At 37.5% G+C, this 144,179-nt stretch overlaps 3 protein-coding genes and 1 pseudogene across 3 annotated transcripts; 2 read left to right on the top strand and 2 right to left on the bottom strand.

Moving 5' to 3' along the window:
• Positions 1-3,420: 3,420 nt before the first annotated feature.
• DNAJC25 (DnaJ heat shock protein family (Hsp40) member C25) lies at positions 3,421-23,690 on the top strand. The gene is made up of 4 exons (XM_060014331.1): positions 3,421-3,842; positions 16,188-16,340; positions 18,425-18,895; positions 20,259-23,690. The coding sequence occupies exons 1-4, from the start codon at positions 3,510-3,512 to the stop codon at positions 20,379-20,381; spliced, it is 1,080 nt and encodes a 359-aa protein (XP_059870314.1). The 5' UTR covers positions 3,421-3,509; the 3' UTR covers positions 20,382-23,690.
• A 5,608-nt stretch (positions 23,691-29,298) lies between these two features.
• Positions 29,299-36,599, top strand: GNG10 (G protein subunit gamma 10). Its single transcript, XM_060014333.1, has 3 exons — positions 29,299-29,428; positions 34,066-34,197; positions 35,464-36,599. The coding sequence occupies exons 1-2, from the start codon at positions 29,348-29,350 to the stop codon at positions 34,189-34,191; spliced, it is 207 nt and encodes a 68-aa protein (XP_059870316.1). The 5' UTR covers positions 29,299-29,347; the 3' UTR covers positions 34,192-34,197; positions 35,464-36,599.
• A 5,526-nt stretch (positions 36,600-42,125) lies between these two features.
• On the bottom strand, positions 42,126-130,689 carry SHOC1 (shortage in chiasmata 1). The gene is made up of 27 exons (XM_060013333.1): positions 130,631-130,689; positions 128,045-128,168; positions 124,229-124,316; positions 116,670-116,854; positions 109,431-109,596; positions 109,115-109,226; positions 108,033-108,183; positions 106,977-107,078; positions 105,789-105,897; positions 97,797-97,891; positions 96,824-97,063; positions 90,462-90,875; positions 87,204-87,323; positions 86,065-86,241; positions 81,048-81,152; positions 77,358-77,536; positions 67,607-67,679; positions 63,433-63,499; positions 61,612-61,790; positions 59,838-59,955; positions 58,535-58,646; positions 57,140-57,261; positions 52,896-52,989; positions 48,819-48,950; positions 46,432-46,581; positions 44,815-45,778; positions 42,126-42,226 (listed from the first exon to the last, which is right to left on the bottom strand). The coding sequence occupies exons 1-27, from the start codon at positions 130,673-130,675 to the stop codon at positions 42,126-42,128; spliced, it is 4,524 nt and encodes a 1,507-aa protein (XP_059869316.1). The 5' UTR covers positions 130,676-130,689.
• Positions 100,372-101,825, bottom strand: LOC132426541 (heterogeneous nuclear ribonucleoprotein K pseudogene; annotated as a pseudogene).
• Positions 130,690-144,179: the final 13,490 nt, after the last annotated feature.

Raw genomic sequence — 144,179 nt, 5'->3', positions numbered from 1 at the left:
TAGTTTGTCTTACCTTCTCTCAGAGTTCTAACCCCAGCTTAGGCATCCTCCTTGATGATGCTGGTCATGGTTAATAACCAAAAGGGGTAAAAGAGAACTCTAAGGGGTATAGAGGAAAGAAGTAGTAAATGCGTGCTTTGTAGGTACAGGACTTCCTTCTGGAGTGATGAAAGTTTCTGAAACTAGATCGTGGTGATGGTTGCACAACTTTGTGAGAGTACTGGATGCCACTGGGTCGTACACTCACTTTAAAATGGTATATGCCTGAAGCTAACATAACACTGCATGCCAATTATACATCAGCATACATACATACATACACTGGTTCAGATGGTAAATTTTGTTCTGTATATTTTTCTACAACAAAAAAAAATAATCTCAGACTTGGGGCAAGAGCCTCCTCTGCGTTTCTTAGTTCCTTATTTATTTCCATTTCCCTCAGTCACAGGGGTAGTGGCTACCCTTTGTATTTACTATTTTTAAAATTTTCTGTTATGTGTAAACATAAAATCTACCACCTTAGCCATTTTAAAGTGTACACACACTTTCGTTTCACAGTTCTAGAGATTGTAAGTTTGAAATCAAGGTGTTGGCAGGGTTGGGTCCTCTTGGGACCTCTGAGGGAGAATCTCTTCCACGCCTCTCTCCTAGCGTTTAGTGGTTGCTGGCAGTCCTCGGTGCTCCCTGCCTTGTGGGAGCATAACTCCAATTTCTTCTTCTGGCTTCACATGGTTGTCTTCCCTGTGTGCACGTCTCTGTTTTCTCCTCTTATAAGGTCGCTGGATTCAGTGACTTCATTTTAACTGATTACATCTGCAAAGACCCTGTTTCCAGATAAAGTCACATTCACTGGTACCAGAGGTTAGGACTTGAACATATCTTTTTGGGGAGACACAATTCGACCCACAACAGGAGTCATCATCAATGTGGTGGCAAAGAAAACTGATGCCACACAGAGAAATCTGCACAGAGACCTGTTTACTTGAGGAAAAAAAAAAAGTCCCCGTTTCCTTTTCCAACCTTGCAGTGTGCTTCAAGCACCCTCTACTGGCAGAGTTTAACATCCAGCCAGCTGGCAACAGGCAAATGCAGTCTGCAGAGTGCCGTTCCCTGGGGCAAGGGATGATGGGCTTTGCAGCTCAGAGGCAATAAATTCATAACAGCCACGGACTAAAGTTCTGTCTGCTTTGAAGTGAGCCTTCCCTACGTTAGTTTTAGCTTGACTACGGAGCTCCAAATCGGCTCTGGGACTAAAACCTGGGAAGGGAAGAGTCCAAAGAGAGGAGATGCTTAGGCTAGGTCTGGTAGGTTATAGCAGGTTGGAAGGCCTTGAAGTGGAAGAGGGATGATATTTTAGGGAGAGGGACCAGTATGGGCAGAAGCAAAGCATGGGAGACCCTAGGTTGTTATGGAATTCTGAAAGCCACGTTAAGGTATTTGAACTCTAATCTGAGGGTGAAGTTGGGTAAGAGTAACATGACCAAATTTGTAATGTAGAAAATTTCCTTTATCTCCAGGCAGCATGGGAACTCCTTCTGTTTGGGAAGGAGAGCCCTGAACAGGCAGCAATGAGCTTCTATAGGAGGAGTGTGCACAAAGGAAGTGGACTGGGAAACCTGCATAGCTGAAGAACCTCATGGGAGACAAGGTTCAATGAGAATCGTCAAATGTTTCAAGTATGGAAACAACATGATCTGATGTGGAGATGGCTGGCATCTCAAAACACAACACGTATCAATGAATGCATCATCTTACACTGTAAGTTTGTGTTCCTTATTTCAGGAATGGCACCTGATTTCCTAATCTAGAAACCTTAGCGTCATCAGGACTCAGTGCTCTCCTTCACTCCTCCACAACCAATCATTAAATACTACCCATTTTGCTTCATAAATGCGTCTCAACTTTTCTCCATTCTCAATGCTACTACCTTGAAACACACCTGTAGCAACTCTACTTGGACTCTTATAACTGTCTCATAACGGTCTTCCTGATATCTCCCAGCTCGTTTTCTCAGGCAGAGTAATTGTTCTGAAATGCAAATCTTAAGGTGTCACTTTATTACTTAAAAACTCTACGCTGGCTCTCCATTGCTCTTAGGATAAATAGCAATTTCTTCAACATGGAACAAAATGACCCCTCATAATCTGGCTTTTTCCAGTTTCATCCCCTCCACTCCTCATCCCCCAGCTCCACCCCCATCCCAGCCATATGGATTGTCTTTTTTTTTTTTTTTTTGCTGTACGCGGGCCTCTCACTGTTGTGGCCTCTCCCGTTGCGGAGCACAGGCTCCGGACGCGCAGGCCCAGCGGCCATGGCTCATGGGCCCAGCCGCTCAGCCGTGGGATCTTCCCAGACCGGGGCACAAACCCGCGTCCCCTGCATCGGCAGGTGGACTCTCAACCACTGCGCCACCAGGGAAGCCCCATACTATATTTTTAACTTTATTTTGTTCCATTTTCTTAAAAGAATTTATTATTTCTTAAAGTTTATTTGCTTGTTTATTGTCTGTCATCCTCCACCAGCTCCTTGAGATTAAGAACCTTGTCTACCTTGCTCACCACTATGTCCTCAGAGCCTACAACACTGTCTAGTTCATAGTAAAGACTCAAGAAATATTTACTGAGTGAATGATAGAAACAACTTTTTTTGAGGTAAAGTTCTTCATGTTGCTATAGAGTCCCATGCAATATTTTGGACATAATATACTAAAAAAATGTTTATCTGAAATTCAGATTTAACTGAGCGACTTGCATCTTTTCTGGCAGCCGTACCCCCAGAACACATTTGAGGATACGTGGATACATTTTTGATCGTCACGACTGAGGTGGTGGTACTATTGGCATCTAGTGTGTAGAGGCCAGAGATGCTGTTAAACATCGTACGATGCATAGGACAGTCCCTACAAGGAAAAGAATTATCCAGGCCAAATGTCAATAGTGCGGAGGCTAAGAAACCCGGAACTAGATGGCCATGAACTTTAAGGCAGAGAGCGCCTAGAATCTCTAAGTTAAACTTCCTTTTGGAAAGGGAGAATGGAGTTAGTGAGACGGAGTCGGGGCTGAGACCCAGCTTTAAAACCCTGGGCACACATCTTGAGGCTGATAACCAGAGGGCAAGAGGGCCAGACTACCAACCAATGGCAACAAACGAAGTCATGATGCCTAAAAGACTGCCTGGGAAGGGCACTGTGGACAGTAAAGCACTCTGCATACACTGGTTAAGTGCACCTCAGACACAGAGACATCCTTTAGGTCCGTCCACCTGAGGACAAATCCTCTGGCCGCTGGGACTAGGAACGCGTTCACAGACATAGCGGAAGCAGCCGGGCGGCTGAGGCGTCCTGCTGCTCCCCTAGCAACGGTCGTGACGGAAGTGGCTGAAGCAGCCGCGCCCGGTGCGCCTGCGCGGAGGCGCCGCGTGCTGACGTGGATCTGGGTCCAGCAGCCCACCCGGGCGCGCGGTGGAGTGCCGGGGTGCGGCTGGGCTAGGGGAGCCGTGGCCCAGCCGGCATGGCGACGCCGATCGCTCCGCGCCGGGGAGCCGGCGCTACCGGCCGGGGCTGGTTGGTGCTGCTGCCGCCCCTGCTGCTGGCGGTGCTGCTGCCGCGGCCCGCGGCGGCCCTGGTGGAAGGGCTCTACTGCGGCACGCGGGACTGCTACGAGGTGCTGGGGGTGAGCCGCACGGCGGGCAAGGCGGAGATCGCGCGGGCCTACCGCCAGCTGGCTCGGCGCTACCACCCCGACCGCTACCGGCCAGAGCCCGGCGACGAGGGCCCCGGACGGACGCCGCAGAGCGCTGAGGAGGCCTTCCTGCTGGTGGCCACCGCCTACGAGACTCTTAAGGTAAGCCTGGGGGCGCGGATGGGCTGCGAGGACCCGCTGGCGAAGCGAGCGGCGTGGCCCCTTCGGCCCCTGGCCCGTGGAGCGAGCCTCCCTGTGACTCCGGCGCCGGGCGCGACCACCGCCACCACCCTTAGGATGCTCGCGCTTCCCCACGTGAGAGAGCGCATACGGCCCACTGACAAAGATGGGAACCCCCTCGGTCTTGGAGGGCAGCCAGCCCCCTCCTTTCTGTTACAGTCTTTTTTATGCAAAGCTTTGGGCTTCTTACGACTTAGTGAAAATGTTTTAATAATGTGCAGCTCACTCTCGGAAAGCAGGGTGATTATTATTACCAAGATCTGTGATAGAACACAGGAAAGGGCTCCAGTGACAGTGAGATCGCCCGAATTTGAGTCGACAGAAACTTGGTTTCTGGGGATGGTATTAATTGTGACATTTAGCTTGGGTTTAAGGATGTAGAAAAATACTAAGAAGAACAACGGATGTTTGACTCCGGCTCTGAACACCCCTGTATGACCTTGGATAGTGACTTAATAGGTCAGAGTACCTGTTTCTTCATAGGCACAATTAAGGCCATGATGCCTGCTCCACGGGTTGTTATGAGGTTAAATGATGAATGAGAAACCCCCTATACAGGACCTGCAAATAGGTGCTTAATGACTTGGGTTTCAAGACTGAGAATTTCTAGTAGGAAATATTTTGTGAGTATATGTGTAGTCGTTTGCCAAAGGTTTTATTGAGTCTTGTGGGGATGGGGAGATTTAGCCTGATCCTGTTTTCTTTTACTGCTGGGAAAAGCAAACCATAAGAAATCACTAAGTACAAAACATATTTGGTGGAAGTGTTACTGCTTCAAGGGCCCCATCATGCTAATGCAACAGCAGTTGCAGTTGTAGGGTACTTTTTTCTAGCTTTTTTTTTCTTTTCTTTTTGAGGCAGAGTTTTCCATGTTGCTGTATCGTCTGCTTTTAGTGACTACTTTGAGTGGGTATGCTATAATTTAACCATGCATTATTTTTCCAGGTTAGATTTCCAGAGCTGAAAATACTGAGTCAAGGAGTTAATGGCTTACTTTCCAGAGCAGTTTGGATAATATGGAGTCATAAAATTCACTAAATTCTCACCAGCATTGGTGAGATTGTAATTTTTATTGGCAGTTAACTGAGGAATGGGGGTTTTGGGAAAGTGCTGAGGCCAGAGGGCTTGGTTGCCTATTATTTGGGATAGACAGTGATTGAGCAAAGACTTCAGAAAGATGGGAAAGAACTTCATTCAAGGCAGCCCAGCATGTGAAGCTCCAGTCTGCTTTTCTGCCGTGAGGAAAGATAGTGGTCCAGACGGGCATCCAGAAGGCCTGCCACTGGTCCTCCAAAGCCCTCGTGGCACAAGAGGGAGCACTGGGCAGGTGGAGAACTTCCAGAAGAGAGGCAGCAGAAACAGTGGCAACTGTTCCCTTCTGCTGGGGTTGGAGATGGGGAGATTTGGCATGAAAATGGTGAGCATGATAGTAAGAAGTTTGAAAAAAAAGTGCCAAGAAATGGAGACTATAGAAAATCTGGCTGGGAGGAATCCCAGGACTCTAAATATTCTTGCCATTTTCTCGAAGAGACAAATTCAGAGGCTGAACTGGCTGTAATGGTTGCCTCTGAATGCTGCTACGAGTTTAGCACTGATTTGTCAGCTAATAAAAAGCTCAATAAAATAATGTGTCCACTCAAGAACAAGGAACTTTGAGGCAGTTAAAAACTAGTATGTCTGGAGAAAGTAACACTAACTCTTGATTGGGACAGGTCTGCGGTAGCTGCACATGCCTCCAAACAGGAAACTAGAATTGTAGTTGCGCTGATGGAGAGTGGGAGAGAGTGTTCTATAGCTTCCCCAACCCCACTCGTTATTACTGCAGGAGAACGGAAATTATCTGTGAGAGAAAAGGGGTGTCTGGGCTTGGTTTGGACCCATGGAAATCAGACTTAGTTGGGCTCTATGAAAACTCCCATGTTAAATTTATAGAGATAGATAGGGGTTCCACTTCCAAGTGGAACACCTTCAGAAACTTTTTAAAAAACTTCATTGAAGATGCTCTCTCCTGGAATAAGGAAGAGGACTTTGACTTGCCATGTGTGGAAGAAGTTATTAAAGACAAACAGGGTGGTCTGATTTTATTGCTGTCATAATGGAGAATTGTGAGAAGGTTGCCGGAAGATATCATTTCTGGGTAATGCAGAGATCTGATAAACTGGGGTCATCCCCTTGAGGCAACAGGGATGCAACCACTGTTTTGCTTGGATTATATCCACAGACTGGAAAGAGGGCCTGTGAGGGATAAGAGGTCCACCTGGCCTTTACTACGAGCAGGTCAGATAGAATAGTGGGAGAAGCTGATAAGTTCCAGTGGCTCTGGAATGAAGACGAGCCGCAGAAGCCTACCTGAAATTCCATATATCATCTCATGGGGGCAGCAACTGCAGACATGGGACCGCATTTCATTTCTATTTGCTCTTTTTGTTATACACTATATATTTCTCCATAAAGAATAGCAATAAACCCTGTGAGAGCTGAAAAGGAGGGAGGGCCTTGGGAAGACTGTGTCCTCCTTCACAGCCATGTTCAGTTATTGCTGGCATATGAAGGGAAAAGTTGATTCTATATTTGCTTTGTAGAATGCCCAGGTAGATTCCATCTCTGGAACAGTGTATCTAACAGAAATTGTTTCTTTTGTGAAATCTGAAATAAATTAGTTGTAAATTCATTGGAGCCAGGAGGAGCCTTTTTTCTCTCCCCATAATTTTTTGATAACCTTCTTAATTTCTTATTCTTGGTCTGTTCAAGTCTCTTAGCATTTTTAACATGTATAATATAAAAAGCTATATTATATCCTCATTATAATCTTACAATGGTGTTCCATCAAAACTTATAACAACCAAGCATCTCTGAATAACCAAAATGAGAATTATATTTGTGTAAGATATAGTGGATTTATGACTCTGAAGTTGTCTTGGTTAAATAAATGCCTCTTTGAGAGAGAGTTTTTTTAAATGGAAATTGTTAAAAAATAAGGATACTGACATGATTTAAATGCAGTTGGTCAGACAAGGAGATATTATCACAGTTGGTCATTGTTTTCATAGCAACAGAGATTCTACCTGTGAATAGAGAGATTGAGAAAAACCAGAAAAAGAAGGACGGGTAATAATGGAAGGCAAAGGGACCTGTCAGATGCTTTTACCAAGTCATGCTTAGTTCATGTTCTCAAATAACTTAAAACCTCTAGATCTCAGCAGGACTTGAAACCATTATGATTTCACACACTGCTTTATATTTGTTTCATAATATGAGTTAAGCCGGTGAAATAACTATTTAGTGTATTTGACTACTGGGGATTCAGGGACACATGGACTTTGGAAGTTAAGTAAACAGACTCTCACGCGCTGTGTCAACATTGGATCTTTTTATGTGGATATAGCACTTATCACACTGCACTGTAAATCCTGAGTAGCCCTTCTCCCCTCTCCACTGAACTTCATTTTTGCATGTATATCCATGGCACCTAGCACAGTGTCTGGCACATAGATAATGAATGCTTGTAAAATAAAAACTCCTATCTGGAGATAGATTCAGATAGGATGGAAATCGAAAGTGGATTTCTGGCGTTTTGACATTGTTATGTGAAGCCTACTTTGGCATTTTACCCGAAATTAATTGTAGTCTTAAAGAGTGGTACAGATAAAGTAGATTGGATGGGTATGAATGAAAAATTCCTGCATGAGAGAAAAATTATACTTCTGTTTTTAAGGAGAAATTATTTTCTCAGGGTTTTAGAGAACATTAATTATTTTTGATATAGATACAAACTGGATGAATTAGATAAAATGAGAAGGATGGCATAGAAATCAGCAGATGAGGGAACAGGTGGTAAGGACGCACTTAGAAAAACTGCAATTGGTAGAAAATGGTAGAGTTTGAGAGCATTTTGCAAGATCGTGAGAGAAGAACATAGAAAAGGTCTTGGAGGTATTACTGGCGTGCAGGTTATCTGATAAATTGAAGGGATGTGTAGAGAGAGCCTTGTGCTCCTCCAGCCTTGTCTTGGCAGGAAAGTCACAGGAACACGTCAGTTTCTTTTTGCCAGTCTGGTTGATGTGGCAGGGCTTTAGCACTTAAGAATGATTTGACAAAAAGGGGAGTATGAACTTCCTGCCCTGTTAGGGTTACTGTTTATTGTTCTCCCTTTGTATATTCGCTTAACCCTTTCTCTCACTGGTACTGACATAGATGCTGGGGGAGGAGACCATAACAATGAAAAAGGCACAGTTCCTGCCTTTAAGCTTTTAATATAAGAAGGATACAGATACTTATTGTTTGGTTATTATTTATCTAAGTTATATAATAAAAACGTGTAGCTTATATTGCAGCACTGAGAGAACACAATTATTTCTTCTCAGGGGATTGGAGAAGAATGCACTCTTTGATCTGGATCTAGAACAGTCCCCAAGGTTGACTGTGGAGGGACATTTCTGGTAGAGACAAGTCTTGATCCACGAAAACGTGGAGTCATGAGTGTGCAAGGCTGGTTCCGGGAATGAGATGTAGGATCACTTCTATTATGCTTTTCCCAGGGACTCTTCGTTCTGGAGGAAAAAAATTAACTGCACTTATCGGTATTACTATTTTTCTTTTCCAGCATCGATCCAGATTTTAGTCAGTCCTTCATAATAATTGGGTATTCATAAAACTAATAGAAATGATGTAAATTTCTATCACAGTTGTGAGGCTGATACACAGGCAAGTCAAGTCAGCTTGATGGCAGATAATTTTCATTTCACGTGCCAACTGTAATTGGTCTCGACTCCATGTAACACTTGTAAATTTGGGGGCCTTGTCTGGGTTTAGTGGAAAAGATGACATGTTAAACTGTCCTCCCATGGGCCCAGAAGAAGGGTGTGGTACCTTATGTGCCACATTTGCTATTTCTGCTGTGAACCCATAAGTGTTTTTCATTTTTTACTCATCCCTTAAAATTTCACCTGTTCTTCCCTACTTATGGCCAAGGTTGATCATACACCAGATGTGTTTAAATCTAGTGCTGTGACTACCTGACACATGATGGTATCAACAACCCATCAGAGCTTTTTTGAGTAACACAAAAACTACTGAGTTGATATAATTCTAGCCAGAAACTAAGCACTTGATGTTTTAATTTTGCTTGTGCAAATTTCTCATGGGTAAACAGAATATACTGAGATAGTCACAGCACAAAGACCCTTACTGTATTTTTAGAGACTGTAGGGGATCTACTGTTTCTAGGTTAGAAGCCTGTCAGGTGCATGGTAGGGAGAATGTTTCAGGAGACTGGAAATAGTTTGGGATCGACCCTTTAAGCTGTGTTCAGGCATGTGAACCTGATGTATTGAAGAGTTACCAGAGGTTTTAAAGTGCATAAGTAACACAATCTGATGTTTGTTTCAGAAAGAAAGTTCTGGGAACAACATGGAAGATGGGTTGGGGAAGGCAGGAAGGTATTCTTGGCTGAACTCATTTTATTTCCGTCTTAGTCTTCTGGAATCTCATCATTCCTCTTTGGTAACTTAAGAATCTCTTATTTGGTTCATTTCTCATTCCTTAATTTTGCTTCTTTTAAAGCTACGGTCACATTTTTCTTCTTTCCTCATTGTTGGCTATCCTTACTTCCTCGTCCCCCTTTCATTTAAACTGTCATAGACTGACATGTGCATCAGCACACGTTCTGGAGCTGTTCTTCCTAAGATGAATAGTGATGCTCTAAGCATCAGATCAGAGGGCTGCTCTTCCTTTTGGAACTATTTGTGGCATTTGATGTTGACCACGTAGTTCTTTAAGCTGTTCTCCCTTGACTCCCTTCATGTAATTCTCTCCCCTTTCTCCAAGCTTTCTAGCCATTTCTTTTAGTCTGTATTTTTTTTTCTCTGCCTTCACCGTAAACATTGCATTTCCTTAGAGTCCTGTCCTTTGGGGACTCTTCTTTTTATTTTCTAAGCTCGTCCTGATGAAACTCAACTACATCCTTGACAACCCTGAAATCCGTGTATTCTCTAGGTTCATATTTTTCAATTGTCTCTCATTTGTAGCACAGGTACCCAAAATTACACATGAAACTAATCCTGTTTTCTTTGTTAAAGCATAAATTTTAAAAGAGGTTGACTCTTGTACAAATACAAAATAAACACGTGTCAAAGATTTTATTTAACTCATTAATTAATGAGGGAACCAGTAAGATATTAAAACTGGTTCAAAAGAGAAAAAGTGCCACACAGTTTACAGTCAAGACAAGGAGTGCTGAAATGCCTGTAATACTGGTCAATATGACAAGGCAGTTATCAGTTGCCTTAATTCCACTGGTCACAATTTGTCTTTTTGTGAATAAGAATTATTTGCATTACTTCCAGGTTTCCACAAGTTACTTCTTTCTCTACAAAGTTAAAATAGACTTTTCAAAGACAAATAAAGGCACACCCCTCCTACAGGAAAAGATAATCCTTGGAGGCTCCAGACACTGAAAAGCTATCCAGTAATTTTCTTTCCTCCCCATTTCAAAATCTTCCACAATTTTCCCCTGCATCTTCTCCACACTTGCTGTCCTCTTCCTTTATTCTTAGAATAACATGGTTCACACAGTGACTATAATTAGAAACATCAGTATCATGCTTAACATGATTGATTCCTGTACCCCTTTAATCACTAAGTCCTATTTGTTCTATTTCTTGGTCTCTAAAATCTGTTTCTCCCTCATTCCTTTCTTTACAATACTGTCAGAGTTATCGTCCAAAAATATATACTTCTACTCAATGCTATTTATTTTTCTCATACTTGAAAACATGTTATGTTTGAATAGCACAGACAGTAACACCCTAACACTTTAGCATGGCATATAAGATCCCCTGTGGTTCTTATCCAAACCTGTCTTCCTGGCCACATTTACTACTCCTTTCTTCCCTAAACTTCCCCAGTGCTTAAGCTTCACTGAATCTGTTCTCTACACTGATGCTTCTGTACCTTAACACTTGCTGTTCCCCTTGCCTGGAACAAATTTTACCACATCTTACGTGCTTTTCAGGATCTAGCACTCATTTCACGTCTTCTGTGAATCCCATTACCAGTGTTCTCAGGCACAGTTAGTCCTTAGTACATTGAATTGTGCTCTTCTTGCTTGCTAGATTCTTCTTGTAGATGGGAGAGTTATTGAGGCCAGGTCCTTAATTTATTTGTTTTTTTATCCTCCTTTGTGCTCAGCACATGGCTTAAGGCCCTGCATAACTATTTTCTGAACTGAAAATAACTAAGGCTTTTTAAAGCTCAGGTAACCACGTAGATGGCGATACCGTTAACTGAGACACAGGAGCAGATTTGGGTTTTGAGCATGTTGAATTTGAGATATTTATGTTACATTTAGGAAATGTTCAGGAGGTATCTGAAAATAGTAGGAGCAGGGAAAACAGATCTGAGTGTCACTCGTATATGATATATAGGTGATACTGCAAATGATGGAAGTTGCTATAACCACATGTAGACTGAGAAGAGAAGACGTAGAAGATAGTTGCACGAGTGGCTGGTGGGTAGGGAACAGGAAGAGAAATGAAAACTCAGAGCAGTTAACTTTCTTCCTCTTTAGTAGGGTGTAATGGCCTGGAAAAAAATTTAGGGGAACAGATGTTATTTTTTTAAAGGATCATTTGTATGTGTATTTCTCTTAAAAACAGGATTACTATATATATTTAAGAATGAACAAACGATTACTATATTTTCATATATTATTGATTCTTGGCCTTTGCCATCCTAAATGGTTTCTATTATTTGTATAATCGAAGATTTTTAATGTGAACCTGGCTGCAATATCTAATTATTGCAATTTATGTTTATTGAAACCAAACAATTCATTATTTCTTTCAAGGACAAGAACATAATATATTTTTGCCTCTGGGGAGGGGGGAATGATCATTTTCATAAGAGAAGGAAGGGTTCAGTGCTTTCTTTGCTTGTGGGTTTCCTCTTGTTCACTTTTGATCTAGATATTGGTGGTTATGTTCCAGTCCTCCTGCATATGCCCAAGAGGATTGGGAGTGGAGTGGACACCAGCAGAAGCACCATTTTTTCCTGTAGAGATTAGAAACAAGGAGCTTATTGCCCTGCTTGTCAAGGCTCAGGACAGAGAGGAGGAAGAAACAAGTATAAAGGTTTTGGTTTTGGAAAGAAGTTGGAATCTCCTGACCCTGGGACCTTAAGATCCACAAAATTGCTGAAAGAAAAAGTACTACCTTATTGAAAGGTAAGATATTACACTGTTTTAAGGTTTAAGCTATTTTAGCCACATTAGCGTATCTTCATAAGCTATGAAATCAAGCAGTCATTTCTGCCAAGCCCAAGTTTTTGTGGCCTAATCACCCGTCTCGCCTTCCTTGTGAGACGGAGACCTGTGTGGCTGGAGAGATGTCTAGAGTAAGGGAGAGCCTTTACAAAATTTCATTCAGTTTTGAAATGATATTTATTGAATGCCAGGCACTGTGCTAGGCCTTGGATATACAGAGATTAAGGAATCACCCTACTTGCCGTCTAGAAGTTCTCATTCAAGGAAAAGAAAAAAACTGATGATTACAATGTGATAAGTGCTATAATAAATAGGTAATAAGTGTAATAAGAGTGGTCTAAATCTGTCTGCTAATGTTTATGTTCTAAAGGATTAATAGGAGCGCATGAGGTTGGAAGAAAGGCACGGGCATTTGAGTTAAAGTGAATTATCTGTTCAGTCATAGATATAAAAGAGCATGCTGTACTTGAAGAACACACCAAATTCCAGAAATTGCTATCTGAATGTTTGCTATGGGCAAAAGAAGGGAGAGTGATAAGATGTTTCTTAAGTAGGTAAGTTTGGGTCAGTTATGGAGGCCTTGTTGCATGACAAGGAAAATTGAACTTGCCTTACTAGACACTGGGAAGCATTGGACAGAACAAACAAAAAAACTGTGAGGCTACTTTAGTCCCAAGATGGGTAGGAAAAATATATATATATGGTATTAAAAATAAAAATATGTAAGAATGTACGTGAAACTCTCTAATTGGGTCCCAGTCTGTCTTTTCTTTTTTGCTAATATTCCTGGTATCCTGTGTTCATATTAGGTTGATTCTAAACTTAGTAGGCTACTGAAGAGTAGGACTTTGACTTAGATTGTTGAGAATCCCTAACTCTTCAATTTGTGCCAACCTTGAACAACCTTGTAAAGTGTATTATGCATGCCTCAGCCTAAAATCCATTTTCTTCATTCTGGAGAGAAAGCTTTAAACACATTAAAGAAAGAAGACTGTGGCTGAATAAACGCTGTAACAAGGAGATCGCAGACCTTCTTGTCTCTAATCATGACCAAAACAGGGTCATGAAATTATGGTGGCCCCAAGGAAAAGAAAACCATTCTAAGAGAAGTCAGACTTGACCCTGAAACCTTTTACAGGGATGAGGTAGTTTGAGGACTCATTATAGAGGGCCCTGAATAGACCCTACAGGCTCTGGTTACAGTAGAGAGGCTAGACATAAGGTATAAATTTTGGAGTTGCTGGTACTGGAGCATTAGCTGACCATCCTGTTAAATGAAGCTCTGTCACAAATCTAGGGACCAGTGAGAAGATGGTGACTCTGGGGGAAGATATGGGTGAAAAGCTTGAAGAAGGATATCTGCATTCTGTGGACTGTGACCTTCACTAAGATAAGAGAACAAACGAGAGAACAGCCACTAGACGCATGACGTTCACAGAGCAGATTTCAGTGACACTCACAGATCTTGCTGTATACTTCAACCAGGAGGAGTACAGACAGTCAGAATGGGCAATGGACTGTGCAGAGATAGTGATGCTGGAGGACTGTAGGAATCTCATCTCAGGGGGGCAGTTAGTTTCAAAACTACTTGTAATCTAGTTGGAGCAAGGAGAAGAATCGTGTTTGAAGAAATACATTTCAAAAAGCATCTGCCAAGATTGGGAGGCTGAGTATAAAAGGCAACGAATTCAGGCCAGAAGCAGAGCATATCTATAAAATTAGCCAAAAGGGCAAAAAAATGGAGGGAGAATGGAAAAATTCTCAAAGGATGTCTTGAAGTACTCAGAATGAAATACATCAAGGGACATAGGCTTTAGTCTTCAGAGCTATCTGTATGACCTGTAACGTTTTACCCTCTTTCGGTTAGAAACTCTAGAATATGATGATGGCTTATAGGAGGAATGGACTGACAGTTGAGGCGTGTGGCACGCAGCTGGCGGGATCTCAGTTCCCCTACCAGGGATTGAACCCAGGCCACGGCAGTGAAAGCCTGGAATCCTAACCAGTAGGCCACCAGGGAACTCCCGAGAAAATCTTTTCTAATGGAAGAGAACATACAAGGAGTGAATTTGAAAATAATATCAGCCTGAGCTCAGCTTTCCTTATATAATAGATGATTCGCATATTGGCCCTCCATACAGTGCCATGGAATAGACTTTAAATATATTTACATCTAATTATACTAGATACTACTTCACCTAGCTTCAAATTCTAGTCAGAGGTAAAAAATATTTTGAATGTAATGAGCGTAAGAACTGTTACTGAGGGCTTCCCTGGTGGCGCAGTGGTTAAGAATCCGCCTGCCAATGCAGGGGACACGGGTTCGAGCCCTGGTCCGGGAATATCCCACATGCCGCGGAGCAACTAAGCCTGTGCTCCACAACTACTGAGCCTGTGAGCCACAACTACCGAAGCCCGCATGCCACAACTACTGAAGCCCGCGCACCGAGAGCCCATGCTCTGCAACAAGAGAAGCCACCGCGATGAGAAGCCTGCGCACTGCAACGAAGAGTAGCCCCCGCTCGCCATAACTAGAGAAAGCCTGCGCGCAGCAACAAAGACCCAACGGAGCCAAACATAAAACTAAAATAAATTAAAAATAAATAAATTTATTTTTTAAAAAAAAGGAACTGTTACTGAGAATGTGCTCATTCAAATTCAGAATTCTTAATAGAAAATATATAATGATATTAATGGGTACAGGAAAGATTTATCGTTAGCAAACTTCTTATTTTAAATCTAAGAAACAGCATATTGGAGGACTCGGGAGGAGGCCCTGAACAGACCCCAGCGCCTCTGTGGTGACAAAGCACTAAGTGCAGATTTTGAAATGTTGAGCTAATAATCTGCAACTTTATGTATGTTGAATAATTAATTTATCATAGAAAGAAATCATCTAGGTTAAAGAAAGATTTTTTTTCATAATGGTTTATGTTGTATTCACTTATACAGAGTAAAGAATTTGCTGTAGTTTTAGTCTTTAACACTTTTTTGGAAACAAGACAAGCTGAAAAATAGGTTTCCTGTGGGCTTAAAAAAAAAAAAGCAAATCATAACCTAGTTTGGTAGCTTTTCAACCTATGTATCTCAGTAAAAGATTGGCGTTTATACCTTTTAGAAACTGGTTAAAATTAGAGAAGGTTTTAAGAAATGCTTTATTTGTGACCATTTGAGCAGCATTTCAGAATGCTATAATTTTTTCAACATGTTTGCATGACTAAGAAAGAGCGATATATTACCTTATTTATGAACTGGGCTGTGAAAATGTGTTATAATAGTGAATACTCCATATTTTTAACCTGTTTTTGTATACTGTATGTCATCTGATGTACAAAATAACCCTGTAAAATTAGTAGGGCAGCTATTAATATCTCTAAGTTACAAGTGAAGAAGAGTGAGGCTCAGAGAGGCTAAAATTTTTGCCTGATATCACAAAGCTAGACTTTGACCATTATACTGCATCGATGTCTCAATGTTTCCTTGGGATGAGCATAATTCAATTTTGAGGGCATAGACTGGTTTTGTCTACTTTTTTGTTGTTTCAATCATTGCTTTCAAAAGAAAACCTTCTATACAAGGTTGGGAAATGATTGTGAATATATACAACAGAGATAAACATTCTTTTTTTTCTATCAACAGTTACTGAGAGTAGGTGTCAACACGCTTTTAAATTATAAGAACACGGCGACATCCTTATTAGCACCACAGCACTGGCTAAAAAGGCATGGTTCATTGCTACTGAAGTGTTTTTATTTTTTCCAGGAGGACTAATACTCCTCAAGAATTTGAGGAAATTTTTTTATTATGCTTTATACCTAGTATTAAAGTTCTGGAAACAAATTTGTGTGTCCCTTTGAGGAATTATGGGAAATTTTTTGATTTTAAGTTTGTTCTTTTATTCAGATTGATTACATAATTACAAAATTCTAGATTTGACTTTAACAGATTATTAACTAAGACCATTTTATGAGCTGTCCTATGAAACTGGATATCTTGTTATTTTACAGGATGAAGAAACTCGAAAAGATTATGATTACATGCTGGATCACCCAGAAGAGTACTACAGCCATTACTACCACTACTACAGCAGGCGCTTAGCCCCTAAAGTGGATGTGAGAGTTGTGATCTTGGTCAGTGTGTGTGCTATTTCAGTGTTTCAGGTGTGTATTGACGGATGTGTGTATCTACGTGCATGTGCAGGAGTGCACATTGGCTAGTGCTAGTCGTTAAAACTGAACTAGAAGTACCTTTTTGTAGAATTTTACTTCCAGGTGAGATTAATTTTTTATATTAGAAAAATATTTATTTAACCAATTGATAACATTGGAATCTTTGTTGGCAGGCAATCTAAGAAATCATGAATGTCATTATATAACCGTCAAAACCAAACAAACAAACAAGTCAGATCTTTTTCTCTTTTACCCCCTCTAGAGTATTTTCCATATAACAGCCAGAGTGAATGCCAACTAGACCATATCATTTACAGGTGACCCTTGAACAACATGGGTTGGAACTGCAGTGGTCCACTTACACACGGATTCTTTTCACTAACTGCAGTGCCGACCCGCAGCAGTGCACCTTCTGAGGTTGGCTGAATCGGAGGATAGGGAGGAGCCGTGCATACAGACGGCCAACCATATGCTGCACTCAGACTCTGCACGGGGTGGTGCCCCCCCCTGCATTGTTCGAGGACCAAACTACCTTCATAGGACTTTTCAGTGATTTCCCATTAAACTTGGGGAAAATTCCAAACTCCTTAATATGGCCTAACAAGTCCTGGCACCTACCTGCCAAATGCCAGGAGTGTAGAGCTTGCCATCATTGTAACAAACAAAAATGTCTCACACATTTCCACATGACGGCTAAGGGCACTCCTGCTCAGTATGAGAACCACTGAAATAGACTAAAAGTGCTACAGTAACTTTTTATGTTGTTTTAAAATATCACAGAAATACAAGTTTAGCCTGAAATGAGTTTTCCCTACTATTATTCCTCAACTAACCACACCTATCATATCCTCCTTTAGAAGAAAAAAGAAAGCCAAGTGACTAGAATGAAGCAATTTGCTAGTTTCAGAATTACTTCTCCAGTTTAATTCCCAGAAATGAAATTCAATCGATATGACAAAAGAATTCCTATTGAAAACTAAAGCTGTATATATATATATATATATATATATATATATATATATATATATATATATACTTTTTTTTTTTTTTTTTCCCGTACACGGGCCTCTCACCGCTGTGGCCTCTCCTGCTGCGGAGCACAGGCTCCGGACGCGCAGGCTCAGCGGCCATGGCTCATGGGCCCAGCCGCTCCGCGGCATGTGGGATTCCACCCGGACCGGGGCACGAACCCGTGCTCCCTGCATCGGCAGCGGACTCTCAACCACTGCACCACCAGGGAAGCCCTAAAGCTGTATATTTTAAACGTATCAGCTTTTGTAGTGTTGCCTTTTCAACAGGGAGAGGAAGGGCAACTTTACTTTTCTGTTTTAGATAATGTAATACCCTAATCACTTTTTTTTTTGCTATTCCTAATAGATTGCTACTATAATATTTCAGGATATTATTGGTACAACTGCTGTATTTATTCAGTAAAATAGCTGAAATGTGTGGCGATACTATATGAGGAGTAGGACTTTTTCTGATAATAAAACCCTTTGTGGTTGAATATATTTATGAAGTGACTTAATGTCTTCCTGTCCAAATAAGTAAAGAGTTCAAACATATTTGAATCTTTCAGTTCAGAATGTGACGAGTGTTACTGTGGTATGTGCAGATGGTTTAGAGTTGCCCGAGTCTATACCCAGGGATTGTTTGAAAGAAACTCCTCACCAGCTAGTTTTACCATTCGATTCTTCCTCCAGTAAGTAGACTGCAATCTTAAAAAAAAATAGAAGAAGAGGGATTTCTTAATTGTGATCTAGGGAAGAGTCAAATGGTAAAGATGTGAAATCAACAGGTGTGATGTGATTCCAACGATCCATCCTCTGATCCTGGGTGTCTCCTGTAGAGAATCGGTGGCTTTTTGGCTCAGCTCAGGGCTTATCTGACTTATCAGGGCTGGAGATCCCGTGTCCACATGGGCATTATTCAACTGTATCTTCAACTTACAGAGTAAGATTTTTGAGGTCCCTGTTTTTAATCAGAATAGGTTTTGGCGGCCGGCGGGGGGGTTGTGTTCACCAAGGTGAATTTTGTAATAAAAATGACCCAGTTTTCTTTGTTAAATATTCTAGTTTTTCAGCTGGTGGAACAGCTACAACAAGGCAATCAGCTACCTGGCCACGGTGCCCAAGTACCGTATCCAAGCCATGGAGATTGCCAAGCAGCAGGGATTGCTGAGAAAAGCCAAAGAGAAGGGCAGAAACAAAAAGTCCAAAGAGGAAATTCGCGACGAGGAGGAGAACATCATAAAGAACATTATAAAAAGTAAAATAGATATAAAGGGAGGCTATCAGAAACCCCAGTTCCGTGACCTTCTCCTGTTTCAAATTCTCTTAGCTCCCTTTCACCTGTGCTCATATATAGTCTGGTATTGCCGGTGGATCTATAATTTTAACATCAAAGGCAAAGAATATGGGGAAGAAGAAAGACTATATATCATACGTAAATCTATGAAGATGTCAAAGTCTCAGTTTGATAGTCTAGAAGATCATCAGAAAGAAACTTTTCTTAAACGGGAGCTTTGGATAAAGGAGAATTATGAGGTGAGTAATTACTGTAACCTTCCTTACCAACTTAAAACTAGGTATGTGACAAGGGATCACAGAAGTGTGCTCAAATTTCTGAAATCGAAGAGTTAAATATAGAAAGATCTTATTTTTGTTGACTGTATGACTATATTTAGTAGTGGAACAGTGGGTTTTTAACCTATAATTTGTCTTTTTAAAAGATGAACTTCAGGGCTTCTCTGGTGGCACAGTGGTTGAGAGTCCGCCTGCCGATGCAGGGGGCACGCGTTCGTGCCCCGGTCCCGGAAGATCCCACATGCCGCGGAGCGGCTGGGCCCGTGAGCCATGGCCGCTGGGCCTGCGTGTCCGGAGCTTGTGCTCCGCAACGGGAGAGGCCACGGTAGTGAGAGGCCCGCGTACCACACACAAAAAAGATGAACTTCAAATACTTTAATTTACTAATGCTAAAAATTTAAAGTATGGTCTAATTTGTTGTGTTAAACTGTACTATGAATTGCCAGAATGATTTGGCAAGTAGATATATTCAGCCTACTTATAAAGAACATATAAATGGAAGGTAACGTGGTAGCTCCTAAATTATTTGATAAGTTTTCACTTTTAAGTACTTGAAGCTGCCCACTATACAGTAAACTCTGTCATAGAGTGCTATCCTGGGCTGAATTATCATGGTATTACATGAGGTTATCTTAGTTGTTACTTCCTGAAATTTGGAAGTGAAATAATTTCTTTCTGAAATTTGATATGGCTGTGAAATTGGTTATGAAAACTTGTCCATTTAGCTTCAACTGATATACATGAAAGGTTATAGAAATGAAAGATGTTCTTTGTTCTTAACCTCTGTGGTTTATTTAACCTTCTTTGGGAACTTTAAAAATATTTTGAAAAACCAATAATTATCATTGAAGATAAAATTAGTTGTAAGTTCAATTTGGAGACAAATGTATTTATAAGGTCACTTTGTTCCTTGGTTAGGATCAACAAAACTGAAAGTCATCTGTTAAATTTACAGAGTACCACGTTAGAAAAATAAAGTGTTGACTCTTTAATATTGGACATTAGTCGTAGAGAGGAAATGTTTAAACCCTTTAAACTCAGCTTATATGATTTCAAGGAGGAAAAGAATGTATTTCCAGGTTACAGAAATCAGTGAAAAAAATTACTAGTTCTTGCACAAGTTATTCTTTTTTATTTAACATTGAACATTAAAGTGCTTAATTGCTTAGTAGTCTTAGGTGCATGGTCTTCAGAAGACAAACCAATACATTCATTGGAAACTTTTACCTAAAGTTATATTTGAAAAATATAGACATGCCATAAAGCTAATGACAAATGTTTCTCTTTGGATTGTCAAGTTAGTTTATGTTATTTATACTTACAGGTCTACAAACAAGAACAAGAAGAGGAACTAAAGAAAAGATTAGCAAATGATCCTAGATGGAAGAGATATAGGAGGTGGATGAAGAATGAAGGGCCTGGACGGTTAATGTTTGTGGATGACTGAAGATTGCTGGAATGCTACTATGCCAAACCTTAATTGTGATACTATTTTCATAACTGAATTATTTTAGAAATGTACTGACTGTTCCTCAGCAGTAACTAAAACTCCTCAAGTATTTGATTAAACAGTATAATGTAGAAATTTAAACTTTCCCTTCAAACTTTATACATAAGACATTTATGATTGTTCAATTTTTATAATCAATTTGTGGATTTTGTTAAAAGATTTGACATGAAGATTTATTAGTTGCCATTTAAAAATTTTATATGTTTGGTTAAAAAATTTGACATGAAAATTTATTAGATACCATTTAAAAATTTTACGTGTTAAGTGTTTATTCTTCAAAAGTGTTTCCTTATTTTGTTATAGTGCTACATTTTTCTGCTTTTGTGGCCTCTATTAGTTTCACAAAACATAAAAATTATAACAGCATTTAATTACATTTTTGAGTGTCTTTCTAGACACAGACTTCTTCAGCAAAACTATTCAACTATCATGTCATCTTTACGACAGTCATTATAGGTTTGATTTATGTTCAAAATATCTCTCTAGGAGAGTCTTCTGCTGGACTGTCTTTATAATATCTCCCCCCAGTCATAATATTCTTACTAAGATCAGAAACTCTCCGGGAGAGTGAATCTACCTTCATGTCCTTGTAGGATGATCTTGATTACAGTCATTATAGGACTATAACTGTATTCTCAAACACTTCTCCAGAAAGAACCTTGTAAGAAGGTCTTTTGTACCACAGTATTGTTTTTACCCCCCTTCAATTAAAAAAAAAAAGCAGAAATAGTGTCATGAAAAGTTCATATATTATGAAGTCCTTGAGTGGTGAAAAATACATTTTATGTGAGCATATTTACATGCATATAAACCAGAAAGAAGGGGTGCATGGCTGTGTGCTGTTCTATCAAACAATGAAATGTAAATGTTTTATATGTGTGAAAGTAATTCACACATAATTTGACTGAATCAAGCATGATACTGCAGCAAAGCATCGAAACACATTCATGGTAGTGAATCAATACTCCTGTTAAAAGACATATCCCAGTCCATCATAGTAATAAAACGGTTGCAATATATCACAAGTTTGTTGGTATGACATTTTAAGTCAAAGATTAACATATTGCTTTTGCATTATATAACTGTAAAAGACATAGCATAAAAGTGTAGCATAGCTATGCAGAGTCCGTTTCTATTCAAAGTAAACTAGTCCTTTCAAGAGCTCAGCTCAAATATGTGACACATACAGAGATGCAGGAGGGAAGAGTTCCATCCTTGCTAACATAGCAAAAGGCCTGAGGTGGGTTATTTAGCCTGTGAGTGAAGGCCTCAATTCCTCATTAGAAAATTAGGGGAGGAGTTTGACCAGATTATCACTAAGGCCTTTTGCAGCTCTAAAATTCTGAAATTATATAATATTTATATTTTTGTAAACTTCAGATGAAAGTGTTTTATGCATTCATTATTTTTTGGGAGGGTGGAGAAATTACAGTGCTAAATTGTAGGAAGCTGTGCTTCAAACCCCAAATGCCCAACTCTAAACCATAGGTAAATGCCTTTGAAAAGTGCTGTGGTTGCAGTCAGTAACCCCTGTCCCAGTGGAGATGTTACCACACCCGTACCACGCAACAGCATTATCACCTAAGGTTCGACGTGGGTACCATATGTTGTTATGCAGACCAGAAAGAAATGGAGGCTCTTGCCCTTCTGTTAAAATTTCAAATAAATGTATGATTAACTGTATTTCAAAAAAACCTAGTGATAAGGAAAAATAGGAGGACTGAATATGTTAGCGTTCATAAAGGTTGGCTGATAAAAACTATGTATCTTTGGATATTATTTTGCATATATGCTAGATGGCTGTATTTCTTTCTGTCTTTATATAGAAGTCTTATTTCTGGAATTGTTCCTGGCAGCCTGCTCACTTGGTAAAAGTTTGGTTGGTCTTTTGGAATCATGGTCCCTGTATGGGTGAGATGCATGGACTCTCCTTAACGGAAGGACTATGATTCTTTTCTCCCCTTCCCTCAACAAAATGGCTTTATGCTTCAAAATCCTGGAGGAAAGGAAGGGCAATTAGTTGTGTCACAAGTGTCGTTCACATATGTTGGGTATCTTTACTATCTCCATACTCTGCCAGTCCCCCACCAGAGAACCAAAAGCTTCTCCATTTCAGAAACACTTGGAGAAGAATCCTGGGTAGGGGATCCCAGAACCCCACTATAGTTAGAAAATTGCTCTTGTGCTTCATTTTAGGGCTATCACCATTTCCTCCTTGCTTGGAATTCAGGGGTTTATAGAGCATAGCTGCTTATTGCTTTCTATTATCACTTCCTATAACTGAGGTCTGTGCTAAAATTACCCTTAGGGTTACTTACATTCATGTCAGATATCCTCACAGCAGTTTCTAAAACTGACCCTTCCCTCACTGGTCTCATTTCTTTATGAATTCTCCAATTTCTACAAATCCTGGGTTGCAGTTTCATAACACATCTATCAAGTAGGGGCCATGAGTAGAATTTTAAACACTACAAGTGGTATACAGAAATTTAAAATGTTACATGAAAAAATAATTCAGTTTATAGAATTAACTATTTTAGTACTACTGAATTTATGTTTAGAAAAACAGTAGTTTTATTTACTTTGAGATTTTTTTGGACTGAAATGGCAGGAAACTTTTAACACCCACACATTGGAAATATTTCCTTGAGTAGAAGCCAACTGCTAAGCTAACATGCAGCTAGTATTATGGACCAGTGTGCCAGCCCCATACTGAAAGTTCTGTGGAAATTAAAGAGAAATAGCTTTTATTAGACATTAGTATGAACAGGTCTAGCTACTTAAAGACTTTAAATCAGAGATGGTCTCTGTTGAGTTATAATTGTGCAATTGAGGCAGATAAATGTTGGTATTGATACAAAATAGCTGTGTACGGATGAATTTCTTTTTTTTAGCTGCAGCACGCGGACTTCTTAGTTGTGACATGTGAACTCTTAGTTGCAGCATGCATGTGGGATCTAGTTCCCCAGCCAGGGATCGAACCCAGACCCCCTGCATTGGGGGCATGGAGTCTTATCCACTGGACCACCAGGGAAGGCCCCGGATGAATTATAATTAATTTTATTTAAGAAGTGTGATACTCTTCACATTTAAATATGGGCTAAGGCCAAATCTAGCCCCTGATAACTAAATAAAATTTGCTAAACAAATTTAACCTTTCTGGTTTCCTCATCTGTGAAATGAGGGGATCTTTTTATTTTTTATTTATTTATTTATTTATTTTGCGGTACGCGGGCCTCTCACTGTTGTGGCCTCTCCTGTTGCGGAGCACAGGCTCCAGACGCGCAGGCTCAGCGGCCATGGCTCACAGGCCCAGCCGCTCTGCGGCATGTGGGATCTTCCCAGACCGGGGCACGAAGCCGTGTCCCCTGCATCGGCAGGCGGACTCTCAACCACTGCGCCACCAGGGAAGCCCCAGGGGATCTTTTTAGATAATTAGGACTTAAAAATCTATAAGCCTGTGAATTTACATAGGTTTAGGGTCTGAAGGAGATTAGATTGCCTGCAACTGAGAAATGTTATGAGTATTTAAGTAAAAAGCCTATATGATTTGTCATAAACTTTAATCAGTTTCTTAACGGATTCAGAGTATCCTTGACAATTATGTATGGAGTGGATCACATAGTCTTACAGCAGTGACGTATGGGATTTCCTACAGACTCCTCCCCAGTTTCATTAGTGGATGAAGAAACTTCCTCCCATTTGACAGTGTCTCCTTTTATAACCTCAAGAAGAGGGAGTAGGATGCAGGGGAATGGCTCAGGCTTTGCAGCCAGATAGACCAAACTTTGGTTCCTGGCTCTGCAACGAATAGTTTGACTTTGGGCAGGTTAACCTCTGAACCTCATTTCTCGTCTCTAATAGTTAGTGGGGATACTAACTACTTCACAGGATTATCATGAGAATTAAATAAGATGGGATAAAATGGCGGCTAGCATATATTAATGCTTCAGAAGGAATAGGAAAGAGTCTCGTTTGTTAAAATCCATGGTAATGGAGTGTTTAGTGATGATTACAAACCCGTTGTTTCTTTATTATTTAAATAGATATTTGAACCCCTTACTTTGTGCAGAGTACTGTGCTAGAGTGAAAAAGTGATGCTCCTTAGGATTGGAATTGTGTGTCTTAAAAGCAGCCGCCTGCCCCTTGTTGTACCCTGGGGTACAAGGTGAAGCAGCTGAGATGACAACTCAGGAAAGAAAGAACTTTCAGAGCGAATAGAATAATCTGCTACTCACTAGTTCAAGGCCTATGTTTACAGAAGGGACACTTCCAGTGAGATACAGAGGCATGCCTGGAATGGCTGCTCAAAAGAACGTCAAGTAGCCCTAAGTCACACTGCCTCTCAAAGTCTCAAGCAGCCTGTAAAAATCTCTCCAGAGAAGCTGAATCCACACACCTGTTGGTGAATCTTTCACTCCTGAGTCATTAAGTTCTAAAAATAATGCAATGGGTAGAAGGAAGTGAAATGATTTTTTTTGGTACATTATACTGTGTCACATTAAATATAGTTGTTAATGTGTTTCCCTGTTTCTTTTTTAGAAAACTGAAGGTAGCAGAAACACCTTCCCATTTTATCATTATTTTTATGGAGAAGAGTGATTTAAAGCTGCTTTTCTGGAAAAATAACCTACTGTTAGTAAAAGGGTGACAAAATACATGTCAGGGGTGAAGAATTATAGATCACAACAGGGAAACAAATGAAATGTTTGTCTTTACAAGGACACTGACATTTCTCAAAAGTACTGAGACTCTTAGAAACAGTGGAAATTTATAAGTTTTTATCTTAACCAAGAAATAAATGGGTAACAAATTCTCTAAAATAATATACCGGTGACCTGTGCATTTTAGCTGGGGTGAGGAGGAAAGGATACTCTGTCCCCATGCCTCACCTTTCAGAGCTCTGGAAATAACTGCATCTGTGGGGACAGACTCTAGGCCTCCAGGTGAGCAGTGACTTCTGTTGAAAGCTAAAATGGAAGTTCTTTTCCTCCCACTTTGTGTGATACTAGGCAAGTCACTTTTCTTAGTGGGCCTTAGTTTCCTCGTCTCTAAAATTGGGAATGGACTACCTTATCTGAAGGTCTCTTTCTACCCTGAAGTTCCACGATGCAAAAATAATGGATGAGAAGACATTTTGGTGACGTATAAAGCAAAGCACAGATGTTCAGCCCTCCGTTAACAAGTGGCACCTAGCCTGCCTGTCCATGGATCACTGCAGGAGGCTGCATGCTAAAACCTGGCTGTTTCTTTCAAAGCCAGACCACTTCTCTCCAAGAAAAGCACCATCAATCATACAGCAGCAAGCAGGGTGGTGGGTGTGATCGGGCACGAAGGAGGGAGATGGGGCACACTCCTAGACCTTTTCTGCTACCTCATGGCTGACACACAAGTATCTCCTTGGGTGTTTCCTCACCGTGGGCAACCCCGAAGCCCCCTTTTCTAACTAGAGATCATTTCATTTCTTCAGCTACCATTATAGGTTGTGCAGATGTCTCCCACATCAACATCTGCCACTAAACATTTTCAGCAGCCTAGAGGCACGAAGCAGTACAGTTGAAGACTGACTTTCTCCTAAGCCAAACTCATCCTTATTCTTCGCTCCTACCTTCAAACCTAGTCCTGTTTCCTAATTTCTGTTACAGGCATCAGATCTCACCTATTCTCTGCTTCAGAAGCCTCTGCCCACTTTCCTTTGCATTTCGTAACTACAATGAAGTCCTACTGATTTAGTCTCTTGAATTTGTTCTCCGTCCCACCTTCACAGTCCCTAATCCAGCCACTCCACCAAAAAGACAAAACTACTATTGAAGTCATCTTGTCTCCCCAGCTTCAGTTCATTTTCTATCCTAAAATGTCTTACCACGTGGCTACCCCGCCGTTTGCCGCAAACTCCTGTTTCTTACGAGGTTTTCTGTGACTTTTCTGTTACTCACTAGAGCCTTTTATTCATCAACGAATTCATTCCACGTGTGCATGGCCTCCGGTTCTCCCTGCTTTCCCCCTTCCTTTCTGCCATCTGCAGGACACATGTTTCCAAGGTCTAGGTCTCACCATCTAAGATGAGCTTTTCCTGATCCTTCCAGTCTATATCTTTGCTCTGAGTTCTTTGCCTCATTTTTCTGACACACAACTTTTCTATTCTGTCACCAATTTAGTCACGTTTCTAACGTGTACTTTCATGTTTTGACAAGAATATACGTTCTTTGTGGTGAGGGGGCCCACGGGAGAGGGCTTTAAAATTTGCTAATCTGCTCTTGTCATGAGATAAGAAAAACTCTTTAACACCTCAATGATTGAACACATAGCTCACAAAAGGAATAGAAGAAATGTGCAGCCTCAACAGTTAAGACATCTAAAAGACTTAAGACACCATTTTTCATCTATTAGGTTTTTAGGGATAAAGAACCACAATACAGAACTGTGAGGGTGCAGAGAAACAGGCAGCCTTCTGGTGGAAATAGCAATTGCTACCACCTTCTGGAGGATAAAGAAGGGAAACGTTTTAAAAACCGTTTTATATTCTTTGATCCACCAATTCCACTTTTAGGAATGCATCATAAGGAAATAAAAAACATACACAAAGCTGTATGTTTAAGGTGGCCACCACAGTGTTAACTAATAGGGCAACAGGTAAATAAATTATGACCCAGTTGTACAATGGAATATCATGCAGTCATTAAAAATAATAGCTGAAGAGCAGATCTTTTCTTTGACTCCCCCTGGCCCCCTTCTAGTATCAGCATCCTGGTTTTCCTTTAGGGAGCTGATCTTCCCCTTTCAGTCCATATGGTTTGGGTGGGTGTCTTAGTTTGGGTTCCCCAGAGAAACAGACTCTGAGATGGAGATTTTCATGCAGAAAGTCTGTTGTGGAGTGTGAAGATCAACACCTGTAGGGCAGTCCAGGAACTGGGGATTAGGCAGAGGGAGGCACCGAACTGTGAGGCAGCTGTCATAAAGGCCTCAGATGACCCCAGGGGGAGCTCTGAGCTGCCATCATCCTTCACTGTTGTGCCAGCTTGAGGCAAGGGGGTTGGGGTGCAGATCTTATGCATCCCACACTTCCGTCATTGGATGAGAGATGACCCTGGGAGGGGTGGCTCTCGGGCTAAGGGCAGTTTCCAGAGGGACTCAGCTGAGAGGCATCAGCTGCTGCTACTCCCGGCAGGTGGGGCAATGAATGCCTTGGTCCTAAATGGGAAATTGGGTGGCACACCACAGGGCCCACTAGAGGTGGGGCTGACCCCAGCCCACATCCTGCTCTCGGCCAGGGGCAGCTAATCCGGGCATTCCAACACCACACAAACCCTTGCCTTCAAATCGACTGGTTCAGGGGTGGACACATGACTCAATAAGGTCAGTGAGGTCCATTATGGGGATTTTTGCTGCAGCAATTAGAAAGACAGAAAAGAGGTGCTACTGCTCCTGGGGTTCCTAGGCCGGGGCAATAAAACTTTCCTTCGCAGCACTAGAGGGAGTCTATTTACCATTGAAAAAAACAAGGCCAACACTCAGAAAAAGCAGAGCCAAGAGATGGAGAAATGAGAGCCCTACAGCTATTATTTGGGCAATTAAACCCATTACTTTAAAGTCCTTGGGCTTTTGAGTTACACAAGCCAGTGTATTACCTTTTTGCATTACTCAATTTAAGTGGGTTCTAACAAATACAATGGCGCACAAGAATAATCAGGAAATATTCATAATACATTAAGTGAAAAACAAAATCAACAAAAAACACACGTTTGGGTCTTCCCTGGTGGCTCAGCGGTTAAGAATCCGCCTGCCAATGCAGGGGACACGGGTTCGAGCCTTGCTCCAGGAAGATCCCACCTGCCGTGGAGCAACTAAGCCTGTGTGCCACAACTACTGAGCCTGTGCTCTAGAACCGGTGAGCCGCAACTACTGAGCCCACCTGCCACAACTACTGAAGCCCACACGCCTAGAGCCTGTGCTCCGCAACAAAAGCAAGCCACAGCAATGAGAAGCCCGCGCACCACAATGAAGAGTAGCAATCACTCTCTGCAACTAGAGGAAGCCCTCGTGCGGCAACGAAGACCCAACGCAGCCAAAGATAAACAATAAAATAAAATAAATTAATTAAAAAAAAACAAAAACCACGTTTTACATATAGTAATGATGCCAGTTTTGTGAAACACACTAATGTCCACTATAAAAAAAATGCAGCACAAGAGAAACAATGGTTACAGTTGAACGGCGAGACGGGAGTGAGGGGGGCTGAATTTAATTTTCTTCTGTATGTTCTGCAAATATGTCAGGGCCTGCGATTTTACCCTTCTTACTTTACTGACCCTGCCGAACCGCTAGGATTCCCGTCACACAGTCACAGGCTAACGCAGAAACCTGTTTCTGTTGCATGGAAACCCCATCGACCGTCCTCACCTACCCGAGGATAACTCCCTCGCAGGGCTTCGAAGCCTTCACACGTGGCCCCTTATTTCTGCCACTCGCTCCACACCTTGCTCCATCCACACGCAGTCACAGTTCCGAGTCTCCAGGAGAGCGTCTTCTCCTTTTCCATCCCCCACACCCACTCCTGCTCCTCCTAGAAGCTTCGATGTGCAGGTGGGCGCCCTGTGTGGGCCCCGCGACGCGGCTCGGGGGCCAGGGGTAGACGCAGGCGCCCTCCCGGCTTAGAACGCAGAGTTAGGTGTCCGTCAGCTCGAGACCCCAAGGTTTCGCTTACCTGTTGCGCCTGCCACTGAGGGGAGCGGCTGCCGGGCGAGGCCGGGAGCAACCGTTGGGCGGCGGGGCAGGCGCAGCGGCCGGCGGGCGGCGGGGCAGGCGCAGCGGCTTCCCCGCCCCGGGGCGGCGCTGGGCCTCGGGGCCTCGCGTCTCCGCCCGCCCACCGGCTCGCTCACTCGCTCGGAGCTCAGGCCGCCGCCATGTCTTCCGGGGCCAGCGTAAGCGCCCTGCAGCGCCTGGTGGAGCAGCTCAAGCTGGAGGCCGGCGTGGAGAGAATCAAAGTGAGGCCCGCGCCGGCGTCTGGCCTCGGGGTGCGGAGACCGCCCGGCCGTCCGCGGGCCTGGGAGGAGGAGGCCGCGCCCGGGCGGACAGCTGCGGGGCCGGCCTGAGCGCGAGCCGGGTGGCCGGACGCTGTGGGCGGCCCTGAGGACGGCGCCCGACCAGGCTCGCGGCTCGGCCTCGGGCGGCGGGAGTCCGCGCAGGGCCGGGCCCGGACCCCGGCGCCCGGGAGAAACGCACCTGTCCCCGCGAGGGCGGTCCGGGACCGAGAGCCCCGGCGCGGTCATGTTTCAGTGATGGGGACAATGACTTGGGGTGCCCGACGGACGCGAGGACACCAGGAATGCGGGCGACGTGCTGGTGGCCCCCCCGGGCTTGGCTGGTGCGGGAGGATGGGGTCCAGAGCTGCGGAGGAGACTGAATGGATGAGCCTCGGTGATGGGTTGATAGGATGAGGGGGGAGGAGGGCGCTGCTCGGGTTTCTGGCCTGGTGACAGGATGGATGGCGTTGCCATTCGCTACGGTAAGGAGGAGAGATGATGCGAAAGTTTCGGATACGTGGACTTTGAGGGGATGCCCGGGAGGTGTTTGGCTACCTGGGCCGAAGCTCAGAGAACGAGGCTGAGAGAACGTATAGGAGTGAAAGCTGTAGGAAGTGACCAGAGTGTGGAACCCAGGGACCCGCCGAAAGAGATGCCCGCGAGAAGGGAAGCAAGGGAAAGCAAGGGTACTGAAGCAAGGAAGGAGGGGTTTTCGCAATTCTGAGGCTTAGTCAACGTGTCCAGTGTTTAGTCAGTTGATTAAAAAGCATCTGATGTGTAATTGTGTTTACCAACTAGTATATAGCATTATTTGTAGAATGTGTGTGTGAATGAATGGACACTGCTGCGATAGTCTGTGGACCTCAGTAGTGCCTTTTCTTTGTACCAGGCCCTATTCTAGGTACTGAGAAAACGTCATTCTAGTGGGGAAGATAAACAATAAACACACTAACCAATAAATAAAATAATTTCAGAGAGTAATTGATGTAATTGATTCTAAAACAAGGTAGAGAGAGAGCTGTGGAATGCAGAAGAGGTTTCAGTGACATGTAGTAGTAGGTGCCGAATCTAATTTGTAATAGGATAGAAAGACTTTTTTAAAAAAAAAAATCTGGTTTTAAAGAGGAAACCTTTTTTTTTTTTTAATTTAGGAAATGAAAAGTTGTATTTTGAGGTTGAGAGGAAGGAACACACTGTATTTTTAGGTCGAGGGGGAGAAACAAATGGAGAAGGAGAACTGGAGGTAGAGACAGGTAGTCTGTCTAAGGGGGTCTGGGGTTGGAGGGGCACCTTCTGAGGCAGGAAGAAAGGAGAAAGGATATGTGTTAACATAGATGTTTCCAGATAAGGCCTTAATACCTTGTATGATGACAATTTTCTTTGTGAAATAGGAGGCCAAGTTTTCTTTTAAGGCAGAAAAAAGGGAACTTATGGTGTCACAAGCGCTGAAGATGAGGGAGAGAGTGCTGTTGGGAATGGGAGAGGACCCCCTAGCAGGCACAATCATAGACACTTTGTGATTCTGAAGACCCAGCTACTGTGAGATTGATTGTCCTACTTTTTTTTTTTTTTTTTTTTTTTTTGTCTCCAGCAGTATTTGGCTGCCCAGGAATCTGAGTGCCCAAGGTGAATGGTAGTTGATCCAAGTAGTGGGTTAGCGGGGGAGTTTTGCCAGAAAGATAGAAATGGGAGTGGAGAGCAAGGAATTTGAGCGTCTGGCCGGAAAGAGGCTGAACCCAGGCTGAATGGAGAAGGAACAGAGCCAGCCTCCCTGTGATGGGCCAGACAAAAAAGGAAGAGATGTTCCCCCTGAGGTCAAAGAGCAGGTGTAGTGAGGAGAAAGGAAGCAGCACCCTGGATGGGCAGGAGAGATTGTGATCGGAAGGCAGGATGTTGGAGTGTGAAATTACAGATGTGGAGCAGTTACAGGTATTGGCTGTAACTACTGCTGTTGAGGAGAAGGTTGTTTGAAGAGAGGAGCTCAGGGAAATGAAACTAGGGTTGTTGGAAATGTTTAAGATGATGTGGGGACCTGAAGTGGAAAGAAAAACTGTGAGCCAGACGCCTGCCTACCCTGTGCAGTAGCTGGGGAAGGTATTCTTATCTACATTTAAAAAGTAGTTACAGGTGGTGAAACAGACACAGAGAAGTCAAGTGAATAGCTCGAAGTCACACAGATAATAAGCTTATTTGCAGAGTGTCCTCATGGGAGTATGGTTTGGGGTGCTTGGCAGGGCTTTTCTCAGGCAGCACCTTAGGGAGTCACAACCTTCCAGGGTCTGGTTTGACTCATATCAGGGCTCAGTGACGGATGGAAGTTCTCAGCACACCCAGAGACGTCTTCTCTTTCACAGACTTGCTAACTGGTAAATAAACCGGAATACCAGTTTCTTAGCATATGATGGAGGGCACCCCCTCCCAGTGCTTCAGTGCTCAGTATCCTTCCAAGGACCCCTTCTTTGCTTTGGAGAAGTCTCTCAGAAGTTGATGGGTCAGCCTGGGCTCAAACCAAGGAAAGTCATATGATTTGGGTAGGGATTATCCCACCTCCATTGGGAGGATACAACTTCTAAGGGTTTGGGCTTGTATTCTCCCAGGCCAGAGTTTTCCCCTTCAAAGTGCTAGAGAAATGCTGACCACTTTACTCTTCTCTCATTTGCTTTGCATATCCCTCACCTTAACTTTTTGACATGTTCTTTAGGCTAGGGTGCAGTTAGTCCCATTTCTCTGGGAGTCCTGGGAGACAGTCTCTTTCCACCCATCATGTGTGGAGTTCACTCGTTCCCTCTGAAGCTGAGATAATAAGTATGAGCATAATTGGTTCCAAATTTCTTTTGAATTAATAACATATATTAATTAATTCCAATTATAATTAACATGAAAATGTCAGAACTTCTGTTGAGGGAAAGGCAAGCTTAAACATTAGTTTGGCAACATTATATTACATGTTTATATGATATAAATTGTCATTACATTAATGAAACTAAAATTCCTAAAGTATTCTAGAAACTAGATAGTAACTGACACCTAAGGAATCGATTTTTTCAGTTATTTGGAAGCTTGGAAAATTAACACAAATTAGTAGTAATACTTGAACCGCAATCGGAACATTTTTGTACAATATGGGTGAGATTTTATACAAAACACTTTTTCAGTACAAGAAAAATGGAAAGCAAGGAAAGCCTCCAAGTACAAATATCCATCAAATGGACGCTAAGAAGAAAGGTAGAATAATATAGTGTCAATACTGCCTAATACATTCTTCAAAACTTAGTGGTTTAAAACAACCTTTATAAACTCGCAATTCTTGGATCAACAGTTTAAGCTGTGCTCAGCTGTATAGTTCTGTTGGTCTTTGCTGGGCTCTCTGTGCATCTGCCATCAAATGGAGGGTTAGCTGATGGCTGGATGATCTAGGATGGCCTCACTCATATGTCTGGAGGTTAGTAGGCAGGTGGCTGGGGTTTGGCTGACTGGTTCTCCTCCACAAGACCTCCAGTAGGCTAGCTTGGGTTCATTTGATGGTGGTCTTACGGTTGCAACCATAGCAAGAGAAGTAGCTGCAAAGGCTTTTGAGGCCTAAGCTTGGAACTTGCCCATTATTTCTGCCATTGTCCTGGTCAAAGTAAGTTTCAAGGCCAGCCCAGATTCAAGGGGCGGATAAAGACTTTACTTCTTGGTGGTAGGAGCTGCAAAATATTGTGACTGTTTCTGCAGTCTGCCACAAATGATTGCTAACTAGTGTCAACACTATTCTAAGTGTTTTACTTGCATTAACTCATTTAATTATTACATCAACTCAGGAAGGTAGGCACTGTTACTAAATACATTTCACAGATGAGAAAACAGGTACTGAGAAGTTAAGTAACTTGTCCAGAGACTGCACTCTTAACCAATAAGCTGTTCTGCTTCAAAAACACGATGGAGGGCTTCCCTGGTGGCGCAGTGGTTGAGAGTCCGCCTGCCGATGCAGGGGACGCGGGTTCGTGCCCCGGTCCGGGAGGATCCCACGTGCCGCGGAGCGGCTGGGCCCGTGAGCCATGGCCGCTGAGCCTGCACGTGCAGAGCCTGTGCTCCGCAATGGGAGAGGCCACAGCAGTGAGAGGCCCGTGTACCGCAAAAAAAAAAACAAACCCCAAAACAAGACAAACGTGATGGAGGGACCTCGTCACTTGTTTTGAGCAGACCAGATAAGGCTCCATCCAGCCTTGTAAACATTAAAATAGTCTGTTCACATGGCAGACCTGGATATATCAATGCATGCTTTATAAGTGAAAATTTGTAAAGGGCACACTAGGATAAGCTATTTCTTTCAAATTCAGTCTCAAAACTAGGATTCTAAATGGATGAAAGATACGGCTTTATCTTTCCTTTGTTGAGTAAGCCATTAAACCAAAAATACCCTAAATCAAGGTTATAGAAATTGTAACCTTTCCTCTTTGGAGTTCAATTATTAGAACTTTCAGCAAAAAAGACTCTTGGAGGTTGCACAAAGTATGACCTTTGTCAGGTTGTATGATCATTTTTCAGAGTCTCAAGTGACTGCTGGATGGATCTGGCTGTGAGCAGCGTGTCAAGCTCTTGTCCCTTTGTTTCAGGTCTCTCAGGCGGCAGCAGAGCTTCAACAGTACTGCATGCAGAATGCCTGTAAGGACGCCCTGCTGGTAGGTGTTCCAGCCGGAAGCAACCCCTTTCGGGAGCACAGATCCTGTGCTTTACTCTGAAGACTGGTGAGTAATGATACACCAGGCCGTCTTGGGGCCATAGCATTATCATGGGGCTTCCCAAAGGACTTGGGCAACTGAGTTTTAAATATCTACCGTTCTTGGGGGAATTAAAATAAACCCAGCAAAATGCACAACTTTACCTGAAGGATGACTCTCATCTGCTGCTTGTGGAATATATCTAATTAGAAGAGTCTCAATGCTCTTTGCACTAACTCATGAGATGCTAATATCCTTGTGTACTTGAGCTTTTGAACTGAGCTGGCCAATAATAATTTCTTGACCTCAATACCATCTTCTCTGTCCTTACACCATCCTGGAGTTGTGATTTGTTGTTTGGTGCTATCAACTGACTTGTTACTCTTGGGACTAAGGACTCTCCAGAGGAGACTTGGTCCCATCACCAGCTGTGATTTCTTTCCTAGAAGCTTTCAGAATGTATTTCTGTGTTTTAATGGAGGAAGAAATGGAGTAACTGGGGAAAGTGTGAGTAGGGTTAAAAGAACCTTAAAAATTTATTCTTGAAATGAAAACACCTCTTTGGTGGCCTATAATAAATTTCCTGGATTCTAGTGTGTTGTATGGGGTCTCATTCACATTTTCACTGTTTTTTTTGGAGGCGGGGGAGCAGGGCAGGGCATAAATTATTAGAGTCTTTTGGGGCCAATATATTTCAAATTACATGTTCTAAGGGGTGTTTATACAGGAAGTAATCATCTTAGGTCTTTTTTCATATACTTGAAAAGGAAATTATTCACATTAACAAGAAGGAAGTAATCATACTATCAGGTACTATTGTACCTTTTAATGGAAAATGTTCATATTTATGGTATTAAAATAATAGTCTTCTGCTGGCATAGCATTTTTCTTTTTACAGAGCACTTTCATGGGTCCTACTTATTCAATGGTTGTAGTTTGGATTTTCTGGTATTAACATGTTACTTTCTTCTTTGAGAACCCTAAAGTGACCTATGAAATGATGACTAGTTAATTTTTTTTTTTTTTTTTTTTTTTGTGGTACGCGGGCCTCTCACTGTTGTGGCCTCTCCCGTTGCGGAGCTCAGGCTCCGGGCGCGCAGGCTCAGTGGCCATGGCTCACGGGCCCAGCCGCTCCGCGGCATGTGGGATCTTCCCGGACCGGGGCACGAACCCGCGTCCCCTGCATCGGCAGGCGGACTGTCAACCACTGCGCCACCAGGGAAGCCCGATGACTAGTTAATTTTATGTATAACTTTTACTAAATGAAAGCCTACCAAATTCTCTTTCCAATAGGGAAGAAGTCCGCTGAGGAATGCTTTCAAGCACCAAGTGATGAATGACTGCCTCCAAATCTCAAGAGCGCACTTCTCCAGCCAAATGACTTTTAGATATTTCACAGGACCTTTCCTGTGGCCTGGTCCTTTAGCCAAAATTCTATGGAAATTTATGAGTTTCTACTCAAGGAAACTGGGTGAAGGAGTAGATTTTAAAAAATAACGGCCTGGTTCTTTGTTGAAGTGCTTTATACTTAAACAAAAACCTTACCACCAAATATACCAAAATACACCTCTTTCATTAAGTGAATTACTAACGTTTCTATACCTGGAATGTTACATATGTTTTATTTACTAGATGTTTACATTTTTGGAAGGAAAACAGTATTGTTTGTTAAAAAAATTAAATATTTGTAATTTGTTGTTCCCGACTAAGATTTTTATACCATAACAAAATTTGTTCTTTTCTCATGAATTTATAATTTCTAAATGAAGACAAGCAAGTATAAAATTGGGGAAGAATGGGCTTTATTAATCAAATGATGTCTTGATTTTTCTAAATGAGAAGATTGTTTTATTTTTAACACTAAATATGGGAGCTGTTTCTTAGCAAACTTGTTTGAAAGGATTAATGTTGTGTTGTGTATTAGATTGCCCCATCCTGTATATGAAGCAGATTTGATCTTTGTCTTCTTAAGTTTCTCTATTTTATAATGGTGGTTTTACTTAAAAAAAATACTAAATTATTTCATGTCTTTAAACCAATGTTTAAATGTCATCTACAGAATATTGCAAATGATTAAAAAAAAAGTGATGGGAAAATATTACAACCTAAATGAATTCTCAATGTCACAAGTGTTTTACTTTGATGATGTGCCTTTGATTTAATTTGGGACACTTAAAAGAATACTTTATATGTGTTTGTTATAATCTTTGAAGAGCTTGGAAATAAAATTTCTGCTTAATTTCTGCTAATGACAGGAACATTTTGTGTCTGATTTTGTTTTAAGGCTTCATAGATTTTGTTTGCTTGTGAGATTGAATGCTGGTAGTGGGAGGTGAAATTTTTGTTTACAAGCCCTCACAGAATTTTGTGAAAAATAGATATATGTATAACATGCAGAAATATCTCAATTACTGGCAACATTTGCTCTTTGAAATAGCTATGTATAAATCCATAAATAAATAAATGAGAATATATTTGAACGTAAGTAGTGTTATAGTAGAGAATGTAGAATTCATAAGATGGAACTTCTTTTACTTCCAGCCACTAAACTTCCAAATCTAAGTGATCTGAATCCCTTCCATTCGGTCAAAATTCAGGTGTCGTTTTTCTAACCCTCTTATTCTGGGGATCCGTTTCACCTCTGAAATGTCACACCATCAGTTAGCCCTTTTCTCCTTTATCTTCAACTTCTCTACTGCATCCTTTTATCAGCATTTAAACATGTTCCATTCTCCATCTTAACAACAAAAAGCATTAAAAAAAAATCTCCATTAAAAAATAAATTTTCGGGACTTCCCTGGTGGTCCAGTGGTTAAGACTCCATGTTCCCAATGTAGGGGGCCCGGGTTCGATCCCTGGTCAGGGATCCCGCATGCTGCAACTAAGAGCCTGCATGCCACAACTAAAAGATTCCTGCGTGCCGCAGCTAAAAGATCCCGCATACCGCGACGAAGATCCCGCGTTGCCGCAACGAGGATCCCGCGTGCCGCAACTAAAATAAAACGAAAAACAAAAACAAAAAACAAATTTTCAGCTATAAAAGATGAGTATATCTTAGAAATCTACTGTTCAGCACAGTGCCTATAGTTAACACTGCTGTACCGGATACTTTAAAATTTGGTAAGAGGGTAGATTTTATGTTAATTGTTCTTATGACAAAAAATAATAAGGCAGGAGGAAACTTGGAGGTGATGGGTAAGTTTATGGCATGGATTATGTTAGTGGTTTCATAGGTGTATACGTATCTCCAAATTCATTAAGTTGTATACGTTAATTATGTAGAGCTTTTTATGTGTCAAAAAAAATCTCTTGATTTCACTTTCCATTTGGCAAAAACTTGGTAAGATAGTACAAGAAAACTATAGATATCTCACTTATGAGTATAGATACGTCTTAAATATAAGCAAGTCAAGTTCTGTAGTTTATCAAGAGAAGATACAGCCTTACAAAGCTAATTCAACATAAGCAAATCAATGTCATTCATTACATGAAGGGTTTAAAGGAGAGAATGTTTACATCATTTCATTTTTTCATCTTACTGCATTAGCTAAGACTTCCAAAGTAGTGCTGAATAATAGTGGTGATAAAAAGTATTTTGTTTGTTCCTAATATGCTGAATGCTTCCACATTTCACCATGTAATATGAAATCTGCTGTTGATTTTAGTAAACTGTCTTTATCATCTTTAATTTCCTTCTCTTATTTCACTAATTCACTTAGTTTTTGTTCAGAACAGCTATTGGATTTCATCAAATGACTTGCTGGCATAAACATTTAAGAAGAAATAATATCTGTATTTATGGATTATATAATTTTACACTTTGAAAACTCAGTTTAGTAAAAGAAATACTTAAATTTGTAATATTACAATTTGGGAGGCTGGCTGGATACAAAGTATATATAGAAAAATAAAAAGCATTTTCTACACTGACAATAGCTAGTTAAAAATGGAAATGGGCACAACTTTGTAAATCAACTATAATTTTAAAAAATAGAAATGGAAACTATCCCATTTCCACTTTAATGACAAAACTATAAAAAATACTTGAAAATACATTTAACAAACGTGCAAGAATCATAAAAGATTTTACTGATGTTTATAGAACAGGGTCCAAATAAATTTCAGGATATTAGGACAATTTCATTAAAATGCAATCTTACTAAAATTTCTATAAATTTAGTGGAATTCCTATTTTATTTTTTAAGGGAAACTGGTTAAAATATCTAGAAGTTTATATGGAAAATCAAGTGTCCAAGAATAGCTTTTAAAACTGTGCATGTGGACTTCCCTGGTGGTGCAGTGGTTAAGAATCTGCCTGTCAATGCAGGGGACACAGGTTTGAGCCCTGGTCCAGGAAGATCCCACATGCCACAGAACAACTAGGCCCATGCGCCACAACTACTGAGCCTGCGCTCTGGAGCCTGTGAGCCACAACTACTGAGCCCATGCACCACAACTACTGAAGCCAGTGGGCCTAGAGCCTGTGCTCTGCAACAAGAGAAGCCACCGCAATGAGAAGTACATGCACCACAGTGAAGAGTAGCCCCCATTTGCTGCAGCTAGAGAAAGTCCGCATGCAGCAATGAAGACCCAATACAGTCAAAAATAAAAAATAAATAAAACAAAACAAAATCGTGCATGTGTGTGTATGAAATGTGGGAGGGTGAAACTTGCCTTACCAGATACTAACTTACTTTGAAGCTGCTGAATCAGAACAATATGACTTAAAAAAACAAAATATTCAAAACAAAAAATTCAAAATAAACAATATTATTGTAGTATAGGACTAGACAAATAGATGATTGGATGGATCATAATAGTTCGGAAATAGACCTGACTTTTTTTTCTATTCAGTGGAAAGTATAGTTAATTTAACAAATAGTGCTGGCATTATTGGCTATGTATTTGGAAGGAAATAAAATTGGTCCTGTATTATACTATGCAAAAAAAATTCCATAGGTTAAAGAAAGGTGATAAAAAAGCATTAGAAGAAAAGTTAGGAGAATAGTTGTATAACTTCAGGGTAAAAAAGGGCTTCGTAAGCAAGGCAGGAAACCCAGAAATCAAAAAAGAGAAGATATGTATACTTGATGATCAAATTAAATTTAAATAAATAAGCAATTTAAATACATAATTAAGTATGGAATTTAAAATTCCTGTACGGTAAAACTGATAAACCAAATAAAAAAGCAAAAGACAGAAAACGTATTTTTTTCAGCTTTCATTTTGGATTGCTACAGTTTGCACTCCACATCCCCTCCAACCTAGGCTACTCTATTTATTAAAATTGTTGGATACTTTGCTTTAGGGCAGGCTTGTTATTTGGGGAGAATAACTGGGCTCTTACTGTGAGAGGCAAGGCGTGCGACACCCTGGTGTTGATCCCCAGTTGTACGCTGAGTCTCACTGACGAGGGAAGGAGTATCTTATGTCCACCCACAACTGGAAGGGACAGCTGATGTTCTGATGAGTCCTACAGTGTTTGGGCTGGGCCTAGGAACTTGAGTCCTACAGTGTTTGGGCTGGGCCTAGGAACTTGGGGGTAAGGCCACTCAAAAGCCCTCAAAGGTGAGCATCACAGCTACCAGTCGTAGATCTAAGGGCAAGTAACTCCCCTTAGAACATGAAAAACCTCATGGGGAAACACTCTCAGATAATCGAAGTTTCCATGACAAGAGCCAACCTGGGAAGCTGGGCCTATTCTAAATAATTCCATGTGATATGGTGTTTGGGAGAGGATCTTGGAGGCTGGACTGACAATTCTGACCCCCTAACAAGGACCTATCCAAACCCTTCAGGCTTCTCCTATGGACCAACCCAATCGGTCATGTGACAGTCGCTCCCTGGGAGTGCTCTGCTGAAGCAGAACTCATTTACTTTATCCTCTGTTCCCAGGCTACCAACACAAGACTTGCCTCCCAGTAATACCTCTGATGGGCAACAGCACTAGAGGCTGCTCCAGACCCAGGCAGAATGAATGTGTCCTTAAACACCGAGCATCGTTGAGAAATACAGACAGGAGGACTCAGACGCTTTCACTCTATTTGGTGAGGAAGCAGGGGTGTGGGTGTTGATAGCTTGGCCTAAGCTTGCCCCAGTCTAGGGCCTATAAAGAAACTCCTCTCCTCTGCAAGCTGATTAAAGATGGGATCAAGGGACTTCCCTGGTCGCGCAGTGGTTAAGAATCTGCCTGCCAATGCAGGGGACACGGGTTCCACCCCTGGTCCAGGAAGATCCCACATGCTGCGGAGCAACTAAGCCTGTGTGCCACAACTACTGGGCCTGAGTGCCACAACTACTGAAGCCTGCGTGCCTAGAGCCCATGCTCCACAACAAAAGAAGACACCACAATGAGAAGCCTGCACACCACAACAAAGAATAGCCCCTGCTCGCTGCAACTAGAGAAAGCCCAGGTGCAGCAATGAAGACCCCATGCAGCCAAAAATAAATAAGTAAATAAATTTTTTTAAAAAGTTTTTTTTTAAAAAAGTTTTTTTTTTTTAAAAAAAGATGGGATCAAGGAGATCCGCAAACTGGTAAGACAGCCTTACCTTAGTTTAGGAGAAATCCTGCCAAAACTTTAAGAAAGCACAACAGAAATTCCAATAAAATTTCCAGAAATAGTTTCCTTTTGAAGTCTCCACCCTCCACACACCCAAGCAAAACCAAACATCCTATAAATAAAAGTGTAATAGAAGAGTAAGAGAGTTGGTTTAAAGTCAAGTTAAGCCAGTTTCAAAAAGGAGGACGTGATTAACAGTATCAAACACTGAAGAGAAATCAAGTGAGGTGATGTCTGAATGTCCTTTGGGTCTAAAAAGGTAGAGGTCAATTTTGGTAGTAACAGGGTGATAATTTTGGAAGCCAGGAGAGAGAGAGAATGCTTGTGGTCTTCAAACATTTTTGCAAAAAGATGTCCCAAATCCATGTACCTCCATTTTAGAGTTGACATGTAAAAGTTTCATCAGAACTTTGAATAGTTGCAAAGAATAAAATTTTATTAGAAATATTGACATTTTAAAATAAAATTATTACATCTTTCTTTTAAACGTATTCAATGGAATACAAATACTAATTAGAAACCTACAATCATCCATGTAAAAATATACCAACTCTCCTCCCCAAATGTTGTACCAACAATACAGGAAAGCGTTCTTTCTCCCATATGCTGACACTGGAATTCTCAAAAATTTTGCTGATCTGATACGTGAAAAAGCAGTAATTTATTGTTTTAATTTGCATTTGCCTAATAAATAATGAAGATGCATATTGTTTCAAATGTTTATTGGCTATTTTTGTTTCTTCTGTGAAATATCTATTCATATATTTTGCCCACTTTTCTATTAGGTTGTCTTTTTTCCTATCAATTTGTAGGAATTCTTTGTATATTAGGAATGTGTGCCCTTTTTCTGTCATGTGGGTTGCAAATATTTTCTCTCAGTGGTTTGTTTGAAAATTTTGTTTACGAAGACAGCATTTAAATTGGAAGTTATTTAACTTCAATTTTGCCCTAGGTTTTAACTTTCTTGGTGGTGAAGGGTTGACTGTGGTGATCTTCACTTCTGGACTCAAGAGGGTCAGACTGAGATGGAGGCTCATTTCAAAGGCTTTTTGCTGGAGGAAAGGTGGAGGCAGCAGGCCCTTCAGGAGACAACAAACAACCCTTTGATATACATCGGCAAGGTTTTCTATTTATCTTAAAAAGAATAAAAGGCTTTTCATGTTTCGGTGAATCTGGGAGCTATTTGGATCTTATAACAATATTATGTTAATTAGAATACTTACAAAGATATAAACTATAAGGCAAGATATATATTATGAAAATTTAATGTAGAAACACCGAGAACATCGAAGAACAAGTGCATTTTCGTTGATTTATGAGCAAACCTAAATCATTTTATTACTAGTTTATCATAAAAAAGAATGAAATGTGGCATGAAGCACTATCGTTTCTTTCAAAAAAACCTCAGACGAGTTTGTCCATCATGTCTACCAGGGACTTTTTCATACACTAGACGTCGTTTTTTGAATGGTGGTAGTTGTGAGCACGTGAAATCTGTTAAAAGGAGAAAAAGGAAAACCATTTTATTGCTGATAATAATACATATAAGTATTTTTTTTCCAGCTGTTCAAGTGGATCCTGTCTCTTCATCATCTATTTACAAAGTGTTAAAATTTCCAAACTGAGATAAAATAATTATTAAAAATTACATTTTTTAGCATATATGTGCTTGTTCTTAAAGGCCCAATACTGATTAGTGTTAGATACATGTATTTGTATTTGTATGCTCATGCCTTGTACAAACAATTAAATCTCCCTGGATTTAAGACTCTTGCTTTTAAGTTTTCCTTCATTAAGCCTGTTTCTTAATGCATATCTGTAATGTTGTGAAATTTATCCTGAGCTCTGATATATGATAGGTAGTGATCATGTATAGCCTCATCTTTTATGATTGTATTTTATATGACACATTAGCCTGAAATATTCTAGATTTGGATACTTATGGATATTGATTCATTAAATCAATAAAAAGGGAGGCTAAAATATTTAAAACAGTAGTAATTATTCCTGGCCATATAATCTCAATGGCAAGAGTTGGATGCCTTTATAAGCAAATTCGAAAGGGAATGCAGGGCTCCCCTGGTGGCGCAGTGGTTGAGAGTCCGCCTGCTGATGCAAGGGATGCGGGTTCGTGCCCTGGTGCAGGAAGATCTCACATGCCGCGGAGTGGCTGGGCCCATGAGCCATGGCCGCTAAGCCTGCGCTCCGCAACGGGAGAGGCCCGTGTACCGCAAAAAAAAAAAAAAAAAAAAAAGATTCTTGTTAACTGTTTGAATTAAGTTATAAAAATAATTGCAAAGTGGAAAAAAGCAATATTTTTAAACCAACATTATTTATATGATATATGATTTTAAAATATATTTATAACTAAATTAATGAATTAAAATATAGGTAGACATTGACTATTCCATCTATATCCCTAAAACCTTAAATAATAAAATTTATTAAAAAATAATTTCTGAGATCTTCTTATTGAAAAATTGGGTTATCTCATACACTGGGATGCCCTATGTTAAAAAAATATACAGTAATTCACATGCTTAATTTGTTCCAGGGTGGAAAAAAGATGAAATTTTCATCCAGTTCATTTATGAAGCCAGAATTACCTTCATGTCAGACTGTTACGGAGTACAAATAGAGCACAATAAATTAATTTCATTATGAATGTAGATATGAAAATCAAATAAATATTAGCAACCATATTTAATAGCATATGTTAAAAAATCATTCCTTAAAAGCCAATTAGGGGGATATGGTGATATATGTATACATACAGCTGATTCACTTTGTTGTACAGCAGAAACTTTAACACATTATAAAGCAATTATACTCCAATAAAGATATTTTTTAAAAAAGCCAATTAGGTTTATCACAGAAATGACAAAAATGATTATTAGTAAACCTGTAAACATTTACATTAATGTCAACAGAGAGAATATGTTTGATTTTTCCCAATAGGGACCAAAAAGAGTTTGAATAAAATTCAGCATCTATTCCTCACAAAAGTTCTTACAAAACTAGGGATAGAATATTTTCCCTTAAAATCAGGAACAAAACAAATTATGACTATTAAATGGGACCAAATCCAAGTTTTGTGAGTCTGGGACTTATATAGTTTGAGTGTTCCTCTTTTAATAAAACAAAGAATATAAGATTTTCTGGGCCCCTTTTGGCCTCACAAAATGGCCTGGGCAAAAGAGGAGTTTTTTTTTTTTTTTTTTTTTTTGCGTTACGCAGGCCTCTCACTGTTGTGGCCTCTCCCGCTGCGGAGCACAGCCTGCGGACGCGCAGGCTCAGTGGCCATGGCTCACGAGCCCAGCCGCTCTGCGGCATGTGGGATCTTCCCGGACCAAGGCACGAACCCGTGTCCCCTGCATCGGCAGGCAGACTCTCAACCACTGCGCCACCAGGGAAGCCCAAAAAAGGAGTTTTGAAGCTTCCAGCTTCTCCTTTCTTTTTGTTTTTTCCCCATCATAGTAAGGCCACCTTTGTATGACCATCAGAACTTAATATTTTGTTCTAAATGCTTAGGCCAAGGCAATAAGAAATAACACAGAAATAAAAGGTATAATTACCAGAAGTGAGAAAATAAAATTGTTTTAAAAAATTGATATGACTAAATGTTCAGAAACATCAATTGTAAAATAGATAGCCAATAGTAGTATCTATTTAATAGGATTGTCAAAATTAAATCCACATAAAGGAAATATAATAAGTTCTTAATAAATGTTAGCTCATTAAATATCCCCGCTTGACAAAGAGGCTACTTTCCTAATTCACTAATTTCTTTATTTAATCTTTGTTAATTTTAGTCTTCTGCTTGACTTAGATTTGTTCCATGTTTTTACTTGTAACTTCTTAAGTTAAATGCTTAGTTCATCTAAAGCTATGAGAATTTGACATATTTTCTTTGCCTTTATTTTCTTAAAAGTCTATAATTAGAATTTTGATTTTTTTTGATGCCAAAGTTATTGAAGATTCTTAAGTGTAGTAATTAAAACAAAAATTTTTTTAACTTGGAGATGAGTCTATCTTTAAAAATTACACTAGAGAGTAGTTTTATCAACTATAGACAGTATTACCTGGTAATGATTTCTTGTCTCCTGAGTTAGATGAAGATACAGAGTGCCTTTTCTGTCCTAAACATTTTCCAGCTCTTTGGTAGAAATAAAGACTGTTGAATTCTTTTTGACTTACATTAGAATCAGAAGCACAAAATAAATCCAAACTGGGGACGGATGGTAATTCTTTCCAGAAAGTCTTTTTAGTCTCAGCATTTGAACTTTCACATATGAGGCCTTCTAACTCATCCGATAGACATTTTTGCTGATTAGTGAATAAATTATCTTTCTGAGAGGACCATTTGTCACATGTATTCTGCTCTGCACCATATTGTAAGTTGAATGAGTGATTCTGTTGTTGCCATACATTTCTTTTAAAGTTCCAATGAAGAGGAGATTGAGAACTCTCTAGTGAAAAGACAGGGGCAGACAATTCTTTGTTTGTAGGTCCTTTTGCTTCATGTGTTTCCTTTTTCTGATAATTTATAAAGTTAGGGGTAACTCTCTTCTGAGTGTCAATTGGTGATATCATGGTTTCACAATTCATTGCTGTTAGACCCAAAGAAAAGACATCTGACTCTGAATCATTCTGGTTCAGAAAGGAACTACCAGACACATTCCTTGCTTCTATATTAGTCAGGAAAGAATTATTCTGCATTATGTTAGGGTTACAACTGGACACTTTCCAATAGCTGGTCTGATTGTAAGAAGTCACAGGTGGTAAAATGCATGGCATTTCTTTTAGTTTCATAAGGGAAGAGTTATAATTTGAAGTGGCGTTTGTGTCTTCGTGCACTGTCTCTCCTAAGTCTGAATATTGGTAATATTCATTATGTTCTTGAATGACAGAATCTGAAGAGCCAGAAGCTGAAGTCTGAGAAGTAAAGGCACTAGTTTGATTCCTATTTTCCTGAGGTGATGAAATTTGAGGTGATTTTGTTACAGAAGGACTAATCTTGAATAAGGAAGTGATGTCACAAAAATGCTAAAAAAATTTTAAAAATTAATTAATATAATAAAAATACAACATAAACATCAGTCAAGTAAATATAAGTGATGACACTTATCTAAATGGAAATAAGAAAAATATAAATAAGTAGTCCATCCAAAGGTATTATATTGATCCATGTAGTGAGAACGTAATTAGGCTCCATTAAAAGAAATACATTGTAATTTGCATCTATTTTCTAATCACTTAAAATAAAATTTTTAGTTACACAATTTACATGAATACCATTTCCTTCATAAAAATTAAAGAAACTTACTGATAAGGCTAAAGTTCTCTTTAGCTACTACTATAAAGAGGGGCTTCAGGATTATTTGGAAGAGATAATGTAAACACGTATGAATAGAGTGTGTAATTGAATATCTGTGGGCAGTATAACACTTCAAAATGATTTGAAGTGTGATAAATGATCTGTACAGAATTATCTATATAAGATAGCTTTAAAATATATAATGTGACTGACGACCAATGAGAATTCTGTATGAAATTTAGTTTAAGTAAATCATTTCTTTGCTCTGTGAAGTCCAAAACAAACTTGGATAACTTCATTTTGAAAACCCTTATGGTAAAAATAGATACTCAAATGCAAAGGAAATAAATTCATAGAAGAATATGGATCTTAAATAGCTAACCTTTAACACTTTTTCTGGAACTTCAGGTAGGAGTTCCTGAAGTTGACAAAGAGTTGCTAATAGTATCCAGTTCAGTGAAGGTCCTTTATTTAACATGAGCTGAGCCACCAATGGATTAACACTTGGAAAATCAAGTAAGTACATTTCTTCCTAGAAAAAAGTGTAAGGAATAATCAGCCAGTGTTTTTTTCTTACTCTACTCACTCCAGCAGATTAAAATTTTTGTTGTTGCACCTACCACTCAATTTGAGATGCTTGGGGGAAAAAGTATGGCCAGGAGGAAGGAAACTTTTTTGTCAGTAAAGATTCATACACCCAGAATTGGGAAGGATCTTAAAGTTCATTCAGTCTAATCACTCATCCAAAGAGACTCATTACAGTCCATTTCCTTCAAACGACAATCGTTTTATCTAATGACAGCTCTTCTACCTTTCAGGGCAGGGTTCCCCAGCCCCCCGCCCGCACAGCAGGAGGTGGCAGAGGGCGGAGCAAAGCTTCATCTGCCGCTCCCCATCGCTCGCATTACCGCCTGAACCATCCCGCCCCACCCCAGTCCGTGGAAAAACCGTCTTCCACGAAACCGGCCCCTGGTGCCTAAAAGGTTGGGGACTGCTGTTTTAGGGTACTTAGTTATATAGCTCAAGATTTCTTTAGCTCTCCCTTTGTAGACCATATACTATCATGGTTTGGTTAAATGAACCATGTTTATGATATCTAACAGATGTTATAATTTCAGGAAAGGCTTATTGTGAAAAGTACAGGAAGAATTACTATCAACCAGAACTGACCCTGACAGTCTAAAAATACACATTTTCAGAGAGATCTCATAAATGTCTAGAAATGTAGCAGCCATCTTTATTGCCAAATTTCTTTCTTTTTTTTTTCCTGGGTTACACTGGCTTTTTGCACCCTCTTTTAGTTTATCAAACGACAGACGTGAGTAGATTGGACATGCCTTTGTAGGAAGGAAATTGCACATACATATATGTCATAATTAATTATACCCATATTGTTGATAGTGTTATGTTCTGTTAGGCATGTAAAAGTCCTGTGATTTAATATATATGACTATTTTATTTATTTGTTTTATAATTTTATTTTTTCCGTAGGTAAAATTCAAAAGGCACTAAAAGGTATACAGTGAAAAGTCCCATTCCTACTCCATTACCTCAGTTCTCTCTAGAGATAATTAATTTCTTGGTATCCTTCCAGAGATATTTTATACATTTAAAACCAAATACATATAAATATTAATTTCCCCTTGTTTTACACAAATGGTAGTGTACTGCATGCTCTGCACTGCAACTTTCATGTTTCACTTAATATATTTTGAAGGTCATTCCAAGTTAGTACATAACGATCTTCATCATTCTTTTCTCATGGCTTCAGGAGTTGAATATATTGAAAATAAAGGTAACAGAAACACTAGGTTGGTATGAAAGCCTGGAAATATTTATGCTTAAACAAAAGGAATTTCTAAAAATTAACTATTTAATCTTATAAGTATTTCATAACTCTACTTTCAATTATATAATTGAGTTACTGACAAATCACAGAATGATAGAATTTTGCTATGCTCATACCTACTATTCTTGAATGCTGAAATGTAGGAATTAGAAAAATTATTATATTTTTAAAAATATTAGACATTGAAGCCATTAGATCACCTTATAATAAGTTAGATTTGAAAGTTCATTATAAAAGATCCCATTAAAATAGTTCTATGAGGGACTTCCCTGGTAGTGCAGTGGTTAAGAATCTGCCTGCCCTCAAATCAACTTCAGGATTTTAATGTACCTGTTTACCTTTTAACAGGCCAAGAGCTAAGGACGGTTTTTACATTTTTAAATGGTTGGGGGGGGAAAAGACTATTTTGTGACATTTGAAAATTATATTGAAATCAGATTTCAGTGTGACCAAATAAAGGTTCTTGGAAGAATCCGCCTGCCAATGCAGGGGACAGGGGTTCGAGCCCTGGTCCGGGAAGATCCCACATGCCACGGAGCAACTAAGCCTGCGAGCCACAACTACTGAAGCCCGCCTGCCTAGAGTCCATGCTCTGCAACAAAGAGAAGCCACTGCAATGAGAAGCCTGTGTGCCACAACGAAGAGTGGCCCCCGCTTGCCACAACTAGAGAAAGCCCACATGCAGCAACGAAGACCCAACACAGCCAAAAGTAAATAAATTTATAAAAAAACAGTTCTTTGAGATTGAAAAATACTCATAATTCTGGAAAACTGTCTAAATAAATGCTGTGCATTATGGCTATTGTTACATATATTCATGCAAGCATGATAGAACAAGAAAATGCTACCAGAAAAAGAATTCAAGTACATGTATTTATATTTGCTTTGCAAATATCTAATTTATATATTAGGAAATAAACCTTAGATGGTGAGATTTCAAGCCAGGATTTATCCAACCATTCGTGAGGATCCCTCTTCGAGGTCATTAAATTGTGGTCAGCAATTTGTCGAATTAGCAGTGCAGTCTCTTCCACTCCTGGGGCAATTAGAAGCTAAAATATATTTTTTATGTTAGATTATAGGAAATACTAGGAAACAAAATATATCACTCAAAAATTGTTTGCAATTAGGAGAAAAAAAACCCAGAAGATTCTAATCTTTGTACACTATTTTAGATATAATTTACTAATTTATCTATGTGAAATCCAGGATGTTTTATTTGTGAGGATAAACAATTTACTTTCCTTCTTTAAATATGATATCCTTGTAGTTTCTAATTTTTGGATCTAAATTGTTATTCTTCACTTCCATTTGGCATTTATTAATAAAGTCTTTTAAACGTATTTGGTGTTTTATTTCATCTGTATTAGAAAAAAAGCAATTTGGATGTCACTAGCAATAATTAATATTTTGCTTTTTCTAGGTTAAACTTAACAGTTCTCAAATAAAAATAAGAATTAAACAATAGTGCAAGATTTTTCAAAAACAAAGTTGAAAAATAAGGATATTTACAGATTAATTTGATGCTGTATTCAAAAAGAAGAATATGTTCTGATTTAGAGTATTCTTGGAATTGTTCATCCAATCTTGGCTTATTTGATGGTAAGATACCCCTGACAAAAATGTGTGATGTGTGTGTTAAACTTAACTCTAAAAAGAATTTCTTAATATGTCCTACTTCCTGTCTGTCTCTTGTGTTTTCCTCTATGCCCTTCCCTCTTCTGCAATGCCAGCCTTTTCCTTCCCCTTTCATTTCTATTTTTATCTTATTCTTCGTCTTTTGGCTTTGGTTGAAGGAAAGATAGTTCATGGGTTAGCAGTTTAATGTGGATAGAGAACACTGCCCTAAACAATCACATCTTAAAAATATGAATATTCTGTCCTGTAGTGGAAATTTAAGAAACAAAGACTGTACAAACCTCACAAAATAATTATGACATTTTTTTTCTTCCACAAGAATAACAAATACGAAACTGCTAGCATATACCTGGGGGTATATGCATGCTAAAGAAGGATTTTCTTTTTATATGAAATATATAGAGTACACAGAAATACACTGTTTGATTCCAAATTTATTTTATTAAAAGTTTTGGACATTTTGAGAAGATTTGAGACTTTTATTTAAATATAAATTTTATTTTAAAGAGCATAATTTTATAATGGTAATGAATATTACCTTAACTTAAGGGTAAGGATTCTGGAGCTCATGGCTAGACTTTGGGAGATTCAAGAACCCCTGCTAACATTGTTTTCAAAAATTTGCATATGTGTGTATCTAAGCATTTTTCTGCAAAGAGCATTCATAAGAAATTTATAGAATTTTTTTTATATTAAAGTAAAATATGGCATGACACTACTAGCTGTATTTTCTTTTAGTTTAAGAAAATGTACTTAAATTTCTTAATATTCCCTTTATGGCTAGGCTCTCCAGATGCTTGGAAATAAAAAAATAATCCAACCTGATGGATTTTTTTGGCCTAAGAGGCCAAAAGCCATATTACTAAATGTATTCTAAAATAATACGAGTCTAGGGAACCCCCTTTAATGTCATAAGGTCATCAAGTTAGGAGAATGGGAGACTTGAGTATTGGTGATACATTGATACAAGAATTAGAGCAAATTAATCATCTTGTTTCTCAAATTCCATGGAAAAGTGGACATACTTTTAAGATTATCATGTGAACTTGAAAAGCTTTTGGAGTAGTTAGATCCAGGTGGGAACAAACAATCCATTCCATTTCATTTGGAATGGATTGTGCCTGAGCAGTACCTCCTATTTCATCTCCAAATGCCTTCCTTGGAACATGTCCTCTGTGGATCATGTCACTGTACCTGAATAGGGTAACTTTCTGGTATCAGATACCCCATGTATAGATCTTTAAAATGATTTTCTAAAGCATATTTTGTATATGACTGCTTTCTATTAGCTGAAGAGAAAAGAGGCTGATTAAGTGGTAAAACCTCACTTGAATGAATAAATGAGACAAATTTATATTTATTTAGATAACTTTTCTAAGAATTTTACTTCTATGTTTAACATGCATCACAGGATCAAAATTATCTGGATTCTATTTCAAATAGATCATTTGTTGATTTTCTTAACAGGTTCTGCTTTCACTGAATTCTGTTTAGTAGATGTTTGTTGAATATTTTTACTGTGTACAAAACACTGTGCTAGATGTTATAGCTTTTACAAAGAAAAGGGCCTAGTTCTCACCATCCAGGGTGGAGGATATATGAACAAACACCTCATATTATAATAAAGGTATAAAGCATTATTAGGAGGATGGGAGGAGAGATTCATCTTGAGAGAGTATAACTGGTGCAAATTTTTTAAAGGAGGTGGTATTTGAGCTGGGTAGAAAAAGTCAGAACTATGAAGACTGGCAGTAAGGGGATGGGGAATAGTATTTCTGGGGGAAGACAGGACAGAATCGGATGGCTGAGAGGTGGGGGCATATTCAGGAAAAGGTGAGTAGAATGATGTTAAAGGAAGGATTACTAGGGGTCAAATCATAGAGGAGTTTGAATCCACCTGAGGTTAACTCTATTTTGATGAAGTAGGAAGCTACAGAAGGTCTTTTGAGCACAAAAATTCAATTCAACAACAAATATTTATCAAGAGGCTACTACGTAGGCTCTGTGCTTGGTGCTAGGAAGACAAAAATGAAAAGCATGTTCCCTTTCTTTTATGCTTACAGTCTAGGGAGTAAAATATTCACAGCTGTATTTCAGAAATGTAATTGGTGTCAATATACATGATGCACGGGAGTGGGAAAAGAGTAGAAGTAAAGAGGTTAATTAGAAAGTTACCTTAGAATGCCAAGTGAGAGGTGAAGGCCTGAATTTAGGGAAATAGCAATGGGAGTAGAAAAGAGAGGCATACTCTAGAGACACTGCAGAGTTAAAAGGAAGATTTAGCTACTGATTAGATTAGAATAGTGATGCCATAAAGTAGGTGTAAAAAACTAACAGAAACCTTAATTAAAATAGAGTTGGGAGACCAGCAGGAGGAGCTCTCATGCCCTACCATGATAGTACAATTCAATAGGAAGAAAGACTTCCTCTTCTTTCCTAGCAAGAGCTCAGCCAATAAGAGGCTGTCACAACTCAGCCAATGAAACTCTCAACTCCTCCAATGGACTCTTTGTTTACTATATAACCCTCCCAACTTCCTTTTCCCCTCTTTAAAAGATTTCACCTCACCTTATTGTGCCCAGACTTGCATATGGCTTGCCATGGTTGCAGGCCCTGAGTTGCAATTCTTTGTTGATCCCATATAAACCCATTTTTGCTGCAGAAATAACTGGCAGTCTATTTGTTTTAGGTCAACATCAAGTTTGGGGGAGGATGAGAAGTTGTGTTTTGGATATGCAGAATTTGAGGTACCTGTGGGATATTCATGTGGGGATTTCCAGAAGAATTCTAGAATATAGGTGCAGACCTTAAGAAAAGTTAGAAAAATTTTAAGGATTTTCTTAAAAATGAAAGCTAAATTTGTGGGAATGTCTGAGTTTATTAAGGAAAGAATATAAAGTGATAATAGTAGAGGACTGAGCCCTGAATTTTGGGGAAATACATAAACTTCAGAGTGGGACATTGAAAAAAAGCCAAGAAAGGAGACTGATTAGAGATCACCAAGATATTGCTCTATTCATATGTCATAAGATTTCCATTTTACAGCAGATAAAAACAGTATGTCTCTCATAAGTGAACATTTTTGATCAAGGGATATTTATTTTTATTCATATCCTGACCTGTTTCAAAAAATCTAAGTAGTAATGAAGAGATAAAATATGAATTTAAATTCATTAAAGGCTTTTAGAGCAGAAATTTAAGTGGAAAGAATATTTGTTAATTTGAAACTGTTCTTTATATGGCTTTTAAGTGTTTTTTAGTTTAACCATTTAATGTTTCTTCTCACTGGGCAGTTGAGTTTCAGATTTCATAAATTTTGGCTTATGAAAAATACAAACAAACATATAGAAAAAGAATACCTTTACATCCAGTTCTTCTGATTTTAGCCCAGATGAAACCAAAGCTGCATAAATCAAAGCTAGGTGATGAAGTGTCTTTTCTGTAAGACAGTACCTAAAAAAAATTATATTATTATATTCTACTCATTTGATGTCTGACTATACTTATTAAAATTCATTTTATTTTTCACGTTTTATAAAGTTTTTAGAATAACCTGGCTAAAACAATGCTTGTGTGGCAGACTCATTTTTTTGGTCCACTCAGCACTCTTTTGTAAGAACAGTTCCACCGCCATTCTTCAATAGTACCGTTAAATCTAGGAGATGCTGAGTGTGTGTGTGTGTGTGTGTGTCTGTGTGTGTGTGTGTGTGTGTGTGTGTGTGTGTAGAAAAGTTTAATTCATCCCCTTACTAGCCCCAGGGATGGCTATGTGACTGAAGCCTAGCCAACTACCTGGCCAAGGTATCAGGTTCAGATATGAACATATAACCAGAGCCAGGATAACTAGAATCCTCCCTGGGTCTTTTCCCTGAACTGTTAGAAAAAACACTCTTTTAAATGATCATTATATGACATGATAGAGGTGTTAACTAACACTAAGGTGGTAATTATATTACAATATATAAATGTATCAAATCAACAGAGTGTACTCCTCGAACTTACACAATCTTATAACTCAGTTATATCTCAGTAATTTTAAAAAACACTGCTATTTCCCTGTCTATAGTTATTAAGCACATCAGATGTGACTCGAGCTGTGGGTGGATATTCCTACTATCTTTATCCACTTTAAGTACTCCAAGCAACGAAAAAGAAATTTATTGGCTTATATTACTAAGGGGTCCAGGAGAAGACATTTTTGGACCCAGGGACTCAAACAATGTCATTGAGACAATGGCTCTCTTAATCTCTTTGCTCTTCTTTCCTCTGTTGGCTTCTTTCTCAGGTAAGCTCTTTTCAAAAGAGTGGCTGATAAGAGAGACACACTGTGCTTAAACTGTTTGTTCAAACGATATGGTTTCTATTGAACACCTGCTTTCTTTTTGGAATCTAGAGTTTTGATTCGTGACTAGCTCTTAATAAAAGCCCTGGGCACTGAGTGTCTGGCGAGTTTCCCTGGTAGACAACATTTTACAAACGTTATCACAACTCGTTGCTGGGGAAGTTAAGCATGTTCTGTGTGACTCTCCTAGTAGAGGACTCTTGGAAGCTTCCTCCTAGTTTCCTCTGGACTTTGATCCATGCCCTTTCTCCCTTTGCTGAATTTGCTTTGAGTACAAGAATATTTTCAGTGCTGTGAATACTCCTAACAAATCATCAACTTGGGGTTGTCTTGGGGACTCCTGACACATTTCCTCAAACAGGAACTAATGGCATGAACTACTAAAGTAATTAAAAATTTTTATTTTGTATTTTCAATTCTCCTCATTTGGTCAGTTGATTAAGATACTTTAAAAATGTTCCAATGATCTAAAAATATGAAACCAAGATACCTAGAAGTCTGAAAAGAATTACATTTTATAATAATATATTATTGTGAATAAATGATAATTCTATCCTGAACACAAAACAATCTCAGAGTGTTACATAATTAATTTTTTTCATGAACATCTGGATAAAAATAAGTGTAAATCTCCTATTATTATCTCTTGTACTTCAATTGCACCTCTAGGTGGATACCAATCTAAAAACAACTTTAAAAAATTTCACATCAATTATTTATCCAGAATACTTCCAAGTTCTTGATAAAGCTTAAAATGCTTTACAGCCTTTATTAATCTTCAGAATGAAGATTTTAGACCTGAATAATTTTTAAAAGTATCTTTATTGGAGTATAATTGCTTTACAATGTTGTGTTAGTTTCTGTTGTACAACAAAGTGAATCAGCTTTAAGTATACATATATCCCCATATCCCCTCCCTCTTGAGCCTCCCTCCCACCCTCCCTATCCCATCCCTCTAGGTGGTCACAAAGCATGGCGCTGATCTCCCCGTGCTATGCAGCAGCTTCCCACTAGCCATCAATTTTACATTTGGTAGTGTATATATGTCAATGCTACTCTCTCACTTTGTCCCAGCTTTCCCATCCCCCTGTTAGAACTGAATAATTATTTTAATTTTTCAGTTCTGATAGAAAGGAAAAACTATGTTAAGTGACTACTAGAGGTTATTGTTAATAGACGAAGGAATAAGAACCAAGTTGTTTGTATACTTAGATTCTAACTTACACTTATCCTCACATGATAATAATTTTATACAAAGAGCTTGGTACAGTAAGATAAACAAAAATGGAGTCAAACAAGAAAGTCAATAAAGGAAAAAAATCACACAGATAATGTAATGTTAAATAAGATAAGATACCTGTACCTTATCTAATAACTAAAGAATATTTTTGAAACTTCTACTGTGATGTGTGTGGTATGTGTAATGTAGTATTGTAGAGATCAAAAAAGTGAATAAGTCTAGTGTGCAATTTAGTTGGAAAGATTCATTCATTCAATCAAACAGTATTTACCAAGCATCTGTCATATGAAAGCAATGTGGTCATTGATATAGGGCAAGTGCCCCAAAATGATAATACAAAACAAAATACGATAATATCAAAGATGAGGAAAAAACAGGGAGCTAAGGAGTTGGAAGGTTGGAAAGGTTACAACTAAATATCTGTTTATATGCAAGAGTGGGAGATACTGAAGAAAGGTTGAATAGAAAAAGTAGATAGGTCCTGAAAAATAGGCACAATTTCACCAGATGGAATAGCTGGAGGAAGGAAGGAATATCGTAGGAAGAAGAGAACTGTATGAGCAAAAGTAGAAGTAGGAAAGCAAGGAGGATGTTTGCAAGCCAATGAGCAGAACTTTTGATTGAAATGGAAAGCAGTGAAAAGTAAGCCTGAAAATATAGGTTAGGATTATATGCCGAAGACTTTGAATATTAGGGTGAGTAGTCTGTATATATTCAGTAAATAACGGGGAAGTCAGTAAAGGTGTTTCATCAGAGTGAAATAATAAGAGCCTGATTTTAGGAATATTAATTGAGTGTATGACAGATTATGAAGAGTAATGTTGAGAGTCATCTGGAGGTGTGAAAACCATTTGTTATAACAGTCCACATAAAATAATGAGAAACTGAACTAAGATGTTGGTAATATAAATGGAGCGAGGGGAGAGATGAAAGTCCAGTGGTTGAATCTATAGGATTTGTTTTCCAGTCTTGATGACTAAAAGAAAGGCAATGGTCATAAATAGCTAAAGGGCAGAAAAGAGGAGATACAGTTTTGGAGGGAATAGAGAATAAAATGAACTGATACTATGTTAACTTTGAGAGCCGGCGGAATATCAGAGTGTAAATATTATATAGAAAATTAGAGATATTAGGTCAGGAAATTCAAACAGAGACTGCAGCTGCAGATAGAAATATAATAATTATATGCAGAAAGACGATAACTGAAGCTAGCAGAGAGGATAAGATTTTTAATGGACAAAATAGAAGAAAAAAAGAGATTTCATATCTATCTGGAGACTGGGACAAGGAAGAAGAAGAGGAAAAGACAAGAAGTAGAGAGGTAGAAGATCAAAAACATTGAAGTGCCATGGAACTGAAGAGTTTCAAGGCGGAAAGCACTTACAATAGTCTTAAATACTTCAGAGCAGTGAAAGATAAAAATATTTTTGGATATGATCATAAGAAAGTCACAAATGATGAGTGACATCTGAGAGACAGAGATCAGAATAGAGACAGAGAGAAAAGCCAGATTGCAAAGAATAAAAGGAGAAAGTGAAAGCAGTATGTTCATAAAATTTAGAATGAGGGAAAGGAGAGACATATAATGATAATTTGAGCCAGTGTCTTGGCGTGGATTTGGGGGCAATTTTTCAGTTAAGCACATCAATGAAAGAAAGTATCGTAAGATGCTAGTTAGTTGGTATATCTAATAAAATTTTAGAGAGAAGTGATTTAAGAATGACATTTTTTAACAGACGAGTCCAGAATTAAAAATTAATAAAATATGAAACACTCACAGCAGCAATTCTTAGTGAGGTAGAGGTGGGGAGCATGATTTGCACTGACTGTCCAGGGGAAAGATATCATCTCCAAAATTCCGATTTGTTTTCCTATGGGCATGCCTTCACCTTGAGAATCCCTTACTTAAAGCAAACTAGATGAGCAAAAAGAAAATTTACATACCTACTTTTATTCGAAGAAGAAGATGGGATAACTTAAAAGATATATATGTGACTTTGGATGGAGACGTGTTTACTTACTCTGAGTTTAATGGTTTTTTGGCATATAAAATTATCCAACAATAGCTGTACTGGAATGATAATGCCATCAGTCTCATAATGATATTGTCTGATGCCTTCTCACAGTTTAATTCTTCTAGGTCCTACCAGAAAATAAATAAAATAAAAAGATTCACTAGGTTGACCAGTTGTTACGAAATTATTGTTGCCATATTTCTAGAATCTATGATATATAAATTATAACTTGAGAAGAAGCATGGGTATGGGTTCCCATTTTATGGAAAAATTAAAGTCACACTGGAAGTAGTAGGGGAAAAGCTACAGTAGTTGTAAAACGGTTAATGATAGACTCAGCAAGGGGGGTTCATGAATCTCCCAAAGTCCTAGACATGAAGCAAGCAGTCTACAGAGTGCTCCTATCTGGGCAGTTCTTTGTAGACAGGGATCTGGCTACTCTTAAGGACAAAAACCCATGGGATAATCTGCACTTAATGCTTACTTAAGGAAGATGAAAAATCAGCAGTTAATGAACTTATAGGAATGTCTTTCTAATGATCTAGAATCTCTTTTTTCCTTTAACAATATTAATTTTTGATAGAGTGAATAATTCAAGAAGTATTTTATTCTAACAGTAAGTTATGTAAGCATGGATTAAAACAGTTTTCCCAAACAGGATTTCCCTCCCACAAATAACTGTTATTTAATAACCTTAAATATGCAAGATACAATATTCCATAAGAATCTTTCTAACAGAGCTTTTTTGTTTCCGTCATATAATTCTTATAGTATTAACATTTGCTTATTAAATCAGACTTCTACCTTACCATAATATGTGCCATTAATTTATACTCCATACCATCAAACTGCTTTCTGCTCTCCACTCCCACACTATTAAATTAATTTCTTTGTAATTTGTACTCCAATCAAGCAAACATATCAGGGAGATTCATACATCTTAAATTCTAAAATATATGGATTTTTGAAGAGATTTTCTCTCTCTTTTTAAAAACTGACTAATTTATAGGCAATCCCCACTTACTTTAGAGGAAATCCCGTATTACCAATTACAGATTAATATGTTACCTCCTTTTAAGAAACACAGTGGCTAGAATTTGATTTTTAAAGTTTTCAACACTATAATTATTCTATAAATGTATTTAAAAAAAGGTCAATACATAATGTTAAAGATACTATATTTGCTCTATCTTCTTAAAGTACGTTAAAAATTACAAGGCATTGAAAAAGCTTGGTAATAGCCATTTTCCACGGTGATGATTTTAGCACTTATGGCCCATTTGCAAAGTTTTGGAAGAAATCATGAGTAGATTATAGTTAAGCTCTCTAAAGCTAATAGATTACATGGTTACACATGTATTTTAATATATTTGATTTATATTTTTTATTGTATAGTTTTACCTGCAAAATTATGGTGGTGTCCTCATCAATTGTCACCACTACATAATGCTCTGTACCTCCAAAAAGTTTCAATGACTCACTGCAGCATCTCTCCACCAATGTGATATTATACCTGTAAAATATAATATTTTGGGGTGACAGATGGCTAAGAAAAATTCTTTAAGAAAAACTGTATTGTCCTCCTGCATATTAAATTATTTGAACTACTGTTCAAGTTTCATACCTCAATTTATTCCACTTAAGAAATCTGAGGAATGAAATTATGAATTATTCCATTTATGACAAATTAGTTGAGATATGTGTTGCCTTAGATATTTTGCTAAATATTACTGTACATGATACTATTATAAATGTCTTTCTTTTGTTTGTTTGTTTTTTGGGGTTTTTTCTTTTGCCCACACCCACGTGGCTTGTGGGATTTTAGTTCCCCCACCAGGGACTGAACCTGGGCCCCCGGCAGTGAGAGTGTGGAGTCCTAACCACTGGACTGACAGGGAATTCCCCTATTATAAATGTCTTGACCAATTTATTCTGGTTCTGTAAGTAATAATTCATGAAATTAAAACATTGTGTTATGAGACTAAAACATTCTGCATTTATCAGAATTTTCTTTTTTCTCCTGAAAAGTTGCCTAGATTTAAACTATCTTTTATAAGCTCAAGTTTTCTGTGAATGTCCCACAGCCTTAAGATATAAAAACAAAAGTATAGAAAATAGATCTGCATTTTAATGAAGGTCACAGCATAATTATCCTTCCTTGATATATAGCCCAATGTCTAACCTTCCTGTGACAACTTGTACGCTATGATAGTGTTTTAGATCATTTAAAAATGCTCCGTGTTGGTATGATGTTAGAACTAAAGGTCTAAAAACTTGAGAATTCATTTAGAACTTCATAATCTTGCTTCCTAGTCAGTATTTAAAGTCCTCTAAATAAGAATACTCATTCTCAATAATATCAATGACCCAAAGACATGACCATGTAATTCACAGAAAACCCCCCCACGTAAAATCCTCATATTTGCTGGTAACAAAAGAAATGCAATTAAAAATGAATTGAAATAATAATTAACTATTTTTTCTCCACAAAATTGATATATAACCAAAAAAAGACAATATTCAATAATTATGATGGTGTACTATAGGGAGAGAAGTATAAGTTGACATAAACTCTATGGAAAACTATTCCTATGTGATATAATTCCAGGCTTGAATCAGAAAGAAATAGTGCCACATATATAGCATAATATTTAGCCAATTAGGGTATATACATCTTTCCTAAGTTATGAAGTCAATAACTTACTTGGTTTCTAACAACTGAAGTATTTCTGGAGTATTAAGAAGTCCTTCAGATGCAAAAAACACATATGGAATCTGAATTTCCAAAAGAAAACCACCAAAACTATCCAGCAAGGTGCTTCCTAAATATGAAAAAATTTATAAATATTTCTCTTTTTTCTCATCCCTCGGTTCTTTCTCTTTTTACTAAACATGAGAATAACAGGTGTATGCTCAAGGAGTAGTATAAAAATAAAACATATTCATTGTAAAAATATGAATTCAGAATAAAGAAAGGTCTGAAGAATAAAATAAAAATCATGTTATTCTACTCCTAGAAATAATAGTTAATAGAATTTATTAAAACTACTATATACTAAAAACAGAGTTTAACACATACTTCCACACTTTTTTCTATATGTTTGCTTGTCTATACTTACACATGTACATTCACTTGAAAAAATAAGGAAAAGAAAAAACAGGAGCATACTCTACCTGAATGTTAATATCTGCTTTATTCAATTAGTACATATTGGACATTTCCTGTATAAATATATATACTGATTTACATCAAAATTTAAAATTATGCACAATAATCCATAGGGAATGCTACAGATCAATAGGAAAAAGATCATATACCTCAACAAATAAGTGGACAAAGGACATAAACTGGCCATTTATAAAAGAATGGCTATACAAGATCAATTCACTTATGAAATGGTATGGATAATCAAAGAAATGCAATAACACAACTATAAAATATTATTTGCCTCTAATCCTTTCAAAAATTTAAAAGATTAATAATACCTACTTGTAGTAAAAATATGAGGGAAAGGATTCTCTCACACTTTCCGCGTAAATATAAATTGGGATAGAATTTCTGGAAAGCTATTGGCAATATATAAATGTGTGTATACCTTTGAACCAGCAATTCATTTTACCCTGGAATTTTTACTTCTTACAACAAGTACATAAAGATATATAAGATATATAAACTACTATAAATCTTGTGGTATAATAGAAAATTGAAGCATTATAAATGACCCAAATAAGGAATTGGTTGAATAAATTCAGTTTAAAGATGAATGTTTACCTTTTATCCTTTCTTGAACCCATGTTTTAATTATTTAATGAAGTTAATGCTTAAATTTCTGTATCAAAGATTCCAAAGTAATAATTATGGTTGTATTTTTAGAATTGAGTTGGAATGTCTCAGAATTCAAACTTCCTACTCATACTTGAGGTGGATGGAAAGTGACTTATGGCAAGTTTTGAATGAGAGATGCACTGGGACTAAAAATATACAGGATTTTTAATTTAATGGATCTGAGAATTCACAACCTTAGTCATGTGAAGCGTTACTGAGAAATACAAAGAAACCAAATGCTATGCAAAGTGGTTTAGACTCTTTGCCAAGCATTTGTGCATAATTTTTTGTTGTGTATTAAAAGTTCTCTGTGTCAGTCAACATACTATGACATATTTTTCCCTAAAATTCAATAAAAATATTGTTGCATAAAAGTCAGTTAGGATTAGATATAATTATAATTTAATAGTGCTATTATAAGTAAAATTTAGAAGCTAAACAGATGAAGACAAATAGAATCAGTAAAGGCTATTTTACAAAAGAGGCAAGAGATAGTTAAAGGTCTTGCTCAAGGTCACACAGTTGGTGAGGTTAGAGCTTGAACTCAAGTCTTCTAATGCTATAGTTTATTCTCTTTCCATAGATCAGAAATAGAAAGCAGCAAATTTTCATGCTAATGGAACAAAAAAGGAATTTTGGTTTATATCCTTACTCTTTAAAACTGTGTCTGGAAGAATCACTTTAAAGGCCAAGTAAGGAATATTCAATTTTTCACAATGTTCAGCCCAACAAGAGTTTTCTACAAAATTGTATTCCACCACAAAAGAGAAATTACTCCAGGGGAAATCTGCTCCAATATATTGATTGTGTACAACTGCACAGAAACTTGTACTGAAGACAAAAGAAAGCCAAGAAAATAGAATTAGTCTTGTGTCATTATACACTTGGAATGCTAAAAGATGACTGTTTCTGCTATTTTATTCTTCTCTAATCTATGCCTACTTATCTTGGAAGGACACTGGCGTATTTTCTGTTGACTTGTTTTCCAATTGTGCTAATCTTTTTATCTTTCTTTTTGATGGTCATACTTAAAAAAAAAACAAACAACCAGGATATAAAAAAACTGTGGACTATTTCACATCCTCATATGCAAGGGACCCTATTTTATTACCTGAGTCTTATCAGTAATACACAAATCACCATGAGAAATCAACCTCATTTTCTTATAAATGTGAGATTTTAATCTTTGAGAATCTATATAGTAGAATATTACCTGATTACTTTGTTTTTTATTTATTTATTTTTATTTATTTATTTTTGGCTGTATTGGGTCTTCATCACTGCATGTGGGCTTTCTCCAGTTGTGGCGGAGGCTACTCTTCGTTGCAGTGCGTGGGCTTCTCATTGAGGTGGCTCCTCTTGTTGCGGTGCATGGGCTCTAGGTGCACAGGCTTCAGCAGGTGTGGCACCCGGGCTCTAGAGCGCAGACTCAGTAGTTGTGGGGCACAGGCTTAGTTGCTCTGCGGCATGTGGGATCTTCCCAGACCAGGGCTTGAACCCTTGCCCCCTGCATTGACAGGCGGATTCTTAACCACTGTGCCACCAGGGAAGTCCCTTCCTGATGACTTTGAAATGGCTTTTTTTTCCTCAATGGTCTTCATAAGTGATTTAACAACAAAAAGGTGGGTACTTAAATATCGTAAGTTTATCTTTCCCATCTTCGAATTTCATATAACATAGAATTTACTATAATTAAAATTCTCTACTGCTGCTTTCTATCTAGAAATAATTTCTACATAAAATAAGGCAAAATGAAAACATTTTTAGACAAGCCAACACTAACTTTATTATTAGCAGGCTCTCACTGAAAGAATTTCTAAGTGATGTACTACAAGAAGAAGGAAACTCAAAAGGAATGAAGAAAATATAAGAGACAATGCTGAGCAAAAACACTGGTTAGAAAGAAACAAGTGTAAGTCTAAATAGGTACTACTTGTACTGACAATAACAATGATAATTTGGAGATATTAAAGAAAGAATGAACTAAAATTCTGGACGACAGTAATACATAATACACAAGGCAATAAACTTAGTTAAAGCATTTTTCAGGAAGAGAGTGGAGACACTGATTAATTTCAGGTTTTATTAAACCTTTTTTGGGACTTCCATGGTGGTCCAGTGGTTAAGAATCTGCCTTCCAATGCAGGGGATGTCGGTTCAATCCCTGATTGGGGAACTAGGATCCCACATGCTGCAGGGCAATTAAGGCTGTGCGCCGCAACTACTGAGCTTGTGCGCTCTGGTGCTCACATACTGCAACTAGAGAAGTCCACGCGCCTCAACGAAAAGACCCGCATGTCACAACGAAGATCCCATTGCTGCAACTAAGACCTGACGCAGCCAAACAAGTAAATAAATAAATTTTTAAAAATTGGCTAAAAAAAACTTTAAAAAGTTAAGTTCTAGGAGAAACTGCACTTTTCCCGTGGAACTGGTATGTCTCCTCCCCACAGATGAACAAATATGTTTTTACCCATTTAAAACACCTTTGGATTCCAGAAAATCTTTTTTGTTCGAATGTAAGACAGTCAGTGTCAAACCTGTTGGAAAAAAGAGTAATACAAAAAGTTTTTTTCAATATTTTGTTCATATATATTTTTAGATGTGTCATATATTTCACTACCATAGAAATGAATTAAAGATCTGTGAACAAGGATTATTTTTCTAAGTCTAGGGAATCAGAAAGTTTGAGCCATGGGCACTGTTTCTGGTGTGTATGTATGTTGTGTGTATATAAGCCTGGAAATTCTGAATTTATTATGTTTAATAATAAAAGAGATCAAAAACTTAATGTTAAAATAACTAAATGCTCACCAATTCTGTGCAGTTCATTTTATTTTGCTAAAAATTACGGTAGATTTTACCTTTTTTCTAGCCAAAAATTTAAGTACATAACTAAACAGCAAGAGACTATATTTCAGTGCAGTAGGAATTTTTTTTTCCTTTCTCCTTGCTGTATAAGAAAAAGAAGACTTCCTGGACACTACCTGTTTCATAGATTCACTCCTGCTTCTCAATTATAATTTAAATTACTTATATTATTTATGTTATATTTTAAACCAAATATAATAAACTTAAAAATTTTATTATACCCACATATACAGTTTATTTTTGGTACACATAATTGATTTAAGAGTAGCTAATTCTAGTAAAAATAAATTCTATACTCTATTAGTGAACTTTTGTCAACTGTAGAGTTCCCAAAAGTGTGATGTAATAATGGCAGAGTAATGTTTAATAATTTCATGTTTACTTGATATGACAGTAGTTTTGGTGATGATAAGAACGGAGTTAGTAGTATTTCTCTTTTATAATTTATGAGGTCATATTATTTAAAACCTAATCTCCTTAAGTGGTTTGTACTAGCTTTGATCCCAAAGCAGATTACTTGCTGAGCACATTACTAGGATCTTTCAAACACGTGGAACGATGGAACCACATCTTTATTTTCTAACACTAGACAGAAAGAAAAGGCCTAGCTTCTAGATACAGAGGATAGTTGCCAGTTACAAACAGAGTAAAAACATTTTTCAGTATATAGAGTCAATATTTTTGTGTCAGCAGACCTTGTTGAAACAAAACAATAAGAGTAGTAATGATATAATCCCAAATGTCAGGAGAAATAGGAATGTTCGGCATGAAGCCTACATAAGAACCGATATATATACAGCAATAATTTGCCACTATATCTTACGTGACATCAAAGGAAAATGTGTCTCATTAAGTAGGTTTAAGTATTCTTTTCTGTGGGGCAGGAATATTTCCTCAGCTTCTTCACAAAAATATTCCTTTGGTTATCCAAATCCCTTTGTCTTATTAATATTTTAAAATTTATTTTTTAGAATTTTTATTGGAGTATAGCTGATTTACAATGTTGTGTTAGTTTCAGGTGTACAGCAATCAGTTATACATATACATATATCCCCCTTTGTTTTATAATGCTAACATTGGTCAGCGCAATATACACTACTATGTATCAAATAGATAACTAATGAGAACCTGCTGTATAGCACAGGGAACTCTACTCAGTGCTCTTTGGTGACCTAAATGGGAAGGAAATCCAAAAAAAAGAGGATATATGTATACATATAGCTGATTCACTTTGCAATACAGCAGAAACTAACACAACATTGCAACTATACCCCAATTAAAAAAAAAAGTTTCCAATTACCCTGATTGTCTAGACAACTGTGGCAGCTTCAGCTCCTCAATTGTTAAGTATTGCTCTAGCATTTTGGCACTAGTAAGGATCTTGTGATTTGGTAAATATGAATTTATCTTCCCAGGACTGGAAAACTGAATGAAATAATAAGATCCAAGCTTGAAAATTTGGACTCTAGCACATGATAACATTGTCAAGAAATAGCACCGTATAAGGCTCTGCTTAAAAGAGCTTTCCATTCTCACATTACTATTGATATGTTTTAATAGTTTACTAACTTCACAGAGTAGCAGATATTCGTCACAATACTTGCATGTATTTCAGTTAAATCTTTCTCACTAGTCTTAGTCTAAGTAGGGTATATAGGGAGGTATTCATTAGCTTATTCATTTATTCAATAAATCTTTATGAGGTGCCTTCCATGTTCCAGGCATTTTTGTGGGTGCTGGAGATACAAATCAGGGCATGGTCATTACCTTCCAGAAGCTGAAATTTTAGTGAGGAAAACAGACAAGATAATCAGTTATTATAGCCCAGGATGGTAAGAAGTGTCTTAGAAGGATGTACATAATACCCTGAGAGTAGAGAGGGAAAGTATTTAAATCAAGGTTTCCTAAACAAATGTTTTAACTAATTTTTAAAGGATATGTAGGAGTTAGCTTCCTAAAGAAGAGAGAAGAGCATTATGATAGCAGGAACAGGAAGAGTAAAGGCATGGAGATAGGAGACAGCAAGATAAATAGTTTGGTAGGGTTAGAGCAAAGAAATATTTTGGGAGATGACAAAAGATGCAGTTCATAGAGGGAAGAGAATAAATAAAGGTTGACACAGGTTGAGGGTGGTATTTTATTTTATTTTTAAGACTGGAAGGCTTAAAGATTAAGAGAAAGAGTCATTAGAGAAGAAGGCTGGCTGGGAAATAACTGATGGAATAAAGTGTTTGAGACTGCATGAAGAGATGGGATCCACAGCACAAGGGATAGATTGGTTCTCAAAGGGTGGAGATTCACCTCCTCTGTAGAGAAAGGAGGAAAGATAAAACAATAGAAGAAATAAATATAAGTTTGTAGATGGTGGGGAAGATGAAACTGAGGAGGATTATTACTGGACTAAAGGACGTTAGAAAGCATAATTCCCTTCTCAAAATGAGGGGACGAGTGGCATGGTACGGGTTTATGGTACAGCCATTAGTATGATAGGAATGGGAACTAAGAACATATAGAAAGATTGTTAAGAATTATTAAAAGCCCTTATAAGTTCAGAGAACCTGATTTTGTAGTGGTACCAATCTATCTGATTTTCTCCAGTAATGCCCAGCAGCTCAGGTGTAGGAATAGAGAGATTAAATCTTGATTGATTGAGGGCTGAAGTTTAAATGGAAGGTATCAATACAATAGAAGAACAAGACTGATTAAAGTGATGGCCATCCCCAATTCTGGAAGGAGAAAAAAATGAAAAAAGGAGTTGACAATTTATAAATCTCTAGAATGCTGAAGATCATGAAAGAGCTAGAGGTAGCTGTAGACAGAGAACAATGTATCAGAGTTTAAAGTTTAGAGGCAGGACAGTTGTGTATTATCACAAGGTCGATAGCAAAGTGAAGGAGTGAATATCATATTTGTTGTGAAGGCCAACGAAACTAAAAGGTCAGGGTATTGAATGAATCATTCACATTAAAGACACCTAGGATAATGGCAGGACCAGGAATAAAGAGAGTACCATGAATCAGGTGCAAAACTGTCCATGGATGATTGTGGGGTAGTAGAGAATGACATGGCAATATGGCATAGCCTCAAAGGACAGAGGAATAAAGTTTTGGAAAGGATAATGGAAAGCAAGAAATGGCCTTCTCATCCCTATATATAGAGAGAGAAAATTATCAGCTTCTATATGAAAGGGATACAGGGGAAGCATTATCATCTAGGGAAAGTTGGGTTTCACTTAAGAAAAGGGGATGAAGAAGGAGAAAAGTTTACATCTTAGCAATGGGTTCCACAGCACAAGGTGGAAAGGGTTGGCAGAGGGGGCAGTAGTGGGTAGAAGAGTTGACAAATGACCCTGGAACAAGAAAGACTTAGGTTCAAATCCTGATTCCCTCACTTACTACCTGTGATTTTGGCGTGATACATCACTTTTATGAATTTTAGTTTCTTCATTTGTAAAAACTGACTTAATAAAACCTATTCATAGAGTTGTAAGTAGTCCATAATATTAGCGATTAGTAGACAATAAAAGGTGTCAATTGGTAATAATAATTAACAGTAATGATAATGTACATGTAAGTACATTGTAGTATATTTATATTGCAGACTAATATAGTCCACATTGATTTAAAAACTGATTAGATCCCACTGAATTATATATTTTTAAAGTATGAATTTTATGGTGTGTTAATCATATCTTAATTAAAAACTTGGTTAGATCAGTACATTTTTATATATTCAAGCATTTGTTATCAAATGAAGCATAATTTAAAACTCCCTACCTTCTATTTCGTTAAGGATTTTAATGAGTAAATGTTTTTCACCATCTGAATCCATTCTTATTATAATCAGCACCTGTTCAAAAATAAGAATTTCATATACATGTATATCTGAATGATTATTCTTTTTCATATTCTTTTGCTACAGTGACAAAAATAACAAACTTAATTGGTTACATGAAACTAACGACAATAAGGTGGCAAAGTAAATATTTGTGTTGCAAAAGATATCAGTGCTTGAACACAAAGGAATAAATTCTGGTAAGATCAAATATTAATGAGGAAAGTATTTTGGAGTAGGGCATTCTTAGTATTCCTCAAGAATTCCAATATAGGTGACTATATATAAGTTGTCTCTGCCTGTACTGTAAGTGTTAAATTTAACCCAGGCAGGTTTGAATTGCTGGAGAAAACCAACGATTTGCTGCTATACTTTCCTACTTACCATTACAGTTTTGGGGGCGTGCAGGGTGGAGATAACAAATCAACCATAGGTTGTTTCCGTATCTTGGCTATTGTAAATAATGCTGCATGAACATAAGGGTGTATCTTTTCAAACTAGTGTTTTTGTATTCTTTGGTCAAATACCCGGAAGTGGGGTAGATGGTTCATATGGGAGTTCCATTCTTAATTTTTTGAGGCATCTCTATACTGTTTTCCATAGTGGCTGCACCAACTTATGTTCTCACCAACAGTGTATGAGGGTTCCCTTTTCTCCAAATCCTCACCAATATTTATTATTTCTTGCCTTTTTGATAATAGCCATTATGATAGGTGTGATGTGATATCTCATTGTGGTTTTGATTTGCATTTCCCTAACAATTAGTGATGTTGAACATCTCTTCATGTGCCTACTGGCCATCTGTATGTCTTTTTTGGGAAAATGTCTATGAAGCTCCTCTGCCCATTTTTAAATTTTTTTGTAGTTGTTGTTGAGTAGTATGAGTTCTTTATATATTTTGGATATTAACACCTTATTGAATATAGTAATTTGCAAATATTTTCTCCTATTCAATAAGCTGTCTCTTCATTTTGATGATGATTTTCTTTGCTGTGCAGAAGCTTTTTAGTTTGATGTAGTCCCATTTGTTTATTTTTGCTTTTGTTTCCCTTGCCTGAGGAGACATAACCAGAAAGATATTGCTCAGACTGATGTCAAAGAGTGTACTGCCTATGTTTTATCGTTTCAGGTCTTACATTCCAATCCTTAATCCATTTTGAGTTGATTTTTGTGTATGGTGTGAGACAGTGGTCTACTTTTTTTTTTGTATGTGGCTGTCCAGTTTTCCCAACACCATTTACTGAAGAGACTATCCTTTCTCTATTGTTTCTTCTTTGTTCCTTTGTTGTAAATTAATTGTCCATATATGTGTGGGTTTATTTCTGGGCTCTCAATTCTGTTCCACTGATCTATGTATCTGTTTTTCTGCCAATACCATGCTCTTTTGATTACTATAGCTTTGTAATGTAGTTTGAAATCAGGGACTGTGGTGCCTCCAGCTTTGTTCTTTTTTCTCAGGATTGCTTTGACTAGTTATGGTCTTTTGTGGTTCCATATAAATTTTAGGATTTTTTGTTCTATTTCTGTGGAAAAATGTCCTTGGGATTTTGATAGGGATTGCATTGAATATGTAGATTGTTTTAGGTAATATGGACATTTCAACAATGTTAATTCTTCCAATCCATGGGCATGGAATATCTTTCCATTTATTTGCATCTTTAATTTCCTTCAACAATATCTTATACTTTTCAGTGTACAGGTCTTTTACCTCCTTGGTTAAATTTATTCCTAGGTATTTTTTGTTCTTTTTGTTGTGATTGTAAATGGGATTGTCTTCTTAATTTCTCTTTCTGCTAGCTCATTTTTAGCATATAGAAATGCAATAGATTTTTTTTTTTTTTGCGCTACGCGGGCCTCTCACTTTTGTGGCCTCTCCCGTTGCGAAGCACAGGCTCTGGACGCGCAGGCTCAGCGGCCATGGCTCACAGGCCTAGCCGCTCTGCGGCATGTGGGATCTTCCCAGACTGGGGCACGAACCCATGTCCCCTGCATCGGCAGGTGGACTCTCAACCACTGTGCCACCAGGGAAGCCCACAATAGATTTTTATATGTTGATTTTGTACCCTGCAACTTTACTGTATTGGTTTTGTTATTTCTCATAGTTTTTTGGTGGAGTCTTTAGGGTTTTCTACACGTAAAATCATGTCACCTGCAACAGTGACAGTTTTACTTTTTCCTTTCCAATTTGGATGCATTTTATTTCTTTTTCTACCTAATTGCTCTGGCTATAATTTCTAATACTATATTGAATAATAGTGGTGAGAGTGGGCATCCTTGTCTTGTTCCTGATTTTAGAGGGACAGTTTTCAGCTTTTCACCATTGAGTATGATGTTAGCTGTGGGTTTGTCATATATGGCCTCTATCATGCTGAGATACACTCCTTCTACACCCATTTCATTGAGAGTTTTTTTTTTATCATAAATAGGTGTTGCATCTAGTCAAATGCTTTTTCTGCATCTATTGAGATGACCATATGTTTTTTATCTTTCATTTTGCTAAGATGTATCACACTGGTTTGAGAATATTGAACCATCTTTGCATCCCAGGAATAAATCCTACTTGATAATGCTATATGAACGTTTTAATGTATTGTATTTGGTTTGCTAATATTTTGTTCAGGATTTTTGCATCTATATTCATCAGAGATATTGGTCAGTAATGTATATTTTTTGTATTGTTTTTGTCTGGACTTGGTATCAGGGTAATGCTGGCCTTGTAAAATGAGTTAGAAAGTGTTCCCTCCTCTTCAATATTTTGGAAGAGTTTGAGAAGGATGGATATTAATTCTTCTTTGAATGTTCGGTAGAATTCACTTGTGAAGCCATCTGATTCTGGGCTTTTGTTTTTTAGGAGGTTTTTTTTTCATCACTGTTTTAATCTCTTTACTAGAAACTGGTCTATTAATTTTTCCATTTCTTCATAATTCAGTCTTGGAAGGTTACATGATTCTAAGAATTTCTTCATTTCTTCTAGGTTGTCCACTTTGTTGGTTACTAACTATTCAGAATATTCTCTTACAATCTTTGTATTTTTGTGGTATCCATTGTTATTTTTCTCCTTTATTTTCTAATTTTATTTATCAGAGCCTTCTCTTTTTTTTTCTTAGTGAGTCTGGTTAAAGGTTTGTCATTTTTATTTACCTTTTCAAAGAGCCAACTCTTAGTTTCGCTGATCTCTTCTATTGTCTTTTTAGTCTCTATTTTATTTATTTTTGCTCTGATCTTTATTATTTCCTTCCTTCTACTGACTTTGGGCTTCATTTGTTTTTTTTCTAGTTCCTTTAGGTGTAAGGTTAGATGATTTATTTGAGACTTTCTTGTTTCTTGAGATAGGCTTGTATTGATATAAACTTCCCTCTTAGTACTGCTTTTGCTGCATCCCATAGATTTTGGTATGTTGTATTTTCATTTTCATTTGTCTTAAGGTATTTTAAAAATTCTCCTTTGATTTCTTCATTGACCCAATAGTTGCTCAGTAGCATGTTGTTCAGTCTCCACATATCTGTGATATTTTCAGCTATCTTCTTATAGTCTCATAGTGTTGTGGTCAGAAAAGATGCTTGATATGATTTCAATCTTCTTAAATTTATTGAGACTTGTTTTGTGTCCCAACATACGGTTTACCCCTGAGAAAGTTCCATGTGTGCTTGAGAAGAATGTGTATTTTGTTGCAGTTGGATGGAATGTCCTATACCAATCTATCAAATCCATCCGGTTTAATGTTTCATTTAAGACCACTGTTTCCTTGTTGACTTTCTGTCTGGATGATCTATCTATTAATGTAATTGGGGTGTTAAAGTCACCTCCTATTATTGTGTTGCACCAATTTCTCCCTTTAGGTCTGTTAATAATTGCTTTATATATTTTGGTGCTCCTATGTTAGGTGCATAGATATTACTATTATGTCTTTTTTTGTTGTTTGTTTTACTATTATGTCTTTTTGATGAATTATCCCCTTTATCAGAATATAATGTCCTTCCTTGTCCCTTGTTACCTTTTTTTAGCTTAACGTGTATTTTGTCTGATATGAGTACGGCTACATCTGCTTTCTTTTGGCTGTCGTTTGTTTGGAGTATCATCTTCTATCACTTCACTTTGAGCCTATGTTTGTCTTTAGAGCTGAAGCGAGTCTCCCAGAGGCAGCATATACTTGGCTCTTGTTTTTTAATCCATCCAGTCACTTTGTGTCTTTTGATTGGTGAATCCAATCCATTTACACTTAGGGTGATTATTGATAGATGAGTACTGCCATTCTATATTTTGTTTTCTGGTTGTTCTATATCTCCATTGTTTCCTTTTCCTGTGTTTCTGTCTGCCATTTTGGTTTGGTAGTTTTCTATGATGTTTTTCTCAGTTTCCTCTTTTTTTTATGTTTTGTGTCTCTGTTTTAGATTTATGCTTGGTGGTTACCAAGAGGTTTGTGTGAAATGTATCATAGATAAAATAGTCCTATTTCTGCTGATAGTATCTTATCTTCATTTGCCTATATGGGTTCCCTTCTTTTCCTCTTCCCCTTTTATGTTTTTCTTGTCTCAAATTATTCCTTTTTATATTACATTTGTTACCAAATTGAAGTGGCTATTGTTTTTTTCCTGATATTTCTCCCTTTAACCTTTATGTTGTAATAAAGTATTTAAAAACCGATTCTGATACAGAGTTGCAATTTTCTGATTCTGTTCATCTATTTATCACCTTAAAGTTTTGTGTACTTTTGCCTTTTTTTTCTGGCAGCAGAGCTCCTTTCAACATTTCTTATAAGGCAGGTCTAGCGTTGATAAAAATCCCTCAGCTTTTGTTTGTCTGGGAAAGCCCTTATTTCTCCTTCGTATCTGAATGATAACTTTGTTGGATAGAGTATTCTTGGATGACAGTTTTTATCTTTCAGTATTTTGAGAATGTCATTCCACTCCCTCCTGGCCTGTTGAGCTTCTGCTGAGAAATCTGCTGATCTGCTAATAGGGATTCCTTTGTAGGTTGCATCCTTTTTTCACTGACTGCATTTAAAATTCTTTTTCATTGATTTTTTATTTTTTTCCGGTATGCAGGTCTCTCACTGCTGTGGCCTCTTCCATTGCGGAGCACAGGCTCCAGACGCGCAGGCTCAGCGGCCATGGCTCACGGGCCTAGCTGCTCCGCGGCATGTGGGATCTTCCTGGACCGGGGCACGAACCTGCGTCCCCTGCATCGGCAGGCGGACTCTCAACCACTGCGCCACCAGGGAAGCCCTTTCATTGACTTTTGACAGTGTCTTGGAGAAGATCTTTTTGCATTGAGGCGATTAGGTGTTCTTGTAGCTTCATAGACTTGTATATCCAGTTCCTCCCCCAGGTTTGCGAAGTCCTCAGCTGTTATTTCTTTAAATAAACTCTCTGCTACCTTCTCTGTTTCTTCTTCTTCTGGGATAACCATTACCCTAATGTTGCCCTTCCTAAAAGAGTCAGATAACGCTCATAAAATTTCCCCCTTTTTTATATCTTAATTCTTTTTCCTCTTCTACCTGTACCATCTCTAGATTTCTGAATTTGAGCTCAATAATTCTTTCTTCCATATGGTCTTCTCTGTTTCCAGTGCTTTCTAATGAATTCTCAATCTCATTTATTGAGCTCTTCAGCTTCAGAATTTCTGTTTGGTTCTTTTTTAGTTTCAGTCTCTTTGGTAAAGTATTCCTTCTGTTCATTAATTTTACTCCTGAGCTCATTGAACTGCCTTTCTGAGTTTTCTTGTAGCTTGTTGTTTCTTCATGATAGCTATTTTGAATTCTCTATCAGTTAGATTGCAATATTCCATGACTTTAAGTTTGATTTCTGATGAATTGTCATTTTGTTTTTGTGATACAGTGTTGCTGTGGTTCTTCATGGTGCCGGATAAGTAGTTCCTCAGCTGACACATCTGAAGTAGCGAACACCTTTCTTCTTTAGGTAAAAATAATTTTTTCTACTTGATTTTAATGAACCAACAAGTTATAAACTAGAAGCCGTTCTCTTTTTCTAAAAAAACATAAGACCCTGTTAGGAGATTTATTTATCACAAGGAAGATTTATCCAGCAAAAAAAATCTACTGAGACACAGCAGTTCCCTTTTCAGAGGTGCTGCAATAAAGAAGACAATAGCAATATCTTTACTGTTTAGGTCGATACAATTATTGGATGGGTGAAAGCAAGAAGCAAAAAATAAAAATTTTACCCTCAGTGACATAGTAATTTGTCAGTCATTTTTCTGCATTAAACCTAATGCATCCTCTGGGACTGGGGCAGAGGATTCCAGAGAAATTGCACTCCTGGCCTGGCCATGCTCCAAATTCCAAACCATCTTTTCTATTCCTTTCTTTCTTTTTTAAATTTTCATTGAGGTATACTAGATTTACAATGTTGTATTAGCTTCAGTTATACAGCAAAGTGAATCAGTTATACATATACATATATCCATTCTTTTTTTAGATTCTTTTCCCGTATAGGCCATCACAACATATTGAGTAGAGTTCCCTGTGCTATACAGTAGGTTATTATTAGTTGCCTATTTTATATATAGTAGTGAGTATATGTCAATCCCAATCTTCCAATTTATCCCTCCTCCCTTATCCCCTGTTAACCATGTTTGTTTTCTACATCTGTGACTCTATTTCTGTTTTGTAACTAAGTTCATTTATACCATTTTTTTAGATTCCACATATAAGTGGTATCATATATTTGTCTTTCTGTGTTTGACTTACTTCACTCAGAACGACAATCTCTAGGTCCATCCATGTTGCTGCAAATGGCATTATTTTGTTCTTTTTTATGGCTGAGTAATATTCCATTGTATATATGTGCCACATCTCCTTTATCTATTCCTCTGTTGATGGACATTTAGATTGCTTCCATGTCCTGGCTACTGTAAATAGCGTTGCAATGAACACTGGGGTGCATGTATCTTTTCGAATTATGGTTTTCTCTGGGTATATGCCCAGGAGTGGGATTGCTGGGTTGTATGGTAGTTCTATTTTTAGTTTTTTAAGGAACCTCCATACTGTTCTCCATACTGGCTGTACCCCTTTACATTCCCACCAACAGTGTAGGAGGGTTCCCTTTTCTCCACACCCTCTCCAGCATTTACTGTTTGTAGATCTTTTTTTTTTTTTTTTTTTTTGCGGTACGCGGGCCTCTCACTGTTGTGGCCTCTCCCTTTGCGGAGCACAGGCTCTGGACGCACAGGCTCAGCGGCCATGGCTCACGGGCCTAGCCACTCCACGGCATGTGGGATCTTCCCGGACCAGGGCACGAACCCGTGTCCCCTGCATCGGCAGGTGGACTCTCAACCACTGCGCCACCAGGGAAGCCCTGTAGATCTTTTGATCATGGCCATTCTGACCCGTGTGAGGTGATACCTCATTGTAGTTTTGATCTGCATTTCTCTAATAATTAGTGAATTTTTTAAAGACTTATTTATTATTTATTTATTTAATTTATTTTTGGCTGCATTGGGTCTTAGTTGCAGCACTTCGGGCTCTTTGTTGCAGCGCATGGGCTTCTCGCTAGTTTTCTCTTCTCTAGTTGTGGCGCACAGGTTCCAGAGTGCGTGGGGTCTGTAATTTGGGGCCTGCAGGCTCTCTAGTTGAGTCGTGTGAGCTCAGTAGTTGTGGCACGCGGGCTTAGCTGCCCCGCGGCATGTGGGATCTTAGTTCCCTGACCAGGCTTTGAACCTTTGTCCCTTGCATTGTAAGGTGGATTCTTTACCACTGGACTACCAGGGAAGTCCCTAATTAGTGATGTTGAACATCTTTTCATGTGCTTTTTGGTCATCTGTATGTCTTCTTCGGAGAAATGTCTATTTATATCTTCTGCTCATTTTTTGATTGGGTTGTTTGTTTTTTTGATATTGAGTTGCATGAGCTATTTGTATATTTTGGAGATTAATCTCTTGTCGGCTGCTTCATTTGCAAATATTTTCTCCCATTTTAAGGGTTGTCTTTTTGTTTTGTTTATGGTTTCCTTTGCTGTGTAAAAGCTTTTAAGTTTAATTAGATCCCATTTGTTTATTTTTGTTTTTATTTTCCTTAGTCTAGGAGGTGGATCAAAAAAGATCTTGCTGAGATTTATGTCAAAGAGTGTTCTGCCTATGTTTTCCTCTAAGAGTTTTACAGTATCCGGCCTTACATTTAGGTCTTTAATCCATTTTGAATTTATTTTTGTGTATGGTGTTAGGAAATGTTCTAGTTTCATTCTTTAGCATATAGCTGTCCAGTTTTCCCAGCACCACTTACTGAAGAGGCTGTCTTTTCTCCATTGTAAATAGAAGCCTTTCTCTTATTTTCCAGTAGGTGGCACTATAGCACATTGTTTTCTCTTACCTGCGCTGCCTCTGGTTGTGTTTGGGTATTGGCACTTTCTACCCTCCGTGTCTACATCAGAGGGGTCACCCAAAGCATTTGTTGTCACTGCTTGTGCCTCTGGGGTTGTTGGTGCCTTGCTGTTTCTGGTGTTATTGATGTCACTGCCTGAGTACTAGGATGGTGGCCTCATTTGGGATCCCTGAGTCACAGGCTCTGCCACTGCAGGAGGAGCAGGAAGGCCGGGAGGAGGAACTGGGGTCATGTGTGCCGTTCCTTTTCTGGTGCTCTTGGGTTTCTGGGCTCACCCACTGCTGATGGAGGGTGGGGCGCCAGAGCTGTGGGTGGCTCTGAGCTGGAGGGACAGGGTCACAGGCCTCATGCCACGGCTGCTCCAGCTATCTGTGGCTGTGGGTACCAGTGCAAGTGGGAGGCTGGGGTCATGTGGGATGCCGCCCTCGCTGCTACTGGGTTCTCTGGACTGGGGTTCAGCTGCTACAGCCCAGGGTCCAAAATTGCAGGCACTGCCTATGCTGATCCTCCAGTTCTGCCTCTTCTATGGGTTCCATTCCACCTATCTTTACAGGTACAGATGGGTGGAACTCTCCAGTGTCCTGGTGTTAGGCAAAGGCCCCTTTGTTGAGTTGTGGATGTTTTCCTGGTTGCAGATTGAAGGGGAGAGCCGAGAGAGCATCTCTTCCTGCCATGATGCTGACATCCCTCCCCAATTTTAAATTTCTTACTGATTGATTTAATTTGTTTTAATGACAGGCAAGTTACCCAAGTAACCATAGAGTTGGGGATAAGAATATCCCCAGCAGGGACAGAGGAAAACGAAGAAAAAGGCCAAATTTGTTTCCAGATTTAGTGTAAAGATTTTGAGATGCTTTTCTGCTTGAAAATATTTTTTAAAGTATTTTCTCTTAAATCTTTACTTATGCAAACTTTGTTCAATGCTTGATGTAGAGTGGGCAAAAAATTCCCAACATAATCCAAGAAATAAACAAGTGCTTTTTTTTTAGAATTATATAAGATGAGATTCTGGCTCAATATCTAAAAATTAATTATTGTAGTTCTATTGTTGGTATGTGTTCATGAACTTACAAGTAGAAAACAAAATTTTTGAGATTTAAAGGATTAATCCACAGAAAACTATGTATAATAAAAATTGAAGTATTAAAAAAATTCAAGACATATAAATAATGATGCCAATGATCCTTTCTCTGGGTCTGATTCTGTCCTGTTAACTTACTCAAGGAGAAAACTGTCAAGGGACCAAACAGTATATACTATACTATTTCATAATTTCAAATTAAATGCAAAAATTTATCTTACATCCAATTCTTATATAAGCTGATTGCTGTTATCTGCTTTATTTCAGTACTTACCTTAATTTGCTGTCCACTTTGCATCCAATTTAGTATCTGACATTGCAATTCTTGTATCTTGTAGCTGGTTTCAGGCTTTTTTTCCCTAATAAACTGTACAATCTCCAGTTGTCGCCAAATGTCATCCAAATAGGAGCCTAAAATGCTTTTGTAGATATCTTTTGCATTTGACAAATATCCTGTTAAAAACAAAAGTGGGAAAAAAAGCATGTCTTTTTGTTCTTTTAGAAACTGCATGGTAAAAACCTAAAAGGAAATAAGGGTCATAGCAGAGACAGTTAAATTTCCCTTTACTACTTTTCTGATTTTGATCAAAGATAGAAACTAATGAAAACCTTAAATTTAAGTGAAGCTGAGAAATATGTAGCAAATGTCTATTTTTAAGCTACATAATACCCATATAACTGGATATACTCTACATATTCTCTGAATATTTCTCATCCTTTCCTGCCTTCTGGCTTGTTAAATGCTATTGCCTTCTTCCTAAACCCTAGAATCTACACCTACATGCAAGTCCTGTGGTAATGCATTTCACTGAGATTTTCTTGGTATGCTATCGATACAGCTTTGCACTTGATTTCTGGTTATTTATGTATACGACTTAACAACCTCACTAGTCTATAAGCTCTCATAATCCATGATATTTAAGCATAATTAATTTATGTAGCTGCTAAAACAGCAGTGCCCAAATTCAGACTCACTAAAAGCAATTTTAAACACAGAATCCTGAGACCTATCCTTGAAGGTTCAAATTCAAGAAATCTAGATTGAGTCCCAGGGATTCCTATGTGTTAAACTTCTCCCAGTGATTCTACTGCACAGTGAATTTTGTGAATTACTGAAGTAGAGCACCTGGTAGAGTAACTTATGTAGATCAGGTATTCAATGAATATCTGGACAATAAATACAATAATAAATCAAAAAGTTAATGTTCATATTTTTATACTATGTACATATTAATTATAATTTTATATTAATACAGCTAGAATGATGGGCAATTTAGAGACTGACTTATGTTCTTTCTGCTTACTAATCTCCAAACTTCCCACTGATTCTCCATACTGCCATTAGACGTAGCCTTCTGAAAGACAAACCTAATCCGGTAGCTTCCCTGTTTCAATGGCTCCCTATCATTTACAGAGTAGTGACTGAACTCTTTTGTGTAGCTTAAAAGGCTTTTCATGATTTGGCTCTTTCTTACTTCTTCAGGCTTAGCTCTCTTTGCTTTCCACCTTGTACTCCTCAATTTAGCCACATGGAACTGTTTGTCATACACCCACTAAGTCATTCTTCTGGGCTCTTAATTCTGCCTACAATACCCTTTCATATTTTATTTACTTGGCGAACTCCTACTTATTTAAAAAAAAATTCAGCTTGAAAGGGTAACAGTCACCATCCTTTGTGCCATTACTATGTATCTCTACTACAGTACCCATTACACAATACTGAATTTATTTCTGGGTTAAAGCCCAGAAGTGAAACTCTATACTTTTAACCTTGAAACTAATTACCTTGCTAGTTTGGGAGAAGAAGCAAATTGGAAGCTGGGAGAAAATACAGAATGTTGGGTCCAGGGTAGGCAGTCAGACCCACATGGACCTTTCTTCCTCTGTCACTATTCACAGAGAAAGAAAGGAGGACAACCTAACTTGCTCTTTGATTTTGAGAGGTTTAGAGGAGTGAGAAAGCCTTCTACTAAAAGTGTCCAAGGCAGCAAGGTTACTCATTATGGCTTGGTATACCTAGGGTTTAAGAAGTTATGTTTTCCAACAAGGATTTTACTTTTATAAGTATTCCTCAAGGTAGCCAAATAGTAATGCCAAAGTTTGATATAGCAAAGGCATTTCTTTGAGGAACAGAAACAATTCAGTTCAAGTATATAGCTCTCAATGGTCTCACTTAATCCTAGGGTAAAATATAGAGTACTTAAAGGTGAATATACTTTAAGCAATCCTCCATAAATATTATTTCTCTAATGCAAGATTTTGATAAGTATTGAGCACAAGTGAGTCACAACTGTACTCTCCCTGGAAGTCCAAATATTCTAGATTCTGACATTCTGCCTTACTATTATGCTTTTATAGTTAGCTTAGTTGTTGGTAGGACTGACAATCTTCTATGGCAGCTGAAAATTATAATGAAGACAGGTGACTGAACAGAAGCATGTGACGCTACACCATTATACTAGCTACAGATACTGTAAACTAGGGCTATAGTTGTCTGGGAATGGAGACAAGACAACTTGTCAGCACTCAAATGCTTTAATTGGAGAAGAAAGGAAAAGCACCATGTTGGGCTTTCTAAAGGTAGCTGTAACTTAGTTACAATACCTGGCCAGATAATACTAATATAATACTTGGCCAAGTATTACAACTCCCAGTGATGTAGAGGGAGTACAGTTGTAACTCGCTGCTGCCCAGTACTTATCCAAACCTTGGATTAGAGAAATAATATTTGTCTGAGTCACAGATAAGAAAAAATGTCTGCGTCACAGATCAGAGAAAAAATATTTTCACTTTGTATATAATGGGTTCTAGAAACTTTAAATTATAAAACATAATCCTAAAAAGATACCATTACTAAACAAGTCTAAACAACCTGCAATAAGGGGCCTAAAACAGTAATGCAGTAAGACAGATACTTTAAGGATTTTAATAGTTTAGAAAAAATTTCCAAAATATTTAAAATTTTCAATACATTCAAAATAGTTTGATTTTTAATACTCAAGTAATTCATATCCTAACTTACATGCACAACTAAAAAAGAAATTGCAGAAGATCTTGCTATATAGCTATATTGCATCTAGCAAAGATTCGAAGACACAGATACTCAATGAGAACCTAAAATGTATATGTCAAAGTGTCATCTTACATTAAAAAGCAGTGCATAATAAAAAGAAACGAAATTGAGTTATTTGTAGCAAGGTAGATGGACCTAGAGACTGTCACACAGAGTGAAGTAAGTCAGAAAGAGAAAAACAAATACAGCATGCTAACACATATATATGGAGCCTGAAAAAAAAAATGGTTCTGATGAACCTAGGGGCAGGACAGGAATAAAGACGCAGATGTAGAGAATGGACTTGAGGACATGGGGAGGGGGAAGGGTAAGCTGGGACGAAGTGAGAGAGTGGCATGGACATATATATACTACCAAATGTAAAATAGATAGCTAGTGGGAAGCAGCCACATAGCACAGGGAGATCAGCTCGGTGCTTTGTGACCACCTAGAACGGTGGCATAGGGAGGGTGGGAGGGAGACGCAAGAGGGAGGAGATATGGGGATATATGTATATGTATAGCTGATTCACTTTGTTATACAGCAGAAACTAACACACCACTGTAAAGCAATTATACTCCAATAAAGATGTTGAAAAAAAATGCAGTGCATAATAATGATTACAGTCAAATCCCTTAAGGCCATTAGGAGTCTGTAATTCAGGCCTAGAATAGAGAATCTTACACCTATTTTTCTAGGTGATGATTGTTGTTACAGAAAATTTCTTTTAATGAATATAAGGAGAATAAAATATATATTCCATGATAATTATGTCTATATATATAATGTTTAATGCAGGAAAAAAACTACATAATTTCTTACAAAGTGCATCTTTTTCAGAAAAGTAAACGTTATTTCAGACAAAATATTTCAATAGGAAGAAAAGGGGAAATAAAAAATTTTCACACCAACCCAATGCTGTGTCCAAGCTACATGTTAAAAGGACATCTCTAATTGTTACCAAAAGGTGTAAGAGGGCAGCATACTTGAATGTCATTTCTCTTTCAACATTTTTACCTAGGTAAGCAAAAACATATTTAAAGACAGAATATACATTAGAATTTTAGAATATATATCAGAATGCTTAACAATAATAGATAACATTTATTATTGAGTGCTTACTATGTGCCAAGCTGTATATAATCTGTTTATTTCATTGAATCTCTAACAATAACCCTATCAGACAAGTTTACTATGATCTTGATTTTATGGATGAGAAAACAGTCTTAACGAGGTTAGGTAACTGCCCAAGGTCAATTTGTGTATAAATGATGGAGCTGGCATTCCAACCCCTACAGCTAACCTCAGAGTTCATACTTTGCTGCTTCCAAAGAATGTTCCATTATTTCTACTCTTGGTGGGAAGAAGGACAATGATTCCCAGTTATGAAACAAGAAGAAAATTAAACTCATAACTTGCCAACTGGTTTAGATAAAGGTGGAGGATCATAACGTAAAGCAATACATTGAAATGGAGGTAGACACCTGGGAATATTTGTCCAAAGATATGACTCAAACAAAAGAGGTACTTATAGGGACAAGACAATTATCTAATTAATACGTTCCATGTAGTTCCAAGCTTATTGAAGATGATAGGTTGGATTTTACTGCATGCAAAAGTGCGGCCATGAAGACCGGATTCCAGGCCTAATTTATTATAAAGCAGAAACTAACACACCATTGTAAAGCAATTATACTCCAATAAAGATGTTAAAAAAAAAGTATGAAAACTATTGATTTAAGCAATGAAGATCAAAGCAAATAATCAGTAGTCACTGGGAATCAAGGAGCAACAGAAAAACCAGTTATGGGTAGTACCTCCAGCCCCTGGAAGGACTTGTGTAAACAAGTCAATCATGACCAGGAAGGGAAAAGAAGAGAGCAGAGAAACCAAATTTGGTATCATTTTCCTCTGTCTTTGGGAGAACATTTCTTACAGTGCAGATCCGCAGCCGATGAATTCTTTCAGCTTTTGTATGTCTGAAAACACCTCTATTTCCCCTTTGTTTTTGTAATGTATTTTTGCCTAGTACAGAATAGGTTGGTGGTTTTTTCTTTCAGGTATTTTAAAGATATTATTCCACCTTCTTTTCACTTGCACTATTTCTTTATTTTTAAAAAAATTTTTTTAACATCTTTATTGGAGTATAATTGCTTTACAATTGTGTGTTAGTTTCTGCTTTATAACAAAGTGAATCAGTTATACATATACATGTGTTCCCATATCTCTTCCCTCTTGTGTCTCCCTCCCTCCCACACTCCCTATCCCACCCCTCCAGGTGGTCACAAAGCACCGAGCTGATCTCCCTATGCAGTGCTATGCGGCTGCTTCCCACTAGCTATCTATTTTACATTTGGTAGTGTATATATGTCCATGCCACTCTCTCACTTTGTCACAGCTTACCCTTCCCCCTCCCAATATCCTCAAGTCCATTCTCTAGTAGGTCTGTGTCTTTATTCCCGTCTTACCCCTAGGTTCTTCATGACCTTTTTTTCCCTTAGATTCCATATATATGTGTTAGCATACGGTATTTGTCTTTCTCTTTCTGACTTACTTCACTCTGTATGACAGACTCTAGGTCCATCCACCTCACTACAAATAACTCAGTTTCGTTTCTTTTTATGGCTGAGTAATATTCCATTGTATATATGTGCCACATCTTCTTTATCCATTCATCTGTTGATGGACACTTAGATTGCTTCCATCTCCTGGCTATTGTAAATAGTGCTGCAATGAATATTCTGGTACATGACTCTTTTTGAATTATGGTTTTCTCAGGGTATATGCCCAGTAGTGGGATTGCTAGGTCATATGGTAGTTCTATTTGTAGTTTTTTAAGGAACCTCCATACTGTTCTCCATAGTGGCTGTACCAATTCACATTCCCAGCAGCAGTGCAAGAGTGTTCCCTTTTCTCCACACCCTCTCCAGCATTTATTGTTTCTAGATTTTTTGATGATGGCCATTCTGACTGGTGTGAGATGATATCTCATTGTAGTTTCGATTTGCATTTCTTCTAACACATGAAAGAATGCTCAACATCACTTGCACTATTTCTGACAAGAAATTTGATGTCAACCTTGTCATTGTTTCTCTTTTGCAGCATATATTTTTTTCCTTCTGGCTGCTCCTACAATTTTCTCTTTATCACTGGTTTTGAGCAACTTGATTATAATATGCCTTGGTGTAGCTTTATTATGCTTCTTGTGCTTAGGGTTCATTGAGTTTCTTGGATCTGTGGGTTTGTAGTTTTCACTGAGTTTGGCAAAATTTCAGTCATTATTTCTTCAAATATTTTATCTGTTTACCCCCTTTTGCCTCTCCTTTGAGAACTCTAATGCTAGTATATAAGGCTATTTGAAGTTGTTTCACAGCCCACTATGCTCTTTTCTTTCCTTCTTTTTTATTCTTTTATCCACCTGGGTTTTATTTTAGATAGTTTCTATTGCTATGCTTACAAGTTAGCTAGTCTTTTCTTCTGCAATATTTAATCTGCCATTAACTCCATCCAGTGTATTTTTCATCTCATGCATTGTAGTTTATTCTCTAAAACTACAATTTGCATCTCTTTTATGTCTCTAGCTTATTGAATGTATGGAATACAGTTATAATAAGTTTCAGTGTCCTCTCTGATAATTCTAACATCTTTGTCAGCTCTGAGTTTGTTTTGATTGATTATTCTCCTTATGGGCTGTGTTTTCCTGTCTCTTGTTATGCTTGACAATCTTTGATCAGATGTCAAACATTGTGAATTTTACCTTGTTAGTGCTAAATATTTCTGTATTCATATAAATAGTCTTAAGCTTTGTTCTGGGATGCAGTTAAGTTCCTTGGAAATAGTTTGATAACTTTGAGTCTTGCTTTTATGATTTTTTTAGGCAGGTCCAGAGCAGTACTAAATCTAGGGATAATTATTCCCCACTACTGAGACAAGACTTCTCTAAGTATGGTGATCAATACTCCATGAACTATGAGATTTTCTCGTCTGGCTGGTGGGAACAGACATTATTTCCTGCCCCGTGTGAATTCAGAGTACTATTCCCTCTAATCCTTTCAGATGGTTTGTTTCCCAATCTCTTGTAGGTTAGTTCCTCACATATACATTTATTTTTTTTGAGATGGCTGTTCTTCTTTTTTTTCTGTATTCTTTTCCATTATGGTTTATCACAGGATATTGAATATAGTTTCCTGTGCTATACACTAGGACCTTGTTGTTTACCCATTCTCTATATTATAGTTTGCATCTGCTAATCCCAAATTCCTAATCCATCCTTCCCCCACCCCACCCCCTTGGCAGCCACAAGACTGTTCTCTATGTCTGTGAGTCTGTTTCTGTTTCATAGATAAGTTCATTTGTGTTATCTTTTAGATTCTACATATAAGTGATATCATATGGTGTTTGTCTTTCTCTGTCTGACTTACTTTACTTAGTATGATAATCTCTAGGTCCATCCATGTTGCTGCAAATGGCGTTATTTCATTCTTTTTTTATGGCTGAGTAGTATTCCATTGTATATATGTACCACATCTTCTTTATCCATTCATCTGTCAGTGGGCATTTAGGTTGTTTCTATGTTTTGGCTATTGTCCTCACATATACTCTTGGATCAGTACTCTGCTGAATACTTCAGGGAGACTCTCTGCAAATTTCTAGGACTCTTCTTGTGAAGCTCTCTGCTCTCTAACCTTCTACCTTTTTTAAAAAATTTGTTTATTTTTAGCTGCATTGGGTCTTCATTGCTGTGCATGGGCTTTCTCTAGTTGTGGCGAGCAGGGGCTACTCTTCACTGCGGTGTGCAGGCTTCTCATCGCAGTGGCTTTCCTTGTTGCAGAGCACGGGCTCTAGGTGCACAGGCTTCATTAGTTGTAGCACGTGGGCTCAGTAGTTGTGGCTCGTGGGCACAGTAGTTGTGGCTTGCAGGCTCTAGAGCTCAGGCTCAGTAGTTGTGGCACACGGGCTTAGTTGTTCCGCGGCATGTGGGATCTTCCCAGACCAGGGCTCAAACCCATGTCCCCTGCATTGGCAGGCAGATTCTTAACCACTCTGCCACCAGGGAAGCCCCTAACCTTCTATCCTTTGAACTTTAGTTGCCTTGGTCTCCCTGGACTCTTAGCTCTGCTTCTTCAACTCAGATTTGTCCCCTGAGCTCTGCCTCTGGTACCTCTCCCTGTGCCATGGCCTGGCATTTCTTTCAAGGCAGTAAGCTAGGGCAATGGTAGGGCTCACCTCACTTGTCTCCCATCTCTCAGGAATCATTGTGCTTCGTTGCCTGATGTCTAGGATCTTAAAAACTGGTTTCATCTATTTTGTCTTTGTCTTTTTGTTTGTTGTTGTTATTTCTGGAAGGAGGGTAAATTCAATCCCTGTTATTCCATTTTGGCCAGAAGCAAAAGTCCAGGATTGACTTTAATCAATTTACTTGTTGACCTCCCCCCACCTATTTGGGAGGGACCTAAGTGGTTCAGATGCTAACAGTAATAGGGTTAATTTGGTTTCTGCAATAGGAATCTGTCAAGTAATATATATGTCAACTAGGAGCTTTACTGAGAAGCAATGCCAGATGATACAGGTTTCCCCCACTATCTGAAAATAGAGAGTTCCTATGAAACCTTTTGTAAGCTGAAATGGAGTAAAGAAGCAAATACCTTTTTTCATAAAAACGAAAATCCTCTTTGATTTCTTTCAGTTAGTGAAAACAGATATTAATGTAGGTCTTCATAAAATCAAAGTGACATAAAGCAAACATGAAAAGCAGGTGACACTTGTATTTCTTACCTTTTTATCCTTGCTTAGCTGATTTTCCAGCATTGGTCTGTGGGTGTCATATGCTGAATTACAGTTATGCCTCCATCTATGACTAATTTCTGCATTTTCTAATAATCCATAAATTTATATCCTTTAAAATAATGTGACTTTTATTTGTACTCACCTTGGTGAATAGCATCACTTATTACTTTTTCTTGTTGTTTTAAGAGGAACCTTGTTTGGTCAAAAATGACAGTGTCAAATTTCCAGTTAGCAGCAGGAAGAGTACAGAGGCATACAAGTTTTTTTAAGATAGGAGAAGCTGCTGCTTCCAGGAGACAGTATGCTTGGCACTGGCTATCTGCAAAAATAAAAGCATTAAAGGCAGTGTTTTTATAAGGATGGTATGTTCTTTTTGACAAATCAATCATCCATGTTACTTCATGGAAACCTGAACTCTATCCAAATTCTTTTCTGAGTTAAAAATCATTAGATTCTATAGAGGCTTATTTTAGGGTATTTATTCTAAATAAACTAGTAAAAACACAACAAAAAAAACCCTCTGTAGAATTAATATAATTTTATGGTTATTTTGTTTATTAGAAATGATTTATTCAGTGACTAATTTGGCAGGGCAAGTATGAGGAAGAGAATCACAGTTTTTTTCTTCTCCCTCCACTATTAGCTTACAACCTTAAGATGAACACATTTATAACAATGACAAATTGTTTTTAGTTTTCACTAGAATATCAATATTTAAAGATCTGCATTGTCATCTAAAGGTCATAAATGAAATTTAGCCAAAAGAATGAAATGATATTCAAGAACTAGTGTCATACTTCCTTATCGATTTTAATAGTGAGCATGATGTTCTTAAGGGGTCAATGTAAAGAATATTTTTCTTTACAGCAGAACAAATAATTTTAATTGGTATAGGAATCAATAATAACTTATTTACACCACCTTGATGGTGGGTAAGAGAACGGAGAGGGCAACCATCAACAGTTCATTTTTCCAGACTGGGAAGAAAAGTCTGAGTGAGGAGCTGCAGTTTGCTGTTCTCTGATGCATGTAGGGAAGCAGCAGTTTAAATGAAGGAAGAAATAACACTTAGTGGACTGGAATAGGGCGATGGGGAGGGAGGGGCAGAGGCAGTGAATAAGGCACTCCAGGTTTGGAAATAACCTGAAAGTAGGACTGGAATGAAGAAATATCTGAAACAAGTGAAGAAAATTACATGGAAAATAAGGTGTGTCCTAGATACCCAGGAAAGTGCTTTCAAATTTACTTAATTTGAATGTATTTAAAAAGCATAATGCATACCTGATGCTTGAATTTCAATGACATTATCTGCTCTCCTTTCCTGGTTTGCTTTCTCTAGTGTTTCATTAGTACAAACAATAGGATTTTCTTCTTGAAGAGTTAAAGAATGTTCTTCTTTGTCTTGAAGTTCTAATAAAAATATTAATTTGCATTGTTCAGGGAAACTTAATGTTGATTAAAATGCTCTCTTGTAATATGATCATAATTGTTAAAATTCTTTGAAATGCATCAGTATTAAATTGAGCAACTATTCAGGTCAATGGACTTACTGTGCTGGGTAGGAAGCTGAATGGTAATAAAGGAAGGAACTTTGGCATCAGATCAGTGTTTCAATCCCAGTTCTGACACTAGCCTCAGTTTCCTCATATGTAAAATATTGATTAATATACCTATTTCAAATATTGTTATAAGGTGTTATAAATACCAAGGATGATTCCTGACACCTAAAGGGCACATACTGTTCTACATCATTTCTCTGTGACTGTCCACAGACCCTTCCTCTGTTACTAATTCTCTCCTATGCCCCAAACCCTATCTGTCTCCATCCTTTCTTAATAAGGTCATTTCTTACTACTTACCCTTTAGCTCCCAGGCATTTTCTACAGGAAGCCTTATAAAACTGCCCACTCGGGGCTTCCCTGGTGGCGCAGTGGTTGAGAGTCTGCCTGCCGATGCAGGGGACGCGGGTTCGTGCCCCGGTCCGGGAAGATCCCACATGCCATGGAGCGGCTGGGCCCGTGAGCCATGGCCGCTGAGCCTGTGCGTCCGGAGCCTGTGCTCCGCAACGGGAGAGGCCACAGCAGTGAGAGGCCCGCGTACCGCAAAAAAACCCCAAAACACTGCCCACTCTACTTCCAGGCCAGCAAAGTGCCGCTCCTTTTTGTTTCCTCAGCACTTGGCATAGTCTCCTGGCACTGACGATGTTGTATGGAAATTATCTGCATCTGGTCCACTGTAAGCGTCTCATGGTCAGCAACGTTATCATATTTATCTCTGATATGTGATTTAGTGCCTGGCGCACAAGGTTCAATAACTGTAGTTTTCTTCCTTCGTTTGTAAGTATTGTAGAGGATTAAAAAAATATATATATATATATAATTTATTTATGATTAGAGTTATATTAACTAGATTGCAATGTTATCCATTAATAATATGATTACAAGATAATTTTAGAAAAACACTGCCATCTTGAAACGTTTGAATATATGAGCTTTAAATACACAGTGAAAAAAAAGAGTAAAATATCCTAAACTAGCTTTTTATTATTTTCAAGTATACTTTTTATTAACTATAAGTAATTTAAATAGCTATGATTAAATACTACAAATTATTAGAGTTTTTGAGGGGGCCTAATAAGTTGTAGCATTCTTTCTCACCCCTGTATCAACAAGAAGTAAAATATATATATCAAAATATTACCTCTGTTACTAATAAAAACTAAGTTGGAGAAAGGAGCTTAGTTTGAGAGTCAAAAGAGCTTTTTAATTAAACAACAGAATTAGAGTTACCTACCCTGCCCCAGACTATACTGTACTGGGCTAGGATTCTGCACTATTGGGGAACTGCTTGGGAAAGATTCATGACATAGAGAAGCAGAGGAGAATGCCTGTTACTTGTGAGACAGCTCATTCCTACAAGCTTATGCCCAATTTATTCTTTTTCAAATTTACAATACAGATAATTAATTTCAGTGCCTCTGGGGAGAACACATTAAAGGGCAAAGAGGCCAGGAACATAATACTATAGAGAAAAAATCAGGAGTACAGAGCATTCCCACCTAACATCAGTATTCCTTTAATTGTTTAATTAATGGCTAACTTTTAAAATAAGAAAATATTCTTTTTATCTTTGTCTCCTTTCTTGTTGCTTTCTCTCATTTTCTGTTGCCAATATACCTTGTTACAAGACATCATCACAAGTATGAAAACCAGAAAAGGGTGTCAGTGCTAATTTTGGATTGGTTTCCTTTTTTTGTTTGTTTTTTGGCCTCAAATATGAATAGAATCTGAAAACATTCACAAACCTGAAAAAAACAAATCTTTAAAAAATTCCTATTTATGCATCACATTCATAAGATAATTCTTTATATTTTGCTCATTCTTTCATGTAGAAATTATACTCTGAATTATGGTGCAAATTGGTTAGAAAGATCTGTTACATATAGAATTGTCACCTAACAAGGTAAGTTATAATGCGGTCAAACAATTACACAAAAAGAAACTTTATGACAAATATATATAAACATAAAGGGTCACAAAATTCTGAGATCTTTAAATACTTTTCTGAATTTTTGTTGAATTTTTCATTGTAAAAATGCACTGATGGACAAAGTAATATAACTTTATATAGATCTATAAAAGGCTGTCATATCATGCTGCACACAAAGAACAAGCACTCTTTTCTGCTTTTCTATGTCATGACTTTTTCCCAAGCAGCTCCCCAACCATAGGGAATCCTGGCCCAGTCCAGCATAGTCTGGGTCTGGGTAGGTACTCTGACCAATTCTGGTGTTTAGTTAGCAAGCTCATTGGACTCTCAAACTAATTTCTGGTATATATTTTACTTCTTGTCTTATTTTACAGTTTATTCAGGGGCAAGACCTTATGTACATTAACAGTATCAATACATACGACAGTAAGACCTAGGTATACTCTAACTCTCACAAATAAATATTTTTGTACTTATTTCATTTGGGTAAGCTGTGTCAAACACATTCTAGAATACTAGAATTTTATTTTTTTACCAGAAGTGAAATGATATGACGCATTATACTACTTTGATATGTTTATAAGCGATGAATGTAAAACAGTTACAACTCAAACAGAAACTCTTTGATAAAGTTAAAAAGAGTAATAGGCAATCAAACAGGCAAAAGGTTCTTAAGTACACATTAAAATACAAGTTAAAATATGGAGGTAGAACTGTGAGCTAAAAGAGAAAAAAGAATGGCAGAATGATCAGCAAAAGTTAGAAATGTTATGAATCTGTATGACCAAGTTGTAGAAAGTAAGTTTTTACAAATAGTGGCTTTTCTTAAAAGTTCAAATGCACTTTTAAATTTTTTGGAAAATACATATCTGCATCTATATCTGTATATCCCATATCTATCTCCGTATATAATGTGTCATGAATCAATGACATTTTCTTTGAAGAATAATGTGTTTTATCTGAAGAGCTTTATTTCTTTACCTTCTATAATAAATTATACATTTAGTCCTTGAAGCTATCATACCTACACCAAAATATTAAATTACTCACCGTCTTTTCCATCATTGTCTGTGACTTCAGTCTTTGAGGTGCAAGTCTTATACTTATTTCGCAGCATAATAAAGTCATTCAAAAGGTCCAAATTATTCTCCTGTTTTTTACCATGTTTAAAAGATGCTTCTTGAATTTTGGAAGAGGAAGATGATTCAGTAGATGGTACTGTGCTGTCAAGTTCCAAGTAATCTTCATTTTCTTTAGTTCGGATTATTCTATAACCTAGTTCTAGGTCAATCTTTGGCTTTTCTTCTTTTCGTGGTCTTTCAACAGCAACATATTCATCAGAAAAATACGAGTCTGTTACTGCTTTTGACAGAGGTGGAGTCTTTTGTGAAGGTGATAAATGATCGTTTGTAGATATCTCAATAAGTTTAATAGGTGAGGAACAACTTTTATGTTCTAGCCATGCTGAAAACAGAAAATGAAAATATCCAATGACTTTCATGCCTAAATGAATGTTCTACTAGGGTATTAAGATAACCTTTAGTTCTGGGTTCTTACTAATATAATTTGATCCTTACGAGTACTTTGTTTACTGCTTTTAAAATCAATTTTTCGTCTGAATAAAATAAATTTTTAAAGGATAAAAATTCAGCACCTCTTTTTCCTATTACTGGAGCTAAGGTTACTGAGCAAAGAAAGAATTCCAGACTATTGTCAATAGTCTAACGACAAGTCATAGCCTTGGAGCTATCATACCTACAGTTATTCTAAGGGTCAAAAACTTACATACAAAGCAAGCCACAGACCAGAAGAAAATACTTGTAATACATATACTTTAAAAAAGACTGTATCGGGCTTCCCTGGTGGCGCAGTGGTTGAGAGTCCGCCTGCCGATGCAGGGGACAAGGGTTGGTGTCCCAGTCCGGGAGGATCCCACATGCCTTGGAGCGGCTGGGCCTGTGAGCCATGGCTGCTGGGCCTGAGCGCCTGGAGCCTGTGCTCCGCAATGGGAGAGGCCACAACTGTGAGAGGCCCGCATACCATAAAAAAAAAAAAAGACTGTATCCAAAATATTTGAAGAACTGTTATAATATTTTAAAAGAAAGTCAATTAAAAATTTGACAAAATATTTGATCAATACTTCATATAAGATATGCACATGCTGCAATATGGATGAATCTTGAAAACATGCTAAATGAAAGCAGTCACGAAAGACCACATATTGTATGATTCCATTTCTATGGCACATACAGAACAGACAAATCTATAAAGACAGAGAATGGGAGTGACTGCTAATGGGTACAAGATTCCTTTTGGGGGAGGATTAAAATCTCCTAAAATTGATTGTGTTGATGATTATACCTCTCTGTGAATATACTAACTTTGAATGGTAATTCAATGGTTTTTAGTGTATTCACAGAGAGGCATATACTTTTTTTTTTTTTTTTTTTTTGCGGTACGCGGGCCTCGCACTGTTGTGGCCTCTCCTGTTGTGGAGCACAGGCTCCGGACGTGCAGGCTCAGCGGCCATGGCAAACGGGCCCAGTTGCTCCGCGGCATGTGGGATCTTCCTGGACCGGGGCACGAACCCGTGTCCCCTGCATCGGCAGGCGGACTCTCAACCACTGCGCCACCAGGGAAGCCCGAGAGGTATATACTTTTAATGGGTGAATTATACAGTATGTGAATTACATGTCCATAAAGCTATTATGTATTTTTTAAAAGAAGGTATAAATATAGCCAATGAGCTTGTAAAAAGATGGTCATCGTCATTAGTTATCAGGAAAATACAAATTAAAACCACAATGAGATACCACAACATACCCATCAAAAGGGCTAAAATTTAAGATTTTCAATGCCAAGAGTTGGCAAGGATATAGAGTAACTGAAACCCTCACACATTGCTGGTGTAAATGTAAAACAGAGCAACCACTTTGGAAAAAAGTAGTTTCTTAAAGAGTTAAACATACACCTACCATAAAACCTAACAATTATACTCCTAGATATTCACTGAAGAGAAATGATAACAAATGTCCACAAAAAGACTTCTACAAGAATATTCATAGCAGTTTTATTCATAACAGTAAAAACCTAGAAAAAAATCCAGGAGAGTTGATAAACAAACCTTGGTACATCCATATAATGAAAAATTCCTCAGTAATAAAAAAGAAATGAACTACAAATACACACAACATCATGAGTGAATCTCAAAAATGTTATTCTGAGTAGAAGGCAGACACAAAAGAGTTCATACTGTATGATTCCATAAATGAAATTCCAGAACAAAGGAAACTAATATATAGTGACAGAAAGTAGACCAGTGGTTACTTGAAGTCAGGGGTGAAGGTTGGTAGGGGAGAAGGGTGGGATAGAAGGAGAATCACTATAGAATGCAATGGAGCACAAGGGAACTTCCTGGTGATAGAAATATTTTGTATCTTAATGGTGGTGATAGTTTCATGGTATAAAAATACATGTGTCAAAATTCATTAAACTGTACAGTTAGAACAAGTGCATTTTATTATATGTAAATTATACTTCAAAGTTTATTTGAAAAAAACATAAGTGTCTTATAGGCCAGCTAAATATGTAAATGAGTGAAGTACAGGGCCAGTGCTTAAATCATAATCTTTGGGAAGATAGATTTTGTTTTTTTCTTCCATAATGTGGTCTATAAATTTTTTTGCTTTTGCTTTTATTAGAGATACTGGTATCGGAAACATTTTACTTTTCTCTTAACTATTATAAATATAAGACAAAAGTGCAAGAGTAATGCTAAATACCAACCAATACCTGGCCTCAATTTGTGAGTGCTGGGAACTACGGTGAACTGGAGGGTGCATGGTCTGTCTAAATGGTGAGCTACTACCAGCCCTAACCAGTTGTTGCCACGTGAGAATCTGAGTCTGATTTTTGGAATTTTAAAGACAATTTCAAAATACAGATCAGTTTCGTACAACCCTCCAAATTTTAAATGCTGGTAACTAATTAAAATACCATATGGGTCAACAGTACGGGGGCTGAACAGGATCTGAGTGCTACCAATTTGCAACCTCCAAGATATTTTCTAGAGATATTCTGGAGTGTTTAGTAGGTAAATAGGAACTGTTTACTATTTCACTTTTCTGATTATTTTCCTCTACTACTCTCTTTAACCACCCCTATCCTGACAACGTGGCCACGGGCTCCTGATAAAGTTATTGCTTTTTAAACTTCAGGATGAAACTTCGGGATTCATAATTCTACTAGATAACAAGATGAGTTATATGTTTCATTTTAACCTCAATATAGTTATATATCATAATAAAGATTATACATAATTTTATAGATTTAATACATTATTAAGGATATCGGAAGACTCCATAAAATCATCTTGTCTCTTTTCTTTGTCTCACAATCTGACCTCATCTCTTTTAAAATTCTTCTTCTACCATGGGTAACCATCTGGGTCTTAGGATAGACTGGTGTGCATTTGCTTGACATAGTCTGTTTATCTACCCTCTTTTCTACCACATCCAAAGCCCTCTGTCTTCTGTCTTTGAAACATCCCTTGATAACAATTCTCACCCCAATTCCTATCTCCTTAGAGCAGTCTTCCAACGTACACAATAATGTCTAAAATTCACTTCTTAAAAAAATTTTATTTACTTATATTTTTATTTTTGGCTGCGTTGGGTCTTTGCTGCTGTGCGCGGGCTTTCTCTAGTTGCGGCGAGTGGGGGCTACTCTTCGTTGTGGTGCACGAGCTTCTCATTGTGGTGGCTTCTCTCATTGTGAAGCACGGCCTCTAGGCACGTGGGCTTCAGTAGTTGTGGCATGTGGGCTCAGTAGTTGTGGTGCACAGGCTTAGTTGCTCTGCGGCATGTGGGATCTTCCCAGACCAGGGCTCGAACCCGTGTCCCCTGCATTGGCAGGCGGATTCTTAACCACTGCACCACCAGGAAAGTCCCTAAAATTCACTTTTAAATATACTTATTTACTCTGTAATAAAATAAAAGTAAACTTCCCCAGCTCCTTTAAAAGCTAAATTTATTAACTATTGCACAAACTGATTTTAAAACAATACGTATTGAAAACAATACGTATTTAAAACAATACATATTTCAAAAAGGTATAATTGAGTCTAAGTATGTTCCATTTACTATAATGGCACACATAGCAACCAAAATAACTCAAAAGAGGAGGGGGAGTGGCCAAGATGGTGGAGCAGGAACACCCTGAGCTCACCTCTACCCATGGGCACACCAAAATTAGTACAACTATTTGCAGGGCAACTATTGATGAGAAAGACCTGAAGACTAGAAGAAAAAGATCTTCTACAACTAAAGATATAAAGAAGAAACCACAACGAGACAGAGAGGAGGGGTGGAGACAGAGTATAGTCGACACCCATACCCCCCCGCCGGGTGGGTGACCCACAAATGGGAGGATAATTACAGAGGTTAATTGCAGAGGTTCTCTCCAAAGAGTAAGGGGTCCGAGCCCCACATAGGCTTTCATGGCTGGGGTCATGCACCAGGAGGACGAGCCCCCAGAACATTTGACTTTGAAGACCACAAGGGCTTAATTTGGGGAGAGCAGGAGAGCTGTAGGAAAGAGTCTCCACTCTCAAAGGAGGCACACAAAATCTCACTCACCCTGAGACCCAGGGCAGAAGCAGTACTTTGAAAGTAGCCTGGATCAGACCCACCAGCTGATCTTGGAGAGATTTTCAAAAAGGCCAGCGGCAATTGGAGCTCACTGTGGGGACACAGAAATTGGCAGTAGCCATGTTTTGGGAGCTCATTCTGCCATGAGGATTCTGGTGATGGCAAGTGCCACTTTGGAATCCTCCCTCTAGCTTATTAGCACTGGGACTGGCCCCGCCCATCAGCCTGTCGACTAGTACTGGGACGCCTCAGGTCAACCAGCTAGCTGCGTGGGGACACAGCCCCACCCACCAGCAGGCACCCCTGAACCCCTAGCCACCCTGGGACCTGGTCCTGCCCACCAGAAGGCCCAGGACCCATTCCTGCCCACCAGTGGCTGGACAACAGCCCCAGAATCTCCTAGGCCTCAGCCCTGCCCACCAGCAGGCCAATACCAGCTATGACACCCCAGGACCCTGCAGCCAGAGACCCCAGCACCTGTCTCCACCTATCAGTGGGTGGGCACTAGCCCTGGATCCCTTGAGTCCCACTGCCACTCCCCAGTAGGCTAATGTCAGCTCTGGGACACCTTGGCCCCTCAGCCAGCCACCTCAGGGTCTGACCCCACCCACCAGCTGGCAGACATCAGCTTCAGGACACCCCAGGCCCCTGAAGTGTCAAAAACCAACCCCATCTACCAGCAGGCTGACACTAGATCTGTGACCCCCAGGTCTATAACCAGCCATCCTGGGACCTGGCTTTGCCCATGAGTGGGCCAGCAGTAGCCCCAGGGGCCCCCAGAGCTCCAGGCACCTTGTGACCCAGCCCTGCCCACTAGTAGCCCGCAGCCTCCACCCAAGGGCAGGGCTTGACAACCAACTGGACAAGGGGCCAGCCACGCCTATCAGACCACTCACATTAGTCAGTCTGCCACAACAGAAGTGCCTAGACAGCCCACATAAGAGGCACCCCTAGTACATATAGCTCTGGTGGCCAGAGGGGAGTGTGCTGCTGGGACACATACGACATCTCCTACAAAAGACCACTTCTACAAGACTGGGAAACATACCCAACCTACCACGCATATAGAAATAAAAACTGTGAATCAGGCAAAATGAGGGGACAGAGGACTATGCTCCAAATGAAAGAACAAGATAAAACCCCAGAAGAAGAACTAAGTGAAGTGAAGATAAGCAATCTACCCAATAAAGAGTTCAAGGTAATAATCATAAATATGCTCAAAGAACTTGGGAGAACATAAAGTTCCTAGAAGAAGAAAAAAAATTAACTCAAAAGACATTTTTGTCTTCTTAAATTATACAAGTAAAAAACCCTTAATGAGTAAACTTTTTGGTAACAAAGGAAGATTTTCTATTGTTGAAGAGAGATTACTAGATATGATTGAACACTTAAAGCTCAGCTGTCAGGCTGAAAAATAACAGTGCTGGTTCGTATCTAGGCTGATGTAAACAGAAAATGGGCTAGAAATTAATCATTTATAAAAGAAAACAAAGACACTAACTGAAAATGGCTAGACATTTAAAGCTGAGACTATAGAATTTTAGGACGGAAACAGATTTAATGATTAGCTGGTCAAACTTCCTCATTTTTTCAAGGAAGAAAATGAGGCTTAGTGAAGGTCGAAGTTATAAATTCTGGCGGAGCCAGAGCTATATTTAATGTTGGAATTTAGTTTTATTTTCCCAATAACCTGGCGGAAAGCCAGTATCTAACATCTCATTCTGAAAATGTTTACACAAGTGATATTTACTATTACATACTTACATTTTAATTGAAGCACATTGGTAGGCAAAAATGTCTCCAGTTTACTATCATCAGAAGATAGATTATGATACAGATATGTACTTAGATGTTCCAAAGTTTCTGTCATTATCAGATTTAGTCCTGCTTGTTTCCACCACTCTGCATTTTCAGGATTAACCACAAGGCTTTCTTCTTCAATAGAAAATATCTTTTTAAAATCTACAACTGAATATAGACTGTTGGGCTCTCCAGTTCTTGGCACTTAAAAAACCACAACAAACCAAAAAACAAATAGTGAGAAACAGTCCACAGGGCAAAAAAGATAAAAAAACACAATAAACAGAACCACACTGGAAATTTCTTACAAAATAGATTTTTACAAATTAGAAAAAAACTAAAATAAAGTTATGTCTAGTATTTCATCTTCAAGATGCTAATATTTGTAAAAGTCCAAAATATTATAGCAATAGAAGTTACATAAAGGTTTATTTCAACTTACGGAAATATCATGAAGTTAAAATTATTCTACTATTTAGTAGGAGATGGAACTATTATTTTGTTTGACCATTTTAGTAATTACTAAATTAATACATTTGACAATATTTTGAAGAGTTAACGTAAGATTTATTAAATCAGAAATTCCAATTCATTATAATGAGCCTAAACAAGATGATATATTTTATCAGATTTTTATGATGACTATCATTTTAAATATTTTGACACAGAACTTTCTGCTTCATTACTTTTTAGCCTAAGTAGGGACACAGAATATTGTGTGGAGGAACTGAAGTAGCACAACTACTTAATATTATTAACTGCATTACAAGCCTCAACCCAAAATTAGGATTATAAATTTTGAAATCCTAATTTTGGAATGGTGCTTTTTATAATGACAGTATTTTCAATAATAATAATAATACTGACAATACATTTCTACTGATTGTACCTTTTATCTATACTTTCTATTTAGCATTCAAAATCAATTAACCTTTACCTCTAAACAAAAATGTATTCAAAGAGCTTCTGCAGCTTTCTGATTGCCACACCATACAGTATTTGTTAGCTGATTCTTCAGCAATAAGCAAACTACTGAAAAAGAAGAGTTAAAGTTTAATTTATTAATTATATTGTCTTTTTGCATAATAAAATTTCAAGAAAAGTATTTTTCTAAGTATTTTCTACACTCAAAAGCATGTCAAAAATGAACTCTATTTTAGGGCTTCCCTAGTGGCGCAGTGGTTAAGAATCCGCCTGCCAATGCAGGGGACACGGATTCCAGCCCTGGTCCAGGAAGATCCCACATGCCGCGGAGCAACTAAGTCCATATGCCACAACTACTGAGCCCACGCGCCACAACTACTGAAGCCTGCGCGCCTAGAGGCTGTGCTCCGCAACAAGAGAACCACCGCAATGAGAAGCCCACACACCGCGATGAGGAGTAGCCCCCGTTCATCACAACCAGAGAAAGCCCACGTGCAGCAACAAAGACCCAATGCAGCCAAAAATAAAATAAATAAATTTATTTAAAAAAAATGAACTCTATTTTATAAATGTGTAAACTGAAGTAGAGAGTTCTATAGACCAAACTTCAAATGCTTACTTCCTCCTACCCTAGGAAGGTTTGTCAGTTTGTCAGCTCCCTAACTGCTCCTGCTTTCCTGTAACTTACTTCTACTTCCTTCCATTTCCTTCAGTGGAAGCTGGAGCCAGAGGGGGCTGACTTGGGAGGGTTTTAGCATTTCCTTCCGTAAAACATGCTAGCACCAACACTATAAGCCACCCAAAATAAAAATGCGATTTACATAAAATTATCTTGCTTACCATACAAAATGGTAGCTTCAACACAAATTTTTATAAAATCGCTGTCCCCACCAAGTCCATTCTAAACAGAATTTCTGGAGCTTCTACTGGCTGAGGATCAGAACTATGAAAAAGTTCTGTCTGCTCTATCTTCTCAGGAAGTGACAGGTCCTAAAGTTTAGTTCAAGTCCTTCAGTCTTGTGTGTGAGTGAGTGATGTCTGTCTGTTTGTGTGTTTTGGGTGCTGAGGAGAGAAGGAAGTATGTACGACAAGCAGTGTAAATCAGTAAATACTGCTTATTAGTAGGTATGAAGTTATTAGCCTTGGTAGGGAAGAGACCATTAATTCACGAACCCTTTAATCTATGCCCCAAACCTCCCACTCCCTCCTAAGTGAGAATTGTGTTTTGCTTCTCTGTTCATATGGAGCATACATGAGCATGCTAATTGTAGGTACTGCTAGTTAAATTGACAGTTCTGAGTAGTAGCAGACAACTAAGTCTTACGTCTAAACCATCCAATTTACCCACATAATCAAAAAATCTGGCATGTGGTGGCAATATTTGAGAATATAGACAATTCTTCAACCTTACCAAGGTCTCTTTGACAACTAGACACCTCATATTGTAGGCGATTATTTTAAAGTGAAAGGAAGAGAAAATATTTAGGCAAGCCATGTTCAGCAGAAGACAATAATATAGACAAATATTCTCATTCCTTTTTTTTTGGCTGCACTGCATAGCATAAAGCTATCTTAGCTCTCCAACCAGGGATTGAATCTGTGCCCCCTGCAGTGGAAGCGTGGAGTCTTACCCACTGGACCGCCAGAGAAGTCCCTATTCTCATTCTTAATGGAGCTTTCTGAAGATATGTCTGAATTTGATATCTTCTTTGTTCATGTATAGAAATATATTCACGATTCAGTAATCAGTGTGGAAATAAAGACGTAATGCCACACAGACTTTTCTTTTTAGCACCATAAAATCTAGCATAGAGTTTTACATGTAGCAGGAACTCAGAATATTTGTTAACTGGGCATACCTCCAGCCAAAATGTTGTGTTCTCAAATAAAAGTAATTAGGGCCATAAAAGCAAGTTAAGAGTATAATAACATTACATATTATTTTTCCTTTCTGTTTTTTTTTAAAACACTTTTTCTCTTTGTTTTTAGTTTCACAGTTGAGGTGTAAATCTATTTTTTAAATAGGGACTTTTAAGTTTTTGTATTCATGAACCAATGGAAACTATTCACGTTTCACCAGTGATGAGACAATTCCTTTAAGTTGTTTCAAATGGCCCTGGAAACTTCGGCTAATCTATTTATTTATTTTTTAGGTTCACTAAATTTATTTTAAAAATCATAAAACGTGTCTTACAAAAGAGCATTACATTCTGCACACTGCTCTGACTAGATGCCAGGGACATATGGACTATTGCTACTTTTCCTCCCTGTCCCACCCCACAAATGTTACAGTGACCACAAAGCAAAGTGTTCGCAATAATTACATGGGGGGATTTTTTTTTAAACCACCACCAATAAGCAAAATTTAAAATTCACTCACTCTGCTGCTGTTTCAAAATTTCAGGGTTTTTGCACGCCCACCCCGACCCCCCACCCGTTTGTAAGGAACTGAAACATTACATCTGGTGAACAGCAAAGATTTCACTACACCTCAAATGCAGAGCACCTATGAAGCAGAGGAATGTTGGCTTTTTAAACAAAAGCAGATAAAAAAAAAGATGCAGGACTCCTTCAGTTCTTCACTAATCTTAGAAAAACTTTCCAGAATACTTCTTCACACTGTTCTGCAGCAAATACTGTGCATTCTGTATCTGGTCCCGTGTTCCTGTAATGGTAATGATCCGATCTTCGGACGCTTCTAAAGGCTCATCAATTTTGATCGAAGCTCCTGACTCATGACGGGTTTGTTTAATCCACTGACTACCTTTGCCAATAATAGATCCAGCCAGATCTTTGGGAACAGTTACTTGTGTAGTTATAATAGGTCCACCAAGATCACCATATGAGCCACGACCCCCAGCATAGGAGTAATCACATCCAGAGCCACCTTGTGGTTCATAAGCCATCTGCCACTCTGACGGGCTCCATGTATCTACTGCAGAGTCCCAGGTTTCATCAGCACTGAAACCAACCACACCATCATAACGGTCTCCAGGTCTCCCTCTTCTGTCATAGGCCATTAGATCTCCTTCTCCAGGTGGTGGTGGTGGAGGAAGAAGAAGATTCTGAGCTCTGCCACCACCCGGGCCCCCTCGTCCAGGAGGAGGTGGAGGAGGTCCTTGGCGAGGGCTCCTATCATCATAATCTCTTCTGGATGGAGGCATGGGACGCCCACACCAACCAGGAGGTATTCTGTCAAAACCACCTTTTCCCCACATGGGAAACCCACGGGACATCCACGGCGGTCATCAAACATCATTGTAAAACCATCATAATCATAGGTTTCATTGTAAAAATTGGGATCATAAGGCTGAGCACGTCCTTTGATGGGAGACTCTGATATAAGATCAAGGATGATCTTTATGCACTCTACAACCATATCAGGTTTTCCTCCAATAAGAACGACTCTGTCAGTGGAATGAGGACAACATTCCTGGAAAAGCTTGATTGTTGTCTGAGTGTTCTCTCCAAGTTCTTTGATTTTAGCACCTTTGACCCCAATAACTCCTCCAGCCAGACTCTGATGGATCAACAGTCTCAATTCGCAGTCAAAGTCACTTCCTTTATAGTGTTGGTAATTTAAGCATTCCACAGCATCAGATTCGAGCGGGAGCTGGCTGGTTGCAGTGGGTGATGGCAATTGCAGGCCCTCTTCCAAGGTAGGGATGATTTTCTTCAGAATTTCTCCAATTGTTTCAATATCAGCACTGATACTCAATATGCACTCGGGGCCACTGCTGTCTGGGACTGAAACACCGGCATTGTAGTCTGTACGGAGAGCCTTAATATTCTTGCCTCCTTTTCCAATCACTTCCCCAGCATTCTTGCTCTGAAGCAGAATGCTTAATTCAACTCTCTCATCAGTATTTCTAGATCTTTTAAAAGCTTGTTCATCTTCCATATCTTCAGCAGGGCGTTTACCAAATTCGCCATTGGTTCCGGTGTTGGGAAAGGTTTCCTCTGGCTGTTTAGTTTCCATTTTCTTGTATTAAAGGGACACAACAATCAGTTATTAAATATATCCTTGCAGGGCAGAAATGAAGTGTTCTGGGTGGGACCAACTGACACCCTAGTGCTGCAGTAGCCAAGCAAGGCTACTGTCCCTATGCCGTCCCTATGCTGCCTCAGCCGGTCACAGCTAGACAGAGAACGAGTGTAGGGTTTTAAGGAGCGTAACGCTTTGAACGAGTGTAACGCTTTGAACGAGTGTTAGAAGTCTTTTTGTTCGTTTCTTTTTATAGCTGAGTAATATTCCATTGTATATATATATGCCACATCTTCTTTATCCATTCATCTGTCAATGGACACATGTTGCTTCCATATCCTGGCTATTGTAAATAGTGCTGCAACGAACATTGTGGTACATGACTCTCTTTTTTTTTTAAAACATCTTTATTGGAGTATGATTGCTTTACAATAGTGTGTTAGTTTCTGCTTTATAACAAAGTGAATCAGTTATACATATGTCCCCATATCCCTCCCTCCCACCCTCCCTGTCCCACCCCTGTAGGTGGTCACAAAGCACCGAGCTGATCTCCCTGTGCTATGTGGCTGCTTCCCACTAGCTATCTATTTTACGTTTGGTAGTGTATATATGTCCATGCCACTCTCTCACTTTGTCGCAGCTTACCCTTCCCCCTCCCCGTACCCTCAAGTCCCTTCTCTAGTAGGTCTGCGTCCTTATTCTCATCTTGCCCCTAGGTTCTTCATGACCATTTTTTTTTTTTTTAGATTCCATATATATGTGTTAGCATATGGTATTTGTCTTTCTCTTTCTGACTTACTTCACTCTGTATGACAGACTCTAGGTCCATCCACCTCACTACAAATAACTCAATTTCGTTTTTTTATGGCTGAGTAATATTCCATTGTATGTATGTGCCACATCTTCTTTATCCATTCATCTGTTGATCGACACTTAGGTTGCTTCCATGTCCTGGCTATTGTAAATAGACATCACTCTTTTTGAATTATGGTTTTCTCAGGGTATATGCCCAGTAGTGGGATTGCTGGGTCATATGGTAGTTCTATTTTTAGTTTTTTAAGGAACCTCCATAATGTTCTCCATAGTGGCTGTATCAATTTATATTCCCACCAACAGTGCAAGAGGGTTCCCTTTTCTCTACACATGTACATATATACACTACCAAATGTAAAACCGATAGCTAGTGGGAAGCAGCCGCATAGCACAGGGAGATCAGTTCGGTACTTTGTGACCACCTAGAGGGATGGGATAAGGAGGGTGGGAGTGAGGGAGAAGCAAGAGGGAAGAGATATGGGGATATATGTATATGTATAGCTGATTCACTTTGTTATAAAGCAGAAACTAACACATCATTGTAAAGCAATTATACTCCAATGAAGATGTTAAAAAATAAAATAAAATAAAATAACACTGCTATTTAAAACACCAAAAAAAAGTCTTTTTGTTCTAACTTTGGCAAATCATAATACACAGATAAAACAAGTTTCATAAATTCTCATTAGATATTTGAATTATAACAATAAGTAGGTATATGACTTGTGTGATTAAAGAGTTTACTGCAGTTTAAGCAAATACGTTCAATATCAGATTAAAATTCAAGATTATACTAATTTCAGCTAGTTTTTGTTTCTAACTGCCAATCTGCCTTAACAGATGGATTAGGGTATATGGAGTAAAAAAAAGAGTAAAAGAGCACACAAAAAAAGAAGTATACATCCTGCAAATAAACGCCTTGCACCTTAACAAAGGGATTAAAAATATTTAAACCAATTATAGATAGTTTCTGTACTCATCCCATGCTATTTTTTTACAGTTCATATCTGATATGGGCAGTTCTAGTTCATGGTAGAGTTCTGTATAGCACAAATTTACCCCCCAAAGGAAATACCTCTTTGCCAGAAGATGAAGATAATTGGGGCCCTCAAAGTCAGGCTCCTCCATCTTATGCTGTGACACCTTCCTGAGACCATTAATAGAAGCCTGAGTAGCTAGTGATGAGATGCTCCCGTTGCTTCCAGTAATCCAAGAGCATTCTCCTCTGGCAGATCAGCCAATCACAGCTAAGAACTCAAAACCCAGCACACAGTGTCCACTCTGGGAATAATTTATTAGAGACTTGGAGATGTTCCTGCAATTTTCCTTAAAATGTGTTACTTTAGGACATACTAAGTTCCAGGATTACAGTGGGGAAGAAGGGGGTTGCACTGGTTATGTTCTTAGTTGTGTAACTAGCATAAGAAGTAGGGGAATGAGGTGACTTTATTCCAGGATGGCAGACTAATCTAACATAAAAAACATTAAATTACAGGTATGCTGTATGGTATAAGATAGCAGTCAAAGCTATCTCAGACTCAGAGGACAAAGATGCTGGGCTATTAAGCTATGCAATTTTGGCTCAAACTAGAATACAATGATCCAACCCTGCAGTATAAATTCTGAGAAGATTACAGACCATCCTGGGCTGTACTGAACAGATTTGTGGCTCAGTATTTGGTTCTACGTATCTGGTTTCCCCAACACCAGTACCACATTGACACAGGTAAAGAAGGTCAGTGGATGTCCTCTGTTAGAGAGGGGATGTGATCTCTGGTACTCCTAGGGAAGTAAGTTGAAAGCCAAATCTATTGTTCAACCACTGAACACACTGCTCTGTTACCCTTGGCTCTTCCTGGTCAGAGAGGTATGACAAATCTTTTGGAAGACCCCAAAATAACCCTATGAGGTATGTACAATTATTATCCCAATATTACAGGTAAGGAAACTGAGGCACAGGGCAATGAAGATCACAGAGCTAGTTAATGATACAGCCAGGCAATCTGGCTCTAGTTCAGGGCTCTTCACTACTCATTATGGGCTGAATTTGTCCTCCCCAAAATTCATATGTTGAAGCCCTAACTCTCTGTACCTTAGAATGACTGTATTTGGAGCTAGGGCCTTTAAAGAGGTAATTAAGTTAAAACAGGGTGATTAGGGTGGGCTCTAATCCAAATAACTGGTATCCTTTTAAGAAGAGGGGATTAGGACATAGATGTGCATGGAGGAAAGACCACATGAAGACAAAGGGAGGGGCTTCCCTGGTGGCGCAGTGGTTGAGAATCTGCCTGCCAATGAAGGGGACACGGGTTCAAGCCCTGGTCCGGGCAGATCCCACATGCCACGGAGCAACTAAGCCCGTGCGCCACAACTACTGAAGCCTGTGCGCCTAGAGCCCGTGCTCCACAAGAGAAGCCGCGATAGTGAGAGGCCCGCGCACCACAATGAAGAGTGGCCCCTGCTTGCTGCAACCTAGAGAAAGCCCTCGCACAGAAACGAAGACCCAACACAGCCAAAAATAAATAAATAAATTAATTAAAAAGCAAGTTTAAAAAAAAAAAAAGACAAAGGGAGAAGACAGCTATCTACAAGCCAAGGAGAGAGGCCTCAGAAAGAATCCAATCCTGCTGATACCTTGATCTTGGACTTCCAGCCTCTAGACTGTGAAGAAATAAGTTTCTGTTGTTTAAGCCAGCCAGTCTATGGTATTTGTTATGGCAGCCCTAACAAACCAACATACTGCTACACTGTATTTCATGGTAGTGAGTGACAATAGAGGCAGTGTCATTGGTAAGCATCCACTGGCAATGTTCTAAGCAGATTGTTTAAATTTTAAATTTAAAATTAAAATTTTTAAGTTGTTTATATTTAATGGTAATATATTCACATTCGAAATACTAAAAGTATAAAAGAGCCTAGCTTGATCACTTACTACCTCCTATATTGCCAGGTTACCCAGTTTCCTTCTGGGCTCAACCAACAGTACCTGATTTTTGTGTGCCCTTCTAAAGATATTCTATGCATATAAAAACAATTATGTACATATATATTCATATATTCCCTTCAGTTGCTTACTATGAACACCATTTAATCTCTTACATTTTTTTTCACAGAGCTATCTGGGAAATTGACTTTACATGGAGAGATTTAATTAAAGATTGCTTCTTCTGAATTGCAATTTGAGTTCTAGATTTAATCTTTACTTACATTTTACAAGCAGGAGAAGATGGAAATTTCTGAAGTTCTGCACATAATGAATTCACTGAAGAATGTTGGTTTGTTAGGTGTAGATGAGTTAATGGCATTTCTAACTCTACTAGAATATATAAAAATTTAAAAAATCATGTTACATAAACATTGAATAAAATTATGTATAATTCATAATTTTTTGTAAGCAACTATTATGTTTGATCATTGTGTTACAACAGAAATTTTCAATCAAAAGAAATTTGGGTTGTTTGAAACACAAAATAACAGTTTTAAATTTCCATCTATATAAAGGATTACACATATACCACATGGTGTCTCAACTATATACTAGTGATTTTTAAAAAATACATTGGCAACTAAACTTTATTGTTTACTATATAAGATAAATTCTAAGACTTTATGTGTAATAATGTTTTCAATTCTGACAACTTATGTTGTCAATACTTAAGAGGTAGTACTATTTTTATCTCCATACTAAATACTGGTGATGTTAAACAAATAGTATTAATAGACAGTAATTTTTCACCTTACAAAGTATGGAGTCTAGGTGGCCTAGCACAGAGTTATATCTTTTATGGGGTGGGCTTGAAAAACTAATCCTCATTTATCATAAGTAGTCAGTGTGTTTCTGTCACTTTCATAAATAAAGCAGTATACTTCCAAATAGATGATTAACATGATCAGATATAAATGTAACTAAATAACAGCATCATCAACATAGTTAGGGAGCAATACAATCTGGCATTACACTGGAACAAGAGATGATTCTGAGATTCCAAATTTGGTAGGATAGTGATAGTAACAATAATGATGGGATTGCTTTGGGGATTAAAAAGTTAAATTTACAAAAGTATAACAAGGGTCAGCAAGACTGCTAATACTGAGGTAAAATATAAAGTTCTTTTTAACTGAGCTATAAAATTACAAGATTTCTATTTGTAATATTAATGCTATTTCCTCCATTCCTCTTCCTCAATCTTTGTAAATCTCCTCTTTTGATGCTAGGATGTTAATGATAGTAACAAATGTAAAGGGGTAGATAAAAGAACAACTTGGCTTTTTGCAATAATCAAATTTTAAACATGAAAACTGTCTCATAGTAGACTTTATATGTGAATGTATTGTACTTTTACATCATATATAGGTATCCCCTGATAAGCTCCATGATTTATTCAAAATTTCTACCTGGTTCCTTGTACTCTGATTCACATTGACTTTGAATGGCCAAAATTTCTGTGGAGCTGCATTTTATATCCTCAATGTAAATTCCATGCTTGATAGTAAAATCTGGGGAAAAAAAAAAAAAAGGAAAAAGCCTACTACCAGCAAAAGTACTATGATATTAGTTTTTCTGTAGTCTTGTTCATTCTTCAGTGGCAATGATTCTGAGGAGTCATTTAGTACACCATCAGGGCCAAGTGAAGGCAGGGAGTGTAGCACCACAGTCATTCAGTACATTCACCTGTCCTTTTCCATTACCATGCATAGATTTGTGTCCTTCTAACAAGCCCATGGGCCACCTGCAGTTTTGAGCTCTGCTAGACTTTCAAGTTCTGGTATAAATTTGATCTATTTACTTAGGTTGGCTTTTCATTACCTTGCTTGACTTGTAGGCTCATCAGTAATCCCCTGATTTACTCTTGTCTGCAAGAATTCCTTCAAGTCTGTTGATGGCAAGCATCCCTATTCTCAATGGATATCACAAATCCCCCTTCACTCCTCCCTAATGTTATTTATCTTCGATTATTTCAACTGGAATGTATGAGAGGACAGTTAAACATTTGGGCTCAAATTATATTAAAAGACTTCGACAATATTTACTAGTTTAACCGGGAAGAAACCATCTAAATTCTAGGTTATGACTCTCCCAGTCATCTGATTCCATGAATCATAACCTTACTCTGAGCTTCTAAAGTCAGCATAGAAGTTGTTAGTGCTTTGTCACTATGTATAAGAAAATAACTCAAAAAAATTAATACAGTCATACGTGTTTTAGCTCTATTTTTATAATTATCTTGAAATGTTAAATTAATTTCAGAGACATTTTAAGCTTGCAAGTGTATAAAGAGGAGACAATGAGAAAAGTGTCTTATCAATAATAATTTTGAGATTTCGTTGTGCAAATTTACGGGACACTTAAAAAATCTGAAGGTTCAGAAAAAAGTTTAATGAACAAGAATTTTTATAACAAACATTATTAAGTAGTTCTAACAAGTAATAGATTTTAAATTTAACTCTCACCTCTTCTGAAAAGCTTTTCATTTTCATCTACATAATTTATCATTTCTGGCATTAAGTTTAATGACTCCTTCAGTTCTGAGAGTGATGGAATATCAACTTCTTGTTTGAGGCTTGCAGATATTAAGAATTCACACTCAGGAAAAACTGATGCCTGAAATAACATATAGGTAAAACTAGTTTTTAGTGAGGTTTTCCAAATAAATATTTCTGAGTTCATAAATAGATACATTTGCTTAATTGGTGTACCAAATTTTAAACTAAACCCACACTCAAAAACTTTAATGCTCTGCATACATTTTATTTAAAAAGTAAGTGTAGCAGCCAAAAAAATATATTACAAGCAATGTTCTCTCTGAGTAATATCCTTCATGGCCACCGATTACATTAGTGACATACAATATCCCTAGATGCAGAAGTATCTTCTTTCATGTTAATAACAAATTTTCAAAATTCTAAATTAAAAACAATCACTGCAGCAAATGAGAGCTGGTGAATGGAGAAGTAAAAAGAGCAGATGAAATGGAATGGATCTTTACTGCATTCCACAGAATTTATTTCTCTTTCATTCCTACAGAACTGGATTCTTCAACAAGTGAGACTGTATGTACATAACTCTCAGAATTAACAGGGGAGGAAGAGGGAGACTGGAGAAAAGGGGCTAATAGGTGAATTAATTTTTTTACCATGTGTGTTAAAGTTTTTAGTAAAAAGAAAAAAAAAACCTTTAAATGCCTTAAGACCAATATATATATGACCACTTAATGTCCCATACCAGGTATATTGATTAAAATTACAAAACAATTCCCTATATCTGGGCTGTACACCAGACCAATTAAATCAGAATATATCTGAGTAGGATCCAGGCTTCAGACTTTTATTAAAATTTATCAAGTACTTCCAATGTGTAGCCAAGGTTTAGACCACTGTCTCCGAAGTAAATTTGACTCTTTAATTGATACACGCTCAATCCATTATCAAGTCTTTTTAACTTGACAATAGTAAATGGCCAATGTATATTACTACATCTTGTAAAAGTGTGATTTACTAACTTTTATTTAAAAATTACTGAAAGCAAATATTACAGCTTCATTTAAACCTACTGTATCTTCTAGCTTCTCCTGACAAAAGTTCTCTTTATCCATGTAAAAATCTTCCACAAAACCTTTCATATCTCCTTGAAAAGAGAAACACTCCCTTAACAAAAAAATAAAACATTAAATTAGTGTTTACTAAAAGCAAGGTACATACCAAATGTAGTTAATCAAAATACATAGTGATTAAAATTAGAGTTGAGGTAAACAATGATAAAATACTATGATTGATAACATCTAGACTTGTGAGCATACAAAGAATATTTTCTTCTCTTAAAAATATTCACAACACTGGGCAACTAAGTACCTGAAAAAATCAGCTTCTGTGAACATCTGTCCTTTGAAATCCAACAGGGGATCCTTTACCAAAAATAGTTTTAGCCTACTCAACAGAGTATGCGAAGTTGGTAGCTGACTTCTATAGGTCATCAAATTATTTACAAAAATTATTTCTTCATCATCAATATACAAATCTGAAAATAAATAAGAAATATAAAGGAAGAAGAAGAAATCTAAAAGTTATACAAAAGGATCTAGATAGTTACTGTAGTCAGCCATTGATACAGTCGGGGTTTTCAAACGCATTTAAAAAATTTATTTATTTATTTATTTAAAGTATAGATGATGTACAATATTATATAAGTTACAGGTGTACAATATAGTGGTTCATAATTTTTAAAGGTTATACTCTATAGTTATTATAAAATATTGGCTATATTCCCTGTGTTGTATAATATATTGTTATAGCTTATTTTATACATAATAGTCAAACACATTTTAAATTCTCTAGTTCCTCACTGTACCGTGCAAATAAATCATGTAGCATAGTACTGGTACACAGGCAGAAGCTCAATAAAATGTAACATTATTTAGTACACTGAGTAGTAACCAAATGTCCTGAAAGAGTTGTAAAGGCTCATATTTTTTTCCAACAAAATTAATGTAATCAATGGAGGAAAACATCTTGTGGTCTTATGCCTCAAAATAGCCAGGGTTAGCCTCAGCAAGATTGTAAAGAAATAAAAGCATTTGACTTCTGCTGACCCTAGTGTTTTCTTCTCTGTAAGATTTTATCTCTTAAGGTCTCCAATTCATCCCCAGAGACTGACATGTAGGGAATGGAGATGGTCTAAAAAGCCTATAAATGAGGCCAACTCTGATTCTAGCACGCTAAGGTTGTTCAAACATGTTTGTTATAAAATTAATTACAATGGAAGCTGTGTAGTGAAGTATCTACTAGAGAAGTGTGACACAGCTTGCATATTAGGAAACACAACTGCTAACAGTTAATTGTTGGAAAAGCTTTCTCCTCTCTATCCCCACCCTATCATGTTTGGGCCACTTTAGAATCTTAGCTAACAGTGTCAGTGCTTTAGCAGTTTCTAGGCCCAGGAGAGAACATAAAACCTACTCCCATTCCTCAATAATCTCTGAGTGGAAAAAGAAAGAGGAAAATATAAACTCAGATGAGGAACTACTCAGAAAACCAAGCTCCCCAAAGCGAAAGCCACCTTGAAGGGGAAGCAATGGTCTCTTGTTTTGGGCAGTGGCCTTTCAGTTAAGTAATTTTAGAATGGTATGAGAGAAGGATAGCATGAAGTGATGTCTCCCATGACCAGTTACATCACTGGTATACATGTGCTTAATAAATATGTGGTGTAGAGTAGAGAGGCAGGGACCATCTCTTTGCCTAGTGCTAACTTAAAATACCAAAAGAGAACTTGTTGTGTAAGCTAGCCTCCTAAGAGATTGTTCATCTGTTTATTGGAACCTGTTAAGTTCTTGACAATCCTGTGGCCAAGAGCTTCCCACGCATGATACACAGCAGAAAGCTAGCCAAAATCAGGTCCATGTCTAAGCAGGGTTTAGCTGAGACGATTTAAAGACGGTTTGTTCGTAAATCCATTCCGTAAGTACTAATGAAGTCATGTTAACAGTAAAAACCCAAACAGCATTCATTTATATCCCCATCTCCACCTTCCACTTTCAAACACAGCCCCTCTAGCCGTCTTTCCTTCCTACAGGCTCATCCTGGTATTTCTGGGAGTCCATGAGGATGCCTCATATCAGTTATGAGGTCTTGTTTTCTAACCACCTTTTTTTTTTTTTAACATCTTTATTGGAGTATAATTGCTTTACAACTGTGTGTTAGTTTCTGCTGTATCACAAAGTGAATCAGCTATACGTATACATATATCCCCATATCCCCTCCCTCTTGTGTCTCCCTCCCACCCTCCCTTTCCTACTCCTCTAGGTAGACACAAAGCACCGAGCTGATCTCCCTGTGCTATGTGGCTGCTTCCCACTAGCTATCTATTTTACATTTGGTAGTGTATATATGTACATGCCACTCTCTCACTTTGTCCCAGCTTACCCTTCCCCCTCCCCGTGTCCTCAAGTCCGTCCTCTACGTCTGCGTCTTTATTCTTGCCCTGCTCCTAGGTTCTTCAGAACCATTTTTTTTTCTTTTTAGATTCCATATGTATGTGTTAGCATATGGTATTTGTTTTTCTCTTTCTGACTTATTTCACTCTGTATGACAGACTCTAGGTCCATCCACCTCACTACAAATGACTCAATTTCTCTTTATGGCTGAGTAATATTCCACTGTATATATGTGCCACATCTTTATCCATTCATCTGTCGATGGACACTTAGCTTGCTTCCATGTCCTGGCTATTGTAAATAGTGCTGCAATGAACATTGTAACCACCTTTTTCTGTTGGAGCCACTTGAGGGCAGCATCACACCACAACTAATGTTCTTTATAACTATCAAAGGTTTTACTAGGGGTGTTACTTCCTTATATTCTACGAAATCCAGCATACCCTGGATTTCTTACCTTATTACCACTAGTATATGTACCAACACAGATATGAGGAGACTGTTTTCCTCTATTGTAGAGGAGTGTTAAATTGTCATGAGGAAACAAAATTTTGGCTAGTTAACTAGGAAAAAAAGCAGAAGGAAAGAGGTCTACTGACAGGAAAGAAGACAGGGTTATTCTTTGCAGAAGATACTTTTGTCTACTTAGAAAACCCAAGATAATGAAATGAAACAACTGAGTTCACTAAAGTGTCTGATAAAAAATTATAAAATCAATGGTTTTCAAATATATATATATAAACCTAGTCAAAAATTAATGGAAAAACTCGTTCATGACGGCCACAAATATGCAAATATTGAGGAATAAACATAACAAAAATGTGCAGAAAGTATATGGAGGAAACCATAAAATGTTAGTGAGGAGCATTATCAATCAATCAATCAATCAATAAACTTGAAGAAAAGGCAAGATAAACCGTTTTCCTGGCTAAAAAGACTAACTATGGTAAAAATTCTAAAAGGTACCAATAACATTTCGATATCTCAAGTGGTCTGTCTTGGAACTTGGAAAACTGATTACAAAGTAAGTCTGGAAGAATATAGACGTGAGAGTAGGAAAAAAATGAGGAGACTATTAATACATGTTACACTAGCGTATTAAATAGTTAAAACTGTATGATACTGACACAGTAATAGGTAAATCAATAGAACATAATAGAAAATCCAGAAACGAACAGTAATGTGGATGAGGATTTGGCATATGATGTAAGTGGTATTTCTAATCAGTGGGGAAAGGAAAGAGTATTCCATAAACAATATTGGGAAAACTGCCAAAACATTTAGGAAAAAATTTTTTTATTTTTACTTTTAAACATATGCTAAAATCTTGAAGAAAACCTCAAACAAAATATGAATAAATATTTATTTAATCCAAGGAAGAATTTTCTCAGTATTAAAAACAATGAAAGAAATCATAAAGGAAACACTGACAGGACTGGTTAGGTTCAAATTAAATATATTTGGGGTTATTGATATCTTTGATACATAAAGATAAAATATAAGAATAGAAAAAGAGACAAAGAAGAGAATCATCTCACAACATAAAAATATGCAAATGAACACTAAACACCAGTAATTTTAAAAATGCAAGTAAAAATATAATTTTTCGCCCATCACATTGGATAAATGTATTACAACATCAATAGTAATGATGATAAGGCTGGCATGAATAGGGTATTCTCATACCATGCTAGTGGACGTATAGCCAAAAAATGCTTACATCAATAATTTCATTTCCAGAAATTCACTCTAAGGAAATAATTGGAAGTGGAAACATAATGCAAAAAATTAAGAAACAGAAACCTCATTAAATAGAATTGGGAGATGATCAGGGGAAGCTCTCATGCTCTGCTATGATAGCAGAGCCCAACAGAAGGAAGACGCCTCTTTTTTCCTGGCAAGGACTCAGCCAATGAAAAGCCATAGACTCTTTGTTTACTATAGCCCTCCCAACTTCCTTTTCCCATCTATAAAAGAGTTCCCCTGTTGCTGGGCAAGGACTTACATGTGGCTCACCATGGTTGCAGACCTGGAATTGTAATTCTCTGCTGATCCCAAATAAACCCATCTTTGCAGGAGAAATATCTGGCAATCTATTTATTTCAGGTCAACAATACATTTAGGAACGTACTTTAAATTAAAAACAACATTAATTGGGAAATCTATAATACATGAATAAGATTAAAAGCTGCAGTCATTAAAAGCCATGATTTGGAAGAAAACTTAAATATATGGTGAAATGTTTCCAAAATACTGTTAACATTTAAAAATACTATAAGGCATATACAATAAGATCACAATAGTAAAACAATTTTGTTTAGATTATAGAATTATAAGTTTTTAGTAAAGGGACATTCTATATACTTAAGATGTAGGAAAACATAAAATTCATTAATAAAATTTTAAATGAATGAGGACTGATAAAATTCAGTCCTCATTCGTGATCAAAAGCTTAGCAAACTCGGAATAGAAGAAGCTTCCTCAACTCAATAAAGTATGTAAGTTTTTCTAACGTTTCGCCGTTGAAAATGATGTAAACATTGAAATAATATTTATATCATTTTTAATGGTGAAACAAAGTATTTCCTTTACTATCCAAACAAGACAAGGATGGCAACTATTATTGCTTCTATTGAACAATGTACTGGAGATCCTAGCCAGCATAGTAATACCACAAAAGATATAAATGTCGTAAAGGGAGAAACAGATGTCTAATGAAATCACTATCTCAAAGAGAGTCTTCCCACGTTCACTGCAGCATTATTCACAATAGCCAACAACCTAAGTGTCTGTTGAGAGATGAATGGGTAAAGAAAATGTGATACACACACACACACACACACACACACACACACGCACACACACAGGGAATACTGTTCAGCCTTGAAAAAGGAAATCCTTCCATTTGCAACATGAATGAAACTGGAGGGCATTATGCTAAGTGAAATAAGTTAGAGAACAACCAAAACTACCACATGGTATCACTTATATACAGAATCTAAAAAAATTTTTTAATTAAAAAATAAAAAGCCAAACTCATGGAAACAGAGAGTAGAATGGTGGTTGCCAGGGTCTGGAACTGGGGTGTGGGGGAAATAGAGAGAGGTTGGTAAAGGGTACACACTTGCAGTTATAAGTAAATAAGGTCTGAGGATCTAATGTATAACATGGTGATTATAGGTGATAATACTGTAGCGTTTAAATTTGCTAAGAGAGTAGAACTGAAGTGTTCCCACCAAAAAAAAAGAGAAGAAAAAATAAGGTAAATATGTGAGGTGATGGATGTGTTAATTAACTTGATGGTGGGAATCCTCTCATAATGTATACATATATCAAATCATTACATTGTACACTTTAAATACATTACAATTTTATTTGTCAGTTATACCTCTATAAAGCTAAAATACATGTGGGTGGTTGATGAAGCTAGGGGGCTGCTGCTTTTTATTATAAACATTGAATAACTATTTGACTCTCTAAACTATGTACATGTATTATTTTTAAAAATTAAAAATTTGTATTTATTTATATATTCCTGGGATGTCTAAAGGGATATTCATAAAAATGGTTACATTTATTGACAAATAATATGTGAATATTATAGAAAAATTAGTACATATGAACAAACCAACAAATAATAAAAAAAATACCCACTGTTTTTATGTCTTAAAGAAATATGTTTGGAATTAACTTATAATTTAGTAATAACTATATTTCTTATAAGACAGAGCAAATTTACAGTATCAATTGAATCTCAAAGTATAATACATTCCTTTAAATTTAGACAGTGAGACCAAAGTATCTATAAATCTGGTAGCAATCAATATAACTGCAAGGAAAATAAATGGAATTGTAAATTTAAATTTATTAAGTGACGTCAGATGACACAGGACCCTTAAGGAGATATAGGATATGGACAATTCATATGTATTTGGGAAACTCAAGCATATTTTCATTCAGTGTATAATAGTTAAAGAAGCTTCTGGTTCTAGCTGATGACAGATATTATGAAATTTGCCAATAGATGCTTCTAGCTTGACACATTAATATAATAACAGCTGTGGTTGGGTAGCCTGTTATTTTTTACAAATCATATTTTTACATGTATGTATATATAATTTGATCCCCACAAAATTGTTTATAAGAAATTAAAAGAATGAACTAAAAGAAAGAAATTATAGAAGAAAATTGAAAACCATAAACTTTTTAATAACTGTCAAAATTGTACCACTTTTTAAGAGTAGATTTAGACTATGATCAAATCTTCTGACTCCAAATTCAGGCTCTTCCTATTATAGCATGCTCTCAAGTTTAGTCTTTAATGCAATCTCTATCTTCTCAAACTATAAGAGGGATTTAACTCTCTCTGTATCACACACATATTTGCCAACACTAAAAATTTTATACACCATTTATGTATCTACATAAAAACTACATAAATACTAAAAGAACCAAATTATTTTTCATGTTCAAGCTAAAGCATATCTTAAATGATAGTAGCAATTATATAATGGAGACATAAGTTTTTCAATATAAAAAGGGAATAGGTTGTTATACATACAAGAAAGGTAGTTCTCAGCAAGTTTTTACACAGTTGGAAAAATTTATCACCCTTTAGTAAGATGAGAGATTTGGCATATAGTTTGGATAAAATGTATCTTTAATTATTACTTACTGTAAATTTGTAAAAACAGAGTGAATTTCTTGACCTAATTCTGCAACTTTTCTATCTCCACTTTGAATTATGGTTTCATATAAATTAGGTAAGATTGAAAATGTTTAGCATATTTGGGGAAATAAAATATAACTCTCACTTAATAATCTACTACTTTAATGTTACACCAGACTGCTGTGTCATCAGATCTGTACATAGATGCTAATATCGTTATAGCAATATGTTGTGAGCAACCTATAATCAAACCTCTGAGGCTATTCTCAAGCTCAGCACACTTAAACTCCAAAAACAACTACATTTACAAAAAGGGGATTAATATGAAAGAAAATATTCACTAATGTGAAACTCAGAATTACAATTTTGTGGGTGAATACCCTTAGCAAAATAAAAAATTTAAAAATCCGATAAAAGAAAAAAATCACCGAAATGAAAATTTGTATATTAGTAAGAAATGTTTTATAACAATGGAAATAACAAATGTTTTACCTTGCTTCTGTGCTTGAAGTAATGGACATTCTTCTAAGCAGTTGACAATTGTAAAGAATTCATTGTAGTCCTTATGGTTATATAAGCTGGCTTCTTCTACTTCAGTTTGGGAGTCTGGGTTTGAACTTGGAACAATTTCCTCAAATTCACAGCTAAGCTCGGTCATCATTCCTGTAACTGTTTTCCTGTGACATTAGAAAATTACTGATTTTGTGTATGTCCTATTTTAAAACATCTTTATTAACAAGTAGTATATGTTCACTGTAGAAAATTATCAAATTCCAACAGATCCAGAGAAAAATTACCCATAGCTCCACCATTCAAGAGATGAATTTTAAAATTTTGTATTTTCTCAATTATTTTGGAATATTTTAAAATAAAAGTGGATTCAAGTACATAGTATTCTGTAACCTGTTCTTCTCCTGCTAAACAATGAAGCATGAGCACATTTATATGTCAATCAATGTACATTCATTTCATTTTTGAGTGGATGAACAAGAACCCATTGTATTGGTAAATAATAATTTATTCAACCAGTTCCCTAGTATTGGAAATGTAAACTTGTTGTAATTGTTTGCTATTATGAGCAGCAATGCAAGGAATATCTTTGTGCACTTGTCTAATCGTTTTCTCAAAATGTAGTTCCTAAAAATGGAAATGATGAGGTTAAAGATACATAGATTTTTAGACTTTGCCATGCATTGCCAAAATGCCCTTGTGCTGGATATTGAATGTCTGCTTTTCCATGTCATTATCCAACCTTTTACATTCTGTTCTACAACCTCGGAGACTGATCTCTGTGAACCAACTAGGCTCCCTTGCTCCGTCTTCTGGTTGCGTTCAACCAGTGGAAGCACTGGCAGGAGATCAAAGGTGGGAAAACAAACAGGTTGAAATATTATTCTTTCCAAATCTTTCCCTCCTGGGCCAGTTTGGAGAAGTGGCTGCATTCTTCTACCAACAGTTATATCTTTTATCAGACAGCCTCTCTCCCATAGCTGCAGTTCTTACTGTTTTGGCTACTGCTCCTTCAAGCTTAGGGTGGTAACAACTTCCAGCTGTTGTTAGTCCTGGGAACTTTTTTTTTGGCTCCCTTGACACCCTGCCTGTACCTTGCCTGTTTCCTGATTGATCCAGGTATATCTGCCATTGTCTATATCATTGGGGTATTTGGACTTACAAGAGATCTTTCCACTGATTTTTGCAACAGATAAATATATTATTGGCAATTGAGCTACACGTTCTGATATACATTTTTTATGATATCCTAAAATATTTTAGCCTTAATAATTCTCTGTACAGACTGAAAGAACCAAAATCAATATAATTCCCCAATTAGAGAAAAATAATGAACATGTCATACCCAAATCATATATAGAAAAATCTCTAAAGTTTCTGCTTTACTCTTTAAGAAAATACAAGGTACAAGAAAAAATATTTCAACTCACCGAGGTCCATATTACTCATAAGAACACTGATTCCTATGTGGATCTTTATAGACTTCTAAATTTAGTGCTTAGATAACTGCTTTTTAAAAAAATAAATATTACTGACAGAGTCAGTACTTTATAAAAATCCTTGGTACTATAGTTTTGAGAAAACCCCATCAATTCTCTTTCCCTAGATATAAGTGAACTGTAAAGACCAGTATTTCCTGGATCTCCTCCTTGTCCAATATTATCTATTCTTTGTTCATTGGTGCCACTCCCTCTGCCTAACTTGTAGTGCTGATGTTTCCCAGGCTTCCAGTCTATATTGTCTTTGCTTTCTTTCCATGTCATTCTTTTTGAGTAAATTCATCCACTGCAGTTCACTAATTCCTTAACTTAAATGAAATATTTATTGAGTGTCTACAATGTGCTAACACCTCTTTAGGCACTGGGAGTGGAATGGTGAACAAAACAAAGTTCTTGCGCTCATGAAGTTTACCTGCTAATGGGACAATAGACAAATATATAAATAAGTAAATAACATAATGTCAGGTGGTGAAAAACTGTTATGAGTGAAATAAAAAGAGATATTAGAACATCAAGTAACAGCCAGAGGGTTGACAAAAGGTATATTTTAGAGAGTGTAGTTAGTAAATGGCCTTCTGAGGAGCTACAGATACCTGAATAATGGTAGGGAGTAAGCCATACAGAGGCTTAAAATAGGGGAGCAAGGTTGGCATAGTCTAAGAAAAGCAGAAAGGTCAGGGTGACTGGAACTGAGTACCACTGATGAAATGGATAAACCACCAATAACTGAGACATTTCACGATCTGATTTATGTCTTTAAAAATATATATCACAGGCAAACTCTTAAAAGAAAATATAGGAGTAAATCCTTGTGATTTTGATTTAGGTAAAGGCTTCTTAGACATGACACCAAAAGCACAAATAACAAAAGAAAAAGTAGATAAATCGAACTGCATCAGAATCTAAAAATTTTATGCTTCAAAGGATACCACCAAGGAAGTGAAAAGATAATCCACAGGAGAAAATATTTGCAAATCACATATCTAATAAGGGACTTGTATCTAGAATACATAAAGAACTCTTAAAACTCAATAATAAAAAGGCACATAACACAATTTAAAAATGGCAAAGGACTTGAATAGACATTTCTGCAAGGAAGATATACTAAAAGCCAATAACTACATGAAAAGATGCTCAACATCATTAGCCATCAGGGAAATGCAAATCAAAACTACAATGACATGCAATGAGCCACCTACCAGGATGTCTATAATCAAAAAGACAGATGATAACAAGTATTGACAAGATGTAAATAAATTGTAACTTCATATACTGCTGGTGGGAATGTAAAATGATACAGCTGCTTGGAAAACAGTCTGGCAATTCCTCAAACAGTTAAACACAAAGTTACCATATGATCCAGCAATTCCACCATTAGAGAAATAAAATCATATGTCTGCACAAAAACTAGTCAACAAATGTTTATAGCAGCATTACTCATAATAGCCAGAAAGGGGAAAAAATATCCATCAACTGATGAATGGATAAATAAAATGTGGTATATCCATCAAATGGAATATTATTTGGTCATAAAAAATGAAGTGCTGGGAATTCCCTGGCAGTCCAGTAGTTAGGACTCCACGCTTCCACTGCAGGGGGCAAGGGTTTGATCCCTGGTCAGGGAACTAAGATCCCTCATGCCATGTGGCCAAAAAAAAAAGTGTTGATACATACTACCAAATAGATGAAACTTAAAAACATTATGCTAAGTGAAAGAAGTCAGTCACAAAAGATCATATATTGTATGTATGATACTGTGATTTATAACATGAGATATATATTTGGTCTTCATATCTGTTTCTGGCACAGATCTCCTAAAGCCATTGGAATTTCCTAAGTGATGAGAGCGATAAAGTTATCTTTGGTTATGTGAATAAGGTGACTTTTGGAAAGCACCTAAGGATGGGGACTGGTTGCCACGAGAAACAATCATGTGAGTAGAAGATTGGAACTTTCAGTTCTAGCCCTCTGACCTCCAGGAAGGGGAGAGGGGCTGGAGGTTGAATCAACTGCCAATGACCAGTGATGTAATCAATCATGCCTATGTAATGAAGCCTTCCTAAAGACCCAAAAGGACAGGGTTAAGAGAGCTTCCAGGTTGGTGAACACATGGAGGTGCTGGGAAAGTGGGGTGATGGGAGAGAGTATGGAAGCTCCATGCCCTTTCCCCATGCCTTGACCTATGTATCTCTTTTATCTGACTGTTCCCTTTTGTAGTAAACTGGTAATCCAGTAAGTAAAATGTTTCTGTAATTCTGAGTCTATCTAGCAAGTTGATTGAACCCAAAGAGGGAGTTGTTGGAACCTCCAGTCTATAGATGGTCAGTCAGAAGCACAGGTGATAACCTTGCAAACGGCATCTAAAGTGTGGGGTGCGGGGGCAGTCTTATAGAACTAAACCCTTAACCTGTGGTATCTGATGCTATCTCCAGGTTGATAGTGTTAGAATTGAGTTGAACTGTAAGACACCCAGCTGGTGTTAGAGCATTGCTTCATGGTGTGGGGAAATCACCACCACCGCCCCCCCAGCCCCCGCTGGGATTGGTGTATGATTTTAGTTAGATTCCATTTAAAAGAAATGTACAGAATATGCAAATCTGGAGAGGTAGAAAGAAGACTAGTGGTTGTTTGTCCAGGGTAAGGGGGAAAGAATAGGGAGTAAGTGCTAATAGGTACTGAATTTCTTTTGTGTTGATGAAAATGCTCTAGAATTGATTGTAGTGATGGTTGTACAACCCTGTGAATATACTAAAAACTGCTGAGCTGGACACTTTATTTTTTTAATTTTTAAAAAAAATTTTAAAGATTTTTTTGATGTGGACCATTTTTTAAGTCTTTATTGAATTTGTTACAATATTGCTTCTCTTTTATGTTTTGTTTTTTGGCTGCAAGGCATGTGGGATCTTAGCTGCCCAACCAGAGATCGAACCTGCACCCCCTGCATTGGAGGGCAAAGTGTTAACCATTGGACCACTAGGGAAGTCCCAGAGTTGGACATTTTAAATGGGAGTTATATGGATATGAATTTTATCTCAATAAAGATGTTATATAAACCAAACCAGAGTATAGGGTGTGAAGTCATACAGACTAGGGTTTGAGGGTTTGAATCCTCACTCCAACTATTGACTAGCTACATGTCTGTGGGCAATTGACTTAATCTGAGTCTTAGTTTCTTACATGTAATCTTGGGATTGTAATACCCATCTCACATAGTTATTATGAGGTGTACATGAACTAAATATATGTGCAATGTCCTGTATTCAACTGCATTCATCTGAATGCAGCAAGCCACAGAGGAATAGAGAATGTTGTTATATGTTCTTCCTCTTGCTCTAGTTGGCCATGAGCTCTGTCCTGGAAGCTAGGAAGCTTACTGCATGGTTCTCCATGATCTTTTTGCATTTTGCCCTTGTCTCCATAATTCAGTAGCCTCAACTCCTCCTTTAGCCTGCCCATTAAGATATCTTCATTTTTTTCAAATTTCTATATTTACCCTAATATGTATTTATTTGTTAGGAATTTAACATGTCTTTTCAAGTATGCTGGTGGTCTTTTTTTAAAACAAGTTAGAATAGTTATTATTTTTATTAGTGCTCTGTTGCAAGTAGCATAGCTGTGACTACAGAAGCTAATTTTCCTGTATGCCCTGTTATTTTTAGTGTGCAGTTTTGAAGAACATAAGGTTTTTCAGGACACATGACAGAAAATGCCTATATATGTTAAAACAGTGTACCAACAAATTAATAAAAGTAAAAAAACTGAGGTCTTAGAATCAATATTAAGAAGTAACAAAACAGGAGGAAGAAACAGAGGTGAGAAAGAGAGGAAAAGCAAGGTTTAGGAAATCTAGGTAGTGCTAATGATCAGAATGTTTATTCTTAATTTCCATTAGGTAACAAAGCTCCCGAATTTAAAATTAAATTTTGATGTGGGAAATCTCTAAACCTTCTGCTCAATTTTGCTGTGAACCAAAAAGTGATCTAAAAAGTAAAGGCTATTAAAAATTAAATTTCACTTCATGAGACAAACTTGAAATTAATGATGACTAAAACACACACAAAAAGTCTCGAGGCTAGCAGGTCATGGCTAGTGAGACAGTTTCAATTCATCAGGGGCTGAGGCTTCTTTTGTTCCACTCTGCCATTCTTAGATTTAGTTCTTATCCTGTATACTCCAAGGTGGTTGCTGGAACCAATTGTTACATCTGTAATCTATCATAACATCAGAAAGGAGAAAAGTGAGGAGAAAAACACACCATTTCCTTTTAAGGACATTCTTCAGAAATTGCATAAGCGTCTTTTGATTATATGCTTTGGGAAAAGCTCAGTCACGTGGCTACAGGGAGGCAGAGAAATACAAATTTTATTCTACGTGGTGCCACAGATTCCACCTTCTTTGCCATGGACATGATCTTGGTACTGCAAAATGGAGGGTCGGTTATGATGGGGTGCCCATTGCTTCAGGGCCTCGCATTTCTCTCATACAGGAATCCTTTGTTTGAGCCTGATCATTGCCTTTGTTGAGTAATTATTGCACATTTTTGCTTCTATTCAGACGGGCTGTTTCCTTTGCCTGAAATGCTTTCTCTCAACTTAGTTTATCCTTCTTTGTCCAGCTCAAGCTCAGTTCCTACTTCTTTGTGAAGCTGATCTCTCCTGCTTATAAAGGCACAGCCCTACCAATCTAACTCTTAGGGTGAAAAGAAATTTTAGAGAGCATCTTGTATCTTGTAACTCAAAGTAGGCTCCTGGACCAGCAGCATCAGCACACTTAAGAGCATATTAGAAGTGCAGAATCTCAGGTCCCAACACAGACTGACTGAATCAGAATCTCCATTTTTAATAAGATCCTCAGCGATTCATATGTACATTAAAGTTTGAGAAACACTGACTCATCATCATTATACTGATACAGAAAGTGAGGATCAGAGAGAGAAAATGACTTGTTGAGTCACTACTTGACTTTTCAAATCAAGTCCACATCTTTTATTTCATAGTGCAGAGCTCTTTTTACTACACTTTTCTGCTTCCTCCCTGCTCTAGAGTTTAGTCATGTGATAGATACTTTGTAGTGACCTTATACCTTGTGATAGACCTTTTGATGGTCATTTTATATTATCATTTAATTCTTAACATTGTTAATTTTTTTCTGCTCATATATTATCTTCCTAATCTGATTTTCAAATTCCTAGATGACAGAAATAGTAAATTGGGCTTCTCTGTATTTAGAGGCTGGACACATTTAAGTTGGTTATTTGTTTCTTTCAAGAGTAACTGAGGAAAACTTAAATTACTAAAACTGGAAATCTGAACAATAACTAAATCCTTCCTGGGTCTGATCAGTACTCTTTGCATGAAGTGAAGCAGCAGAGTAAATTATTTACATTTGCACTAAAATCTCTACTTTATGTCTACCTGAACATCATAGAATGGGTTAGATGTTCTTCCTCATATTATGCTCTGTGTTCCTATCTCTGGCATTGTACTTCCCACATTCTATCGTAATTATTTATTTATAAATCTCTATCCCTATTTTCTTGTGTTCTTTGAGAGTAGAGACTGTATCTTATTCATTTTTTATCCTGTATCCAGCATACAGAATAGTATGCAATAAATATCTGATGAATGAGTGAACTAATAATAAATAACATTTTGACAAAGTATGTTAGAAAATAGCCTTAATCTGCATTTCTACTACAGGGATTAAAAAGACTGATTTTAATATAAAGGATTTTTTATAGACACTTTCCACCAAAAGTTTACTTATTGTTAAAAGCATAATACCGTCTTGGCTTTATTTCTCTTTTCCAATACAAATGCATAGAAAACTGTTAATATGTGACAAATGAGGAAAAGATAGAAAAGAGGCTGTAAATCATTTCGATTAACCCCTCCTTTGTGGTTCAGACTAGGGCTTGTTTTTTGGATAAAAGAAGAAAACCTGTGAGGATGTAAAGGAAAGGATCTTCTCTCTTAGCTGTCTGGAGAATTTACTATTCATCTTCTAGATGTAAAGGGGAAATTTGGGATTAAGGATACATACTTCGCAGGGAACTCCTCCACAAAGAAACTTGCTTTCCATTGATCCAAGAGTGAGATTTCTGTCATTTCACTAACTGAAACAGCTGAAACTAGAAAGGAGAATGGTAAACGTTAGCTTCTGGAATTTTCTTTTAAACTTAATACAAGGAAGCCAAACATTCACCTTTTACATTATGGTGTTATCTTTATTTGTTCACAAATGTAATTTTTTCAAGTTATACCAGATTCCAAATACTTAAATAATCATTCTCATTATTACAACACCCACTAAAAAATTTTAAAAAAACCCGCTCTACCACAGTCAGAACAATATCACCTGAACAGAGCATTCTCATTTATACAGCCTCTCTTTTGCTTATACAGCACTACCATCCCAGATAATCCTGTTCAACAGCTCATGTAACTTCTCATAAAGCCTTTATTTACCATTCCAGCTCACTCTGATACATAGAGTGAGGGCCTTGAAGGGCCATAATATTGTCAGTGGCACTCACTTCAGTACTTAATCATATACAGTCATAGTTTAAAATTTTATTTGTATCTATAGCTTGTCTCCCAAATTAGACCCTTCATTCCTTGAGGAGAGGAACCACGTCATATGCTAGTGTCAGAAGCAGCAACTGAGTGAAGAGGCAAAGGACCTGTATTCTACCTAAGAGTTAGCTCTTACTATTCTTGTTACCTTGAACAAATAACTGAACATCTGAGTCTGTGCCTCACTGAAAATATAAAAGTTTAGTGGTTAAGAATACAGGTTCTGGAATCACCCTGCCTAGATACTTATACTGCTACTTTATTAACTGCATGATCTTGGGTAAATCTCTTAACCTCTTTCTACCTCAGTTTACTTATCTACAAATTAGGAACAATAATGGCCTTTTCATAGTGTTGTAAAGATTAAATGTGATAAGACATGTAAATTGCTTAGAATGGTGCCTGACATGGTGTAAATGCCTAATAAATTTTGGTGTTATTGTTATTATTATTTTTAAAAAGAAGAAAAGGAAAAGAATTAGGAAAAATAATTAACTCATTTTTTTCCTTCTATAGTTTTAGAGAAGCATTTGATGAAAGCTACTCTTTACTTTATTTCCAACCTGACTGAGACCTTCAATCCACTGACCCTTCCATTTTTACAATATATTCATCCTCCCTCATGTCCTCACTTCCTTTCTCATACAGCTTAGGTTCCATGGCCAGTCTCACAATCACTCCCTCACAAAGACTCTTAATTCCCTTGCCTCTCTTTCCCTTATACCAACTTAGGAAACCCCCTACTCTTCACTTTGTATATGTACACTAGAACAGCTGAAAATTATTTGGGAAAAAAAAACCCCAGCCATTCTGAATAAGCTCACTTGAGATTTTGACCATAACTTTTAAATGGGCATCCAACATTGACAGATGATAATGGTAATTCATCTTAATATCCTTCTTAATAAAACTGACTTTCTCATTCTTCAGGACAACTATTTGACACTCCCCCCACCTCAAATTTTTGATACTCATCCCCCTACCCACTCTCTATGTCCTTGCCTCCACACAAAAAGTTAGTATAAATAGAAAAGAACGACCTCATCTTCTACCACCAATTCTAACATCTCACTACCATAAGTACCTACAAACCCTGCCTTCCTATCGTATCATAGTGGAAGAACCATCCTGGCTTCTAATACCAACTCCTCCCATTGCGCTCTTGATATTATCCTCTTTTACTAAGTTATCCTTTTTATTTCCTGCATCATCATTTTCTTTCTTTTTACCAAGATTATTTCCATTGGCAGACAAACATTTTATAGTCTCTTTCCTTATCACACATATATTTTTTTAATTCGCACATCTAAAAAAAAAACTCTTTACCCCATTTCTCCCTTCAGCTAATGCACCTCTATTTTTCTATTTACCGTCATAGCAAAATTCTTCAAAAGAGTTGTTTATAACTACCATCTCACATCCCACTTCCCATTCTCTTCTCAACATACTCTGATCAGGCTTTCATACACAATATTCCAGTGGAACTGCTCTTACCAAGGTCATCAATGATCTACATTTAATTAAGCTAATGGTCAACACACAATTCTCATCTTACTTGACACTTTAACAGGGACCAATGCTTTTGACCACTTCTTCCTTCTTGAAACACTTTCTTCTTTAGACTTCTACAACACCACACTCTTCTGGTTTTTCTACCTCACTTGTCTTCTTAGCTGGTTTCACCTTCTATATCAGCCTTTTAATGGCTGGAGTGTTCTACCGCTTTGTCCTAGGTTCTCTGCTCTATCTATACTCATGCTCTCAGTGACTTCATACAGTTCTACAAATTAATGTGCATCTACATATCAATGACCCCAATTTGAAACTCCAGCTGTGCTCAAGATTAATATAACCAATTGCCTCTTGATGTCTCCACTTAGATGCCTAATAGGCATTTTAACCTGGCCAAAGCAGAGCTATTGACTCCAGCCACGAATAGGCTTCCCCACAAGCCTTTCCCCATCTTAGGAAATAGCACTGCCATCCACCAGTTGCTCAGGTCAAAAACCTAGAAGAAACTCTTTATTCTTCTATTTTTTTTTTTAACCCTCTCACTGTTGGCTGGACCTCTAAAATTATCCCAATCTCAACCACTTCTCACATCTTTATTACTATAAGCCTAGTTTAAGGTACCATCTTTTATGTAGAGTATAGATTCACCTAGTAGTCTAGATTCTGAACCATACAGTAGCTTCCTGATTGATTTTCTCGCCTCTACCCTTGCCTCCCAATCCCTACCCCTTCCAACCTCCAAACAACAAGAATGGTTTTTCTAATGCAAAAATCAGGTTATGCCACTTTTTCTTAAAACTGTCCAATGACTTACCATATCAGCCATAATATAAAAAAACAAACAAACAAACTCCATCTTATGGCCTTCAAAGCCTCATATCTTTCAGAATCTGCCTACTTGTCAGATCTCCCCTTTTTCATTAAGTAGTCACGATGGCCTAATTTTCTGGTCCTTACACACATCAAGTTTACTCCTGAGTCAGGAACTTTGCATTTGCTTGAAAGCCTTCTCCCCTATATCTTTTTATGGCTGCTGCCATCTTATTACTCAGATCTCAACTCAAATGTCCACCTCTTCATTGTAGTCCTACCCTAACCATCTTAGGAAATAGCATTCCCTACTCCTGAAATTTCATGTAACATTACACTATGTATCTTCTCTATACATTTATCAATACCAAATATTAGTTTACATGTTTAATGGTTTTATTGTTGCATCCTCCTTACCTGTCTGAAAACCCAGTGAAGGCAGGGACTATTTCTATGACTTATTCATAACTGTGTTCTTAGCACCTGTAACGGTGCCTATACAGAATACAGGGTAAATAAATGTCGTTAACTGACTTGTATCCTCCAGGGAGGCTAGTCTTTCTTAAGTCTATGACGTGATAAAAGCAAAAGATGGTATTTTGTACATATACATTTAAAAATAGTTTTATATTCAGTGTATTATTACAACTTAAAGTAGCCTTCCTACAGTTGAACAAGATCCTATTATAGTACAACAAATGTTACAATGTTAGAATATTTTAAGACTTCATCACCTACATATCTTTTATTTATTCTATTCATATCTAGTATAAACTTTCCAATTCCTTACTTTGTCACCTAAATTCTGTCATAAAAATATTAATTTGTAAACTTCTTGGAATTCTGATATGAATACACTTTTATATAATGAGAAAATCACTGCATTTTCTTAATAATTTATTATGCTAAACTCTGAAACACTTTTAAAAATAAATTTTTAAAAAATAAAAATAAAACATACCTCTTGTCCATGGCTTCCTAAATTTATTATCAGTAATTCTTGCAGGATAATTTTCATCTTGATATAAACATGAAGGGATTCGAAGCAATAAAGCATCTCTGCAAAACTTCTTTCTAACTACATTCTATGTAAGAAAGTAAGATTATAAAATCTTTTAATATATAGTGGGTTTAAAATACTTATCTGTCAATATTCAGAATACTAAAATTCTCTCAAATTTATATTATTTTTATTTAAAGGTAATACATGCTTACTATAAAATATCTAACACAGAACCACATAACTGAGAAAGTCAAGGTCCCTAGTCATATCAGTAATAGTTTGGTGTATTTTCCTAGATACTTTCTTTTCTAGATTAGGCTAAAATATGTGTGTGTGTGTGTGTGTGTGTGTGCGCGTGCGACAAAAAAAATGGGATCACATCATTTATATACCATTTAGCAATGTGCTGTTTTTCACTTAACAGTATAATATGGCTATCTTAACTTTTGTTTTCTACATCTTTGCACAGTTTCACTTGTGACATCCAGCAAATATGTTACTAATTTTTTAAAAAATCTAATAATTAAACCTTAAAAGGATGTTAAATCAGTTAAGTAAGCTTATAAATCAAAATTCTCTATACTTGGGTCTGCCTTTAGTTTCCTGCTTTATTTCCCATTACTCTTTAATACTAACTGTAGTCTTTAAATAGATCAATTACTACCCCGTTAACATTTAGTGGTCACTTCCTCATCAACACTGTGGTCTACACTGTGCCTCTGAAAAATGCCCTGATACTCTTCTCTAGCTATCAAAATTCTATTCATCTTTCAAGGCTCATCTTAAGCAATATTTCCTCTATGAAGCCGTCCCTCAGTGACTCTCAACTTCCCACAGAATTCATTATTCTACGTATTTGGACAAATAATAGTTTCTTGCATTACTTCCCAAGAGTTTTATGTTTGCTGAAGGTATAATAACATATTAAATAAGAGGTCTTCATTATCTAAGAATAAATGGTACAAAGAAAAGCTCAGTTAAAGTAATTTATATAAAATGAGGACCAAAGATTCATAGTAAAAAGGAAAGAAAAGCTTGATTAGAACTTTGTCTAAAAAATGAAATAAAGTTATAAAAATTAAAATTTATATTTAATGAAATTTTGTTCATAGTTAGCTTATATTTATAACTGATTTTTTGTCATAATTTCCCTCAAAACCGTGTTATATGACGATATGCATGATACTAGTCATTACTTCACCTTTGATCATAAATATTTCTAGAAAATATTTGAAGATTTAATCAAATTTTCCCAAGGCATCTCTGACTCCTTTGATATTCAAACCATTCTCTTTCTCTTGTCTGTAATCTGGTCTAATTTTGTAAAATCTTCGTCTGATAATAACTTTACCTGTTATTTGAGTGGTTCTTCAACACTGTTTTCACGAACTTTACAAAACCCAGTATCTTTTGCAAGATTTGCCATTGATTAGTATATCTGTATTGTATCATGGCAAGAAACTAAGATACCAGCAAGAAACTAAGATACCATTGGTGAGGATGAAAGTGTGAGGATGTTTGAGTATAGACTAATTTTGCAAGTGGATAATACATTCATAAATATTTGTGTAACGATGACCTCTGATTCCCTACCATATATGTGTTATAATGATACATTTGCCTTCCTCGGTTATGAGGGAATAAGAAAACCTGAAGATACCTATATACCTTTTTTATTTCCTATAAAATATAACACAGTTTTAGTTATAGTGGAGCAATTTTTTTCCTGATAGATGGGGGTCAAGGTTATAAAGAAAACCAAAATTTAACTTGTTAATTAAGATCATAAGAACTATGAACTGTTGTGTGACAACTATTCTAATTAGTTTCTTTTTTCTTTCTTTCTTTTTTTTTTTGCTGCGTGACATGCGATATCTTAGTTCCCCCACCAGGATCGAACCCATGTCCCCTGTATTGGGCGCGCAGAGTCTTAACCACTAGACTGCCAGGGAAGTCCTTAATTAGTTTCTTAACGATGTGCCTGGTTTGAATTTCAGCTTTGTACAAGCTATTTAACTTCTCTAGACACCATTTTTCTAACCTGTAAAACTGTAAAACCTGATAAGATAATAGTATCTTCCTCATGGAGTAGTTATGATCATCAAAATGACATAATCCATCAAAAGAGCAAGTGATCAAATGATATAATCCATCAAAAGAGCGAAGTATCTGGCCCATAGTAAGTGGCCAATACATATTGTTACTGTCATTTTATCATAAAGATAACTGGGATTGCTTTTTCCCCACTCCTCTCAAGATCGCTCAAGATCATTCATAAAAGCAGTCCAAACTTGTCAAGAGTTTCTATATTTTTTTCCTGCTGACAGCTTCAAATTCATGTTAAATTGTCAATAATTTCCTTCCCAAAGTAGCATTTTTAAGGTATATTAAAAGTGGAAAGTAATTTTAAATGAATTTCAAAGTAATTAGACTAAGGATTACTCTAAGGACTACTGAAAAATAATCATAATCATATAGTGAATGTAGATAACATTTTTATATCATAATTTTTAGTAAACAGGTAGTGATCCAGTAATACTCTACCTCATATGAATAGTCTATTGCGCAATATTTGAATGCTGGAAACATGTCTTCTTTCTTTGGAAGCAGTACAAATTACAACGTCCGGAAATATAAAAATTAAAAGTAAATGTTGGTAAAACAGCAAAGCCAGGAGCAGAAAACCATTCTTAATCACAAACCATTGGTTCATTCATTTTAAAAAAGGCTCTGAATGATAAAAATTTAACTATGAAAATAACATTTATTACTGTGATTTAAATCTAATATGAAAATAATATATATTGGTATAAAATTGTTCATATATTTTTCATACTATTTTATCCATACAACTCCTAGCTGGTGGATTGCAATATATTTAATGTGATCATTTTGTTGCAAAAGAGGCTGGGGTTCACAAGACTGATAGTGATTTTCTCAGGATAACTGTATTTCCTAAGTGGTCTTGAAAAAGGGCAAAACTGTGCTCAGTGGAGTAGGATTTGGAAAATTCCACTCTCTTAGAAAATAAAAAGCCTGAGTTAGAATTCCCTACTAGCTCATTTGGAATAAAGCAACTATAGTATATTATTTTTAGGTCATTGGGTCATTATTAGTAAATCAACAAATTCACCTAATGAAGTAAATTTTTTTTCTTTTCCATTATGGTTTATCACAGGATACTGAATATAGCTCCCTGTGCTATACGATAGGACCTTGTTGTTTATCCATCCTATATATAATAGTTTGCATCTGCTAGTCCCAGATTGTCTCAATAAATTTTGAATGCTGAATGAGTCCAAAATGGTTCTCATTTACGTGAGAATCAGAGGAATTACAGCTTAGAATATTTACTCTAGGACACAGTCCAGTTTACCAGAAAGTTCTTAGCATTTTGATCAATCATTTAAAATGTTTTTGGGAATTCAGATATAAACTAGAAGTTTCCATACAGTAGTAGTTTGTCAGTAAGCTTTCAGTGAATGAAATACACATTTTAATCCAAATGGTCTTGCTTAGTTTCATTATCATTTAAAATCTGTTTGAGGTTTACCTATTTCCAAATAGTAAAACTGCTCTCCAGAAGAACTGAAGATCTCATTTACGTTAATTGGCTATGAATCTATTCCTATTTTCAGTTATCGTCAAGTGAACATTCTTAACTACTCAATTACTGGGTTAAAAATCTAAGTGCAAACTTCTTAATATAGAGCACAATTATTTTATTTCACTAATGAATCAGAAGACATTTTGGATATTATAATAAGCATTCCAATGAAAACAAACCCAATAAGTTATGTGAAAACTTTTTAATGTTGTTAGATTCTGTGATATCAACAAGTGTGGGGAACACATAGTGTTGGTGCCCTCTTTCACTCTTAATGCCAACATAAGCATCTTCTAACTGGTGATTACTTCTCTGGAAATATTTCCAATAATTGTACTTCCATACCTTTTCCATACAGAGTATCACTGATCTTTGAAGCAAATATTGATTCTAGAATTTCTACTTCTTGATATTGCACTTTCAGGAAAAATTATTTGAATGTGCCCGATAGTAGAAAAAGTTAAAAATCAACCACCTCTACCTAGTATATCCATTCAGTTTATTGTCAGCGTTTATCTTAAATTTTCCTTTCTTGTGAAGCCTAATATTCTATCAGCTTTGGATTCATCACTCTCATCAACTTCATTAAACAATAATTACTGTTGTATTGAAGTTAATCATTTAAATTCATGCTAAATGTATAGTACTTAAATAAGATACCGGACATCATATACATTCATAAAATTTCTTTCATCTGTCAACTGTATTTCATTGCATTATAGATATTTGAATCCATCTCATAGCGGTGGGTGGACATGAAGAGAGAGAAACTGGCCTTACTTCTAAAATCCAAGACAAGGGGGAAAACAAGCAAAATCATGGTTAGAGAGAAGGTATCTTAAAATAATCAACTTCTGAATTGCAGCAATTCCTGAAATAGTTTTCCTTACATATTCCTAAAAATTTTATTGCTCCTGTGCTACCTCCTGACAGGACTCTGATGGGTCAGAATAGAAATGCGTACAAATCATTAGGTCAGGCTCTTATGCACAATGCTAGAGAAGTTAGTTTTTTCCACCCAGCTTTATTGAGGCAGAATAGATACAATAAAAATTGTATCTATTTACAGCGTACAAATATAAAATGGAATATTATTCCCAAGATTACTTAAGATCACACAGAGGTGAGGGTGGATTGCAGGCTTCCCATCTCCTTCCACCAGCCTCGGGCATCGGGAGATTTCTTCCCTTCCTCACTTCCTCGCACAAAAACCACACTTTCACCATTGTCAAATCGCAGAGGAGGTAAGGTTCACGGATATTCTCAGGTTGTTTAATCTATGCAACCTAATTAGTGGCTAGAAATCCTATTGGCCTTTCTCTTCCCTTCACACCCTCTATTCTTGCCCAATTAGGTTAGGTGGGCGCTGGTTCTGGGGTCTTGTCCCCACAGAACCACATCAGCCGGGCCTCACAAATCTGTTTTCTAGCGATTTCGGAGCCGCCATACTCTAGCCCCAGCCCGACCTTTTCTTCCCCTCAGCTCGAGAACACCTTACCTCCCTCCTCTCTCCAGCCTCTCAGAGTTTTCACCAGAGGTGAAATCGCATCCTCCCGCTCTTCCGAGGAGAAAATTCCCGCCCACTGGACACGTGACCTCTGACCGTGCGCTCAGTGCTTTCATTGGCCAGCCGGGCCTGGCGTCGCCCCGCCACGCCGTCTTGCCCCGCCCCTCGGGATGAGGGCACTTCCGTCTGCGGTAGCCCACGTCCTGGGACGCCCAGGCAGGAGACGGCCCAAGCACGTGATGTGGTCAGCGCCGAGGTTCTCACAGGTGAGCAAACCTTCGCGGCACAAGAGGGACAGTGACCGTGGGGATGGTGGCGGGAAGCTCGGAGGAGCCAGTGTGAAAAGTCGCGACGGCCACAGGAGTCTGAAATTCTTTGGTGTGGCTGCGCCGAACGCGGAGGGACCAGATGAGGACAAGGGCAGAGGCGAGCCGGAGGGCAGATGAGAGGATTTAGCAGCCAGATTCAGGGGCAAAGGAAAGCAAAAGGGAGGAGGCAAACGTGACTCCAGACATGTCTGGCTAGGTGATGGTCATGCCTTAGCAGAAGAACCTTCGAGGAGGGGCAGGAAAAGAACGAGTTAGACTGGGGAAATGCAAATTGTATACCTTGATCACAGCCGCCCTTTCACCGGCAGACTCATTTAGGAGTCCCTAGATCCACCTGAGAAGGAAGGAGACTTGTCCCTTTCTTTCCGTTTCCTAATCCTGCCTTCCTGACATAGCTTGGCCTTTGATTCCTTCCCAGAGGATTGCAAGAAGTAACATAGACTTATTTATTTTACTAACACATGGGTTTCTTTCAAGTTAATTATTAACGAAATACTAATTATGAAACTCAGTGGTTAAGCCACAGTAAGTTACCTACTTCATTCTACGTTGTAGAGGTTTGTGCAGTTTGCTACAGTGATACGGATTTTATGTTTAGCAAGAATCAGTTGTAAAGGTGTTCATCTGGCATGGAAGTACATTAATTATTCTGTGTTCTTGGATGTATACCTTTTTTTAAACCAATTTTAATATAATTTTGCAAAAATTACAAAAGTAACACGAAGTAGTTATACTCATCCTAACCAATAAAACCATCCCAAGATGGATACAGAAAAAGTAATCTCTGTTACCACCCCAACTCCCAGGTAGATGATGTTAACAATCTGGGGTGTATCTTTTCACACTTTCCTGCATGTTCATACAAATTTATACAGGTATGCATGCACAAAATAGTTTGGCCAATTATATAAAAATGGGTTACTTATTTCCCTCACTAAACAATACATTCTGAACAACCTTCCAGATCAAGACATACAGATTTAACTCATTTTTAAACAGCCACATATTTCATAGTAAGGATGTGCCATAATTTATCCAAACTTTCTACTACTGATGGATTTTAACAGATTGTTTCCAGCTTTTTACCTTGAAAATAATACCGCAGTAAGAATTCTTGGACATATGGTCTTGAATATTATTGCTGTTATTTCTATGGTATATATTTTGTTGTTTTGCTGACTCACATAAGTGAGACCATTTCAGATTTAATAGCTATTACCAATTTACCTCCCCCAAATTTATGCATTTTATGTTAACAGTGCCTGAGAGGAACCATTTTCCTGAATACTCAACAGAAATGAATATATTGCTCTTTAAATATTTTTGCTGATCTGATACGTGAAAAATACTATCTTGTTTTAATTTGCATTTCTCTGATTGCTGCTGAGATTAAGCACTTTTTAGAAGTTTATGAGCCCTTTGGATTTCTTCTTCCAGGAACTAATTGCTCAGGAATTGTGTGTGTGTGTGTGTGTGTGTGTGTGTGTGTGTGTGTGTCTGTGTGTGTATGTGTGAGTGAGATCAGGCAATTTTTCTATTGAGTAGGTCGTCTTTTTGAAGATCTTGAGTATAGGTATATTAGTTAATATCAAGTTTGGCTGTGTAAAAAACAGAATATTCCAAAATAATATAAAATTTATTTCTCTTTCGTGTAAATGAAGCATAGAGGTAAAAGCTTCAAAACTGATATGGCAGCTGTCCTCACAAAGTCCTCAGGGACTTACCTTCCAGCTCATTACTCTGATATTCCTAGGTTGTGATCCTTGTTTTCATGGTCTCAGGTGACAGTATCTATATTTCAGGCATCAGGATGGAGGAAGGAATGAAAAAGAGGAGAGACCAAGAGCACAATGTTCCTTTATATAATCTGTAATTAAAATTGTGAAATACAATGTGCATGTAGAAAAGTCCATAAGACAATGTATAGTTTAAAAATTATTTTAAAGAAACATCCATGCAAACTCTACTCAGAAACAGCATTACAAGAATTTCAGGAGCTCTCCATTTCCTTTTCTAATCATAACTCTCCCTAGAGGAAGTCTCTTCCTAGATCTAGAGATTACTATAATCCTGACATTATGATAATCATTGCCTTGCTTTTCTTTAAAGTTTCACCCAAGTATGCATTTATAAATGATATAGTTTCGCATATTTTTTAATCCTACTGTTTGTGTTAGTTTGGTTCTTGCTTCTTCCATTCAGTGGATGTTGTTGTACGTATATATGTTAATTCAATTTCATTGTTGAATTACTCCCTTCGTATAAATATACGTCAACTTGTTTATCCATTCTGTTATTGATGGATCTTTGGATTATTAGTTTTGGGCAATTACAAATAATGCTGCTGTCAATATCCTTGTACATGTATCTTAGTACACATATACCATTCTCTAGAATATAAATTTCGGAATGAATTTCTTGATTATTGAGAAATGTGCACATTTTTACATTTAACTCAAGAATGCCAAATTGTTTTCCAAAATGATTATACCAGTTTACATTCCCACCAGCAACGTTTGCTCTACATTTGCTCTATTGCTCAACGTTTGCTCTATTGCTCTACATTCTCACTGACCCTGATCAATTTCATTCTATTTAATTTTGAGAATCTGGTATCTAGCTGTATCTTAAGGAAGGTTCCTTAAGAAGCTGTATCTAGCTGTCTCTTAAGGAAGGTTCCCGTAAGCTTCCACATGACACTTCTGCTTACCTCTCATTGGCCAGGCCCTAGTCACATGGTCAGTCCTCTCTGTAATAAAGATTAGAAGATTCAGGTTTTATTCTGCACAGTCATGTGCATAGTTACAACTTGGAGATTCTATTACTAAAATAGTAAGGAGAGAACTGATCTGGGGGACATACATAGTAAGTGTCTGCCACATTAAGAATAATAATTTAAAAACAGCTAACTTTTATTGAGCATTTACTATGTGACAAACACTATTATAAACACTTTGCCACTCTTTGTAAACTAGATTCCATATTACAAACCCCAGTTTACAGATAAGAAAACTGGGACATTGAGAACTTAAGTATCTAATTTAAGTAGTGTTAAGCTAGAAAGTATGAGACAGAATTGCAAACCCAGACAGTCTAGTTCAGAATCCATGCTTTTAGCTAGGCCATACACTCTTTAAAAGGAATATTTGTTCTTGGTCTGCTGTATGTTTTGCGAATATTTTCTCTTTGCTTATCTTTGGAAATTTCTAAAAGTTTTCTTTATATATCTACAGTGAATTTTATCATATCTAAATCATCTATATTTTTTCTCAGTAATGTTTCTGCATAATTTCTAAAATTATGCATTTAAAGAGAATCTTAGTACAATTACTTTTCCCCATAAGTTTTAATTCACCATTATTTGCACCATTATTATTTTGAATCTAGGTGGAAATAAATGTTTAGATACACTTGAATATAACTAAGTTGAGGAGCCATAAAAGAAGGGGGAAAGCTCCCTTTCTATCCAGATTAATTCCACACATTTGGGGAAATCTCCTGTGATGATGTTAAGCTTCATTGTTATATTCACATGCTGTGCTGTCGAGGCCATAGTAATAATGTTCAATGTTTTTGAGAACATACTTTGTGCCAGGCACAATACGAAGCACTGACGATGCAAAAATAAGGAAAACAAATCTTTACCTTTAGGAAGCTCACAAATCCTCGTCTGAGGTGGTTTTTCATCTCTTCAGACAATTCTATACACTGCTGCCAGGATGATATTTCTAAAACAACTAACTGAGAATATCATTCTGCTGCACATTCTTTCATCTTTCTCTCACATACAGGATAAAATCTGAAATCCTTACCAAGGAACAATTACTCACTCAACCCCATTTACTTTGGAACCCTGAACCACTAACCATTCTCTGAACATCTCCCAGGTCCTCCCACTTCCAAGTCTTTGTTCCTGCTGTTTTATTTTGTTTTCTGATCACATGTTGAAACCCTATTTATTCTATAAGGTTCAGTTCAAATGTTTCCTCCTCCAACTGATACTTTTAGAATTAGTTGTTACCTTTTCAGCACTCTTAGAGTTTTTGTCAACATCCCACTTTGGGAAATTTTCATGCTTTGCATTGTAATTGTTTTGTTTGTGTCTGCTTCCCCCACTAGACTGCAGTCTTCCTGAGATGGTAGACCATGGACCATGTCTTAATTATATACTTTGTAACTAGCACAATGCTTTATCTAGAATAAGCTCTGAAATGAATATTTAATTTACTTAAAATCTGGCACTAGGTCACTTTGAAATAATAGCTATCAAAAAAAATTTTTTTGGTATTTTTAGGTTTTTGATATTTTTGCAAGAGCACTAATGTGTATGAAATATTACACACACACACACACACACACACACATCAGCCAAAGGGAACATGGCATGAATATGGCAGATAATCATCTTGAAACAGAATTGCAGATTAGTCTGAAACTGATAATGGAGAAAATCTGGATATATAAAATGAAATAATATTGCACAAATGTGTTGCATAAGTAGCTTATTGTCTTGTTTGCTAATTTATGGGTGTAGCCTCACATACTATCTTTTGACCAGTAAGGGACTATTTCACATAAATAGATTGAGAGCAAACATTTTAGCACAACATATTTAATCTAATTAACCTAGATAATAGTGCTAGAAAAGAGCTGTGGTAGCATCAGCATGTAAAGAAATTTTCTCAAGTATAGAAGAGAAACCTAACATTTCATATTCATGGAGTTTACTTTTTTTTTACATGAAGAAGCCAAATGTTATTGTAGCTTATTTTTGCAACATTTGTCTCTATAAACACTATCACTTTTCTCTGTTCCACATGTCCAACCCCTCAACATTTTTCTAATTATGAGCCATCTCATACCTCACATGTTTATCAGATCTTTCACACGCATTGAAAATTCACATAAGTGAAGTTTCTGGCCAGGATGAAAACTTTATCCATGCTTATATTTGACTCTGTACCCACCAAAGAAAACACAGGCTGGAATAAACAGTTATGCTTGAGTGTCCATTTCCTTAGGAAAAATGAAAAAGCCAGCTCTACACTTTAACACTTCCCTGGGTAACATTTACCCTAATACCTTTCATATTGTTACCAAACCAAACTTGGGTCCACTCACCCTTATGCAGTAAAGCCAATCTACTGACACCAGGTTGTGGTAAAGGAAGGTGCAGCATTTACTGCAGGGCACCAAGGAAGGAGTTCAAGACAGCTAGTGCTCCAAAAAGCCAGAACTCCCCCTATGGGTTTCAGCAAGGCATTTTAAAAGGCAAGGTGAGGGAGGGACATCCCAGGGTATGTGATCAGCTCATGCACAATTCTCTGACTGGTTGATAGTGAGGTAACAGGGCATGTGACAGGGGCCAACATTATCAATCCTTAGGCGCCAGTAGGTCTGGGGGCTACGTGCTTATGATCATCAAGAAGTTCATTTCTTCCATTTGGTGGTGGTTTTACCATCTGTAAAACAACTCAGGAAATATGCATCAGATACTGTTATGTAGGTACTTCAGAGAGGAGTTAAAGCAGAGGATATGGAGGAGAAGTCTGTCCTGGGAAGGCCCCATAAGGTCCTGCTCAGTTACAGTACTTCATGGTCCAGTGAGGTTAAGCGATTTGCCCAAAATTACATAGGTGGGTCTAGAACACAAGTCTTCTGACTTCAACCAGTGAGGTGTAATTCTTCAGTCACTGATTTATCCATCAATTATTTTTATTTTTTAATTTTTTTTATTATTTTATTTTTTGCAGTACGTGGGCCTCTTACTGTTGTGGCCTCTCCCGTTGCGGAGCACAGGCTCTGGACGTGCAGGCTCAGCGGCCGTGGCTCACGGACCTAGCCGCTCCGCGGCATGTGGGATCTTCCCGGACCGGGGCACGAACCCGTGTCCCCTGCATCCGCAGGCAGACTCTCAACCACTGCGCCACCAGGGAAGCCCTCCATCAATTATTTTTAAGCATATATTATATGGAGGAACCATGCTAGTTGGGGGAGAGCAGATGATTCTACTATGTCACTGTGTCAGGGAAAAGAAGACATTCACATAAATAACTAGTTATTCCCTCAGAAAATTAATGTCATGAGAGTTATGGGAGTATAAAAAGGAGAAAATGTTGTATTATTTTAACAAGTAAGTTGTAGAGATACAGAAGAATAATTGATTAGGTAACTCATTTAGATATTTCACCAGATTAACCACAACTATAGGAAATCTAGCTGTTTGAACCACAAAAGCAGTAACAGTACTACTATGTACCTAATGAAAAATGAACCAACATAAAATAAATAACTTCCTAAGGTCTAAATTTGCAAATTCAAACTATAATTAGTTATAACAAATGTCACAAATATCTAAGGTAGCCAATATCATACTTATAAAAGGTGGGAAAACTATTACTTCTGTTTTTCTCTCCAAAAGAAGTCTTAATATTGTATGAGGCATCCTTGATTGTATTTATGCTTTATATTTTTTAAATGGAGGAGATTAAACTAAATTTGGGAAGAGGATATTACATTAATAGCTACATTTCCAAATGCAGGAAAAATAATTATATGAAAAACTGAGGGAGTGCTTTTCCCATAAATCAAAAGATTTGAATTGTAAACAGCAATTCTCACCACTTCATATTTTATTCTATTTTATTTTATTTTTCCTTATTTTTCTATTTATTTGATATTTCATAGATATTCCCACCATCCAGAACTAACAAATATTCAATTTTTCTATTATTTATTTCAACTAGGTTTTGTTTTGTTTTTTAGTAACAAAGGATGTAATTAAGGTCTACTTTTTAACCTATCTCTATCCTATTTCTCAACTTCCCTTTCAGACCACTTCATATTTTGAATTTAGACCCAATCTTGTACTTTAGAATATAAATTAATTTAACAAATAATTTTTTAACAACTGCTATGTGCTCAGTATGTACAAAGTTAATAGGAAGTTAAACAACTTGTATTGTCTTTTACAGGAAAAAAAAGAACAAAAAGAAAAATAGCTGGAAGCAAAAACAACTAACACTTCTCCTTTAAATACTTTCCTCTTTTTTTTTTTCTTTTTTTTTTTTTTTGCGGTACGCGGGCCTCTCACTGTTGTGGTCTCTCCCGTCGTGGAGCACAGGCTCCGGACGCGCAGGCTCAGCGGCCGTGGCTCATGGGCCCAGCTGCTCCGCGGCATATGGGATCTTCCCGGACCGGGGCACGAACCCGTGTCCCCTGCATCGGCAGGTGGACTCTCAACCACTGCGCCACCAGGGAAGCCCCAATACTTTCCTCTTTTGACTTCTAGCTTTCTGGTTTCTCTCACCTCTTCTGGACCTGGAACCTCCATAATTTTGGGAGAAAATATTAACTGTAAAATCAGTCCCATTGGTTCCACTACAAATATATGCTATGCAACTTCATCTAGTCCTTCAATGCCAATTATCAATCATTATTTTCCTTCATTTTCTTCCTATCTATCTACCTATCTATCTATCTGTCTATCTATCTGGAGAGTCAGTATGTGCCAACAATGTCCTAGATGTGAGAAATAGCTTCAAACAAGACAATGTCTGTATCTTTAGGCCCCTTATCATATTCCAACAACACCTAGACGAGTGGTTCTCAAATGGAGGTATTTTTGTCTCCCAGGGGGCATGTAAGTATGTCTGCAGACATTTTTGGTTGTTGCAGCTGGGGGAAAGGCTGCCACTGCCATCTAATAGGTAGAGTCCAGGATGCTGCTAAACATTCTAAAAAGGAGAGGAAAACCCCACATCTTCCCTAAAAAAGATTGAATTATCCAGCCCAAAACATCAATAGTGCCAAGGTTGAGAAATCCTGATATTAACTAACTAAAGACTAAACTATTTCCACACTTTTCTAGTCTTATATATAAAACCTACCGCATTCCTTGCAGATGGCTTCACATTCTTCTTGAATGAGAAGTTGTGTTCCTTCACTTTTCTCTTTTTGTCTCAAAATGTCTATGTATCCTCATTTGGCATTTTCTTACTGTCTTCTTTCTATGGATAAGTATTTCTCTTTCTTTTCAAGACTATTTTCGTTCAATACTTATGCCCTACCTTATTCCCCAAATTATGCCACCTACAAAAATACATTATCACAGAATAAAAACAGATAAGAAATCAGGCAAAGAGTACTATTCCCCTTGGATTCTTATTTATTTATATTATTAATTTTTAAATTTTTTTTTTTTTTTTTTTTGTGGTACGCGGGCCTCTCACTGTTGTGGCCTCTCCCATTGCAGAGCACAGGCTCCGGACGCGCAGGCTCAGCGACCATGGCTCACGGGCCCAGCCGCTCCACGGCATGTGGGATCCTCCCGGACCCGGGCACGAACCCATGTCCCCTGCATCCGCAGGTGGACTCTCAACTACTGCGCCACCAGGGAAGCCCTAAAAAATTTTTTGATGAATTTTTTTTTATTAGAATGAGACAGTTCAGCATCAAGTCTTTTTCTTTTAATTTTATTTATTTTTGGCTGTGTTGGGTCTTCGTTGCTCTGCGTGGGCTTTCTCTACTTGTGGTGAGCAGGGGCTACTTTTCATTGCAGTGCGCAGGCTTCTCATTGTGGTGGCTTCTCTTATTGCGGAGAACGGGCTCTAGGTGCGTGGGCTTCAGTAGGTATGGCATGTGGGCTCAGTAGTTATGGTTCACAGGCTCTAGAGCACAGGCTCAGTAGTTGTGGCGCACCAGCTTAGTTGCTCCACAGAATGTGAGATCTGCCCAGACCAGGGATCGAACCTGTGTCCCCTGCATTGGCAGGCAGATTCTTAACCACTGTGCCACCAGGGAAGTCCCTTCTCTTCGATTCTTTATCTCATCCCCACTCACCTCCTCCAGACTTTAGTTCATAGCTTGTTTCCTCTCGTGTACATCGTCATTCTCTCTGCTGTACTGTATTTTCACTGTGTCCAAAGTCTGCTTAATTATATTCTATCCTAAAATATTCTCTAAAACTTATTTTGATCCTTCTACTTTTTAACTTTTCTGTATCCCCTAGGACTCCTAGACTGCTGTAATTTTCTCCTAACTGTTCTCCTAAGCCTCTAATGTAGTCTGCATAGTGCTGTAGAATTTAGATTATGTCCACTATTTTCATCAGAGTCCTTCAGCAGTCAGCCAATGCTTATACATAATAACTATGCCATATCAAGCATCTTCTATTTACAAGGTGCTGTGCTTGGAACTTGACCCAAGTTAGTAGTATCTCCATCATATAGAAGAGAAACAGGCTTAGAGAGGTTAGGTGCCGTCAAAACTATATGGCTAGGAAGTGCAGAGCCAGGTTTCAAATCCATGGCAGTCTTATACCAAAGTCATACATTTTACTGAACTCTTCATTCCCTAAGGAATCAAGTCTAAGCTCCTTAGTTGGGCCTTCAGGATTCTTTGTGATCTGGCTCCAGACTTTTTCCAGTTACTGCTGACCTTCATCTACCCCACACTCTTGTTAAAGTGCTGTTGTTTTCTTCATATTCTCTTTGCTTTCTTTTCTTCTATTTGCTCTCATTTGTATCATACCCTCTGTCTATGTTATCCTTCTCATACAACTCTAAAGGTCCAAATACACACCCACCTTTCAAGCCCAGCTCAAACTTCCCACATGAATTCTCTAATCTTCTCTGATCCTCCCTTCCTTCCTTCCTTCCTTCTTCCTTCTTCCTCCCTCCTTCCTCCTCCCCTCTTCCTTCCTCCCTCCCTCCCTCCTTCTGCCTTCTTCCCTTCCTTCCTTCCCTCCCTCCCTCCCTCCTTCCTTCCTTCCTTCCTTCCTTCCTTTCCCCCTTCTTTCCCCCTTCCTTCCTTCCTTCTTTCCTTTTATCCCCCTGGTGGAGCTTTCCTCACTTTCAGACTTTGTTATTATTAATCATATGTATGCTTTTTGCCCTCCTTTAGAGCAGGGAACTTGTTATGTAATAATAACATACTTTTGTGTAGAATTTTACAAAAACTCTTTTATACATGCTAAGAACCTGGCAAAGAGTAGGAGCTCAATAAATGTTTGTTTGATTCTAATCTGCATAGCAATTCTCCAAGGTGTGATTATACTTTACAAAAGATAAGGGAACTGAGGCTCAGAGAGATCAAGAGACCTACGAAAGAGCAAAATTGTTCTAAGCTCTAGCCCAAGAGTTATGTCTCCAGTTAAGTGCTCTTTCTACTACACTACCTATGGCTTCTGAGTTTGGTTCCCCCCATATATTCTAGCACTTTACCTTGGTCTGAGTAGTTATTGAATATGTTCTGAATGAATGAGTAAATGTCTGTTAAGAACATATTCTTTCAGTTTGAGAATCATGAGAGATTTATTGGCCACCAGGAATAAGAGCACTTCAGGATGTGACTCATCCCCATACATGATATTTATTGTTCATTTAGGCAGAAGGAAAAACAAACCCTCCCATTCTGATAAAATATCTTAGGCAACATTAGGTTGAAGTCTGTATTATCCAGTTAAAAACACCAGTGCCACACACCTTTAACAAACGAGTTTTTTTATGTTATTTAAAATCAGTGAGTAGGAAGAAAATGGGAGAGTAATTTTTCAATTTTTGTTTTTCATTTTTATGTAGCCAAATTTATCATTCTCTTTCTTACTGTTTCTGCTTTTAGGGTCATGGTTAGAAAGGCCACCTCCATTCC

Source organism: Delphinus delphis, chromosome 6 (genome assembly GCF_949987515.2).
Source record: "Delphinus delphis chromosome 6, mDelDel1.2, whole genome shotgun sequence".
In the NCBI taxonomy this organism is placed as follows: Eukaryota; Metazoa; Chordata; class Mammalia; order Artiodactyla; family Delphinidae; genus Delphinus; species Delphinus delphis.
This window is presented reverse-complemented; position numbering and strand designations above follow the sequence as displayed.

What these genes read in the sequence shown, in the direction of transcription:
- GNG10 (XM_060014333.1), top strand. Translation starts at nt 29,348, where the DNA reads ATGTCTTCCGGGGCCAGCGTAAGCGCCCTGCAGCGCCTGGTGGAGCAG. An exon ending in CCGGCGTGGAGAGAATCAAA is followed by an intron (nt 29,429 to 34,065) that starts GTGAGGCCCGCG and finishes CCTTTGTTTCAG; the next exon opens with GTCTCTCAGGCGGCAGCAGA.
- DNAJC25 (XM_060014331.1), top strand. Translation starts at nt 3,510, where the DNA reads ATGGCGACGCCGATCGCTCCGCGCCGGGGAGCCGGCGCTACCGGCCGG. An exon ending in CCGCCTACGAGACTCTTAAG is followed by an intron (nt 3,843 to 16,187) that starts GTAAGCCTGGGG and finishes GTTATTTTACAG; the next exon opens with GATGAAGAAACTCGAAAAGA. An exon ending in GGATAAAGGAGAATTATGAG is followed by an intron (nt 18,896 to 20,258) that starts GTGAGTAATTAC and finishes TTATACTTACAG; the next exon opens with GTCTACAAACAAGAACAAGA.
- SHOC1 (XM_060013333.1), bottom strand. Translation starts at nt 130,675, where the DNA reads ATGTTTCCAGCATTCAAATATTGCGCAATAGACTATTCATATGAG. An exon ending in GAATACATTTTTGTTTAGAG is followed by an intron (nt 97,064 to 97,796) that starts GTAAAGGTTAAT and finishes TGGTTTTTTAAG; the next exon opens with TGCCAAGAACTGGAGAGCCC. An exon ending in TCCAGACACAGTTTTAAAGA is followed by an intron (nt 59,956 to 61,611) that starts GTAAGGATATAA and finishes TTTCATATTTAG; the next exon opens with GAAGCACCTTGCTGGATAGT.